The 144,179-nt window shown below is 38.2% G+C and overlaps 6 protein-coding genes and 2 long non-coding RNA genes across 12 annotated transcripts; 3 read left to right on the top strand and 5 right to left on the bottom strand.

Annotated features, from left to right (window-relative positions):
- Positions 1–3,568: 3,568 nt before the first annotated feature.
- Positions 3,569–7,122, bottom strand: LOC149822050 (NADH-ubiquinone oxidoreductase-like protein). The gene is made up of 3 exons (XM_089981237.1): positions 6,968–7,122; positions 4,497–4,581; positions 3,569–3,840 (listed from the first exon to the last, which is right to left on the bottom strand). Exons 1-3 carry the CDS (start codon positions 7,094–7,096, stop codon positions 3,731–3,733), a joined length of 324 nt encoding a protein of 107 aa, XP_089837363.1. The 5' UTR covers positions 7,097–7,122; the 3' UTR covers positions 3,569–3,730.
- Positions 7,123–26,923: 19,801 nt separating this feature from the next.
- On the top strand, positions 26,924–42,084 carry LOC149822049 (uncharacterized). The gene is made up of 3 exons (XM_089980892.1): positions 26,924–27,108; positions 31,768–31,938; positions 41,628–42,084. The coding sequence occupies exons 1-3, from the start codon at positions 27,043–27,045 to the stop codon at positions 41,838–41,840; spliced, it is 450 nt and encodes a 149-aa protein (XP_089837018.1). The 5' UTR covers positions 26,924–27,042; the 3' UTR covers positions 41,841–42,084.
- Positions 42,085–43,962: 1,878 nt separating this feature from the next.
- Positions 43,963–57,211, bottom strand: LOC149822048 (uncharacterized). Of its 2 annotated transcripts, none has more exons than XM_089980891.1 (8): positions 56,630–57,211; positions 56,265–56,360; positions 54,741–54,851; positions 54,347–54,656; positions 46,643–46,733; positions 45,379–45,706; positions 44,959–45,107; positions 43,963–44,685 (listed from the first exon to the last, which is right to left on the bottom strand). In XM_089980891.1, the coding sequence occupies exons 1-8, from the start codon at positions 56,909–56,911 to the stop codon at positions 44,175–44,177; spliced, it is 1,878 nt and encodes a 625-aa protein (XP_089837017.1). In that variant the 5' UTR covers positions 56,912–57,211; the 3' UTR covers positions 43,963–44,174. The 2 variants fall into 2 exon arrangements, with proteins under 2 accessions (XP_089837017.1, XP_089837016.1); XM_089980890.1 differs by having other exon boundaries at positions 54,347–54,851; positions 56,630–56,918; positions 57,070–57,119.
- Positions 57,212–61,760: 4,549 nt separating this feature from the next.
- Positions 61,761–81,885, top strand: LOC149822047 (26S proteasome non-ATPase regulatory subunit 13 homolog B-like). Its single transcript, XM_089980993.1, has 6 exons — positions 61,761–62,202; positions 69,761–70,207; positions 72,097–72,177; positions 79,516–79,712; positions 79,877–79,976; positions 81,401–81,885. The coding sequence occupies exons 1-6, from the start codon at positions 62,053–62,055 to the stop codon at positions 81,584–81,586; spliced, it is 1,161 nt and encodes a 386-aa protein (XP_089837119.1). The 5' UTR covers positions 61,761–62,052; the 3' UTR covers positions 81,587–81,885.
- Positions 81,886–87,477: 5,592 nt separating this feature from the next.
- LOC149822046 (uncharacterized) lies at positions 87,478–95,640 on the top strand. 2 transcript variants are annotated; one of them, XR_016425910.1, is made up of 4 exons: positions 87,478–87,690; positions 94,524–94,684; positions 94,787–95,020; positions 95,225–95,640. It is a non-coding gene; the product is annotated as an uncharacterized LOC149822046 (long non-coding RNA). The 2 variants fall into 2 exon arrangements; XR_016425909.1 differs by lacking the exon at positions 87,478–87,690 and having other exon boundaries at positions 94,505–94,684.
- Positions 95,641–96,493: 853 nt separating this feature from the next.
- On the bottom strand, positions 96,494–99,517 carry LOC149822045 (uncharacterized). Its single transcript, XR_016426070.1, has 3 exons — positions 98,569–99,517; positions 98,378–98,475; positions 96,494–96,840 (listed from the first exon to the last, which is right to left on the bottom strand). It is a non-coding gene; the product is annotated as an uncharacterized LOC149822045 (long non-coding RNA).
- A 213-nt stretch (positions 99,518–99,730) lies between these two features.
- LOC149822044 (extra-large guanine nucleotide-binding protein 3-like) lies at positions 99,731–113,953 on the bottom strand. 3 transcript variants are annotated; one of them, XM_089980683.1, is made up of 9 exons: positions 113,831–113,953; positions 111,422–112,612; positions 111,091–111,228; positions 110,333–110,437; positions 110,035–110,220; positions 103,037–103,214; positions 101,981–102,225; positions 100,640–100,812; positions 99,731–100,427 (listed from the first exon to the last, which is right to left on the bottom strand). In XM_089980683.1, exons 2-9 carry the CDS (start codon positions 112,508–112,510, stop codon positions 99,845–99,847), a joined length of 2,697 nt encoding a protein of 898 aa, XP_089836809.1. In that variant the 5' UTR covers positions 112,511–112,612; positions 113,831–113,953; the 3' UTR covers positions 99,731–99,844. The 3 variants fall into 3 exon arrangements, with proteins under 3 accessions (XP_089836809.1, XP_089836811.1, XP_089836810.1); XM_089980685.1 differs by having other exon boundaries at positions 113,850–113,886; XM_089980684.1 differs by lacking the exon at positions 113,831–113,953 and having other exon boundaries at positions 111,422–113,499.
- Positions 113,954–128,341: 14,388 nt separating this feature from the next.
- On the bottom strand, positions 128,342–134,948 carry LOC149822043 (choline-phosphate cytidylyltransferase 2-like). The gene is made up of 8 exons (XM_089980535.1): positions 134,558–134,948; positions 131,279–131,392; positions 130,307–130,402; positions 130,123–130,165; positions 129,869–130,024; positions 129,592–129,672; positions 128,805–128,915; positions 128,342–128,720 (listed from the first exon to the last, which is right to left on the bottom strand). Exons 1-8 carry the CDS (start codon positions 134,776–134,778, stop codon positions 128,643–128,645), a joined length of 900 nt encoding a protein of 299 aa, XP_089836661.1. The 5' UTR covers positions 134,779–134,948; the 3' UTR covers positions 128,342–128,642.
- Positions 134,949–144,179: the final 9,231 nt, after the last annotated feature.

Here is a 144,179-nt window from a genome sequence, read left to right as displayed (position 1 = left end):
GATCGCATGGCCTCCATCCTTGGTTGCATGGTCTCAGTATCACTGCATTCTTCCTACATTGCATTGGCTTGCCTGTCATCATTCACGAGGTGCTTGAGGCACTGCCTGACGATATGTCTATCATCATAGAACCAACATATGACAATCTTACCCTTGTTGATGTTATTATGCTTTGTGTAGTTTTGTTTCTTGTCGGATTGATGACGTGCATACGCTTCACCTCTATTGTTGTGTCGTTCATCCATCTTTCCTCTGTGGTCAGGCTTCTTCTCGACTTTGGTTGATGAGGTGAAAGGCTTACACTGAGTATCAACTAAGCACTCGGTCATCACATATGCATCTTCTAAAATACGGAGGTTGCTCATTTTCACTTCAGACTGTGCCCATGACTGAAGTCCCACAATGAACAAGTTGAGTTTATCCTCTTCTGGCATGTTAGGCAGCTCCAACATAAGCTTTTGGAATGTTCTGACATAGTATTGTAACAAACCAGTATTTTAAGCTCGCCAACCATCCGGTATGCCTGCATCTGTGCATTCCTCGACATGAAGTAGTTGTGTTGCTCCATTTTGAAGTCGTCAAAGGTGTCTATCACGCATTGACCTCTCTTCATGTCACTGCACTTCCGCCTCCACCAAGTGATAACATCTCCATCGAGTGGAGTTGTTGCAGTCTTAATCCTAAGATCTTCAACGATCACATTCTGAATATCCAAGTAGTCTTTTACTTGGAAAAAAAATTCTCAATGGCCTTGTTGTCGCGAGAACCGTTGAACTTTGTTGGTCTTGGCATATCAATCTTTGATGACCTCTCACCATTTTCACCATTTAAGGTCACTGACCGCTGTAATGTGTGGTTCTTCAATTGAAGCTCACCTACTTCAGTCTGCAAGTCAGCTACTATAGTCGTCAACGAAGTGACCTACCCCATTAGTAAGTTCATCTACTCTTGCAGGCTCACTACCACATTATTCAGTCCATCGAATGATTCTACTACATGTGAAATTGCTTTCTCATGTGAAGTCACATCTTCCACCAACATATTGACAGTTGCAGCCATCTCCTCTTGGCTCTGAGGTGAACCCACAAATTTTAGTGTTGTGCAAGTTTTGATAAGACGCCATGATGTCTTGCTCACAAATCGCAGCATGTCAGTGTATTTGTTGACACAGACTCCAGAGTCCCTTACCTAGCACGAGAACGGGCTCTGGTACCACTTGTCACGGGCTCAATTCCTTCAATAGCCCAGCGCGACGCGACAATCCTTTCTCACCGCTGCAAAACTACTTGTCAGCTTGCTTGTCAGTCGCGGAAGCTAGTAATCAGAGTGAAAAATAGCAAGAGAGAATAGAGGGAGAACAATTGCAATCACAATAAGCAATCACAACGAGGGTGAACAAAAGAAAGGTCAACGCATTTAATTCATTCACAATTTTGTCCGCAGGCTATTACAATTCAAGTATACAGGCTGCCCCTTCGGGGTATTGATTCACCTGAACCGGACAGCTTACATCAGACTCAACAAAAGCAAAATAGACTCTAAGCGCAACTTTACAATGTAAGTCGCAAGGGAACAACCACGATGCTAACTCATATAAACATGACTCATCTATATCAAGTATTCAATTGTCTTTCCTATTACTCTTGTATGCAACACTGCATCAAAGATTGTTTTAAGTGCCTGATTTTGCTTACATTGAGTTTCCAACCAGGGAGTCAATTCCCATAACATAAACTCTTAACATTGCATGAACAAAGAGACCAAGGTTGTTTTACAACATAGTGACAAATCTTATGAAAATATCACGAGAAATTACCCCAAAATAAAAAACATTAATTTTTCACGAGTCTTTTCGCCAAATACAAAAATAAAAAAGCATTATTCTCAAATATATATGGCTTTAAAAAAGCAACCAACCATTGGTCATTGTGTGCCTACACCGTTGCAAATTGCATTGCCACCGTCATGAACACCTTTTCCTTTTTCTCTTCATTTTTCTTGTTTTCTTTCTTTTTTCTCCAGGTTGTGTTGTACCCACCTTGACCCCAAAATCCCCGAGTTAGGTCAGGTGCACAAGTTCCCACCCTATTCAGGGTGTTGTGTCTCCCCAAAACTCCCTCCCTATATATATATATATATATATATAAAAGAGACAATTACTAGAATATGAGAACTATAATATGAGAACTAGAAATATAGGTATTTCTTTGTAAATTCAACCAAGTAGATGTAATTGGCATGGTGAATTTGCTATGAATCAACCATTGGATTGTGTATTTTAGATGAAAAAATGTGATTTTTGAATGCTTGAATATTTATGCAGATTATGAGCCATTGATTTTAAAGTCTTAAAAAAATTATTGTTTATGCATCAAAATAGAATGATTCAAGAGCGGGTTCTTATAAAACCAAGCAGGTAGATCACATCCGCACAGTTAGATTTAAGAGAAAAGAACAAAAAAAAATCATAAAAATCACAGTTCACACATTATTTCTCATATTTTCAGTTCTCATATTCAAGCGTCTCTCTCTCTCTCTCTATATATATATATATAAATGAAAACCTATCTAATAAAAAACCTCTTAAACCTACCCAATAAAAAACATATATAGAATTTTCAGTGTTTTTTAGAAATTCTGACCTTACAGATGTATGAACCATAATTGATTTACTAGAAATAAACACTTGAATCATGTATTTTAGATAAAAATTTGGTATTTGAAGCCTTAAATTTTTTATGAAAGTGTAGGCTGTTGATTTTTGAAACCTTATAAAAACATATTCATGCATGAATCAAATGCTCTAAGAGCTGATTCCTATACAAACAAGGGCATATATCACATCTATAAGGTCAAAATTTTGAAGAAAGCACTAAAAATCCGATAAATGTTTCTTATTGGATAGGTTTTCAGTCTCTTATATATATATAGTGTGTGTGTGTGAGAGAGAGAGAGAGAGAGAGGGAGAGAGAGACCCTAATTTGATTTTTTGGCTCTGCCTCTGGTGTGAACCCATCATCAAGAAAAAAGCTCTGAAAAGCTGGATTCAGCATGACAGGATAATTTTTGATAGAATCGACAAGATTATCTTGCAAGGTCACCTGAGTTCTGGAGATAACATTCAGCCTGGATGATTCAAGAATTACTTGTGAAGTTGGCAAAAAAACCAATAACAAGTCAGCAAAACTTCATTTAAAACATGTTTTTTATAATAAATCTTTGAATATCAAGAAACAAAGGAAAATCCGTCTTCTTCAAGAAATTGGCTGAAAAACTTAGTTTTGAGAGAGATTTTTTACAAAAGAAAAAAATATGGATCCCTTTTATTGGAACAATGCGCTCATGGGGCAAGGGCACAAGACTCGCCTAAAAAATTGGTTACTCTTGTTGGGGTGTTGCAATTTGTAACTTGCTGCATTGCTTCCCATTCAACTGGGATCATTATTTCTTGGCCAATGGTTCCTTCATTATAGCCACCATTTACCAGCAAAGTTGGCAACACATCCATAAATTGCATGAACCAAATTGAAAAGGAATTTGTTAAGAAAACAATCCCCAAAAAGAATAATTTCAGATCCAAAAGTCATCTTTTGGTTTTCATTCAGTGCAGAACAACAAGCTGATCATGATCAGTGACATTCTTATTAGGGACAAACAAGTACATGTCACATATATCCCAGAGTTCTCGATTCATCAGTAGCAGGAACCCAATGAAGGGCACCATCAATTTCTAGTGATGATCATGTTGAACATAGCGCAGGCCGCAATATTTACATACAGCTGGCTCTTTCAGGTCGAGGCATATGAACTCAATAGGATGCCCAAGAGCTGGATTATTATCTGCCAACAAAGATCAAAACACAAAAGACCATTAGAAATGAGCATCAATTGTGAGTGCTACCAATGTCTTGCATCATAATGCAAAGGTGAGACGGGATGGTCCCAAGCAAGCCACACTTAGAGAAGTCCTTGAATGCAGTGGCTTGTCTTCCAGGACCCACATAATCAAAACCAACCTTTTGTCATCAAAGAAAAAAGTTTTCATGAGAACAAGACCTGTTGTTACCTAAAAATGGCGACGGAAGGCGGCCCAGGCTTCTCCCTAATAACAGACGACAGAGGATGATGCAGGACTATAGGCAGAAACAAGTAGGAGAGGAGTCGTGTCCTGACGAGGATAAGAGACACGATGCAGGACACAGTGGTATCCCAAGAGGAGGTCCTCCCCTTGATGTCTGACAAGTGGCACCTTGAAGGGCTACGGATGGCCAGCCTTGGGCAGGAGAAAGGCAATGGAAAAGCTTATGAGGACAAATGTCCTGGACTCCTGGAGCAGTCATGTCATGAGATGGTAAAAAGCAGAAAAGGAAAATGTATGATGGCCATCTTAACAAGGAGTTGGATTCTGACCAGTCGGACCCCCAAAGTAACCAGCCCGCCCGTTCAGTCTAACTAACCCCAGCTTGCCTATCAAAAAAAAAAAAATTTGTTGTTACCTCCTTCACAAGCAACAATCCGACCATTGATTTTGATAGGTGGAACTTCATTAATGAGCTCCATGGGAGATTTCCTACCGGCGTCCTGCATGTATCAAGATTCACAAATCATCTCAGAAAGTGTTCAAAGTAGCAAGAAAAGACAGCTGCCAATCACAGGAAACAGATGAATCACACATGCATCAACTCGTGATTATTTACATGATGTTGCCATTAGGATGGATGATAAATTTTTTGAACGAAACAAAAATTTATTAGAGAAATAAAAATCTTAATGAACATCGACTAGGAAGCAAGCGATGACCCCAAAATGTTGGAAGCAAACTGCAATTTGAGTTGGGGCACAAAATAAGCAGCTCAGCGGTACTACTTCTTGTTTAACATCTCCATTTCAGTCTTCCTATGTTGGCTGAGCTTCTTGGAGGACTTCTCCCCAGATAAAAAACCCCAAATCTTTTCTATTGAGGTGCTTAAGCTAACCATCCAAGTTCCTTTCATATCTATCTCAAGATGGTGTTCATGAGTTCATCAGGGATCCTTAAAGAGCTGATCTCAGCTGTGGGTGGTATTGAATTTGAAATTACTTCAGTTACATGGTAAAGAAAGGAGGCAATAAATGTCCTTGCTAAGAAAACCATTTATGAGGTTCTAAGAAATCTTATGGATTTTCTTTTTTTCACCAATCACGGTTGTGCTTTGGGGTTTGTTCATCTTGCACCATGCATCATGACAGGTGCAATGACTTATTTTCACGGCATGCCACATAGCCACATAGCCCCATAGCTTATGGTCCAAAAGACCAGTAAGCATGACCAAAATAAGAGAATCGAGAATATGGAGCAATTGGGAACCTGTTTCTCATGCAGATGCAGCTATTGGCAGCAACAATATTTGGAATAGTGAGTTTATGAGGTTGCTCCTGCTAACAATCACTGAAAGTTTGGATTGACTTTGAGAGAGTCCCAGTTCAAAGAAAAGTTCAAACTCATTATCAAGATAATCATCCATCTCTATGCTCATACTGCATTAAAGGGGAAAAAGAAACCACACATGCCATAATGTTTTATTATAGTGATGGTCAAAGGATAGCCAATGTTTGGATAGAAAATAAAATCCTACTAATTCCCACGTTCATTAGATAGCGTTGTTGGATTGTTTCATTCACCCTCTCTGCCAGGTAGTTTAGCTGGATATAGCATCCAAGGCATCATCCCAGATCCTTAAATTCATAAGCAACTTGGGAATTCAGATATGCCCAAAGACCAAGTCAATTAGAGGTCCAAATCGGCAGCACCAGTGAACATGACAAGACTTATGGGTCGGATATTCAATTGCCACTTCAAAGTGCTTTTCTTAATAATTAGCATCATGATTCATTGATCATGTATCTTTCTGGAATATTAAGTTGTTATGAGAGCTTCAATTCCAGTTTGCCTTTTCATAAATTTCCGCTTTGCCAGGCATCCTTTTCATTTTCTGGATATATTCAGAATTTCACATTAATAGCTTGGAAATATGGCAACTAACAATGTTCACAAGCAATCAGATGCTTACTTGAAAACCTCATTTTCACCATGCAGAATCTCCTGTCAACTAACAGCTATCATTGATATCATACCCGAAAAATCTATATGTCGTTTCACTCATTGTAACAACAGGTTCCTGACACTATTTTTGGCATCTCCAATACCACATTTCACGAATTTAAACCGAAAACAAGATGAAACAAAGCCATCTCATGCTACCCATGTTACAATACCCTAAAAAAAGTTTGTTTAAATGGCAATTTCATATCACACAGAGAAAGAGTATAACCATTAATTAATGCCAAAATACACAAACATTCATTCCCATATCTGTACACATAATCCAGACAATTGAACTATAATTTTTAAGGCCAAGTCCCTCACAAGTAAGCAAATCGAACGCAGCCTATCACACCTTATCACATTAACAAATACCCAATTCATAATATTCATTGTCAACTGCAATAGAATTCTCTGGCAACTCCACAATACCGGATCGAATCGACCTTAGCCGTTCATCCCTCATCACATTAACCAAAACCCATTCTAGAATGAACGATCAGCTGTTTGCCAAAAAAACAAATCTTTGCAGGCTCCTCCTCACTCCAAGAGCTACCATCTACCAATTAACCACCAATAAAAACTTCAAATTGCAAAAACTTTACCCTAAATCGCCAAACCCAGAGCATCTATCACCCAACCCTCAATTATCTATCATAGAAAGGAAGACAACAATTCCTAATCATCAATATTCGGCAAATCTCATGTTGTTACTACGGAAAAAAAGAGAGAGGGACAGTTATGCAATCGTCGCAGATGCATAAAGAAACGGAACTTCGCCAAAAACCCAACATTGATCTAAATGGGTACTAAAAAAGCTCCAAAATCACGCGAGAATACAAGAAAAAAACTGTGTATTGGAGAATCGAAGAAGAAAGGAGAAACCTGCATCCATTTGGCCGTGTGAGCACTAACGAGGGAGAGATTCCGAGAGGAGTTTCGAGCGTGTGATGGATCGGTCTTCCTAAGATACGAAGAGAGAAGGAGAAACCCCAGTTTCCTTCCGGCAGCCATCGCTCAGAGGAAGGGAACAAGTTTTCTTCCCGTTTTCAGGTGAAGATAGGGTTTTTATGACAGCGAGAGGGTTATTTTGAACGTTCGTAGGGGCCTTACGGAAATTATTTAGTCAGGATAGGGGGCAGAGGATATTATCGAAGATTCTGGTTCTCATTGTCACAAGGGCAACCAAACGGGTCGGATGAGAGTCGATTTTGGATCAGTCCACACCATCTATCTCACATGGGTCAATGGATCGGATTTTATTCAATATCTAACCAAATTTGATTCCATTTAGTCGGATTTAGTAATCCAAAATGATATCTGATTATAATAGGATAAGACATGGTTTTGATTTTTTGCTACCGAATCTGACAAATATCCATTAGCAAATATGCGATCAGTTGAAATCCAACCCGAAACTGAACCATTTACACCCTACACGCTGTCAAATCACGATTTGATATCTTAATTTTACCGTAAAGGGTATTATTAAAGCATGGGGGATTTGGGGATTAATTAGGGCTTCTAAACAAGCTTAACAAACTGAACCGAGGGGGTTGAAGCTGGGCTTGTTCTGGTAGCAAGTCGAGCCAAGCTTGAGCTCATGGCAAGCCCGAGTTAAATGAGCTGAACTCTCAGTTAACTTTGTTACCAAAAACTTGTACTTTAAATTAGAAAACAATTGGGATTGGGCTCTAAACCTAGAGACCCAAGTTCAAACGGGTTCATTTATAAAAAAACAAGTACATTGTTTGGTACATGTGAGCAATAGGATTTGAACTTTAAATTTATTGCTTATAAGCCAATCACTTTAATCATAGAGTTTATCCCCTTAGAATGAAGTATGCTGAACACATTTGTCTGGTCAGATTTAAGATTTAAGAAAAATATAAAAGAAAACCTTCAAAAGCTCAATATGTTGGCTGTAGAAAGATCATAATATACACAGCTACTCTCTCTCTCTCTCTCTCTATATATATATATATATATATATATATATATATATATAAAAGTGTGTGGTAGCTACCTACCACGAACCGAACCATCACGAGTGCGTCAAAGGGTCAAAAAAACCCTTTAACGGCACATACACGAACTAAGGGTATGTTTGATGGTTTGTCCAAGGTTGGACAAATGAACAAAAAGAAAAGAATAGAACATTGGTTATGTTCATTCGGTAACAACTATTCCAAGTTCAACGTTTGTTTGGACCGTACTCAAATGCTATGTCCCAAATGTCTATTGTTTGATGATAACATGCAGATAACTTGAACAATCAAGGATAATGGATCGGATTACTTTGTTTTGGATCGTATAACCAGGTCTGTCCAACATTTTACATGTTTTAACAAATTTATTATGGTTTTTTGCCCGGATATGGATCCAATTAGGGAATTATATCTAAAAATCTTAAATTTTTGCTCAAAATATGAATTTAGAATTAGATTTTTGCCCCAAATATGAATTTCGAATAAGATTTTTGCCCCGAATATGGTTTTTTGCTTTGAATATGGATCTCAAATTGGATTTTTGCCTCGAATATGGATCTCAAATTAGATTTTTGCCCAAAATATGGATCTTGAATTTGACATTTGCCTCGAATATAGATCTCTAATTGGATTCACTGCTTTTAAAAGTATGAAGGCCTACTTCCTTAACATTTGATGATGAATACATAAGGTTTGAAAAAGTAGACAACATGCTTGCTTCATTTTTTTCGATATCACGGCTATGGGAAGTCAATAACATTGTGCCATGCAATGGGCTCATGGCACCATTTAACATAATTGGATGAGCGACTATCCTGCAAGTACCTCCACCTGCCTGATCAATTATTCTCCAAACACTAAGTTTATAATGTAGATTTATGAAAATGATCCATGGTATGATTTCCACTTAAGTTGGTTTATCCTCGACAAGTTTAATAATAGAGCAGTTGATTTGCAAGTGGATGACAACCATGACTAAAATCTAATAAACCTCAACCATCAACTAACTGCAAATATGAATCAGAATCTTAGAAGAATTATTGAAAAAGGAAAAAAAAAGATTGAGAGCTCTACCAATCCACCATACTTAAAAATGCTTACGATCAACAAAGAAGACTTTACAAAAAGAAACTTTGTCTTCAGTCATATTTGTGCTTTCATGGTTTTTATCCTGGTTTCATAATCAACACAAAAAAATGGATACTATATATATTGAATTAACCATACAACATTAACATGTGCCACACAGATACTCTTTTTATTCATATAATGAATCCTTTAATATACTAGTTGCATTGAGAACTTAAAAAATAACAGAAAACAGATCATGAATTGGTTGCCAACTAAGCAAAGCATGGTTAATCACCATATTAGATAAGTACATCTAGAAACATTATATCATACAATGGGTGTTTACAAAAGCCAATAATCAATTGTATTACCAAAGGTATACATCAAATGATAAGTTACAGTGGAAGAAGATTAAACTTTCTTTCCGTGTTGTAAACTGAACGTTAGAGGGATCATTTTACCAACAAACTGATGAATTTATGTTTGTATTAGACAATTGTTTTGCTTAAGGAGAGATGGAAAGATTATTTTGATAAGCTATTTAATGAAAGTCATGCTCAGGATCTTGGAGACTTTTTAATTCTTTTTCATGAGATGAATCATGACTTCATGCACAAGATTCAAAAGAAAGAAATTACATAGGCTTTAAAGAAAATGAAATCAAGAAGAGCAGTTGGCCCAGATGATATACCTATCGAGGCTTGAAAATGCTTAAGAGAGAAAAGTTTAGAATGGTTGACAAATCTTTTTAACAAGATTTGGCGGACAAATAAGATGCCCAATGAGTGGAAGAAGAGTACTTTGGTGCCTCTATATAAAAATAAGGGTGATATACAAGATTGCACAAACTATCGTGGTATAAAACTCATGAGTCATACTATGAAACTTTGGGAGAGGGTGATTGAGTCTAAGTTGAGAAAGATTGTCATGATATCGGAGAATCAATTTGGTTTTATGCCTGGAAGATCAACTATGGAAGCTATACATCTTCTTAGACAACTTATTGAGAGAAATAGAGAGATGAACAAAGATTTGCATATGTTTTTTATTGATTTGGAGAAGGCTTACGATAGAGTACCTAAGGACGTTCTCTGGTGGACAATGATGAAGAAAAGTGTTTCTCTTAAGTACATTAGTATAATTAAAGATATGTATGAAGGAGTAGTAACCAATGTCCGCACTTGTGGAGGGGTGACAACCAATTTTCCTATAACGGTTGGGTTACATCAAGGATCTGCTTTAAGCCCTTTCCTATTTGCTATAGTAATGGATGAGCTTACGAGATCAATTCAAGAAAATGTGCCGTGGTTGTTGAGAAACTATGTTTTGATGATACATGATAAATATGATATGCTTTCATGATGCATATATATGATACATGATAAATACATGATATGCTTTCATGAGATATAATAAATATGATATGCTTTCATATGTGAAACTGAATATGTTATATTATGACTGGATATGATGTGCTATGTATTTAACGAGTATTTGATGCAAGGTTATTTCACTTAAGAACAGTGAAGACAACTTGATCAAGTGCAACTATTTGATGCAATCATACTACTTTGAAGAAAAAGCTTGATGGGCCATACATTCATAAAGATTATCCAAGAAGATCGGCTTCCTCAAGATGAAGATTTTTTTCTTCTTTAGAGTCATATGTAACAGAACCTTCAGAAGCATGCATATTTCATATTAGACTATATGCTTTGAAATCATACAAGCCATTTATTTACAAAAAGTTAAGCTTTCATAAAAGGATACGTTATATATATTGTAGCATTTCAAAAACACCTTTTTGAAACAAATCATTGTACTTCCTACAAACATTTATAAAAAAGTCATTTTGATAAGATATAATAGCTCATGATTTCAAAAGCATTAATTGTACCTTCTTACAAGCATTTATGAAAAAGTCATTTTGACAAGATATAATAACTCATGATTTCAAAAGCATTAATTGTACTTTCTTACAAGCATTTATGAAAAAGTCATTTTGACAAGATATAATAGCTCATGATTTCAAAAGCATTAATTGTACCTTCTAACATGCATTTATGAAAAAGACAACTTGAAAAGATATAAAAGCAAATGATTTCAAATATGAAAGAAAAAAACAAAATGAATTAATTCATAATACACAAACATTTACGTAAGAAATTTTGGTTCATAATACATAAACATTTATGTAAGAAAAGATAAATTGTGAAAAGATGTATTGGTTCATAATACATAAGCATTTATGAAGAAAAGACAAAATGTGAAAAGATGTATTGGTTCATAATACATAAGCATTTATGTAAGAAAAGACAAAATATGAAAAGATGTACTGGTTCATAATACATAAGCATTTATGTAAGAAAAGACAAAATGCATTAGTTCATAATACACAAATTTTTACGTAAGAAATTTTGGTTCATAATACATAAACATTTATATAAGAAAAGACAAATTATGAAAAGATAATACACAAGCATTTATTTGAGAAATAATTATTTGTAATATAAGTATTACTCAAGCATTTAGTGTACTTCACAACCATTCATTTTAGAATTGACGATTTGAGAAAATAAATATTATTTTATTAAAATAAGAAATAACCATTTCTTTCTGTAAGCATTAAATGCCACCTCAAAAAGCATTTGAGAATTGACTATTTATTTATAAATAAAACTCATACTCAAGAATGTCAACTTACTTAAAGTCATCATTCCTTCTGTAAACATTAAATACTATTCCAAAAAGCTTTTAAGAAATGACCATTTATAAATAAAGTACTCAACAAACATTTATCACACTTACATACATCTATTATAAGTGACGACTTGTAAGAAAAATATTAATATACTAATATTCATTAAATTGAGTAAAGACAAAATTACATGATAGAATATATTCCAACGTTCAATGTACTACAAACCATTAAATTGAGTAAAGACAAAACTGCATGATAAACTACACTTCAACGTTCAAAAATACTACAGAACATTTATTATGAGAAAAGACCTAATACAAAGAATAACTCATTTAAAATACACCAACGAATAGTGTACTCCAAAAATGCTTCGTATGGAAAGAAGACTTTTTGAAAAAGCAATATAGTACACTTATCTTTTTCACACTAAGTTGTTTTTGAAATGACCTGACTTCTCATATCCCAAAAGGACAATCATTTCAAAAAGACAACGACTAGTTTTCTAAAGACTATATATATACAAACACAACAGTGTGAAAAGACAAGCAAGCATTCAACGAGAAAATTTCCTGCTCGACACTCTGAGAAAAGAGCTTAGAAAAAGAAAGAAAAAAAGAAAGAAAAAAAAGTCAACAAAAGCTCTTAGAAAAATACAAGAGTGTGTAAGAAAAGAAAAAGATCATTCTGAGAATCTTCATACGTGCATTCATACTCTGCATATCATTCTGAAGGTTCTATAGGAAAGTATTGTAACTTTCTGATCTCTGCTGTATCCCTTCTCTGTTGAGAGAAGTAGACCTCTGTGGAAGAGGGTGTTTCCCTTCTCTGTTGAGAGAAGTAGACCTCTGAGGAAGATGGTTTTGTACTATTTATCCGGTGACTCAGATGTTATAGTGGAAGGCTCAAGTGTTTTACTTGGGGACTGGATGTAGGTCAGTAACTCGGCCGAACCAGTATAAATCCTGTGTTTATTGTGTTGTGCCTTATTGCCTTATTTTTTATTTTATTGATCTGCATCGTATTTCACTATTCACCCCCCCTCTAGTGGAATTTCATTTGGTATCAGAGCAGGTTTTGCTGGTTTCGACATAACAAGTCTTCCGGCACAAAAATGACATCAACTTCTTATGCTCGTGATATTGAAGGTCAACACTCATCTCGCCCTCCTTTTTTTAATGGCACTAACTATGGCTATTGGAAATGTAGAATGATCATATTTCTCAAGTCTGTTGATTTTGCTGTATGGAATATCGTAGAATGTCCATATTCTTCTCCTACATCAGACTACTCTTCATGGACTGATGAAGAAAGAAAAATGGCAAACTTAAATGCAAAAGCCATGAATGCTCTATACTGTGCCATAGACCAAAATGAGTTTAACAGAATATCCATTTGTGATTCTGCTCATGATATTTGGCATTCTCTGGAAGTTATTCATGAGGGAACAAACAGAGTAAAAGAAGCTAAGATCTCATCTTTGGTTCGTAAATATGAACTATTCAGAATGATCAAAGATGAAACCATTACTGAAATGTTCACAAGATTCACCAACATCACAAATGATCTTAAATCACTGGGAGAAATTTATTCCCAAACTGACAAGGTAAAAAAGGTGTTGAGATCTCTTACTTCAGATTGGGAGAAAAAGACTACGGCCATTGAAGAAGCCCAAGACCTATCCAAACTCACCTTGGATGACTTAATAGGAAATCTTATGGCCTATGAAGTCTATATGAAAGAAAGAAGGGAAGAAGAACAACCTACACAGAAAAATTTTGCCTTCCCAACTCTCTCAGAGGATGATGATTTAGAAAAAGATTATGAAAATGCTCTTCTTACCCGAAGATTCCAACGCTTCATGAGAAAAGACAGGTTTTCCAAAAAGCTCAAAGAAAAGCAAGATAAAAAAGGAGAGACTATGTGCTATCAATGCAACAAGCTAGCTCACGTAAGACGTGACTGTCCTCTCCTAAAAAGAAAGTCCAAAATCGAGGAACCAAATAAGAGGTTCTTCAAGAAAAAGGCTCTACATGCTCAATGGGATGATTCAGAACCATCCACCAGTGAAGAGTCAAGTGATGATGAAGCTGAAACTGCAAACATGTGCTTCATGGTAGAAGAAAGCTCTGTAAGTGAAACTTCTGACTTTTCTTTTGAAGAACTTAAAAATGCTTTTCAAGAACTTTTTGAAGAATCCAGAAAAATAATTCTCAAAAACAAAGTTTTAAAATCTGAGAATTTAGAGCTTTTCCAGAAAAATGAAAAACTCAATATTGAAAATTCTGAGTTGAAAAAGAAAAATTTTATGCTCACTTCTGAAATCACTTCTACTAGCTTCAAGACTAAAAATCTTCAAGTAGAAATTTCAGAATTAAAAAGTAAAACTGAAAACCTTATGAAAACGGTTTTCAAGTTTACCAAAGGAAAATAGAACCTGGACAAACTTCTTTCCTCTAAAAAATTCTCTTTTTACAAGAATGGTATTAGTTACTCTCATTATAGTAAACCTTCTTGTACGAATCAAAATACCACTTTTGTCAAAGGTTCTATTGAACCTAAGCAGGAGTATTATAATTTCAATTCCATGCACTCCTCTAAGATTATAGATAAACCCAAATCAAAGTGGATATGGGTTCCAAAATCTAACAAAAAAGGACCTGATCGGGTACCAAAAAGAGTTTCTACTTGATCTATTGCAGGCAGTGAAAAAGAAGAACAAATGGATATCAGACGGTGGATGTTCAAAACATATGACAGGACATCCAGATCTTTTTGCTGTTCTTCATCATAAAGAAGGAGGAACCGTCACCTTTGGAGATAACAACAAAGGTTTGATAATTGGTATTGGCAATATTGGTAATATCAATAAACCTCTTATCAAAGACGTTCTCCTTGTTAAAGGTTTAAAACACAATCTCTTAAGCATCAGTCAAATGTGTGACATAGGATATAAATGTCAGTTTTAAACATGATGCATGCCTCATAGTGGACACAAACGAAAATATTGTTTTAAAAGGTATAAAGAAAAATAATGTATATGAATTATACTTAGATAATATGACTGAACATTGTCTCATAAGCAAATAATGGCTCTCAAAATTTATGGCATATGAGAATGGGACATGTTAACTTTAAATATATTTCTAAAATGGCTAAAAATAACTTGGTTCGTGGGTTACCTAAAATACCATTTAAAAGAGACTATTTTTTATGATGCTTGTCAATTAGGAAAATTGTCAAAATCATCCTTCAAATCAAAGAATGTTGTGTCAAGTAAAAGACCTTTAGAGCTTTTCCACCTGGATCCTTTTTTTCCTTCTAAGGTAGCTCGTCTTAATCATAATAAATATGCTTTTGTCATTATTGATGATTACTCAAGATTCACTTGGGTAATATTTTTGAAAAACAAAAGTAATACGTTTTGTGAAATTGAAATTTTATGAAAAAATTACAATATGAAAAATCCTCTTCAATTGTTAAAATTTGTAGTGACCATGGAGGAGAATTTGATAATGATTTTTTTGTAACTTGCATGGTATTTCACATAACTTTGCCTTTCCTAGAGCTGCACCTCAAAATGGTGTAGTAGAAAGAAAGAATAGAACCCTTCAAGAATCTGCTAGAACTATATTTCAACATAACAATCTTGCTAAATATTTTTGGATGAAGTTGTTAATACTGCATGCTATATTTCAAATAGAGTACTTATTAGACCTTTGTTGAATAAAGCTCCCTATGAATTATTCTATGACAGAACTCCAAGAATAGACTACTTTAAAGTCTTTGGGTGCAAATGCTTTATCCTGAACACAAAAAATAGCCTTGATAAATTTGATGATAAATCTGTTGAAGGCATATTTCTAGGATATTCAAGTCATAGTAAAACATACAGAGTTTTCAATAAGAGTACTAATACTATTGAAGAATCTATGCATGTCAGTTTTAATGAATCTATTGGTCAATCTGTTCATAATAAGACTAATGATGATGATCTTGAAAGTACAAATTTTCTTTTAGATAACACAGTTGAATCTAATGAAGATGATCATCAAAGAACTTTTGCTGAAATCAGAGATCATCCTCAAAAGCAGATTTTGGGAGACCTGACCAAGGGGGTTCAAACAAGAGTTCAGTTGGAACATATTGCAAATATGGCATTCATTTCTCAACTTGAACCTAAAAAGATTGATGAAGCCATCATAGACGAGTTATGGATGCTAGCAATGACTGAAGAACTTAACCAGTTCCAAAGAAATGATGTGTGGGATCTTGTACCAAAACCAAAAGATCATCAAATCATTGGGACAAGATGGATCTTCAGAAATAAGCTGGATGAATCAGGTAATGTTGTAAGAAACAAGGCAAGGCTAGTGGCTCAAGGATACAATCAGGAGGAAGGTATTGACTTTGATAAAACATTTGCTCCTGTTGCTAGACTTGAATCTATAAGAATGTTTTTAGCATATGCAAGCTATATGGATTTTAAACTATATCAAATGAATGTTAAAAGTGTTTTTCTAAATGGTTTTATAAATGAACAAGTTTATGTAAAACAACCTCCAGGTTTTGAAAATGAACAATTTCCTGATCATGTTTTTAAACTAAAACGTGCTTTATATGGATTAAAACAATCACCTTGTGCGTGGTACGAGACTTAAAACTTTTCTATTTTACACTCTCAAACTAAACACATTCAAATTAGACACCACTTTTTAAGAGAACAAGTCTTAAACAACATAATTAAACTCGAATTCATACCCACTAATCAACAATTAGCAGACATCTTCACTAAACCTTTGAAACATGAAGACTTTACACGAATTAGAAGAGAATTAGGAATATGCAAACTAAGTGACTTATAATTAATCACATTTATTAAGACTAAAACTTCTTATGAGTTCTATTAAAATCTTATTTTTTTTCTTATCGATGTTTTTTTTATATATGTATTTTTTTTAACTATTCAAAGTCAAACTATATTCATGTATACTCTAAACACTCATAAAAACACATTCATCATGACACATTCTTTATGTCTTTCAACTTGTCATCTTTCAAGTACACATCAATAATAACTTTTTGTCCTATTTTCTTTTCACTCATATCCATAAGAAAAATTAATATTAAGTAAAGCTATCATGACTCTGTTCACATCACTCATCTCATAACACCTTTTATCACTTTTGTCTTCTTGTGAAAACCTTTCTTACGATAAGCTATCTGAGATTCAACATGATATTGTGTTTCTCACTTATGTTATTTTTTCAAGTGATATATCCCTTTTCATGACTTCCTTTCCTCCTATTAAGACACTTCACTAAACTTTATGTTAAATAAATCGAGTGTTTATCCGTCTTATTTTCTTCACCACCTTTTTCAAAATCAAGCTGTCATATTTCACGTAAAATCTTACTACATCATCTGTTATATCATACCCTAAGTACAATCTATTATCATCCTTTCATCCTTCACACCTTTTATTAAAAATTATTTGAAAAACTTGTCCTTCAGTTTTTTATTCTCATAAGTACTATTAGTACCATTTTTTTTTCTCTCTCTATCTCATACGAAGTGAGACTCTATCCGTGATCTTTGACCTCTTATAATTTATCTTTTTCAAAAACTATGTTCTTCAAGCAAAACATCAATTCCTATCAATCATAATTTTACTTTATATCATACATCAAGTGTTTGTTGTCCTTTATGACCACTCTTATCTCTCTACAAATTCGTATCACCCTTCTTTATGTCTACTTTTACTCCTTCCACGCATATCCATAAAAATACTTCTTATATAAGCAATTATTACTCTTCACTCATAAATATTTTTTGTCTCCTCATTTCATCTCTCGAATACATTTTTTTATTATATATTTTAGATTTTTGAATCCGACTCCTCCATGTCTATTCTTATTTTTTAATCTATCATTTATCAATTCTTATTTTTTTTCAAATATACTTTTGACTCTTTCTCTTTTTGTCTCATCATCTCTCTTACCACTAGTCAAAGTCAGAGTGTGTCCTTCTCATATTTACGTATACTCATAAAAATTACAAATATGAAAACACATTAATCATGAAACATTTTTTAAGTCATTCTTTTCTTTCAAAAATGTCATATCTTTCAAAGAACACATCACATGATCACCCTATGACCTATTTCCTTTCATGTATATCCATAAAAACTATTTATATATTAAATAAGCAATCATGACATTTCTTTATCTCTTTCATCTCATATCACTCATTAATTATTTTTGTCCTCTTCTCTATCCATGTCTTATTTGAAAATCCATGTATGTCATCACTCTCTTCATACGCCCAACTTAAAATTTCTCATTATGTCTTTTCAGCCTGACTTTATCTCTATTCATCTCTCTCACATGAATTGAGCTCACTTCCTTCTTTACTCTGTCTCAAAACAATGGATCGCCCCATGTATTATTTGAAATCCATTTCTTGACTTGTTGTCTTCAACTTGCTTCAACCTGGTCTATAATATTAACTCTTCGACTCTGATCCCTCCTTTTTGTCAATGACAAAAGGGGAGAGAAAACCTACCTCTCCTATGTAGGAGAAAAACGTTAATCTCATACACATGAAGTATACACAAACTTTTTTATGTTAATTCTGGTGTTTTTTATGATTACTATTTCTATGCATTTTTTATTTATGATATCATATTTAAATCATCATAATATATATGGCTTAGTGACAGGGGGAGCATATATTGTCATCATCAAAAAGGGGGAGAATGTTGAGAAACTATGTTTTGATGATACATGATAAATATGATATGCTTTCATGATGCATATATATGATACATGATAAATACATGATATGCTTTCATGAGATATGATAAATATGATATGCTTTCATATGTGAAACTGAATATGTTATATTATGACTGGATATGATGTGCTATGTATTTAACGAGTATTTGATGCAAGGTTATTTCACTTAAGAAGAGTGAAGACAACTTGATCAAGTGCAACTATTTGATGCAATCATACTACTTTGAAGAAAAAGCTTGATGGGCCATACATTCATAAAGATTATCCTAGAAGATCGGCTTCCTCAAGATGAAGATTTTTTTCTTCTTTAGAGTCATATGTAACAGAACCTTCAGATGCATGCATATTTCATATTAGACTATATGCTTTGAAATCATACAAGCCATTTATTTACAAAAAGTTAAGCTTTCATAAAAGGATACGTTATGTATATTGTAGCATTTCAAAAACACCTTTTTGAAACAAATCATTGTACTTCTAACAAGCATTTATGAAAAAGACATTTTGATAAGATATAATAGCTCATGATTTCAAAAGCATTAATTGTACCTTCTTACAAGCATTTATGAAAAAGTCATTTTGACAAGATATAATAGCTCATGATTTCAAAAGCATTAATTGTACTTTCTTACAAGCATTTATGAAAAAGTCATTTTGATAAGATATAATAGCTCATGATTTCAAAAGCATTAATTGTACCTTCTAACATGCATTTATGAAAAAGACAACTTGAAAAGATATAAAAGCTAATGATTTCAAATATGAAAGAAAAAGACAAAATGAATTAATTCATAATACACAAACATTTACGTAAGAAATTTTGGTTCATAATACATAAACATTTATGTAAGAAAAGATAAATTGTGAAAAGATGTATTGGTTCATAATACATAAGCATTTATGAAGAAAAGACAAAATGTGAAAAGATGTATTGGTTCATAATACATAAGCATTTATGTAAGAAAAGACAAAATGTGAAAAGATGTATTGGTTCATAATACATAAGCATTTATGTAAGAAAAGACAAAATGCATTAGTTCATAATACACAAATTTTTACGTAAGAAATTTTGGTTCATAATACATAAACATTTATATAAGAAAAGACAAATTATGAAAAGATAATACACAAGCATTTATTTGAGAAATGACTATTTGTAATATAAGTATTACTCAAGCATTTAGTGTACTTCACAACCATTCATTTTAGAATTAACGATTTGAGAAAATAAATATTATTTTATTAAAATAAGAAATAACCATTTCTTTCTGTAAGCATTAAATGTCACCTCAAAAAGCATTTGAGAATTGACTATTTATTTATAAATAAAACTCATACTCAAGAATGTCAACTTACTTAAAGTCATCATTCCTTCTGTAAACATTAAATACTATTCCAAAAAGCTTTTAAGAAATGACCATTTATAAATAAAGTACTCAACAAACATTTATCACACTTACATACATTTATTATAAGTGACAACTTGTAAGAAAAATATTAATATACTAATATTCATTAAATTGAGTAAAGACAAAATTACATGATAAAATATATTCCAACGTTCAATGTACTACAAACCATTAAATTGAGTAAAGACAAAACTGCATGATAAACTACACTTCAACGTTCAAAAATACTACAGAACATTTATTATGAGAAAAGACCTAATACAAAGAATAACTCATTTAAAATACACCAACGAATAGTGTACTCCAAAAATGCTTCGTATGGAAAGAAGACTTTTTGAAAAAGCAATATAGTACACTTATCTTTTTCACACTAAGTTGTTTTTTAAATGACCTGACTTCACATATCTCAAAAGGACAATCATTTCAAAAAGACAACGACTAGTTTTCTAAAGACTATATATATACAAACACAACAGTGTGAAAAGACAAGCAAGCATTCAACGAGAAAATTTCCTGCTCGACACTCTGAGAAAAGAGCTTAGAAAAAGAAAGAAAAAAAGAAAGAAAAAAAAGTCAACAAAAGCCCTTAGAAAAATACAAGAGTGTGTAAGAAAAAAAAAAGATCATTCTGAGAATCTTCATACGTGGATTCATACTCTGCATATCATTCTGAAGGTTCTATAGGAAAGTATTGTAACTTTCTGATCTCTGCTGTATCCTTTCTCTGTTGAGAGAAGTAGACCTCTGTGGAAGAGGGTGTTTCCCTTCTCTGTTGAGAGAAGTAGACCTCTGAGGAAGATGGTTTTGTACTATTTATCCGGTGACTCGGATGTTATAGTGGAAGGCTCAAGTGTTTTACTTGGGGACTGGATGTAGGTCAGTAACTCGGCCGAACCAGTATAAATCCTGTGTTTATTGTGTTGTGCCTTATTGCCTTATTTTTTATTTTATCGATCTGCATCGTATTTCACTATTCACCCCCCCTCTAGTGGAATTTCAGTGGTGTATGTTGTTTGTTGATGATATTGTTTTGATTGATGAGTCTAGAACTGAGGTTAATGCTAAGTTAAAATTATGGAGACAGACATTGGAAGCAAGAGGTTTTAAGTTGAGTAAGAGTAAGACATAATACATGGAATGTCGATTTAGTAAGCAACGAAGTAGTGATGGGAGTGTAGTGAAGCTTGGTGAGCAAGAAATATCGATGGATGATTCTTTCAAATATTTGGGATCTATCATTCAAAAGTATGGAGAAATTGATGGAGATGTAAATCATAGGATAAAGGTTGGGTGGATGAAATGGAAGAGTGCAACTAGAGTGTTGTGCGATCGTAGAATGCCATTGCGGTTGAAGGGAAAGTTTTATAGGACGACTATTAGGCCCGCTTTACTATATAGTACAGAATGTTGGGCTGCCAAGAGACATCATATTCAAAAAATGAGTGTAGCTGAGATGCGTATGCTGAGATGGATGTGTGAAAATACAATAAAAGATAAGATTCCGAACGAGGAAATACGTAAGAAGGTAGGCGTTGCACCCATTGAAAATAAGATGAGAGAGAATCATTTACGGTGATTTGGACATATTCGACGAAGGCCTAATGATGCTCCAGCTAGAATGATGGAGAAATGGGAAAATATATTAGTTCAAAGAGGTCGGGGTAGGCCTAGAAAGACATGGATGGAGGCGATAAGAAAGGATATGAATGCTTTGAACCTCACCGAGGACATGGCTTTGGATAGAAATGAATGGAGAAGGATTCATGTGGAAAACCCATAATGATTTTCTTTGTTGGTTCATATCGCCGACCCCAATTGTTTTGGGATGAAGGCGTAGTTGTTGTTGTTGTTGTTGTATTAAACAACTGCAAATCATGAAGAAGTCCACTCACAGAATATATAGGCTATGTTAACTCAAAATCCTGGAGCAAACTCACTCAATTTTCTAAAGATCTATTTTGTAATATTTGACACGCTTGTTCTATAGAAATATAATCACACCACAACTTTGTTTCTCATAATGTGAGCCAGAACTTTTATGTGTTGTGCTTCTTCCAGGGTCATAGATAGCAGTTTTGCATAAGCTGACATCTTTTGTGTTTCTGTAATTTACATGCCAACAACATAAAAAATGAAGAACCCCCAAAAAGAAAAGAGAAAGAAAAAAGAAATCACAATTCCTAACTACACACATACATCCAACCACCAAGCTTTTACACTGTTACACACATTCATCCAACCACCAAAACGCATAAAATTCAACAACCAAAATCCATGATCAAAACCAACATCAGACACCCCACAAATTCTCAACCAAAACATCACATGATGAAACAAACTTCAAAGAAAACACAAAAACAAAGAGGGAAAAAAAATGAAAGGAGAGGAAAATTTTTAACATAATTTCTCAATCCAGATAATGATCGCGAGTTTGACATTAAAGAGAGAAGGAATAGGAAAAAAATGGAAAAACATAAATGGGGTCTTTGGCAGGGTGGGTCAGGCAACTTTGGGAGAGTGGCGGACTCTGGCGAGCGAGAAAGAGACTCCAGCGAATGGGGTCTCTGGAGGGCTAGGTCAGATGAGTTTGGGATCTCTGGCGAGCAGTAGACTCTAGCGAATGGGGACCAATGATTAGGGTCCAACGACTCACAGTGAGCCTGAGGCAGTAGCAGCAATGATGGCGACTGGCAAAGGAGACGTGAGGGTTCTTCGACGAGGCACCGTGAGGGTTCAACGTCAGGCAACCAATATACTAGTATGGAGGAATTGATTCCCTCTCGATGAGAGAGACGAGAGGAACCCTTCTCGACGAGAGAGAGAGAGAGAGAGAGAGAGAGAGAGAGAGAGAGAGAGAGAGAGAGAGAGAGAGAAGGTGGGCAACTGCAAGCTTTTTAGGGCATCGATGGGTTGAACGGAAACCCGATCGACGGGTTGGACCGCTACAGCAGCGCGAGGAGGTGGGTATCAACGTCAGATTTCGACGAAATATCAGAGGGAAGGATCAAAATTAGGGAAATGAAGAAGAGGATGATGATGGGCTGAGCTATTTTTCACAGAGATAGACGCATCGACGGGCGTGGCACGCTCGTCGATACATTTTTTTTCATTCCCTCCGTTCCTGTTCATTTTGTAACAGGGGGAGGTGGATCAAAAATTACGTACTAATATGGATGCGGTGGACGCACGGAACGCCGTCCGCCGCGTCCAATGTTTGTCGAAAATCATCGTTCTCAGCGTGATTTTCGTCTGAATCACGCTGAGAACGGTGCATCAAACATACCCTGATAAAGCCTTTTTTAATAGGGGCAGGCACACTGCACACAAGTGTCCGGTGGTGGTTGGCAGCTACCTATATACTCACAATATTTTGGCTCTTGAGAACTTGATCCTATGAACCACTAACTAAGAAAAGGAGTATAAAACGTCATCTGGACCCACTCAGGTTTGGTTGGACCACCAACTCTGCGTGAAATGAGGATCTTGTCGATCCAACTGTGTCCTATAACATCATATTTGAAGTTTGAAGTAGGAAGATGATTGTCAAACGGGTCAGAACCGTTGGAAACGATGGGCTAAATGGATATGGATCTGGACCCATATCCATATATGGCTGAACATAACCATCATCTCAGTAAAATAAGGGTGGATCCAATAATATGGTCTGGACTGGTGCAGATGTGTGCTCTTCCAGCTCCAATTGTCTAATTCTCCTGTACATGCCCTAGGTTCAACCGCCATACTTGACTCGGACCCGTTCTCTCAACCATGATATTCTCTTCAGATGTGGGGCCAAGTTGATTTTCTTGCACCACACATTCACGCTTGACTGATACACCAAGGAAGCTTCTGGTGAAGATTGGTCTAGAGTAGTGATTACACGTGCCTGATGCACGTGTGCCTTTGGTGAGCTAGGGTAAAATGGATCGGGTTTGATCGGACAATGGGCTCTTTATGGGTCATAAAAGAAGATTTGAATGATAAACTGCACCAGATTGGACTATTGGAGTTCACAAGTCGTACTTGTTCGGATCCAGATCCAGATCCTGGTCATAAATTTTCATCGGATCTATGTTTGGATCTGGACTGAAAACCAGTGTCCTTTTGCACACCTTAAAAAAGCTTGTTACCAGCCTGTTTTAGGATTCAGGATCACCACCTTGAATTTGAAATCCGGAATCAACCCCACCTCATCATATATTTTCTTGGATCCATATCTGAGTCTGGATCTATTGCTTAGATTTTGGATTGGAATTGAAATTGCCGGTTCATCATATGCACTATCAACCAAGAAGGCCCTAAAGGTCACCCAAGGGGTTTGGCCTAGTGGGACGGGGCCTAGACCGTTTGACAGGGAGTCTAGGTTCAAATCCATTGGGCATCACCCCCGAGTAAGCCGAAGCTTGGCGACTCCTTTGGGTCGAGGGGTAAGCACTCGGAGTTTTACGCAGGCTAAGCCAGCGCGGCTAGGTGTGTGTGGGCTTGGGGCGGTTTGACTGAGTAAAAAAAAAAAAAGAAGGCCCTAGAGGGCTAAACCATGCATGTGGCAATACGACCCTAGTAACTGGACCAATGTTCAAGCTAGACGGTCCGAACCATGCATCTTCCAGTATAAGCACGCATAAATGCTAGCTAAGACTAAAATTGAGTGGATTTGGGTTAGGTTCCACATTCATCTTGATTTGGTTATGTAAATACGGATCAGATCAACAGAGATTTGGTTGGAAAACATGTGGACCTAAATATGAATGGAACTAGCCATTTGCAAATTGGATCTGGATTTAAATACCAGATCACACGAACCCCATGACATTTGCGGCTGATAAAGCACACGCATTTGGCATTTCTATTGGACCCGAACTTGGAGCATATGAAACTCAAGGCCTTCTTACATTGGATATTGGGCCATTATCTTGGATCCAAATCCAACCTGTTTTCACATGGGCCTATCTTTCTAGTATGAATACGTTTGCGAAAACCAAAAACAAATGCATCGATTGGTGGGCATTTGAAAACTTGAACTACTTATATTCCAAAAAAAAAAATGAACTACTTACTATAAATTTATTAGGAGCTTCTTATAGCATAATATAGTGGGTCCCATCAAATATCATAAATAACAGAAAGTGTCATTATTCTTATAATAAGTATACTAGACATAATCATGAGCAATTATGTCTTTTATTCAACTGTTAAATGTTATTAACCCTTCTAGTGATTGCTTTAAAGATTTTCTTTTTTTAGAGAGAGAGAATTGCTTTTAAGTCTTCTTTTTCTTCTTCCTCTCAACAAAAAAAAAAAGATTGTCAAGGAATACCATGAAAGCATTAGGGGAAATGAGCAAACATATTCGTGAGTAAAAAAAAAAGATTGAAAGCAAGGTAGAAAATAACATAAAATTCAGATAAATATCTTGCTTTTATTCAAAAGCATTTTTTTATTTTTTCACTTACCACATATGTGTAAATATACCTCCGGATAAGTCCTTAGCACAGATGTGCATTAGGTATCAATGAGTCAAAACTCATAGCTGAATATTGTTTTGACTCAATTTAACCCTGCAAATATGCTCAACATAGTCAATTTGTTAGAAATTGACCTTTAGATCATTTGTCTCTTAAAAAAAATTAAGTCGTGAAAATTTCATACATTTACCACCATTGTTTTTTGAATCACTAAAAAAACTGTAATCAACATATTCTAATGATTTATAAGTTGATCCCCACCAAACAAACATGTAAATCATATTTATATATATTTATATGGTTAGATTCACTTGAAAATTTCAACCAGCAAATAAAATATTGCTCGTTTCAACTCATTGATACTGTATGCCCATACACACCACAGACTTACACTATATATTCACTTCAAACTCAAATTCATATAAAAAAAAAAGCTCTTTATCATTTATGATTGAGCTTCTCATACAATTTGAAGAAACATGGAAGAAGGTCATGATATTACTTACATGAATGAACTTTACAAAGAAGTTCTTCTTTTGGATGAAAAACCATTGCCAAAACTGGGTCACTTGGCACGTTTGGAAGAGAGAAACTCTGTTAGCAAAATAACGTTTTGTCTATGAGAGTTTTTGATCTGAGAAGTTCTAAAAAAAAAAAAGTTTTTCCGCTTGTTTGTGTAACATGAGAAAAACATAATGAAAAATGTAAAAAAAAATGAGAGAGAAGAGGAGGGTGGTGGTGGTGAGATGAATGGTGGTGATGATGGTGAGATGGGTGGTGGGGAGTATAAAAATAAATTTTTTCTTAGTAGGAAACATTCTTTCGTCACCCCTTATGGATGAATGTTTTGGATCAAAAAATGTATTTTTTTTAAAAAACTCTCTTAACGGTTAGAAGGGTTGAAAAATCTTTATGATTTTTTCATTTTGCATCACTTTTTTTACATCTTTCTCTCTTCCAAACGTGCCCTTAATGACCTCGCTTCCTGCAAGGTAAACCTGAGACGAAAACCACGACCACCCGTGGCCCAACTGCCCTAAAGCTTCTCCAAATTCACGTTAACCATAATTTCACTTAACCGTTAAAATGCCGTTAAGATTTAGCTCCTTATTTCACTGTGGGCCCCCACAAGCCAACTTGCAGAACCATGTGGGTACCACCATCCGCTACACTCACACATAATGCTGTAGGAAAGTCTTGCAGAAGAACCTTCCCCATCAATGTGGAAACCAGAAGGAACTCTGTATTTACAATCTTGCCCCAACCAATGGGAGCATGACTCCTCACAGTTTTTACCTTGTTGTTCCACCACATGCACACCATGGAATGGGATGCCACCTCTGTCTCTTTTGGGCCTCCCACACATCCTTTCCTATAAATGCAAGAATGGGGACATCCCCTCCTTCACAATCGACCTCTCCTCACTCAAGAATCCACCAGGGAAGAGTTTGGATACTGTGTTTCCATTAGCCTTCACCACCTTTTGAATTTGAAGATAAATAAGGGAAGCCCATCTTGGAATTGAGAGGGAGATGGTGGGTATCTTCTCCAGGCTCTCAGGAGGAAGAGGGAGCCACAGACGGTCTAGATCTTGTTTGGTAAGTTTCATTTTTTTTCATGGTTGTTCCTGTGTTGTTTTGACCAATCTTTTTGTTTTTTTTTTTGGGGGGGGGGGGGGGGGGCGCGGGGGTGGAGTTTTTGTCTTTGATGTTTTTTGTGCATGTTGATGCCTTAAATCATGGCATTTGAAATCCTTTTTCTTGTGCTCTATTAGGAAATGTTTGATGTTGTTGGATGTTGTTATGTTATCCTGGAATCTTGGGCGGTGGTGAGTTTCTTGATTCTGGGGTGTGATTTGTAGTGGAGAGATCGGAATCTTGTTGGCTGGTTTAGTTGGAATTTGGGTGGACTTTGTTTTCCTAGATACTGGAGTTCTAAACTCCTAATGTTTTTCCCTGAAGTTTATTGGGTTCATCTCCCTGTGTTTTAAATTGACCCAAGGATGAGTAGTTAAGTTGTGAAGGTGCAACGGGAATTACCTTGGACATAGTTTACCTTACCATGTAATCTGTTGGTGTTGTTGGGGAGGGAGAAATCATCAAAAACCATTGTTAAAGTGAATCTATTGCCTATAACCATTGTAGCATTTTTTGGAAGTTGAATTTGAACCTTTGTGTATTAAAAAGATAAAAATTAAGGCTGCACATGGCATGCCAAGGTATTTGAATAATTAAGGTTCTTGGATATTGAAGCATCCTCTTATAAACAACTTCCAGTGCTCACTATAGGAATCGGTTCCTACATGTACGTGTTGCATGAATTGGAAAACATTAATTTAAATGAAGATCTAAGTTGCCGGAAACTATTTAATGTGGCCTCCCTATCATCTTAGTTGGTTCCAGTTGAGCGGAATGTTGATGGTAAGACTTCATTTCCTATTAGTATTGAACGTCCTCTCTCTCTCTCTCTCTCTCTCTCTCTCTCTCTCTCTCCGGAAACTATTTAATGTGGCCTCCCTATCATCTTAGTTGGTTCCAGTTGAGCGGAATGTTGATGGTAAGACTTCATTTCCTATTAGTATTGAACGTCCTCTCTCTCTCTCTCTCTCTCTCTCTCTCTCTCTCTCTCTCTCTCTCTCTCTCTCTCTCTCTCTCTCTCTCTCTCGTGTGCGTGTGCGTGTGCGTGCGTGGACAGATAAAACAGCTCAAGAAGGAGATCCAAGTTAGAGGTTGATTGGCAAAAATAGGTTTAGAGGAAGTTGAATTAGCTATGGAAATGATGATGCAGAAAATCTTTGGATCTATATAGTATACGCATATGAGCCTCATCTTTGATGGGCAAACAAGGTTCATTTCAGTGTTATCAAAAACGTGCCTTGAGACACAAAAGGCGCGCCTCCCCTTGAGGCGCGGCCCTCTGTGCCTCAAGATGCAAGCTTGAAGCACAATTTTTTTTTCTGAGACATAATCAACAAAGTTTTTGTAGGTTAATCTCATATATTTTCCAGTTATTTCAGTTATATAATAAGTTTATTAGTATATTACTATATTTTAACTTTTGTTGGTTAATCTCGTATATTTTTCAGTTATTTCAGTCATGTAATTAGTTTCTTAATATATTTTAACTTTTGTTGGTTAATCTCATATATTTTTCAGTTATGTAATCAGTTTTTTAGTTAATTTTATATGTTAATCTCATATTTTTTAGAATAATCTCATATATTTTAACTTTTGTAGGTTAATCTCATATATTTTCCAGTTAATTCAGTTATGTAATCAGTTTCTTAGTATATTTTAACTTTTTTTGGTTAATCTCATATATTTTCCAGTTATGTAATCAGTTTTTAGTTACTTTTATATGTTAATCTCATATTTTTTAGAATGATCTCATATATTTTAACTTTTGTTGGTTAATCTCATATATTTTCCAGTTATGTAATCGGTTTCTTAGTATATTTTATCTTTTGTTGGTTAATCTCATATATTTTCCAGTTATGTAATCAGTTTTTAGTTACTTTTATATGTTAATCTCATATTTTTTAGAATGATCTCATATATTTTAACTTTTGTTGGTTAATCTCATATATTTTCCAGTTATGTAATCGGTTTCTTAGTATATTTTATCTTTTGTTGGTTAATCTCATATATTTTCCAGTTCTGTAATCATTTTTTTAGTTACTTTTATATGTTAATCTCATATTTTTTAGAATAATCTCATATATTTTAACTTTTGTAGGTTAATCTCATATATTTTCCAGTTATTTCAGTTATGTAATCAGTTTCTTAGTAAATTTTAACGTTTTTTGGTTAATCTCATATATTTTCCAGTTATATAATCAGTTTTTAGTTACTTTTATATGTTAATCTCATATTTTTTAGTACTTATTTGAGATTTTCTATTTCTTATTGGTTGTTATTTCATCAATAAAGCATTTATTTATTTATTTGTATTTTTAGATATTTTTTTAATAAGTTTTTTAAAGTTTTCAGTTTTTTTTTGAGGCTTACGCTTTACGTCTCGAGGCTTACGCCTCGCCTCGGTTTTTGGTGGAGCGCCTCGCTACGCCTCAACGCTTTTCACAACACTCGTTCATTTAGTGGTCTTTCAGGAAAATGGCACCTGAGGAAGGAAGATATCTTGATTCTATCTATATCAAAATAAAGAGGATATCTATAATAGTGTAACACATAAAGGTAATAAACTTATGCAGTTACACTAAAAGTGCTATATAAGTGTCCCTGGTATTTTTGAAATATTTTCATGTTCTTATTTGGATTTTCTTAAAAAAAATAAATCGCAAAAAAAGATATTAGGAAATCCACAAAATTCTATTTTTTTAGTCACCAAATTCATTTCTCATGGTATTGTCATCAGAACATTATTCCAAAAAGTTGCACTTTTTTACTTTTTCTGAAGTTTGCTGCTATTTTCTCAAGTCTTTCTTATAGGAAAAGAGAAATTTTATTTCTCATCTCCCAATATATATTGTCAAGAATCGCAAGATTGATATCTTCAGACTAGAAGAGAATAGTGTATCAACTATCAGATACCTTTTAGAACTGATCCATTGTGTCATAAGTGTTTGTAGAACCATGGTTATGACACCATTTGAAAATGAGAATATGAGTTGTCCTTGACATCTGACCAGTGTTGTGAAAAGCGTTGAGGCGTAGCGAGGCGCTCTGCCAAAAACCGAGGAGAGGCATAAGCCTCGAGACGTAAAGCGTAAGCCTCAATTTTTTTTTTTAAAACTTTAAAAAATTTATAAAAAAATATCTAAAAATACAAAATAAAGAAATGCTTTATTGATGAAATAACAACCAATAAGAAATAGAAAATCTCAAATAAGTACAAAAAAATATGAGATTAACATATAAAAGTAACTAAAAACTGATTATATAACTGGAAAATATATGAGATTAACCAAAAAAAGTTAAAATTTACTAAGAAACTGATTACATAACTGAAATAACTGGAAAATATATGAGATTAACCTACAAAAGTTAAAATATATGAGATTATTCTAAAAATATGAGATTAACATATAAAAGTAACTAAAAAAATGATTACGTAACTGGAAAATATATGAGATTAACCAACAAAAGATAAAATATACTAAGAAATCGATTATATAACTGGAAAATATATGAGATTAACCAACAAAAGTTAAAATATATGAGATCATTCTAAAAAATATGAGATTAACATATAAAAGTAACTAAAAACTGATTACATAACTGGAAAATATATGAGATTAACCAAAAAAAGTTAAAATATACTAAGAAACTGATTACATAACTGAATTAACTGGTGGAAAATATATAAGATTAACCTACAAAAGTTAAAATATATGAGATTATTCTAAAAAATGTGAGATTAACATATAAAATTAACTAAAAACTGATTACATAACTGGAAAATATATGAGATTAACCAACAAAAGTTAAAATATACTAAGAAACTGATTACATAACTGAAATAACTGAAAAATATATGAGATTAACCTACAAAAGTTAAAATATATGAGATTATTCTAAAAAATATGAGATTAACATATAAAATTAACTAAAAAACTGATTACATAACTGAAAAATATATGAGATTAACCAACAAAAGTTAAAATATATTAAGAAACTAATTACATGACTGAAATAACTGAAAAATATACAAGATTAACCAACAAAAGTTAAAATATAGTAATATACTAATAAACTTATTATATAACTGAAATAACTGGAAAATATATGAGATTAACCTACAAAAACTTTGTTGATTATGTCTCAGAACAAAAAAAAATTAAAAAAATTGTGCCTCAGGCTTGCGCCTTGAAGCACAGAGGGCCGCGTTTTTTATAACACTGCATCTGACCTTTAAGCTAGCATTTGTTCTTATTATATATGATGCTTGCATATTGTCATAAGGGCTAAAAAACTTGTCAAAGCCTTTATCTTGGTTCATCTGATTGTTGTTTTGACAAATATAACAATTAACAGTAACAACAATTCTAGAAATAGAAGTAGTTTGTTAGGTTCATCATGCTTTCTGTTCTTAGATTGTTGGTAGAGGTTGCTGTGCAGAACTAGTATTGTTGACGTATGTGGTTAATGTTAAGTATTTCGTCTGATATATGTTACTGCAACTGCTATCTTGGTATTTCTTATTATGGTTCCTGGTTTTGAGATCCCAATTTTTTGTTGCTTTGTTTTCATGGGCTATAGGAGTTGATGCCTTAAATTTGTCTGGGTTTTGGGGGTTAGAATGACAGGGAGGCAGTGCTTCCGAACTCAGAGATGACAACTACTGTTGCTGTTGTTATGCCCCGTGGATTTGAAGCAGTGGTCGACTTTAAGCCAGTAGAACATCCAAGTGAACCACCCGACAATAATCATCCGGTTAAATGTCCAGCACCAGAACCTTCAATATTAAATGTAAGTAGTGTACATCATACTTGTTTTCTCTGATAATTCCATGACTTTTCTCTTGCCAACAATTCTTTTTTTCTTTGTGAGTTAGTTCAGTGGTCTTCTGCTATTTTATGCTGTTGTTGAAGTGCTCCATTTTATATGGTTAAATACAGCTAAAAGTGAGGTCACACAACTGCTTTTCTTGGAACTTGTTGATGGAATCCTTTATTAGACTTTTGTCCAGATTTGTATTCCGTACTTGGCTAGCAATTCATACTTGAGCTTTTACATGTCCAAGCTTTCTTAGCTTTTTCTTTTTTCTATTTTTTCCCTTTTTGTTTTTCGCTTAGCTTTTTCTTTGTCAGTTTTCCATAATTTTCTCTTCCAGCTGTATGAAATGTATTGATTTATGCTTTCTTCTTTTGGTTTTTCTGTTTTTACTTTTTCCTGGTAGTCAAACCAAAAGTGGAAACTGTCTTGTCGAGAGAAGAGCAAAGCACAACTTCTTGGAGATAGAGACAGTGGAATCCTCAACTTGAATAAGATACATGCTTGAAAATATATTTGCTGAAAGCAAAAGAATGCCCACTTGTATACCACAAGCAATACATTACATAAAAAAAACAACAAAATTGCCTTCAATGTTGTACATATGCTAAGAATTCATTACATTAACAGTGAATAAGCATAAACAACGGAAGATTCAATGAGACCACATGGGACTATGCAACTTGTTTCCCCAATTTTCAATTCACAACCTTATGATTGTGGTTCCATTACCATTAAAAGATTTAAAGTGGTAATTCCTTCTCCTAGTTGCGACCTTTGTTCCAATTCTCTTTAGGTGAATCTTTTCACCCTGGGTAGTTAGTAGTTTTTTCATTGTAAAACAAAAAAAGAAAAAGGTAAATGCATAGGGTTTTGCAGTTGTTTTAGTTTTAAACTAGAGTTTCTGATATGATGATATTAGAAAAAATAACTTTATGCTTTATATTGGAATCAAACTTGTAGGTTTCACTGACATCAACTCCTCTTAGTCATTGTAAGATTTTCTTTACAACCTCTGTGAATATATTGCGTTATTCTCAGCTTTTTTTTTTTGATAGGCAAGCTAGGGAATAATCTCCATGGGATTCAGACCTGAAAACCCTCGGTTATGATAGTGTGACCTAACCATCCAGCTATCTCATTTGACCCCACATTCTTCCCAAGTTAGTGAGTTAATTGCCATGTTTTAAGTTTTTAATTAATCCACATGGGATCATTTGTAAAATGCTCTTAGGCAAACATATCCAAACATTTATGAGGGGCAACAAGAGATTGACATGCCCCAAAGATTAAAATCTAATCAGCACTATCTCTGACAAATCCATCTGAAGGTCCAAGGTAAGTTAGCATTAAGTTGTTCTTCATGAACTTGTGAAGAAGCGTTGAGGAAGATGACACTTATTGCCATGAATTGGCATAGAAGTGAGGAACCTTTAAATAATTCAAGCCCCGTGGTGTGGTAGTTTGCCTTGACGGTAGGAGCAGCCTTACCTAAAGAGAACATAGAAGCGATAAATTGGCATAAAATTCCATGCCTTTGCATCTTAGCAAGCCATCAAACCAGCACGAGAGGAATGTGCCAAAACCGCGGCACAGGGGTTGTTTGAAGCATGTATTGAATGCTTTCATAGGCTATGGAAGGGTGAATTAGCTAAGATGCTGACGGGAGCTAGCTTACAACTTGAGCATGTGTACTCTTATGATTTCAAGATGATCAAGATAAAAGATCTATTACTCTATTTGTATTCAGTTAAACTCAACCAGAATGTCTATTGTTTTATGGTCAGCATCACAGCATGCCTCCTGCTTTTATTGAGATGCTTAAGTTAAATATTGTCATGCTCAACTATAAGTGCTTCAAAAGTGTTATGCTTTTAGAGTGAGTCTTTGCAGTAATGATTTTTTCTGAGAAGGAATAGTGATTTGATATAATAAGTACTAATATGTGAGGATTGTTTGGTTATACTCATTGGAAGCAATAAAAAACTCTTTTAAAAGGTGTAAATCTAGTATGCTGTGATGTAGTAGGTCCTTGGGAATTGCAGTGAACCAGATTAAACAAACTCTCTTTTTTAGAAACCAAGATTGCAGTGGTATATGATATGCTTTTCCTTTTCTATATTCTTCCCCAAGTGTCTTCCCACAAGATGTGGAAATTTCTCTTCCAAATTCCAATATTCAATTTTTGCAGCTGTACTCTTCACTCATTTACTTGTGCATTATTTCAAGTATGTATTTTGTAGATTGGCCTAAATGCTCTGGTGTGGTGACTCTTCAATGTGCTTGTAGTCTTCAATGCTCAATTTTTAACTTTCTTGACTGGCTGTGATTTTGAGTTTGTTGCCCTTTTACTCTCCAAAATAGAGATATTTTATGAAGCTTTTGTTGGGATAAACCACCATGAGTGGTGGTGGTTACCCACGTTGTGGATAGCATCCCACCTGAAGTTGTTCTTTCCGATAAACTTGCACAGAATCAGGGGGAACGGTTACGCAAACCGTTCCCACTCTGTGCCTATAAAAGGGGTATCATGAGCGACCCCCAACTACTGCATATACAGAAAAATACAGTAAAAATACAGAGGAAAAACAGAAAGGGAAAAGTGGTTGAGAGCCTTACCGTTCATCTGGTGTTTTTTCATCCGGTGAGGGAACAGATCCTTCTCACCGACTGCATCCAGCAGCCTGCACTCGTGAAGGGCAGCAATCCAGCTGAGAAGCTTTCCCCTGTTCAGCCACCAGCAGCAGCTTCCCTTGCTCCAGCCACCGGATCCGGTTCACCGATGGCAGCATCAGGTACGCCTTCCTTCTCTATTTTTGTTTATGTGTAGGCTGAACCCAATAATGGGTTATGGGCCCACACCACGCCTCTGCTACGAGAGTTCGTTGGTGTTTTTTCGGTGACTGTCGCCATGGGGTGACAGTGTTTTTTCGGCAGAGCGGAGTCGTTGTGGGGCGACATAGTGTCACTGGTAGACGACGACTGTCGCCTTGGGGCGACAGAGGAAAAAAAAAAGAAACTAGATCGAGTTTTTACCTATGGCCGTCGGGCTGCAAGAGCTTCAACCGTCACCAGGGGCAGCTGCGATTAGTCACCGAAAAAGGGGGGGGGGGGGGTTGCCTTCGCTGGATCGCCGACATTCATCCGGCGATGAGCAACATAAGGGTTTTAAAACCCCTTTTGATTCTTTCCCCCTCTACCGTCGGGCGAGGTGGGAGGAGTTGTCACCGGAGGCTGTCAGGGGCCGATGTCGTTTCCACCATGAGCAGGCCAGCGATGTGCATCGCCGGCAGGCGACGTGGGTCGCTGCCATCTTCGTCAGGGTCTGCGTGAGTTTTGCCGGAGTCGGGATCATTACCGGTGGAGCATCGTCGGCTGGGCTCCGTGAGGGTCGCTGGCAGATGAGGCGGGTCACCGGTAGGCAACATCGGTCGTCGACAGACCGAATGGGTAAACCCCTTTCCTGTTTTCACTATTTTTTTTGTAAACAGAAACCCTCGGGTTTGTGTTTTTTATTTTAATCAATGAAACCAAATCGAGTTTTCGGGTATGGGTCTGTTCTGGTTTATACCAGGTCGGACCCGGATAAGGTTCATATTGGGTCGGACCCGGATTCGGTCGGTAACCAGGTCTGACCCGGATCCGGTCGGTAACCGGGTTTGACCTGGATCCGGTCGGTAACCGGGTTTGACCTGGATCCGGTCGGTAACCGGGTCAGACCCGGATCCAGTGCATACTGGGTCAGACCTAGATCCAGTTCATATCGGGTCAGACCCGGATCAAGTTATAACTGGATCAGACTCGGATCCGGTAAGCGTCTAGGCACTATTTGGCCTAAACCGGATCAGTGACTGATTCAGCTCTTTTTCAAGACCGGTTCAGAGCCATTTTTGACCGGTTCTTTTCAGTTTCTCATCGGTTTTGAGATGCTAAGATCCTATTTTCATAAATACGAGAAGATACAAGGTTTTCGGCAAACAGATATAGGGTTTTTATGAACTTTTGTTCATACTTTATACCGATTCATAAGGTTTAAAACTGGTTCGAATCCTTGGATGACCGGTTCGGGGCTGTTTCAGACCGGTTCAGAATGCTTTCAGACTGGTTCCTGCTTGTGAGCCCAGGGTTTTACCCATTTAAGATTGGTTTTTGTTATTATTCATGCATTTTATTTGTAATTATGCATGCATAAATGAATGTATAACATTGGCATCAAGGATAGCTAGATGACTTAGTGAATTCATGTCACCAAAGTGACTGAATATACGTATGTTGTCAATTTTTTGTACTATCATATGGATTTAGCCAATATTACTCTTGTACTTAGATTCATGAAACGATAAACAACCCAAAGAAAGTTTTATCGTGTTTGGAATTAAGTAGGGTAAAATAAGGTAAATGTGTTGAGATACATCGCACATGTGTATCCAAAGGTACCTTGTGTTGATGGTCTAACTTCACAAGAACCTTAGTTTTATTAAATATGGTCGGTAGGCGAAGTGGTTTCGCATGTTGGAGCTCTTAACAAAGTAAGGCTTCAATGACCCCCCTACACTCACCTGGAAATAAGCATATTAAGGGCCTTTATTCATTTGCTTTTTCCATTAAGTTTTGTCTCATACGAATGCCTTTTGATACATGTCTTTTTTCGTGTAGTTTCTAGTCCTATGATTTTAGATGGCTCTAGCTATATTCTCTTTCTAGATGGATCGAACTTTAGTGATTGAAAAACGACTGTTCTCTTTACATTAGGGTATATAGATTTAAATCTAGCCCTAAGGATAGATGAGCCCGCTGCCCTGACTGATCAAAGCACTGCTGATCAAAAGAGTGCTTTTGAGAAGTGAGAGCGCTCGAATAGACTTAGTATGTTGCTTTTGCAATATAAGGTGGTTAAGAATATTCGCAGTGCTATCCCACAATGCAGGACACTGAGAGAATTCCTGAGTGCTATTAAAGCATAATTCATGAGTTCAAATAAGGCCAGAGCCAGTACCTTGATGTCAAAGCTCATATCTATGAAATATACTAGAGAGGAAAACATTCGTGAGCACATTTTGGAGATGAGAAACATAGTGTCTCAGCTGAATAACATGAAACTGACATTTTTTTATTATTTCCTAGTGCATTTAGTTCTAGCGTCCTTACCCTTAGAGTGCAAACTTTTCAAAATCTCTTACAACACGCATAATGATGAATGAACATTCAATGAACTTATGTCCAACTGTATTGAAGAAGAAGAGAGATTGAAATGAGAGAAGGTGCAGAGTGCACATATGGTTTCTCATGCACCCAAGATAGGACTGAAGAAGAATGCATTCAAGAGAAATGCTAGGAAGAAGCCAATAGGAGATAAGACATCCCAAGGCAAGCAATCCGACTCTGCTCCCATAAAGTGTTTCTTTTGCAAGAAGAAGGGATACAGGAAGGCAAATTGCATAAAGTACAAGAAGTGGTTGGAAAAGAAAGGTAATTTATCATTTGTTTTTCATGAATGTAATTTATTATAAATTTCTGAAAATAGCTGGTGGATTGATTCTGGTGCTACTGTTCATATTTTCAACTGTCTACAGTTGTTTCTGAACAGAAAGGAACCAACAATGCATGAGAAAAGCATCTATTTGGAGAACAAGATGCGTTCGCATGTGAAGGGTGTTGGGATCTGCATGATCACTTTAGATACAGGCGTAGTTTTGGATCTTCATGATGTCTTTTATGTTCCATCATATAGTAGAAACTTAATTTCAATTTCAAAATTGGATAAATTTGAATATTGTTTTTAAATTTGAAAACTCCAAGTTATTTATATACAGAAATTCAATTGAAATTGGTTCTGCATCAGTTTATGATGGTTTGCACAAATTAAACGTGAAGATCAAAACTCAGGAGTCTTTGACTTCTGAATACGCATTGGTTGAGAATAAACGTAGCATGATTAATGATAAATCAAACATGCTTTGACATCAAAGGTTGGGTCATATCTCTGAAAAGAGAATAAAAAGACTCGTAAATGAAAGGATCTTGAAATCTCTAGATTTTACTGACAATGACCCGTGTGTTGATTGCATAAAGGCTAAGCATACAAACACATATAAAGAGAGTGTCAAATGTAGTAGTGAGATATTAGAGATAATCTGCACAGATGTATGTGGACCGTTTACCCCCTGTTACACAAACAAGAAATATTTTGTCACCTTTATTGATAACCATTCACGGTATATGTATCTCTACCTGATCTTTGAAAAATCAGATGTTTTTCAGATGTTCAAGAAATTTAAGAAAGAAATAGAGAAACAAACTGATAAAGTTATTAAGATAGTCCGGTCTGATAGAGGTGACGAATATTATGGTAGGTTTACTGAGATGTAGCAAAGGGAAGGACCATTAGTGTAATTTCTCAAAGAGGAAGGCATTGTGCCTCAGTATACCATGCCTAGTAGTGTCTATCAGAATGGTGTAGCTGGAAGGAGAAATCGAACGCTTAAAGAAATAGTCAGAGCCATGTTGAATTATTCAACACTTCCCATAAAGTTGTGGGGTGAAGCTTTAAGGACTGTTGTGCATATTTTGAATAAGGTTCCTACGAAATTTGTGCCTAAAACTCCTTATGAGTTGTGGACAGGTAGAAAACCATCACTGTCTTATATGCACATATGAGAATGTCTTGCAGAGGCTAAGCTGTATAACCCCCACATTAAAGCTTTTGATTCAAGAACAACCAGTGGATATTTCATTGGTTATCCAGAGAGGTCAAAAGGATACAGGTTTTATTGCCCATCTCATTCACCACAGATTGTTGAAACAGATAAGGTTAAATTCCTTAAAGATGGTTCAGTAGGATTAAGTGCACTTTAAAACCTTTGTTTTAAGGAAATACAAAATTCAGTCTCACCGCTTGTTAAGGAAAACATTGATCGATACCATATTGTTATTCCTAATAATGATGTGGTTGATCACCCGGTTGTTGATGCACAAATCAAAAGTGAACCTATTGTGGACAATGCAGAAGAGCACGAACAAGATGATCAGGTTCAATCTGATCTTGAAGAACGGCCTGTTTGGAGATCCACAAGAATTAAGAAATCTGTCATACATCCTGATTATGTGGTGTTCCTTTAGGAGCCTGGCGATTTCATAGATATAGATGATGACCCGTTGACCTTTATGGAAGCTGTAGAAAGCAAATAATCTACACACTGGATAGAAGTCATGAAAAAAGAGTTAGACTCTATGACTAAGAATCAAGTGTGGGATCTTATCGAGTTACCTAAGGGAGTAAAACCCGTAGGGTGTAAATGGGTATTTAAGACAAAAAAGGACTTCAAAGGTAACATAGAGAGACATAAGGCAAGATTGATTGCTAAAGGATTCACCCAGCTGGAGGGCATTGACTATAATGAGACATTTTCTCTTGTGTCAACTAAAGAGTCAATGAGAATAATTTTGGCCCTTGTAGCTCATTATGACTTAGAGCTACATCAGATGGATGTGAAAACAACGTTCCTCAACGGGGATCTGAATGAAGAGGTATACATGGAACAACCTCTTGGTTTCTCTGAAGATGATCGTTTGGTTTGCAAGCTTAACAAATCAATATATGGACTCAACAGGCCTCCCGACAGTGGTATATTAAATTTTTCCAAGTCATTGTGACTTTTGGGTTTATAGAAAACATTATTGATCAATGTATATACCTTAAGAAAAGTGGGAGTAAGTTCATTATATTGATGTTGTATGTGGATGACATTTTGCTTGCAACTAACGATATAAAGTTGTTTTTAGAGACAAAACAATTTCTTGCATCACATTTTGATATAAAAGATATGGGTGAGATTGCTTATGTACTTGGCATTGAGATCCGTCGAGACAAAGCAAAAGGTTTTTTAAGCTTCTCCCAAAGATCCTACATAAATAAGGTGTTAAAGCGATATGGGATGGATAATTGTTCTCCTAGTTCAACACCCATATCAAAAGGTGACAAACTGAGCCTAAAGGATTGTCCATAGGACGATGTTGACAAAACACAGATGAGTGCTTATCCATATGCATCAGTTGTTGGCAACTTGCAATACGCGCAGACTTATTCTCGTCCAGATATCTCTTTCGCAGTAGGGGTGCTTGATAGATTTCAGTTTAACCCAGACATACCCCATTGGAAGGCTGACAAAAAAGTCTTACGGTATTTGCAAGGGACAAAAGACTATATGTTGACGTATCATAAAGATGATCACCTCGAGGTCATTGGCTACTCAGATGCGGACTTAGGAGAATGCCTTGATAGTAGAAAGTATACTACTGGGTATGTCTTCTTACTTGCTGGGGGCGCGATCTCTTGGAGGAGTGGGAAGCAGACGACCACTGCTACTCACACCATGGAGGCAGAATTCATAGCATTGTACGAGACTACCTCACAGGCTATATGATTGAAGAACTTTATATCACAGTTAAAGGTGATCGATTTCATTGAGAAGCCACTGAAGGTCTACTGTGATAATGAAATTGCGGTGTCTTTTTCGAACAAAAAAAGTACTACGTCATGCAAGCATACGAAATTAAAATACTTTGTTGTTAAAGAAATGATAGAGAATCATGTACTGCATATTGTCAATATTGGTACCAAAGAGATGATCGTTGATCCTCTTACTAAAAGGCTAGCACCGAGATTATATTTCGAACATGTATTGAGGATGGGCTTGTTAATCTCTTTTTGACATATGCATATGAATAAAGTGATCACATTCAGTTCATTGATTCTCGTTATTACTTTGTTGTTGATCTCATAAGGATTAAATATTCAACTAAGAATCTATAGAATAGATTATAAAAGTCAATCTATTCATCAAGTCATTCCCATAAAGTTTTCTGGTTAAGGGTTTATCGTCAGAACAAGTGGGAGAATATTGGGATAAACCACCGTGAGTGGTGGTGGTTACCCACGATGTGGATAGCATCCCACCTGAAGTTGTTCTTTCCGATAAACTCACACAGAATCAGGGGGAACGGTTACGCAAATCGTTCCCACTCTTTGCCTATAAAAGGGGTATCATGAGCAACCCCCAACTACTGCATATACAAAAAAATATAGTAAAAATCCAGCAGCCTGCCCTCGTGGAGGGCAGCAGTCCGACTGAGGAGAAGCTTTTCCCTGTTCAGCCACCACCAGCAGCTTCCCTTGCTCCAACCACCGCTAGCCACCGGATCTGGTTCACCGATGGCGGCATCAGGTACGCCTTACTTCTCTGTTTTTTTTTATGCTCAGGCTGAACCCAACAGCTTTATGTTGTTGATCATGGTTTAGGAGTCGGTTATCTGTCATTATTCAGTAAGTCATCAGCTATGGTTTCGTTGAGCAAGATTTCATGATTAATCCATGAGTGCTTTTCTTGATCATGACCATGCTTTGGAACCCAGAATTTACTAGGCATCCATTGTTGATATGAGAGCTGTGATAATCTGTGAGAGTTTCGTAGAATTAAGCGGTTACAGAAACAATGACCATATTTGGTGCATTTTTATTTGAAATTGAATATAAAGTAATCCCAGCCATACAAATGAACATAGTAATCATAATCTTCTTTTTAAGCTAACCAATCCAGTTTGCATGGAGTTCTTTTCCATGGAGACTTGTTATTACTTTTAAGATTCACTCAGTGTTGGTATCTTAGGATGCAAGAGTGTGGAAAGAAAGGCTGGCCGGAAATGCATGCAGGCGAGAGGAATTGCCCATATTGAAGGATGAAGAAACACAAGTCCAACCTGAGAAAGCTGTTGTCAGGCATCCATCTCCCCCAACTACGCCTGTGTTTCTGCCTACACTCAGTGCCCCTGAACACAGCATCACAAAACTGCTTGAGGAGTGTAATGCACCTAAAGATTAAGTGGAAATAATCATTCTGATTGTCAAAGAAAAAAATGGTGTTTTCTGTTTGTATGATATACATATGTACACATACTCTTTGTTGTGGTTTCTGTTATACACGTTTGGTGTCTCAATATGTGGCCGCACTGCGCACTCTGGTTATTGAACTCTTGACATTCTTCAACTTGGATGCTTAAGCTGGCTCACCCAGCCATGTCTCCAGAAGCTTTTTGGGTTGATGCAATAGACACGTCTATGTACAAGAATGAAGCACATCATGTGCTGCAATACCCATGATTTTTTTTTTTGAAAGAAGCAATACCCATGAAAATTGAGTGCCTTAAATGTGAGCAGATTTGGGTTCCAAATGAAGCGATCAAATTGATGTTTCACCTTTCATCAAAGCACAACGTGTCCATCATTCGTTCACCTCTCCCGTGATTTACACCAGCGAACAAATCCATGGTTTCAAGTATCTATATGGCATCTGGTGCGGCCTGGTGAGATGAGGAGGGAAGAAAGCCATTTATCATAATTTAGTTCGTAGAGGGCCTCTGGCGCACTGGGGAGAAGCACACTCGGGTTGGTCCTAAGTCCTAACCTCCTGCTTTTTACGCAAGTAGCCATCCTCAAGATTCGATTGGTCCTGACCTTCTGCTCTTTATGCAAGAACTAGCCATTCTCAGGACTCGAACTTGACCTTAAGATCGCACCAAACAGTGGCCCTCACCCTAATTGAGTTCATCATGAACCATTTGATCTACAGCATCAATCATCCATCTTCTTGTACCTCATTTTAGTGAGAATCTCTTTTTAGTTAGGTCACCGTTGGGATTGCTTTATTTTATGCTTGAACTGAACCATCTAATGTGTTATCAGTACTTATTTATTAACCAATAAGCTTTGTTTCAAATTGATTTGTTGTAAAAATATGAATACTTTGTCATCAATTTTTTTTTTAAAGGCAAGCTGGGGTTAGGCAGACCCCCCCAGTTATTATTCAACGTACCACTGAGGTTTTAACCTGCAACGTATCCCACCACAAGGAGAGGTACACTGACAGCTCCTACCAACCATGCAGAGGAGCCGACGTTGGTAATTTGTCATCAAATTTTTGTATAGTAAAAAATCAAACCAGTCACTAGGGGTATCAATGGGTCTGGTTTACCCAGATCCAACCCAAACCAAACCTTATAGGATCTGGGTATGGTGACAAATATGAAGACTCGATTAAGACCCAGGTCCAGATTTGAAGGTCAGATTAATACAGGGACCCAGGTATAGTTTGTAAAATTTTATACCAGAACCAGACTCGACCCAAGTTCCGATTAAGACCCACAATTTTTCAATGTAAAAATAAAAAATATTATTTTACCAAGTATGGTCTCGGTCTGGTTCATGTAGTTCTTATCGGATCTGGGTATGATTTATCTTATAGTAGACTCAATTAGACCCAGGTCCGAACCCGATACCATACCTGAAAAACTGGTACAAGTCTGGTTCCACCTGAGTCCAAACGAAACCTGACCCATTGACACCCCTACCCGTCACGAATCCTCCCCAAAGGGATACCAAGATGTACCAATCTTGGGCTGTCAAATACTGGGCAGAGCCGCAGAGGGGGCATCAATATAACCTATAAAAGGAGCAGCAGTTTAGTAACGTTCTTTAAGAATACGTTAAAAACACATGAAAAACATGCCACAGGAAATTTCAGAATTTATTTTCTTTCATTTTTCTTTTCTACTAACTGTTCCTTTTGCCATTAAATTAATACACGGACTCTGTTATTTTGCTAAATCTGTCGGATCACACACTGAACTAACAAAAATGTCCATCAATTACTTATTGGAAACGCCATAAGTCAAGGGGTTAATATTCTAATATCTCTGATTGGTTATCCACTTATCACTGTAGATACAGGCAGACTACTCATATTTTGTTTTGCCTCTTTTTTTTGCAATGAAGAATGGAAAAAACCACCCCTGAGATCAGAGACCAAATCGTGCTGGCTAAGCCTGCCATACTTGCTGTGGCTTTCCTGGCAGTGTAAACCAGTAAGCATATCAGCACTCTGCTCTGACCATCATCAGAAACCAAAGGGTACATATTTCTTACGAATTTGGAATTACAGTAACTTGTTTAACAAAAGAGAAGGGGATGATGATAAGTGAGATATAACAGAACTTTTTAACCAAAATCCAAAAAAAAAAATCCCACAAATGGGAAATAATGAAGAAAATAAGAAGCACAAGGAATACCAGTAAGCAGCTACTCACCTGCTTACCCATAAATATACCTGCCATTGTCAAGCTTGGAAAAGCTAAGGTGTACTACAATGTATAATTGTATGTTAAACTGAAGCAGACCCCTCTTCAGCAAGTTTTCTCCTTTGTTGATGCTCTGCAACCTTATAATCTACTACCTCTCTGAAGAGGGCAGCATCAAGTTCACACACAGAGCTTCCATAAACAGCAGCTTGAACACTAGCCATAAGTTTTGCGATCTCTCGGCCAGAAAAATCCTCTGTTTTAAGAGCGGCCTCACGAATCACTTCGTCGGATACACCCTTGATCTGTATTTTCTGTTGCTGTCTCTGAAGGAGAGATAATAAACCCATTTTCTTGTCACCAGCCTGAGCAATATACTTGTCTAAGTAGAGTTTGATTAATTTGAAGCGTTCTTCTTCTCCTGGCAGGGGAAATTCCAGGACCTCGTCAATGCGATCAGCAATGGCAGAATCAAGATCACCGGGACGATTTGTGGCTAGTGCCAGGACTATGTCTTTTGACTGATCGCCCGTCCGGAACAAGAGGGCATTGAGAGCACTGCGTTGGGCCTCACTCATATGAGTCTTGTTACGTCTGCAATGGTGAATGGCAGAAATTGGCTTTCTTCAGTGAATCCATGATCAGGTGAAAAAATAGTAACAGCAGAGACCTACCTTTTCTTCACCTTTCTAATTTGTTTAAAAAAAACAATCTATACAAAATTGTTAATTCAAGAAAATGGTGACTCTGAGAGTCGAATCATCACTAATGATAATTAATAACAAATACAAAGTAACTTTTTAGCAGGAAAAAAAATGTGCACCCATCATAAAATACACAACCAAGGGCATAAGATATCACACTTACTCGCACAAGAATGCATCAGCTTCATCAATGAAAAGCAACAACCCTTTACGTGATTTCTTGGCCCAATCAAACAACTGATGTATCTTGGTAACAGCCTGTGAACCTAAAGGTGCGACATCTCCACCAGTCATTAATGCATAATCCAACCCCTGAATATGCACATAGATGTTTCAGAAAGCTACAATAGTTGTCAACATTTCAACAGTTGAGGACATGAAAGCTACAATAGTTGCTAGTGTCACTTGCCCCTAAACTGTGCCGGTAGTTGCACAGACTTGAGGAAAACAAGTTGGTGTTTTGGTTGATCCAGCAGTACCAACTTGAACAAATCAATCAAAATCAGTTATTTAGACGTGAACCCAATCAAATACAACAGCAGATTGGTTCCTCAAAAAGTTCAAGGCACAAAGAAACTCATACCGACTTCTTGGCAAGCTCCCTAGCAGCCATAGTTTTTCCTGTTCCTGGAGGACCATAAAAGAGCATGTTACGAAATGGTGCTTGATGAGCTTTTGTGTTTGTGGTGGCGCCAGCAAGCTGTTCAATTCTTTTATGCAGAGAAGGGTTGAGGATAACGTCACCAAAACCATTTCCATTTTTCCCTGGGTTATTTCCTTTCTTGGTCAAGTAGCTCATCGCACGGGAAAACAACCCAGACCATGGGTATTTCCCTCTGGAGGACTCCCTAATCAAAGATGGCTGTCCTAATATTCGATCAACATAGCTCCAAACCACTCTTGCACCTTCTCTGCATTAAAAGAGTAAGCACTTCGAGTAGAATTCAATTGGAAAATTTCAGCACATTATTGCAAAAAGCAAAGCAAAAGAGAATTCTAGCACTGGGGCCTATCTATGCGACTATTACTGCAATTTACGCTTACAGAAGCCCAACAGCACTTTGCTAGTAACTGAGAGTTCCGAAACTCTGAGAAATCTTTTATTGGTGGCTAAAATTCATGCAGTTCGCCGGAACTACGACAAAGCATGCACCCTGCTGAAGATAGAGGCAGATACAAAATGTGATTATAACCCTAAAGCCCAGCAAGGGGCAAAAGCCTGCAGTAGTTATTCCTATAAGAAGCCCGGAAACAGCTAGAGACTGAATTCAAGCTTCAAGTTGGACAAAACTCTGCATATTAGACAAGTGCTGTTGAGCCTGGGGGCCATAAACTCTAACCCTTTTTATACCATGAAACCTATAGTACAGTGCAATGCTAGATGCCAATTATCTCAAATCAACAAGGAAATTCACAGCCCCAGAGCTTTGTCCCAAAGCATTCTATATTGCAACAGCAAGTGCGCCAGATTTCTGATGGACAGCATCTGGTCATTGAAATCAGACCAAAGAATGGCAAAACAGGATCTAGTTCCAAACCAACCTGACCTAAATGGCTAAACTGACTCATCTTGCATGTCCAGATAATGAGTAAAGGAAACCAAAGCAGGTCGGATCTGAATTAGAACTGACCCAATTGACAGCCCTATTTTACATGCAAATGTATATTTAATTCTTGACATGCAGTATTAGAGGATGAGAAAACACACATAGGTTAGTTAACAAATCAACACAGACAGCCTGTGACAACCAATTAACAAACAGCAACTCACAAATACCACAGATAAGTTGGAAAAACATGATTTGGCTTCCAACAATAAATAATGGAAAAAGAACTCGAGAGAAAACCTGGTAGTGTAAACTCCAGCTGCAAGTGCAGTTATTCCTCCAACAGCAACAATCAGTTTATTCTGGTCCGTCAATATAGCATGCAAACCACCTAAGAAAGAAAAAGGAGAACCCAAATGTAAAAGACAGATTATAGTTGGTACATGTTCTTGATTGGAAAAAATTTAACTGAAAAAAATCAAGAAAATACAAAATGAATTCAGGTACTACAAAACTAAATTTTCCCAGCTCCCAAGTTTACTCTGAAAGAATAAAAGAACACAATTTAAGTTTCTTTGATTTTAAGGTAGAGATGTGAAACCAATGCTCTGAAATTTTCAACATTCTTAGTTAAGAATTTACAAAAAAGACACTCATGAATAATGAATTTGCATTTGCCAATTACCAACTTCATGTCCACCCTGAAAAGGTGAATAGTGTTTCGGGTTTGGATCCTGTACCAGACCCGAATTCCATTCCTGTATAAGTCTGTTTTATTATATGTTTTTATTTGTATCTGGGTTCGGATAATACACCAGACCCGACCCGAACCACTGTGTACACTTAAGTGTATTTATATTAACATTAGGTCACGATTTCTATGATGAAGAAATCGTGAGCCGCAGCCCCCTTCTCGTAACCTTTTTTTTTCGTCTCTCTCTCTCTCTCTCGTTTTCTCAATGCAGGAAAGAAGGTGGAATTCTAAGATGGTATCAGAGCAGAGATCTGCCTAAGGGCCGGAAAGGGTTCTCGTGAGGTGCGACTCGGCTTCTTCTTCTTCTTTCAGCGAGCCACCTTCATCTCCTTCAGTCGAACCCATCAACAGCTCCTTCAGCGAGTCCTCTCCATCTTCAGCCGAGCCCATCAACAACCTCTTCAGCGAGTCCTCTCCATCTTCTTCAGCTGAACCCATCAACAGCCAATCTGAAGCCCTCATCTCTTCTAAACAAGTTCTGATATTCAATCGAATTTTTAATTTTTTTTACCCCTTATCTACTCTTCTTCTTTTCTCCTCTTCTTCCCTCATTCTTCTTCTCTTTTCTGAATTATACTGTGCACCCAAACCTCAAGTGGGTCTGTCTCTCTCTTGGATCTGAGCCTCACGTGAATTCTGTTCACGCTAATCCAAACCGTAACGTGAGTGGCTGTGTTTCACGTGAATCGCTGAAATCGACTCACGTGAAACACCAGACCAATCACGATTCCTGTTTCTTTCATTGATATTGCCTGTTCGATCTTATTGGGTCCACCCTTCTTCTCGTACTTGCACATTCAAATATATGTTTACTGTTCTGATTCTTATTTCTGCAAATATATTTAACGTGTGAAGGTGTTTTTCACACATCGTTGAATAGCAGTTCTCACAAGTTGAACCTGCGTTCCTGCATCCTCTGACTGATTTTGTCCATTTACGACCTTCTGTTTTCACCCCCCCCCCCCCAAAAAAAAAAAAAAAAGGTTAGAATTTTTGTAGATTTTTGTAGATACTTCAGTTGTTTCTAATTCTCAATGAATTCTTATCACTCTCAATCAAACATTTCTTCAAGTTTTCTCAACCAGCTTGTTTCTGAAAAGTTAAACACCTCAAATTTCTTGATTTGGAAGAGACAAATTATTCCTTTCATAAGGAGTCAAGGCCTCTTAGGTCACCTGGATGGAACCACTTCAGTCCCACCCGAATTTATCCCGAGAGAAGAAAAAAATGACCAAGGGGCGAGTTCAATCGTGTTTGTCAAAAATGTTGAATTTCTCAATTGGGAAAGGAAAGATCAATCAGTTGTTGCATACATCACATCAACTCTGTCTGAAAAGATTCTCGTTGCCATTCCTGACAACTGTACAGCGCTACAACTCTGGGAACGACTGGTTCAAACGTATTCGCAGGTTTCTCAAGCAAGAGTGTTTTTTCTAAAAAGGGAATTTCAATTGCTAAGAAAAGATTCTATGACCATCATGGAATATTTGAACAAGATAAAGATTATCACAGACCAACTTGCAGTTATAGGGTGTGCCGTTAGTGATAATGACATGGTGCAACAAACTCTGAGTGAATTGGGATCTGACTACAATATGATAGTTACATCACTATTGTGCCTTCTTGTTCTTCCCACCTTCGATGAGTTACAAGCCAAATTGATCCAGCATGAGATGACTCTGAAGGGATTCTCTGAAGAAACTCATAATCATCCAAATACTCAAGAAGTTTTGACTACAGGAGTGACTTATGGTAGAGGACGGGGACGAGGAGGACAAAGGCGAAGTGGACACGAAAGGCGTGGTTTGCTTCCCACTCCAAACATGTCAGCTCATGCGCAGGGACCAAGATTCATTCCTACTTGCTTCTTTTGTAACAAGAAGGGGCATATCAAGGCGAATTGTTGGCATAATCCAGATAATAAAGGAAAGGGTCCGCAGACAGAAACCAAAAGAAAGTTCACAAATACCAAAGACAGTGGAGAGATTAAAGATTTGTTGATATCGGCCTTGTCAGAGTTAAAATTGAAGCAGAGTGATGAAGGCACATGGTTTGTCGATTCAGGGGCAGCAACTCATATAACCGACGATGCAAGTAAAATTTCTAACCCCATTCCTTATTTCGGAAAAAATAAGATTGTCATTGGAGACGGATCCCACCATCCTGTTTCTCATGTTGGAAAGACTGTCATTCCCATGTCACATTCCACTCTTACCCTTTCTGATGTTCTTTATGCTCCTGACATTAAGAAAAATATTGTCTCCGTCTCTAAACTTATTGATGATAATAATGCTTCAGTTGAATTCACTCCCTTCTCTGTGCAGGTCAAGGACCTACGCACGAGGAAAACATTCGCTGAAGGAAAGAGACGAGGCAACATGTATGTCTTTGAAGAAGCTCCATGTCATGATGTTCGCCCTGCTCACCTGATTTCGAAGCCTTCATTAGAGTTGTGTTCATCCTCTTCTTCCAGTGTTTTTAGTATCTCTGAATGTAATAAGCCATTCTTATGGCATAGTCGGTTAGGACATTGTTGGAGTCATTTTATTGAGAAACTTGTTTTCAATAATCTCATTCCAAAAGAAAGACTTAATGGGGATGAGAGTAGTCATAAATGTTCTAGTTGTCTTTCATGTAAGACTAATGTATTGCCTTTTCATTCCATTAATAAGAGAGCTTCAAAACCTTTTGAGATTATTTGTTCTGATGTGTGGGGACCTGCCCCAATTGTCTCTGGGTCTGGAAGCAGATATTATCTAATCTTTGTTGATAGTTATTCTCGATACACTTGGATATATTTCATAAAAAATAAGTCAGAAGTCTTCTCTTTGTTTCAAAATTTCCTTTCCTTGGTCAAAAATCAATTTCTGAGTCTATTCAATTTTTCCAATGTGATGGAGGTGGGGAATTCTCATCCCGTGATTTTATTTCTTTTCTTCGAAATAACGGAATAGGAATGAGGGTGTCCTGTCCTCACACTCCTCAACAAAATGACATTGTTGAACGAAAACATAGACATATTGTTGAAAGTGCCATGAGTATGCTTCATGACAGCAATCTTCCCATCAACCTATGGACAGAAGCTTTTCATTCTGCCGTGCATGTGAGAAATAGACTGCCCATGGTTGTTCTGAAAAATAAGTCTCCTTATCACTGTCTCTTTGGAGCTCATCCTAGTTATCATGATCTGCGTGTTTTTGGATGTGTTTGCTATGTGCATATTGATCGGTCCCTGAGAAACAAGTTTCACGACAAGGCCCAGAAGTATAGGTTTGCAGGATACGCAGATGACTACAAAGGATATCGGTGTTATGATCCCACCAACAAACGTATCAGAATCTCAAGAAATGTTGTCTTTGATGAACAAAATTTTGATGACAGAGCTGATGCAACGAATATACCAACTGAAGTTTATTATCCTTGGTTGAGTTCAGAACTTTTTGCTGGCTCCAATGAAGCATGTTCATCAGATTGTGTGCAGCAAGAAGAAGAGATGTCTGAGAACACTGAGACGTCGGGGCCACAGAATTCAGAGAAAGTACCGGACAGATACAAAGGCATTGTCTATTCTAGACAGAGACCGACAACATCAAGCCATTCAGATCATGTCTCAGTCAGCAATTTGAATCCTTCTCACACTCTTGAGGTAAGAAAATCAAGCCGCGTACGACATCTCATTGACAGGTGGGTTAGCTATAACAACTTCTCCTTAGATCTTCAACTCTTTTTAACTGCTCTTAATAAGGAAGATGAGCCCACTATGTACTATCAGTCAGCCACTTCTACCAAGTGGGTAGAAGCCATGAATGAGGAACCTGGGAAGTTGTTCTCAGACCACCTGACAAAAATGTTGTCGGATGTAAATGGGTCTACAAGATAAAGTACAAGCCAGATGGAACCATCGAACGATACAAGGCAAGGCTCGTGGCAAAAGGATTCACTCAAGAAGCAGGGCAAGACTATGATGAGACCTTTAGTCCAGTTGTAAGAATGAGAACAATTCGAATTATTATTTCTCTGGCTGTTGAACATGGATGGAAGTTGAGTCAGCTTGATGTAAAAAATGCTTTCTTGCATGGGGACTTGAAGGAGGAAGTGTACATGGAGCAACCCCTTGGATATCAAGAACAAAATTGTAAAACTCATGTGTGCAGGTTAAAAAGAGCTATCTATGGTCTGAAGCAAGTATCTCGCTCTTGGTTTGACAGTTTCTCACTAGAGATTCAGAAACATGGATTTTCACGTTCCATGCTGGACCACACATTGTTTATTTTCAGAAGTCAGACTGTGACCACTCTGTTATTGATATATGTCGATGATATTGTTATCACAGGAAACTCTGCGGCCCACATTCAAGAAGTAAAAGACTTACTAGGTCAGAGGTTCAAAATGAAAGATCTTGGAGCTCTACGCTATTTTCTTGGTGTAGAAATTGATAATCAGGCTCATGGCTTGACACTCACTCAACACAAGTACACCGTAGATGTTCTCAGCAAGGCAGGCATGAAAGACTGCAAACCTCGGGGAACTTCGAGCGTGCTTCATCAAAAACTTAGCGCTCATGATGGAAATCTGTGTGATGACCCCACCAGGTATCGAAGCATAATACGAATGTTACAGTACCTCATATTCATTAGACCTGATATTGTTTATTCAGTCAATCAAGTGTCTCAATTTATGCATGCGCCACGTACTGGACATATGGAAGTCGTCAAGAGAATCCTTAGATATCTGAAAGGGACTATTGGGGATGGATTGACATACTCACCACAGCCATATGGCAAAGATGATCATAGACTCACTGTATATTGTGATGCAGACTGGGCAGGAGATCCTGATGAACGAAGATCTACATCAGGACATTGTATCTTCATTGGAAGAAATTTAGTCTTCTGGAGCAGTAGAAAGCAAAAGGCTATCGCTAGATCGAGTACAGAGGCTGAGTATAGATCTATGGCTACTGCTACTGCCGAAGTTACATGGATCAGACATTTATTGACTGAAGTAGGAGAAAAGATCTCTCACACTATCTTGCTATGTGACAACCAAAGTGCTATAAACATGTCATTCAATCCAGTACATCAGAGTCGTGCTAAGCACATTGAGATTGACCAACACTTTGTGAGACAGAAAGTTGAAGAAAAAAAGATTGAGCCCGAGTTCGTCAATACTGAAAGACAAGTTGCGGACCTATTTACGAAAAGGTTAACCAAGGATCGTTTTCGGTCGCTTAAAGGCAAGTTGTGCATGGTCCATAACCATGATCAACTTGAGGGGGGGTGAAAAAGGTGAATAGTGTTTCGGGTCTGGATCCTGTACCAGACCCGAATTCCATTCCTGTATAAGTTTGTTTTTATTGTATGTTTTTATTTGTATCCGGGTTCGGATAATACACCAGACCCGACCCGAACCACTGTGTACACTTAAGTGTATTTATATTAACATTAGGTCACGATTTCTATGATGAAGAAATCGTGAGCCGCAACCCCCTTCTCGTAACCTTTTTTTTTCGTCTCTCTCTCTTTCTCTCTCTCTCTCTCGTTTTCTCAATGAAGGAAATAAGGTGGAATTCTAAGACACCCTTCCCCCTTCCCAACCTCGTATTTTTCCAAATTTCCACAAAAAAATGATTGGCAAGTGTTCAGTAACATTTGTTAACATGGATCAGGCATCCCTCATGAGAAATAGTTGTGGATGCAATGATTCAACATCAAAATTTGCATAATCAATAATTCTCTTAAATACAGTCATTATTGATATTCAAACCCCTGCTCTACAGGCTTTGCACTGCCATAGGAACAACTAATTCAGTAATCACTAGTAAGTTAAGTAGTTACAGAAATCTTAACCAACTCCAAGTTTTAAATAAAACTAACTACTCTAGAATGAAACTTAAAAGACAGATTAGGAAGATCAGGGGAAAATGGAATATGTTTACCAGAAAAACATGTTTACTGGTATGAACTAGGCATTTCCGACGCTCTTTTTGCAAATCTAAACCTGCAGATGCATTCGGCGTGGCCCATTTGCTGGGAATCAATTGTTGGATCATCGTAATCTGATCAAGAAATGTGATTTTTATGCTTGATCATTTACGAAAATTCTGAGCCGTCGATTTTCAAGCCTTAAAGGATTCTTCTTATACATCTTAATCGGATGATCCAAGAGTCGGTTTCTATAAAACCAAGCATCTATCCGTACAGTGAAATTTTAGAAAAAAATAAATATAAAATAAAACTATGAAAATCTTGGTTCATACCAGCAAACATGTTTTGCTGGTAAACATATTCCAGTTACCCGGAAGATTAGTGCCAAAAATTAGTGACAACATCAATTAAATGTCTGCTTTTCCTGTATAAAAATGCCACAGCTAAAAGTTTATATATATATATATATATATTCCAGTTACCTGGAAGATTAGTGCTAAAAAATAGTGAGAACCTCAATTAACTGTCGGTTTTTCCTGTATAAAAAACCCACAGCTAAAAGTTTAATATATATATATATATATATACAGGTGAGCCAAGTAGGACATGTGTCTCCTACGAGATATATCATGCATATAATCCATGAAGAATTATTTTTTCCTCGAATGATGCTAAAGACAATAATATTTGCAGGCACATTCTATGACATAGATCTATAAAATAAAATAAAAAATCCAAGAAGAAACGCCTTGATTTTTGTCAAGATTAAACATTTGTCAGAGTGAGCCCAACCTAGCCACTATCATCTCCACTGATTCCCCTAATACCTGCTTCCAATCTTTCTATCAAATGTAATTTGAAAAAAACATTGTAGGGAAGCCTTCCATTCAATCATTTGGTCAACTCCAAGAAAGTGCAACACACAGTAGGGAACACGCTTCCCACAAATGGTTAACTGAAAAAAAGGGCGGTTAAATTAAAGCCAAGATGGTTTGCAACATCGTTTATTAGAAGTACGCATCACCACAAGTGACAGATGGTATGCATAACAATGCAAGAATGGGGACAAATGCAGAGCAACTAGGTTGGCCATATGAGGATCAACAAGACAATCTTAAGAACTCTTCCTTCAGAACAAAAAAAAATATGATATTAAGAACTCATACAGAACCCAAATCATATGCACACTAAAAGTTGAATTATTATGTGTCACATATGCTTCTATTCTTATTCTATTTCTTTTTTTCCTTGCTAAAGAAGACTAGCAACACATTAACCCCTCTATATGTGAACCAACTTTAAATAGATTTTAGCGCCTTGCACCTCCAATATGATCAAAAGTTGTGTTTATAGCTGCAACCCACTTCTCTCGTTCTGCACTGGCTCTTTCTACGAGCATCCGCCTATTTACCTCTTCAGATAATTTTGCTTCATGGGCTCTCCCTTCTGCTTCTGCCATAGCTCTCACTCGAATAGTTTCACGCTCTATCTCTGCTCGCTCTCTATCTGTTTGACGGCGTTGGGCATGAATCTGTTCTTCTGTAGCACGGCGAGCTTGCTCCAGCCTTATGGCTGATTCCTCTTGCATTTTCACAAGTTCTTGGTTCCTAGCTCTCTGACTTTCATTCTCTGCCTGCATGTGTAAAGTAAGCATCCAGATAAGGCAACCAAACGTACAAACAAGAGTACAAGGTGATAAAATCTCCTGAAGGCAAACCTGCATTCTTTTTCTTGCTAGCTCATCCTCATAGCGAGCCATTTGTGCTTTTGTTTGTGCCTGCTGTTGAACTAATTTTTTCTGCTCATCATATATTACACGTTGCCTCTCCTACAAGAACATGGAACACCAGTAACAAGATCAATTAAAAAAAAATAGTCCTGATTTTCAAACACATAATGAAAAGTATCGCTAAAGCAAGGAATTTCTGCAAAACTCAATATTCAAGTGTCATGCATGTTTTTTCATTAGCCTTCTCTATATTTCCCAAAATACTGGAATAAATAATATAACAATAAACAAATACATTGTGTTTGCCAACTTGAAAATAGTAAGATCTGGAGCCAAACAGTTCAGACAAATTTGATATCCACAGCCTTGTGCCTAGGTCAAATGGGTGTGATATGGGGCATGTCGCAGGCATGAAGGTCAAAACCAGAGTTACCAAAAACACCTAGGTAACCGGGGAAGCGCGTTTCGGAAGCGCAAAACATCACGCTTCCGAAATGCGCTGGGAAGCATGCTTTTTGGGGGGGAAGTGCGCTTCCCTTTTATGGGCTTCCCCCTTGCTTCCCCTTTTTTTTTGTATTTTTATTTTTGTTTTTTTTTTCTCTTTTTCGCTTCCCCCTCACTTCCTAGGTCGCTTCCGGTTCACTTCCTAGGTCGCTTACGAGATGCTTCCTGATTCGCTCCTAAGTCGTCCCACGCTTCCTGCTTCCTAAAATTTTGAAAGTGCCTCGATTCCCGCGTCGCTTCCAGCTCCCGCTCCCGCTCCCGCTCCCGCTTCCTCGACTGGCAACCATGGTCAAAACACATGGAAATGCACAAACATGTTGTTTTTATAAACTGCTCCAAATATAAAGGTATCAACTATCAATTGTGAACGAAAAGTCTAAAACGTGCCAAAGTTGACAAACAAATAATGAACAACAAATAGACACTTTTGACACTGAGTGTAGACTACACATTCGTTGGAACATAAGATAGATAAAATTGATCAAGTTAAGTTAGAAACCCAGTTGTCCCAACCTAGTACAGGTATGACATGAGTACAATACCGTTATGGGAAACTGTAAGAAGGAACTGCCCTTGCCATTTTTTCACATTGTCAAGCTACCAAGCAACACAAATGACAGAAAAACAAGAACTGGTACTAAGGATGTTCATAGAATACAGCAGTGACACTAATACGTGATAGTGTTGTATGATGTGCGTATGATATATGCCAAACGCAAACAGAACTTTAAGATTAAAAAGAATATAAGTACATGCAATTAAATAAATAAAGTAGCGAATGAGTGATTTTTCTGCTGCAAATTAGACAAAAATCACACAACCATCATGTGAGAAACATGGTTGTTAAGTAATCATTATCTCTTCGGATTATATAAAGATACGCATTCAAAGAAATAACCAAAAAAATAAGTCATGCCTCACTCCTACATGAACATAAAAATATAAACATGCGAGTACAGATGTCTTCTTTGTAAAAACAAAAAACTGTAAAGATTTCACTGAGCTTACAGTCTCATATTGAGCTTGCATTGCTTGAAACTCTGATTTCTTCACAGCCAATTCAGACTGCCTTGTTTCTTCTTGCTTCCTCATTAGCTCAAACACCTAAACATATATAAAAAGATCAAACCAACAAGCCAAAAAGAACACCATTTAGCATCGAAAAGTAAAACACCAAGATCAAAATTCAAACTTCCTGAGACTCTACCACCTGTACACAGGATAACACATAACAGGGAAAAAAACGCGGTGATTAATACAGTATTTCATGATTAAGACAACCGAAACAAAGATCAAACTTCCTTTGGTTTCAGTATAGCCATAAAAGGAAGTTAAAGTATGCGAAAATACAGAACTCCATGAAAAATACAGACCTTCTTGGCGTCGCGCGCAATGTTGATCTCTCTCAACGCTTTGGCTCCTCGCTCCAGCGCTTCCGGATCGAACCCCGCCGCGGTAGTCCTCGGGTTATCGTTCCGAACGCGTGTTTCTTCCTTCGGCGTCTCCGCCGGAGGCGGGTTGGGCGGTGCCTGAGGGGCGGAAGAGGCGGAAGAAAACGGAGGGAATTGGAAAGTGCTGTCTGCAAAGGCCGGTTCCATGACCAAAGAAGCCGACGCCAACGCAGAAACCAACCCTACGGCGCGCGCCTTAGCCATCTTTTCGCTATACCCACAAAGCAAAAAACCCTTAAACTTTCGATTTCTGAGGCACCACCTCGCCGAAACGGCGTGAACTAAATCGATTATTGAGCAACAAAGAACACCCAACTAATGGAACCCCCCCAAAACAATGAAAAAAATAATTGGATTTTCACCAAAATTACTGCATCAAAAAAGGTTCGGAGTCGAGGGTTTTGGTGTCGTGGGGATCTCGCGGAGGAGGGGAAACAACGGTTTTTCTCCCTTCGTGGGGGGAGGGAGATAGTTTAGGGCAAGTCACCGAAGCCCCTTGCCCAAGACCAGAGGGTTTAGGGTTTAAGCGAAGGGCTCTCTCTATTCAGTAGCAGGAAGAGACAAACGGAGATAGGATATTAGCCCACCTTGGCTAAGCAACTCAAGCTAGGCTCGAGCCAAGTCAAGGTGTTTGTCTCGGGACCCAACCCATGCATGGTGGTCTTTTGTGGGACCCACCGTGAAGAGCAGTCACAAATATTACCCCTACTTTGGACATATTACGGCCGAAATTATTTTGAAAATTAGACATAGTCGCCGACATTATTTTGAAAAAAATGTTATTTTTATAATATCACATATTTTGAAAATACTGCACCTTTATCGTGTTATTAACATGATAAAAACACTTTTGTTGTAGTGGGATAGTTTAGATAGTTGAAAGAATGCGACTAATTGATTTCCAAATGTGTATTCCCTTGTGGCTCTGTTTGGAAACTAGGAGTTGGTATATGAGTCAATTCCTTTGGTAAAAACTTGTCAAACTACCTTGGTGGTATTGGTGGTAGAGGTTTGGAAACTGGTAGCTGGGATGGGTGTTTATGGATTTGATATGGGAAGTGATGTGCAGATCCCCACCAGTTACACAACATACCACTGGGTTTTGAACTTGCAACGTCCCAACACATGGTGACATGCACTAACAGCTCCTACCAAACAAGCGGAAAAAAATTTAAAAAATAGTGTTAAATCTATTAAAATAATATTAAAGTAATATTAACAAATAAATTAAACTATTATTTACATTTATTAAAAAACAGCTGATTCATGTCAGTATCGTATCAATTTTCTGACGATACGATACTGACATGCTAAAAAATAAAATAAAGGAAAAATAAGTTGTATTCAAGTTGGTTGAAGTCTATAATGGCCTACTCATTTTATTGGCCTCCCTTGATTGATTAGAACTCCAAGTTTGATTAAACACCCCAATTCGAAACAATTTTGCACCCCTGACATAATGTATAGTGGCCAAAGCAACACCAAGGGTTTTGAATCAAATAATATAAAGGAGTTGTCAAATTCCTCAGCAAAATTTAAACATTACATATTTAGGTGATCCAAACTTGATATGGCAGTTAAAGAAAGATGATTGCTGCTTTGGTAGGTCCCCTCCAACTAGGGATGTCAATGAATCGGATTTTATCCAACATGTGCAGTTGCATTTGGTAAGCCAAATCCATATCCAAAATAATTGGATAAGGATATGGCTTTGATTTATTGCTACCCAATCTGACAAATATATGAAATGAACAGATTTGTTTGCATTAAAAGAAAGGATCTGATATGGACTTTTCACCGTCCAAATCCGAATCTGAATTTGAATTCGTTTAGCCAACATCCAATTAGTCGAATACAGTATTTGATCACATCGGATCTGAATCCAACAGTTTATGTTCCTACCTCAATCAACCCCTCTCTCTCCTTGTTTCTTTAGTTTGGATGTGTGTTTCTACAAAACCTATGGCAAAAACATTAGAATTATCTATTTAGAACTTTAATGGTGCGTTTGAATGCCTTGGGTCTTAGATCCGAGGATCTGATGTGGCACAAGCATAAAATCTTGAATTTTGCAAATGCTATATTTCAATTTAGAGGTTACCTAAGAATCATAGTGACAAACGTTTCTTTTCTTTTTCCGGCAAAATCTTGTTTTTGAAAGACTTGCAAGAAATTGAAATTTTTTCATAAATCTTGCATTTTTTTGGCAAAAACTTGGCAATAAAAAAATAAATTAAAAAATTTTAAATGTATTTATTTTATAAAAAATATTAATAAAAAATTACTTAAAATAAAATACATGAATTTTTATGATAAATAGATGTTTAAAACATAAATATCGCATTTAAATAACAGTATTTATGTTTTTTCATAAATCTCGCGATATTTTTAAAATCTCGCAAAAAATTGCTGTTTTAAACTTTCAGGCGATTTCTTGCGAGATTTTCATAAATCTTGTGATATTTGTCACTATGCCTCAGATATGAGATCCTCAGTTTTGAGAGATATAGAATGGAGTGCCATTGATTTGAATTCAGATGGGGAGGGGTTGGACTTCGAATTCTCGGCTTCCAGATCCTCGAATCGGGCACGCCCTAAGATAATATCTTTACATGTCAACGAGTCATAACTTGCCCCAACTTGTGTCATCCATGACACGCCCCCTAGATAGTCTATCATTGTGATGTAGGTTGGAAGTTAAGATTTTGGAATTTGATAGCATATACATAGCAGAATAAACACATGTTCATCACCATTTCAATGACAATGACTTAAAACACCTACTTGCAAACATATTCCACATTTAGGCAAGACAAATCAAGGGTTGGAAAGTTTTGTTTCATGTTTTTAAAAGTTGTAAGGTTGCAATTACAGTTGTTGAACTGAGACACACTTCCAGGATTCCATGTCCTAAGACAGGAAATCAAGAATTGGGAAAGCCAAACACATAATTTTCAATGCCAAAAATGCAAATTTCCTTTGTGATTTCCCCCCCTTGGCTGTACTAGCTGTAAATTATGTAAGGCATGTGAGACCACCAAGTATCAATTTACTGCTGCTGATGATTCATGAGAATAATTTTTTTTATGTGTTTGTTTTACCAAGGAAAAATCGCCTTTCTCACCAAGTTCATGGGCATAATGCTAATGAGATTTGAAAATTTGTTTTTGAAGAATTAGGATGCCAAAGAGAGGTAAGAAAAAATAACGTCAATGTTTTATGAGATTCCTACTCTTATGCACATGAGAGAATGGATCTCATTGGCACATCTAAGCATACATTAGGAAAGGAATGGTGAGAAACCGATTCTCATTTGCCATTTCTCATTTATCGGAGAATTAGCATCCCAATGTTCTTCTTGGGATTTTGATTTATATAAAGAGTCTTTCGTGGCCCAGAAAAGCAAACAGTATCATTGTCCTGGTTTGAAACAAGTAACAAACATCTTTCCATATTTTAATTGCAATTTTATATTATATTACTAATAACTATTTTCAAGTTATCTATTATCTGGTTGTTAACTGATAGGTCCAATTTATGATACAAGGACACTCCAATTCAGTGGTGCCCTCTAGGGATGGCAGTGGACCGGGGGACAACTGGGCTCTGCCCTACCTTGCCCCGTTTGGACCGGGGATGAAGGGCATGAAACGGGGATGAAGGTTAAAATCTATCTCCGTGTGGGGACGGAGGCGGGGATGGACTTACCCTTTTCATCATCTCGCCCTATCCCCGCCCCGCCCCGTCCCGTCCCCAATCCTTTAACGGATGACTATAGACTAACGGGAAATGGGGCCCCGCCCCTGTTTGGACTAGGGATGGAGGACATGAAACGGGGATGGAGGTTAAAATCCATCCCCGTGCGAGGATGGAGGCTGGGATGAAGGTTTGGATTTTGAAATGGGGCGGGGTGGAGACCTTGTCCCCCACCTCCGCCCCGGTCCACTGCCATCCCTAGTGCCCTCCCTTCCCGGACCCAACCCGAACCAAACCCTATAGGGTCCAGGTATGGTGATAAACAAGAAGACCCGATTAAGACCCAGGTTTGGACTCGAAAGTCTGATTAATACATGAACTCAAGTATAATTTGTGAAATTTTATACCAGACTCGTACTCGACCTGAGTTCGATTAAGACCCACAAATTTTCAATATAAAAATGATAAAAAATATGGTTTTACCCGGAATGGTTACCCAAAAACCAGGTATCAATCTGGTTTCTCTTGGGTCTGAACCAAACCCGACCGGTTGACACGGTAAACAATTCAGATTCTTGGATTCGAGTAAGACATAGGCATTACCAAGTCCGACTTAACCAGGTTTGGTCAATGAATTTTCGGGTGCTGCAGTTGATGGGTTCCTTTCCCCTTTACATCAATTGTCCTGCTTGATGGGTCACCCTAATCTAGAGAGGATCCTGTCAAACACGGGACGAGATTAACAATCTCATCCAGCCTTTACAACCACAAGCCCCACCCCTATGACAGGATCAACTCTCACCCTAGTCTACTAGATTTACCCCCTTGAGGTGCTTTCCTTCCCTATAGGGATGGCGGGGGACAAGGTCTCCACCCCCGCCCCGTTTTAAAATCTGAACCTTTATCCTCACCTCCATCCCTGCATGGGGATGGATTTTAACCTCCACCCCCGCCTCCATTCCCGCTTCATGTCCTTCATCCCTGATCCAAACGGGGGCGGGGAGAGGCGGGACGGGGCCCGTTTCCCCTTAATATATAGTCATCCCTTAAAGGATTGGGGATGGGGCGGGGCGGAGCCCGTTGTCCCCCGGTCCACTGCCATCCCTACTTCCCTAGCAGCATTAGCCACACCTGTTCGTTATTGGGCCGAAATTGTTTGAATGTTTTAAAAATGTTGTTTTAATAAAAAAATATATTTGTAACATTAAATATAAAGAAATTTATTAATTATAAATTTAATTTGTTCGTGTCTTCGTGTCATATTTTCTAAAAACATGAGACACAAACCTGTAGCGCGCGTCCTCGTGTCATTGTGGCAGATTACCCTATACATAAAGAACGAGGGCATCAAGGTCCATGAGCGGAACGAGAGGGATCTGAGAGGAATCGAGAAAGGGAAAATATCTTTCCCCCTTTCTTCTTCTTCTTTCTCTCTTTCGCTCTCTTCCTTTCCTTCGAGTGAAGCAACCGAAGACTTTCCCTTCTAACCCTAACCCTCCTACGAGAGAGAGAGAGAGAGAGAGAGAGAGAGAGAGAGAGAGAGAGAGAGGAAAAAATTTCTCTCTGCAAAACCCCTCTCTCCCAGAAAACCATAACGGGGGAAGGTAACCCTAGGGTCGGCGTCGTCGCCGTTTCCCGGCGGAAACCCCATGGCGGCACTGAAGTACCTCGAATCGCAGAGCTCCGCTCAGCCGGAGCTGGCGGAATGGTACAATTCCCTCGCCGATTTGTACCAGAGGAAGCTCTGGCACCAACTCACCCTCAAGCTCGAGCAATTCGTCGCTCTCGCCGTCTTCCAGGTCCAACTGATCCCCCATTTATTCTTCCCCTCTTGTCGCCTACTTCTTCTGATACTATTAGCTAGCTCTGTGATTGTCTATTGTGCTCTCTCTCTCTCTATTGTTGAATTGGTTTTTCCTTTTCATAGATGCATACCAAGCGTTGTTTCCTTAATATCGTGATTGGGTGCACGTACTTATCCAGAAAACTTGGATAAGCTAGGATTTTCCGTCATGGATCATGACGCAATGCCCCAACTTCTCCAAGACTTTCGGATAAGTGGTGACATCCAAACAACCTCCTAATTGTTTAGGTTGAAGTATATGAACGGGTATATGATTGAGAAAAGAGGGAGTTATTGAGAAATTTCGTCATGCTGTGGGGGGACCAAGGAGATAACATGATCTGGTGCGGTGATCAGGGTGATTTCGTGCGTATTCTTATAACGGGGTCGTGATAACTAAATTTGAAAATGAAAACAGATAATTAGGATTTAGTTACAAACAGTGAGAATGCGATCCTTATAATTGACGGGGAAGCAAGGTCATTGAATTGGCTAATGCAATGTGGCTTGATGTGTTGGTGGTTGAAGCAGGTGCTGATTTAGATTATGATGTGGACAATGTTATGGCACAATAGGCTTGTCCTCCAATTTGCGTTGCTACTTCCCTTCCAAGATGATAGTTGGGTGATGGTGTATGATCTTGTTGCATTGTCGAGCAATCCCTCGAGCACAAAACCTTGGTGAATATATGTCAGCTCGCATAGTTGTTGATGTTGGCTGATGCATGAGATATTGGAGGTGTTACAAGGGACATGGCACCATAAACAGTGGCATTTTCTTAGATCTTTTAGGGACTGCACACGTGTGAGCTGTTTTCTGCTACACGAACGAGTCTATGATACTGTTGCAGTGGATGTCACGGGAGTGGTGGATTGCTTCTTCCTGCTTTAGCAGCCCATTCAACATAACTGTATGGGTCATTCACTGTGAATTGAAGTTGCAAGTCTAGGATTGTGTACTCTAGGTTATTTAGAGTGTGCCTGGCTATTATATATTCTATTGTGGAAGTTTCCACACAAACTGTCACAATCTATGCCGAAGAATTGTTGAATTTTGCAAGGATGAATTATCTGAGTTCTGAGAGCATCTGTGTGCAAAACTAGATCTTATTTGGTTGCAGATCTCCATAATTCTAATTGTAGTCCGGACCAAGTGTTCACCATTGCACTTGTTTGTCTTCTTGAATACATCCATTTTTTACTAAGATGCTGATACTGAGAGATCTAATTGGTGATCCATTCTATGGTGAGAGAGTTGTTGGGTCTTATTGGTGGTTTCGTATCAGCACATCCGGGTGGTTGGCCCTAGTAATATCCTGAGCACGTTGGTTGTTATCAGTTGCTGATGCTGCTAACATACATGGCAGTAGTCTTGTTATGATGTTAGATCTATAGTGACATGTTGGAGTCTGATTGGCCCAAATCGAGGTGCTAACTGAAAAATCTCATGTATAAGGCCCAGGCTCAGGCTCAGGCTTCTTGTTCCAAGAGATATAGGGTGATGTGCGGTTGAAACTTGATATTAGATGTTATTTATGTTAGAAGGCAGGTCCACAGTGGGGGAAGAAAATGAAGTGAGTGTGAAAATATCTCAAAAAGAGATAAAGTGTGCGATAAGCACAACACCACCAATGTGCACAAATGCACAAGAACACTTAGAACAAATGTACACAAAGGTACAATAAAGAAACTCAAATGCACAAAGGCATACAAAATATAAAGAATTTTATTGAGAAGCTTGGAGAACAAAAGCTCCAAGAAGTGAGTATTACAAAGGGGGAACTCCCCTATTTATAATGAGAAAGGAAGCCTTGGAGGGGATCCACTAGCTGTTGGAGCCCCTCCAACGGTTAGAATTCTAACCGTTGGAGAGGCTCAACAGCTAGTGTTGAGCCCTCCAAGTTGACTTTGAGTCAACACAAAAAAAGACAAAAAATGAAAAAGAAAAAAGAAAAAGAATAAAAGTGAAAAAGCAAAAAGAATTACAGCATATTCATAATTATGAATATGCGCAAAAGGTGAATGACTAAAATACCCTTCCGGGTTTTACAAGAAAAGAAAAGAAACAAAAAGAAACATACATATTTACATATATATATAAAGATAGATACATATACATATATACGTGATATATATATGTATATGTATCTCTCTTTATATATATATGTAAATATTTACATAAAGAGAGATACATTTTAACACCCTCCCTCAAACTTAGGGCACAATGACCGAAAGTTTGCTAAGGAGAAAGTTGAATCTTGGAGAGCAAAGCGCCTTGGTGAAGAAATCTGCCAACTGATATTCTGACGTTACATAAGGAAGGTCGATGACTTTTTGTAGATATGCCTCTCGGACATAATGACAGTCCATCTCAATATGCTTTGTCCGCTCATGAAACGTGTGATTCTTAGCAATATAGATTGCACTCTTATTATCACAACACAACTTTGTGGGTTCTTGAATTGGAATCCCCATGTCTTGCAACAACTGATGAATCCAGACAATCTCCATAGTTGTAGACGCCATGGCTCGATATTCTGCTTCGGTGGATGATAGAGACACCTTCTGTTGTTTCTTACATCTCCATGAGATCAGGGATTCACCTAAGAAAATGCAAAAGCCTGTAGTGGAGTGACGGTTATTTGGGTCACCTCCCCAATCAGAGTCAGTATATGCAATTAAATTCAACTCAGAAGAAGAGGAAAGGAAAACTCCCTTGTTTAAAGTTCCCTTTAAGTATCTGACAACTCGGAGAACGACACTCATATGAACGGATGTAGGAGCATGCTGAAATTGGCTTGCAGTATGCACGGCATGAGAGATGTCCGGCCTTGTGATGCTAAGATACATTAGAGATCCCACAAGTTGCCGGTAGGGGGTAGGATCCTCCAAAGGTTTCCCATCATCGATCTTCATTTTTGATCCCACAACTTCAGGGGTCTCACAGATTTTATCATCAGTAATACCTGATCTGTCAAGAATCTCACAGGCAAGTTTAGTTTGAGACAAAAAATAGCCTCTATGAGAGTAGGCTACCTCGATACCAAGAAAGTAAGTCAGATACCCCAGGTCTGACATTTCAAACCTTTCTTTTAAAGTGGTTTTAATGTTTCTGATGCCCTTTATGTCACTACCTGTTATCAACATATCATCAACATACAACAATAAAATTACAATTCCTGCATCAGACTTTTTGACAAACAGAGCAGTGTCAGTGTAGCATGAGGAAAAACCATTTTGAACCATTACATCATTAAATCTATCATACCAAGCCTTAGGGGCTTGTTTTAAACCATAAAGCGCTTTTTGCAAACGAAGGACTTTCCCCTTTGGTACGTTCATACCAGGAGGAGCATCCATGTAGACTTCTTCATTAAGATCCCCATTTAGAAATGCATTTTTAACATCCATTTGGTAAATATTCTATTTTTTAATAGATGCAATGGTGATCAAACACCTTACAGTAACCATTCGTGCAACAGGAGCAAAGGTTTCTTCGTAATCGATGCCGTATTCTTGACTATATCCTTTTGCGACAAGACGAGCTTTATATCTTTCGAGAGTGCCATCACTCTTGGTTTTGACTTTAAAAACCCATCTACATCCTATTGTTTTCTTTCCTTCTGGAAGACATTGAAAAACCCACGTTTTGGCTTTGTTGAGGGCTCTAAGTTCGTTGTCCATGGCATCCCTCCATTCAATAATTTCCTTAGCTTCTTTAAAATTTCTAGGTTCTTGATATGAGTGAATGGCACTAAGGCATGCCCTATGTTTTGGAGAAAAAGACTCATAGGATATAAATCTAGAAGGATTTTTCCTAGATCTTTCAGTTCTTCGAGAATTGTTGGAAGATTCACTAAGATCACTATATTTCTCTATTGCACTTCTAAAAGTGCCTTTATCTCTATGAGTATAGGTAATGGGTTCATTTATCATTTCTTCTTCATCATGAATGGTTTGAGGAATGCTTTCACTTATATCCTCATTCTCTTTTAATTCATCATCGCTAAAAAAATCTTCATTTCTAGATAATAGTTCAAACAAAAAAGAATAATCGGCATTATCTTCATGATTTTTGTGTTCTTCAAAACCACTTATGTTTTCTAAAAAGGTTACATTTCTTGAAACATATAGTTTATCATTTTTAATATCATAACATCTAAACCCTTTTTGAGTTTCCGAATATCCCAAAAAAGCACAAGGAATAGCTTTGGGAGATAATTTATCATTCTTATCGGTGAGAACAAAACATTTACAACCAAAAATTCTTAACCTATTGTAGTCGGTTCTTTTTTATACAAGATTTCATATGGAGATATTTGATTCAAGTTTTTGGATGGAAGTCGGTTGATGAGATAAACCGATGCAAGAGCCGCTTCGGCCCAAAATCTTTTTGGAATTTTTTGAGAAATTAGTAAAGTTCTTGTAGTTTCAATTATGTGTCTATGTTTACGTTCGGCCAACCCATTTTGTTGGGGAGTCTTGGGACAAGACCTTTGATGAACAATCCCATTATTTTCAATATAACTTTTGAAATCATTTGAGAGATATTCTCCCCCGGAATCGGTTCTAAAAATTCGTAACTTACTATTGAATTGATTTTGTATTAACATGTGAAAGATCTTGAAAGTAGAAAAAACCTCATGTTTATGTTTGAGGAAGTATATCCAACTATACCTTGAAAAATCATCCACATAAATAACATAATATGAAAAACCTCCCTTAGACACAACGGGTGCCGGTCCCCATACATCCGAATGCACAATTTCGAAAGGTTTGGTTGAAAACATAGTTCTTTGTCCAAAAGGTAAGCTTCTCATTTTACCAAGAATGCAATCATTACAATTGAAATTGTCTTTACATAAGGTTTTAGCAAAATGTAAATACGAAAGCTTGACAATATTTGGATGCCCAAAGCGTTTATGCCAAACATTTATATCCTTATGTTGGGCAACATTACAAAAAGAGGTTTTTGGAATTTGAAGAAACTCCATGAGATAAAGATCTCCCTTCCTAGAGCCTTCCCCAATCAACTTCCCGGACCGGCGATCCTGTATCCAACATTTATTTGATGAGAATTTGATATCACACCCATGATCCGATAGTTGAGAGACGGAAAGCAAATTTAAATTTAGTTTTGGTATAAATCTAACTTTTGGAATAAAAAAACCTTGTCTTTCAAAATCACCAATTCCTTTTATTTCAAGAGAAGCCCCATCCGCGGTGGAGACAAAAGAGGGTGACAAATTTTTTGAGTATTTAGAAAGTGAAAAAACATTTGGAGTCATATGAAAGGATGCACCCGAGTCTAAGAGCCAAAGAGTCTTACCGGGAGGAGAGAAGGTGGTCATGGCGGCTCCGGAAACGGATCCCTTGAGGAGTGGTTGAAGAGCTTCCATGATTTGATTGAGAGCCAAAGTAGCATGATTGGAAGTAGAAGGACCTTCCTCCTTGGTTGATTGGAAAGTAGTAGACATAGCCACCATCTTCTTCCATTTAGTGGATGTACGCAAGCTCAGGGACATTGACAGTTAAATCTCCTATTATTCTACTTTGGAACCAAGAATCCACCCTTCTCCCAAGAAGACTATTTCAGGTAGGGAGCGGTGTATGAGGTCATTTGTTTTTCCCTTGCTGCTGTGCCTTAATAGAGAATCCTGAGGGGAGAGGCTTTTAGATGGCTAGTGGATGTCCCCTATGCTTCTCCAAGGGGGAATCTTCTTTCCACCTTTTTAGCGAATGTATTTTTTTTCAGGAATCTCTAAGTTTGCATGATCAGATTGGGAAATTAATATTTTTGGGTTCGTGTCTCTATGTCAGGTTTTTATGGCCATTTGGTCTAGGCAAAAAGTGGTAAAGTGTTTCTAGTTTAGAAATGGTGAATGCTGGTCGGGTGGTTTACGTGGTTGGAAGTTAGAACCAAGGTTGTAAGTATCGTATAATTACCCGTATAGGTCATGCCCAAATTAAGATACTTATCGTAGCGTAAAAACTTGTAATTTTTTAATAAAAATAAAATAAAAATCCAAAAAACTATGCAAAATCAGAAACAACTAGCGAAAATTCTAAAAAAAATCATAACACATGAAACAATGATGAATTGCACCAAACACAACCATAAAATTACATATGAAACATTTATGTCTCTATGAGCTGCATAAGACATCATCAAACCATAGTGACAAATATCGTGAGATTTATGAAAATCTCGCGATAATCTTGTGAGATTTATGAAAATCTCGCGAGAAATTGCTTGAAAGTTTAAAACGGCAATTTCTCACGAGATTTTCAAAATATCGCGAGATTTATGAAAAAAACATAAATACCGCGATTTAAACGCGATATTTACATTTTAAATGGATATTTATCCCAAAAAAATCATGTATTTTTATTTTTAAATAATTTTTATTAATATTTTCTTATAAAAAATAAATTTTATAATTTATAATTTATTTTTTTATTGCAGAGATTTTGCTGAAAAAAACACGAGATTTATGAAAATTTTTCAATTTCCCCCGAGTTTTTGAAAAATGAGAAATTGCCGATAAAAATGTTTGTCACTATGCATCAAACATCAACTATCTCACAAGAACAATACAAAATATAAAATATCTTGCAATTAAGAACATGCCACAAGACAAGACTCATACTTTCATATTACATAAACAAAAATATTATGGCAATAGTTGCACTCGATTGGAGTGATTTATGCTTAGGTAAACTTTGTGTAAGATTCAATAAACAATTTTATTTCGCTATATTATTCTTTGAGTATTGGGAAATTGCAGAGAACAAAAGCAATAAGTACATTTCAGATGTAGCCTCTTGTTTTTACATGAAATTATTGATGATATGTGCTATGCATGTACAATTATATTGAAAACATGATACACTCACACACACACACATATATCATAGTAACCGATATCGCCAATATTTTGACAATATGCTGATATTATGGGTATTTCAAGGTCAGCTGTTATTTTCCCGAGATTTTCAAAATATCCCCAGAACCTAAAATACCACAATATTTTCTTGAGATTTTCAAAAAACAATTTTTAATATTTTAAGTATCTTTTTTTTTCATTCATATTTTACAGAAAAATACTATAAACCTATTATTTTGTTATCTTTTTTATTATTCATTATAGTTTTCCAAATTTTAAAACTTCTGATATTTTCCCAAGTTTTTTCCAAGAAAAAACTTGATGGGAATGATGTTGGTGACTATAATATCTATATATGTATATATATATATATATATATATGTATATGTATATATATATTCTGATGTTTTTATGTAAAACTAGAGATGGTATTGGATATTTTTATGTGATATTAGAGGTAGTATTGAATTTCTATAAGTAATTTGATTGTCTTCCCAATTTCTATGTGCAGTTTATTTTTTTGGTTCTTTTCTTGGTGCTTTTATTATGCTAAATAACTTTAAATATTATGGTGTCATGAGCTTTCTTTGAACTCATATTTGGTGGACTTTGCTTTGTCATTCTTCAGGCTGGTGATCGACTCATTCAATTGTATCACAATTTCATCACCGACTTTGAGACAAAAATTAATCTGCTCAAACTTGCACACTTTGCTGTAATAGTTTCACGTCAGTATACGGAAAGAGAAGCTGCAATTAGCTATCTTGAAGGAGTAATTGAAAAGCTCCGTGACACCAGGGAAATGAGGATAAAGGAACCAATTCTATATGTAAGGATGCAGATAGCTGCATTCAAGTTTGAACAAGGGGATCAGAAAGAGTGCAAGAAGCTTCTTGATGAAGGAAAAAACGCTTTGGACAGCATGACTGATATTGATCCTTCAGTTTATGCTAGCTATCATTGGATTTCATCTCAATATCACAAATCTCGCCAGGAGTTTGCAGAGTTTTATAAAAGTGCCCTTCTTTATTTAGCATACACCACTGTAGAAACTCTGTCAAAACCATTCAAGCTGGTATTGCAATCTCTCTCTCTCTCTCACACACACACACACACATTGTGTGCATGCATGCATGTTCTTAAACAAGAGAGCTTGTAGATTACGCTGAGTGTGATACTGTTTGTGGATTAAAGTAGCCATACATGTATTATGTTGTGACGGATTTTTATTTATTTATTTATTTCTTGCAAATGGATTCTGTAGCACTGATAACTGTATTGTTATTGGTTAGTCTCACAAACAAAAAAAACAAGCATTTTCATTTAACAGTCAATTACATGTACATACACAGTCACATGCATATTTGAAAATAATTACACGAACTGAAAGTATTCACATGTACGATTTTTATATAAACAAACTAACAAAATTGACATATACAATTTTTATATACAGTCAATTAATTGCAAAAAAAGTCCAGTCATTAAGAATAAGAAGAAGAAGAAAGAGGGAAGAAAAAGAAGGATGGAATAAGAAGGAGAAGAAGAAGAAGGAGAAGGAGAAGAAGGAGAAAGAGAAGGAGAACGAAAGAAGAAGAAGAAAAGGAAGGAGGGAAGAAGAAGAAGGGAACAAGAAAAAAAAAGATAGGAAGAAGAAGCAAAAGAAGAAAAAAAAGAAGAAAGAAAAGGAGAGAGAGAGAGAGTTCCCTAACCCGTCGGGCGTCCCCCCTTTTCTTGTTTATACTTACTCAATTTGGGTCAAACGGGGGCTTTGACCCTCATTTGATCCATCAATTTGAGGTGTGCGCCTCAGCCTGAGGTGCACGCCTCGGGCCTTTTGCGCTATACACGCGTGCCTCAAGGCACAAAGGGCCTCGCCTTGAGGTGAGGCACGCTTTTTTGTGCCTTGAGGCGCGTTTTTAATAACACTGCTAGATTCACATGATTAGCAGGAAAGAAAGTTTCTTATCACTATTCTTACAGTGTGAATTCTATGAGTTTATACTTTATATAAGTATAGTTTGTTTTTGTGCATGGTGTCAGTCAAGATTTTAGAGGTGTCTTTCTCAAGGCATGAGGTGTATTCCTTGAGCCTTCAGGCAAAGATGGAGCTAACGTTCCTTGAGTCACTTATTGAGGCTTATATATGAACAGGCATATCATCACCTGGGGCAGATGCCTCCCCAATTTCCGTTAAAGCCTAGGTTTCTACCTGAATGAGGTCCATGTGTCAGTTGAGGACCACAACTTGGCACTACGTCTCATCAAGAAGCTGGTAGTTATTGCAATGAATAGGTCACTCCAGTGAATTTTCTTTTTAGACCTATTGTTTTTTTTGTTCACTGCCTCATTTTGGTATAGATTACCAGTGGGTAAAACCATTTTACAGTTAGGAGTTTGAGGTCTCACCATTGTCTTCTTTGATGCCTTTGATTTGTTGCTGACTACTTGTGTGATTAGAAAGTTTTAATTACTATCTGCTGGATGGCTATGTTGACAAATGCACATCCACATACAAACAATGGTTTAGTGGTGCCGCATTGACAAGGCTGCCCTCGATTCCTGGAACATATGGTTGTTTTGAATTCCCTAAGGTCCTCTATGTCTGTCTAGATGTGGGCCGTTGGATTTCTTCCATTCTTTCCTACTGAGAACTAGTTGCTTATTACATGATCTGTTTGTTCACTTTGTCATTCTTTATGCATCTTTCCGAGTTTTATTGCTGTTTTGCGGGGAAAAGTGAGCTTCTGTTTGCCAGCATGTATGTGTTCTTTGAGTGCTTTTCTCTCGGTCACGAAGGTGTCTTTTGCTTCATGTATGATTTATATCTCGTCTAGTGGATAATATTTCTGATTCTTTTATCACTAAAATTTAAATTTTTTAATGTCTCAACGGGAACACTGCTTTGCTACTGATTCTCTTTTGAAATATGCTATGCCTTCAGTGATTTTTCGTATCTTGCAGGACTTGGCTTTTGATCTCTCCCTTGCTGCATTGTTGGGCGACAACATCTATAACTTCGGAGAGCTTCTTTCACATCCAATTGTAAGATAAATTGAATAATTGTTTTTAGTTCTTTTTATTTACCTATTAGTGGTCTTGCTTCAATGGTGGCTCATTTTCTGTCTTCTGTTTGGATCATTGAAACTCAGTTTGAACTCGTGTAAAATAATTGTCTGGATTAGGTATCATTAGATGATTGTGGCTATCCTATCTGGCTCATTGGATCCTGCAACCTGCTAATTGCATGTTTGTGATTAAATCATTTTGCACACAGTTGCTGTATGTATCTGCATGGTAATCCTTATGTTTCTATGTGCTGCGTCTTTTGATCACATCGAATGAGGCTTTTCCTTTTTAGTTATTTTTGTAAGCAATAAATAGTTTACTTTATAGCTAATTGTTTTGCTATTATTGTTGATAAGTGTTTCTTAACATTCCTTCATATTTATAAATGCCGTTCAATGAGAGCTGTTATGAAAGTTGAGTCTGTCTTTTTGTGGTCCTAGGGTTCATTTTCCAGTGGTCCAATACTTGTAGTATTGTTAGCTTTGATAGGTCTGGTGTTTTCCTGGCACATTTTGTTTTCTTCTAAAATACTACTGCAGATAACTCTCATTTGGTGAATAATTTTGGATGTTTTTTGAATTGCTGGAGATGCTGGATTAGTTACTGTATCAGTACCTGTAACTTTCATCATCACCGACATTGTTATATGGCTGATCACCACCATATTGAATATTTGAAGTTGCCAAGCGCTTAGTTTCAATGCCCTAGTTCCTAATCGAACAATTACTTGTATGTTAATCTGATTTGAGAGCAATGTGTACTTTGTAATTTTTTTTCCTACTGGAAACGACGACCATTTTCTAAACCTACTACTGCTAAATGTTTCTTTTTCTTTTTCTAGGTAGTGTTGCTTCTTAATGTCTCTAGTATCTTCATTTATATTTGATTTCCAATTATTGTAAATGTTGATAACAAGATGAGCATCTTATCAGAAACCTTTGGCCTGTGTACAACTGGATTTGTTTGCTTCTGAAATCTGCATGCACTTTTTAAAATTGTTTGTTATAACAAATACATGTTATTGTTGAATTCTGATTGTGTTATCAGAACTCATGGAATTCGCCACTGAATTAGTGGGAAAAACTAACCTTCCAATTTCTATTTGAGGGTAAGCCTGTGAAAACATGACACATTTTGCTGATATATTGTCAGACTGAGTAGCTTTGCATCTTCCAATTCACCCTGCATGTAAGATACCTGATCATCTCGGCCACCAATTTGTTGAAGCGATGCAAATAATGTTCATAAAAAGGTTTTTGTTTCTTTTGTTTAAGGGTCTGTCTAGTCATTTAGTTACTCTAGTAGTCATGTTTGCTTACTCTGCAATTGTGCAAATTTCTCCTGAAATTTTATCTTCAGTTGTATCTGTTGATGGAACAAATCTCAGCCTTGCAAAGCACGTTCTTAGACTGTTTAATAAAGAGTTTTTGTAAAGCCCGTGAAAAAAAAAAAATCGCGTCCGACTCGTGTCAGACACGTGCCCGGCACGTGTCGGACACGAGTCAGGGTCTGACCCCTGTGTCGGGCCCGGATCCGGGCCGGACCCGAGCTCAACCCGGACCCGGGTTCTCGAACTCTCGAGAACCTGCGTCTTTTAAAAAGACGCAGGTGTCTCGGGCGAGGGGTAAAACCCTCACCCCTTCTCTCTCTCCTCTGCTCCGATCTCCCGCCCCTCACGCTGCCGCCGGCGATCAGAGACGCCGGCGAGTGATTCCGTCCGGCAGCCTCCCTGACGATCGACGATCCTCCCTGCGGCCTCCCGACGGTGCGAGCACTCCCCTCTTCGCCTCCCCTTTGAGTTCCGGCGACCCAGTGGCCTTCGAGCGCCGGCGACCTTCGACAGTCGGCAGCCTCAACATCCCCCTTGTTCTGCTCCCTGTGCCGGCCACCGACGGCCTTTTAGCTCTGGCAGAACCCCCCCTTTTCGTTCCCTGTGTCGTGGGAGCCGCCGATGACCCCCCTAGCGCCGGTATCCTGTAAGCACGACCACCACCTCTTCGCCTCTCACCCTTCGAGCGAGGGTTCGTCGCCATCGGTCACCCCTCTGCTTTTCCTCCCTGCAGTCGCCGAGTGCCGGCGACTCGCCGCCGGTCGCCGCTCGTCCCCTCCTTGTCTGGCCATCGGTGGTGCCAGGGACCCCGTGTGCCGGTGACAACCTTCCGACTTCGGCAACACCACCCTCCGTTCGGTGACCTCAGTCGACGCCAGCCTCCGACGGCCCCGTTTGCTGCGATTTTTCGGAGGTATAACCCTCACCTTTGTTCTCCTTTGTGCAGGGTGGATCGACAGGGGGGCTGAGCCCCCTGTCGTCACCACTTGTTGGCAGGGGGTTAAAACCCCCCTGCCTCCCTATTTGCTGATGGTCGACAGGGGGTTGAGTCCCCTGTCGTTGACCCTTCTTGGCAGGGGGTTCCGCCCCCTGTCACTCTTTCTTTGTTCTCGGTAGGGGGCGCCCCCCCCTACCTTTGTGATTGTTTCCCGGTAGGGGGCGAGTCCCCCTGCCCTCCGTTGCTTCTCGGTGGGGGGATCGGTCCCCTGCCTCTTTTGCTTTGTCGGCAGGGGGCTCGGCTTCCCCCTGCCATCCTTGTTGTGCTGGTAGGGGGTTCCGTCCCCCTGCCATTTGTTTTGTTGATAGGGGGTCCCTCCCCCCTGTTCCTTTTTGTGTTTGCTTGCAGGGGGCGAGCCCCCCTCATTTGTTTTCTGGCAGGGGGCGAGCCCCCCTGCTCCCTTGTTGTTTCTGGTAGGGGGAGAGGCTCCTCCCCTGCCTTCTGTTTTTTCCTCAGCAGGAGTTGAAGCCCCCTGCTCTCCTGTTGTTTCCCCTGCAGGGGGCGGAGTCCCCCTGCACCCTCTGTTGCTCTTCGGCAGGGGGTTCTGTCCCCCTGCCTCCTGCATCATGCCAGCAGGGGGCGAAGCCCCCCCTGCTTCCCTGTGTGCATCTTTGTTCTCTGGCAAGGGGCTTTGCCCCCTTGCCTTGTTCTTGCTGCCGGCAGGGGGGCTGCGCCCCTGTCTCGTGTTCTGACAGGGGGTGTCCCCCCCCCCCCCCTGCCTTGTTGTGGCAGGGAGCTTCTGCTCCCTCCCCTGCCTTTCTTTGTGCTGGCAGACAGGGAGCTCCTGCTCCCTGCCTCTACAGGTTTTGCCAAGCAGGGCTGAGGCCCCTGCCTCTGGCACCCTTGTCTGCAGGATGCAGAGTTTATGCATCTGCCTCCTTCCGGCAAGGAGGCCTTGCTGCCTTGTGTTGCTTGTTTATTTCGGCATATGCTAACTATCTAAGCTCTCCAGGTTGAACGGAGGATCTAGCTCGCCCTCTGTGGCTCGAGCTCTTGTTTGCCTACGCTGCATGCGTACGAGGAACCGCAACCCCTTAAGGTAGGGGATTCTTGCGTGAAAGGACAATGAACTGATAAATGCTAAAATAAGAAAGATAATTAAAAGAGGATGATATATGTATACGTATAATATATATACGTATGTCTTTACCTTCAAGGACGCGGTTTCGCGATCCTTGTCCTCTTTACTTTCTTGCACTTTCCTTTCTGTCGCCGCCGCGCTATATGTGCCTAGGCTTTTCATTCCTGTCTTTACATTCCATGTCTTTTAACTCAAGGGCGCGGTTTCGCGATCCTTGTCCTCTCTACTTTCTCGCACTTTACTTTCTTGCTGCCCCGCGCTTTGCGCCTTGGCATTTACTTGCTTATGCTTGCCTTGTTCTCCAGGATGCCTGGTCCTTCTTTACGTTCTTGCACTTTACTTCTTGTTTTTACTTGTTGCCCTGCGCTTTATGCGCCATGGCTTTGCTTCTGCTTTACTCTTCGTATTTTACTTTCCTGTGCTATCGTGCTTGCTCTTGCACTTACCTTTTGTATGTATTCGTCTTTACCTTGATGCTGCGCTTCGTGCATATGCCTTGTTCGTGCATGTATCCTATCTTTGTCGCATGCTCCTTTTCTTACTTGCGCTTATTGATCTATCGAGGTGTAACCCCATGCCTCGTGAGTCGTCCTTTACACTCGCGTGGTCAATATAGGATCTCTTACCTCACGAGTTGCTTACGTGTTTGTCTGCTTGTGCGTTACGATGATCGAGGTATGATCTCATACCTCGTGTGGAGCTTTAGCGTTCTACCCTCGCGGTACGGTTTCGCCCATTGAGTCTTGTCCCTCGTTTTGCCTTTGTATTAGTATGTGCATGCGTTTGCCTCTTGTCAGCTTGCACTCCCTGCGTGCAACTTCGAATGCATAGTGTATATCGTTTCACTTGGCTTACAAGCCACGGCACGCACTTATGCACTTCAGTTCTCAAAAGACATCGTCTTAGGTGCGATCCTATTTTCAGGAATGTATAGCTTGTAAAGTGATAGCGGCCAGATCTCCCAAATCGGTGCATTCGGGATAGGTGTGTTACAACCTTAGTTCACCTATTCGATTTGACTCAGATAGCCTGGTTTAGAAGCCTATGCACGAGTAGGGGCGGGAATCCTGGCGAGGTACTTGCGCCATCGCTAGATCGACGCTACCTCACCTTTGATGCGAGACCTAGTTTCTAGGCTTTCTGGTTCAACCATGATTGTGGTGCCTTCCTTCGTGAAGGAATTGTTGGATCTTTTACGAAGGATCCATGTCCCTCCTCTTGTAGTTGTACCCTTAGTCACATACGATATGTTTGGGCTACGAGAGCAGAACGAGTAAGCGTGTATTGACACATTAAGCTAACCCTGTTATGTTGCTTTCGCCTAATAGGCGGGTTGCTCGCAATTGTCTAAAGGACCCGAGCACGATCAGTTGGAACTGGAATGAGTTCACTGCGGGTTTCTATAAAGTAGAAGCTTTGGGATTTCCTGCGAGAGATCCATACCCCTTTTATCGTGGTTGTACTTTTGAACAGGTACGTTGCGTACTACGATGAGTAGGATGAGAGGCCTATGTCTGCCTCGAACATGCAATGACATGTGTTTGAGATCACAAGGGTGATGTTTCTACCCTCACTGAGGATTGACCCCCTTTTCATTGTGATTGTATATGTGAATAGTTACGATGCGTACTGCTGTGAGTAAGATGTGAATTGTGTGCTTGTCTCGAACGCGCAATGACGCGTATAACTCACCTAAATAATAATCATGCGCCTTCACAGGCAAGATGCTCGATTGGGTTGAAAGACCAGAGCATGAGAATGGGACGGCGGTTAAGAAACCCTCCGTCGCGCTCATTCGGAACGGTTCATCAAGAGAGAGGATGGATGATACAAAACTCCGATGGACAGTCATATATGGCAATCTCGGGCAAAGATCCGACCTTCCCCAGTCATCGGAGGTTAGGGGAAATCCTTCGGGCTACTTCTGCAGAAGTACGGATGCGCATCCATTGGGCCTTTGTTTGCCTTTGGGGATTTACTCTCTTGGTCACAGACCGTCCCCTTAGGAAGCGGACTCAGTCAGTCATTCGGGGTATAATAAAATACATAGCATAATGGACCCCCGAATCGATCTCGGTTGTTTCTACGTTTTGCCTTGTGCATACCCACAATGGCCTGCTCAGTAATGAGACAAGATATAACTTATACACATGATCTTGAGATATGCATATTGTGACGTGCATTGCTTGCTTGCTTGTTAGCTCGGTAGTTAGGTACGCTACTCGTTGAGCTAGGTACGCCTGTTGAGGCGTTACCCTTGTTGGTTAAACTGCTTACGCAGTTCTGTGCTTGGTGATAACTAGCTTCTCGTACTAGTTGATTGCTTATCCTGTGTAGCTTACAAATTGCTTGTGATGCAATAGCTTGTGCCTCACGATCAATGTAGCTGCTGGCCGATAGGCTGAACCATATAATGGTACTTGTATTTATTTCGAATGTTGTTATGAATACCTGTCTTTTGCATTTTCTTTTGCTTGGCTGGTGGATAGAGTTAGTTACTCTTCACCCATTATATTTGTGAGATTGCTATAGTGGTCTGTTCAAGCACTCTGATCCTTCCTACTCTTTTACGTAGCTGTCTGCTTTGCTAGAGCTTTGCTTACTCCACAACACATTTGGTTAGATCTGCTAGTCTTGCTTGTTTCTGTTTGAGCTAGCGTTTATCTTACTTATTGCAGCTTCTGCTCTTTCTTGTCCTTTGCACCCCTACTAGTCTGTTGTGTGACTGATCCATTTCCATGGGCAGGTGGTGAACAGGTTGAGACAGCTTGCGATGGCATGATGACGCGATGCACTCAAGGCAATGCCCTCTCCTGACGTTGCGCTCCTGGGGACTCTTTTGATAGACCTGGTACAAGGTTTCTTAGAAAACATCTCTTTTGATTAGAACTCTGGATTTCTAAAACTGTATTACCAAAATGTGGTTCTTCTTTTCATTTCAATAAAATATATATTTGAATTGTAAGTCGGTTTGTAAAAAGGGAAATCTGCTTTTTGGTTGTAATGTGCCCAAGGTCTAGGGACTTGTTGTTTTGAACCTGATCTTCCGCTGAACTTCTGTTTTAAACTCTGATAAATAATTGATTTCAAAGCCTTCAACCTTTTTCATAAAAAGGTTTCAATTCCCCGATTTTGGGGCGTTATAGTTTTTGTTTCAAGTTTCTTTCCTGTTAACAAGACTGTTGAAGTTGTTTGTTGTTGATGGAACAAATCTCAGCCTTGGAAAGCACATTCTTAGACTGTTTGATAAGGAGTTATTGTTTCAAGTTTCTTTCCTGTTAACAAGATTGTCATGGTTGTTTGTTTGGTCCACAAAAGTTGTCGCTGGCTTGCTCCCTGACGCTGTTTGTGCTTGAGTGGATCCTTGGTGACATTCTAGAGTACTTGGCTGTAACATCTTTTCTAGTAGATGATGTTTCCTTGGCTGTGCATTGAATGTGATAGTTGGAGTGGTAGAGTTGCACTATCTTTAAACAAGGGATCTTGGGGTCATATCCAACTGGTGCCCATCCCCCATATTGGCTAAAATTAAGAAAAGTGTTTTTTTTACTGGAGTGGAGGTGGGGTATTTTGTGGCGTTTCCTTGGTTTCCTTACTTTCAAATGCCTAATGATGAAATACTTGGCTTGAGTTTTTTTTTTGCTCCATCTGTTACTGGTATCGAAATATCTTATACTAAATGTTATTCCATTGATTCCTGTTGGATTGGTTGATAATGTTACATGCACGGCCAACAAAGTGTCTGCTAACATGCTGCATGCATATTATGCTGATTAGTTATCTTATGATGTGTTTCCTAAATCTGTGACCGTTCAAGGTTGCAATGTTTCTCATAAGTTCATCTCCGTTTTATTTTCTTGTCAAAAGAATTTGATGCATTTTCCGAGCTTCTGTTGTTTTCTGCAGATAAAAAGTCTTCTTGGGACAAATGTGGAGTGGCTTTACTACATCTTACAGGCATTCAACACTGGTGATTTGGTTCGTTACCAAGAACTTTGTCGTGTCCATGCAGCTGCTCTTAATGCACAGCCTGCACTGGTAGCAAATGAAAAAAAGTTGCTTGAGAAAATTAACATTCTTTGCCTAATGGAGATCATCTTCAGGTTAATATCTGCTTTGCCACTTGTTCTTTTAGAGAAATCATTTTTCTTTAGTTATTGTTTGGATGTCCTTTTTTGGTGAAGCTCAATGTAACCCCTCTGTTTATAGAATTCAATTGTTTCATCTATTGATCAATTATGTTCATATTTGTCATTGTGCTTGACAGTCGTCCTTCAGATGATAGAACCATCCCCTTAAGTGTTATAGCTCAGCGAACTAGGCTTTCCATAGAAGACGTGGAGTACCTACTTATGAAGAGTCTATCTGTAAGTTATTAAACTTATCTTGATCATGACTATCTTGATCAAGACTCTTCATTATTCGGTTATGCCTCTTATCTTTATCAAAAGCAGCCACAATTTGCTTATATATTAATAAGTTTTTATTTTTATTTTTTTTCATTTTGAAGCTTAAAATCGCAACAGCATTGTGCATTATTTTTCACTCTTGGTCTTGATCATGGTCTCGGTCTCTTTATTTAGGTTGTTTGGATTCAAGGAATTTAGTAGAGTTGGAATCTAATTTCACTGAATTATGTAAAAAAGAGGAATTTTGTGGTATTGGATTTCAATTTTACCTCCCTAATACAAGCATAATTTTAAGATGCATTTGCATGTTTCTTTATGCTTGTGTTTTGTTTAATCCTTAGTTCCTTTTTGACATTCAGAATACGAAACTCCTAGATTATGTCACTTGGCTAAGTGTTGAAAGTGCATGGTGGATCATAGTATAACCCTTTTGTTTTTGGCTTGTAGTATGTTAATATTGTGGATGGTTATGTTTTTTCTCTTATTATTAAGTTGTTTAACTTCCATATGATTGAGCTGATTCGTGCATGTGTGTGCATACACATTCTTGTTGGGAGAACTTTTTTGACTTTCATTGATATATTGTTGGTTTTAGTGGAACAATCGGTAGAGTAACTGCGAGAACATTCTTAATGTCATTCCCCAGAATCTTGTCATGATAATTTGGTCAAAAGGATGCCGTTTGAGCTAAATGGGGTGACAAGGTGTTTCATGGATGAGCAGAAATGTTGCAAACAGGCACCATCATTGTTGTGTTATTGTAGCGGTAGTATTAGTAGCGGTTATTATTGGGAAATGTATTGTGTTAAAGTGCCAAACTCCAAATTCCAGGCTTCTTGGCCCATATCCTCTCAAAAATTGGAAACTGGAGGAGCAGATTCGGTTTTAGCTTTTCTCTCCCTTTGGGGGAGAGGCGATGTCTTGTTTTTTATAGCAAATTTCTTTCATTTCTCCAAAAAAAAAACAGGGGGGGTTGTCTTGTGCAGGATCTTATAAATCATTGTTTTCCACCTGGCCAACCTATGCTATAATTTTGATGCAACACACACACACACACACACACACACACACACGCATGGGCAGAAGGCAAAAGCTAGTGGATTGATGGTTGGATATTTTTGTCCATACTATTGGTGGTTGTCATCTTTTTATTTATAAAGGTCATATTTTATGCAGTACGCATCATGCTCAGCGTGCAGCTCCACTACTGCTGACCATCCATATTGGCATTTCTTGAGATGGACATTGCATCCGTCTGGAGAAATGCCAAGATCGATGGCTGTCTTGTAGGTCGTTGCATATAATGTTTGGTTGCTTACTGGTAATTATACTGCTCTTGATTTGTGTGGATCTTTTGACATTGAGGGAAAAAATTGCTACAGGTTCATCTAATTGAAGGCATCATAGACCAAGTTGAAGGGACTGCTCACGTTTCTTGGGTGCAACCACGAGTTCTAGGTATACCTCAGATCAAAGCACTTCGGGATCGACTGGGTGGTTGGTTGGACAAGGTCCACACTGCTTTGTTATCTGTAGAAGCCGAAACCTCTGATCTAGCGGCATCATGAACCTAAGCATCTGCCTTTTTTTCTTTTTTCTCCTTTGTAACTATCTAGGTCTTTGGATCTAAAAGTTAGGGAAGGAACTTGGTTCAGATCCAGAGCTTTCTTTGTTTCGTTTTTGTTTTGTTTCCAGTCTTGCTTAAATTTTTGTGGGGTGGGAGTGGGAGGTGCACCTTTCCTACTTGCTGCTACTTGACAGGTCTGTATTTTTTAATTCTTATGAATGTTTTATGTGTTTCCATGGATAGAAATCATCAGAGACCATGTGAGAAATTGACACTAAACGACTGGTTGAATTCTGAAAAGCGCTCTCAAATTTTTTTTTTTAAAATTTAATGAAAAATTTCACAATAATAATGAGTCACAAGTGCATTAGGATAGTGACAATAATATTAGTATATTAGATGGCATAAGACTAATACCACACCAACATGAGATGAAAAGTAATGAAGCACTACCATATTGAAATTTCAATATAGACAAGGTGCCTCTGAAATCAGAGGCAGTTGCTCCAATCCCACTGGTGTAGTGCTGCAGTCATCTGTCCTCACTAGTACGCTTGTGTGGCAGAGAGTGTGTCTGAGCCTCATGAGAGAGAGAGAGAGAGAGAGAGAGAGAGAGGTTGTCTTATTGTAAGCTGAAATAAAATGATGGCATCTTCTGCTACGCTTGCTTTTAGGGATGACAGTGGACGGGGGAAATGGGGCTTCGCCTGCCCCGTTTGGACTGGAGAGGCTAAAATCAAAACCCGTGCCGGGATGGGCTTACCCTTTCTCTTGGCCCGCCTTATTATCAATTCTTGTTTTGCCCTATCTCACCTCATCCCCGATTTTTCTTTAGAGATGGCAGTGGACTGAGGGAAAGTAGGACTCTGTCCTGTCTCGTCTGGTTTGGACCGGGGATTGAGGACATAAAATGAAGGATGGAGGCTAAAATTAAAACCCGTGCAGGAATGAAGGGTATGATTTTAAGGAGTGGGGATGGAGACCTTGTCCTCCGCCCCGACCCACTGTCATCTTGTTTTTTTCTTCACGTGCATCTGAGCGACGCACCATACTAGGTGGTGGTAGAGTTGGATGAGACGAGCAGTTACCTATTTCAAACTCAGTAATGCCAAATCTCTCTGTTTTGCAGTGAGGTTCCGCTCATCCCTATGTCATCCCCCTGACTTGGTACTCTTGTGATGCAAGTTGTTTAGATCAAATCTAACCTTATGGATGGATTCATTTTGATGAAAAATATGCGTTTTTAGATCACAAATTTTTGTGTTTTTGTTAACCAAAATTTTGAATTCACCAAAAAAATCTTGCATACAAGTGCGATTTGGGTGATTTAAATGTCCAATCTTAAATAACTGAATGATGTAGATGACATCTATTCAGTCCGATTTGATAGGGACAACTTTGGGGATGAGTGGAACGGCGGGATGCTTGCGGAGAGAACAGTGTTGCCGTACTGCAACTTGTTTTGCATATTGGATTCTATCATTTCTAGGCAAACTTGTCTTTCTAGCAAAATTCACCAAGTTTTACCTGATACCAAGTTACCATGAAGCACGGAGAGAGAGAGAGAGAGAGAGTTTCCTTAAACCCCAAATATCTTTGGGGTTCCCTCTCTCTCTCTTCGTCTTTCCTTCGCCATTAGGGTTTCAAAGAAAGAAAAATACCACAACTGATCGTCGTCATTGCTGCAAATCTGAAGTACCTCTCTCTCTCTCTCTCCCTCCGAGGAGGAGGAGAAGAGATGTTTGAGTTTTTTTTTGGTTGGACAAGAAAAAAGGGGTTGGTGGACAATGGCAGAAGCCATCAGAAGGGGTTAATTTCTTTATGCATCCTCCACTCTCGAGGGATCTTTATCATCGAAGAAAACTCCTGCTGCCAAAAGAACTTTTTCGGACGGCTACTTTCTTACACCGTCATTGTTGAAGTCTTCGAACTTCCCACTGTTGAGGGTTGAAGCGAAGGTCTCCCAACACCCTCATAGTGTTTTCCTTTGATGGATTTTGGATCGGGGTGTGCACGGGAAGACTCGAAGAGAAGATGATTGATGTTTAATTAACAACCTACATCAGAGGGAATCCTTGAACCTCTTCAGTTGTTCTCTGCAGAGGAAGGGGCTAAAGAATTTAACCTTTCCTGGGTAGCCGTTATTCAACCTAACTATCTCATTGGATTTTCAAAGAATCCAATGAGTAATGAACCCCACCATTATTCTGATGGTGCATATCTCAATGACCCACTAAATGGGTCATTGGATTTCATGTGAGACCTATTTCACCATACTGGATCCATACCAAGATCCAACATATCCCACTTGGCCATATAAGGCGAATACTCATATTTTATCATAACCTATGCATTATGTATTGCAGTCATGACATTATGAGGTTTACATAAGCTAGCTGAATTTTTCTTTCATGATATATCCTTATAATGAGGTTATTCATAAACTAAGTTATTTTTTTATCATGTTATAAATTTCAAGTATTCATCATTCAATGTATATTAAGTCATGCAGTCCATGAATACATCATAATTTGGGTTTTACATAGTCATGAGTTTCTTTAGCTCTTCCATGACTATTCCACATGCATGCACACTAGTAGAGTAATATAAAATTTATTAATTCATAAATCTGTGATTTGCCAAACATAGCAAATACTTTCACTTTCCATGTGTATTATCACATATTGCTTATCATTTCAGATCGGTATATCCGGATCCAAATAGCCACTAATGTGACTGACAAACACCATTTAACATTTCACGCAGAGACTTTAAAACATGAAAAATATCCTTTCATGTATTTATACAAGCATACCATAGGAAGCATTGTTATTTAGCATTATATACAAATAAATATCTTAACATGCATGTGTAAAATTATAATTTCGCTCTCACTTTTTCAATGCATTGCATTTAAGCAATATTTGCATTAAGCCATGACATCATATGATTTTAAATACACTAGTTGATTTTTTCCTTCATGATATATCTCTATCATGAGGTTATTCGCAAACTAGGTTGTTTTTCCATCATGAATTAAGTTATAAATCCCATACCCAAATCCAATTTGGACATGCACCAGATTCGTTATTCAATGAAAGTTATCTCATTATCATTTGGATATGCCAAAAAATATGATAAGCCAATTACCAGGCTTTAATCAAACCATAAGTTTGAACATTTAAGTTCAAATCCATTACCGGATCCATATATATATCCAATTTTATTGCATTTGAAAATTTTCATATCCAAATCCAACTTGAGATGTTATCTATCAAGTCCAACATGATTCATATTAAAATGGATCTTCATACAAGCATAAATAAAACCATGGACCTTACAGGATTTGACCATAATCGAAATCCATATATGAAACCATATATTTCAAATGCCAATGGATCCATATTACACATCCAGTATTCCACTTATCTAGATCTAACTGTGTAAATTTATGATCCATACAAAATATATCATTATTAGATCCAAATAACTGGCCTAATATTATCTAGATTCAACATAAAACTTGGATCAAATCTAGATCCATATAGTATATGTATAACTATTTAGATTTGTCTCTGGATCAATTCTAGATCCATATCCCATATATACTTATTCAGATCCATCACCAAACTGGATCAAACTAGATCCACATCCCTTATTCGGGTATCCGAACCCAACACTAAATTCGTTTAAGTTCAACAAGATCAAAAAATAATGTCTGGATCTAAAACTAATTCAATTGAATCTAAACCCAATAAATTTAAACTATCTAGATCCATTCAATATTGCTTTATTGGATCAAACTAGGTCTATGTTGACTTACTAGATCCAAACATCTGATCTAATATCGATCATATCCAATTTTGAACTAAGCATAAGATTAAATGGATTAGAGTCTAATATTGACCCAAACAACAGATCTTACAATTAAACTTGATCTATATAAAAGAAAATTGAATTAAACCACACTGAATCCATACAAATTAGGACCCAATAAATTGAATCAATGCTAAATCCAAAACATGAATCATAATATTAAGCATGAGAACAATGCAATAACTTAAAGAACTTCTGTATCCAAAAGTTTTATCAGATCCAACCACTTTTCTGCAAAATCAGAAAAGTTAAAAATAAGTGAGTAAAAAATAAAACATTAAAAATATAATATCTCCGAGTTAAACAAAAAACTTCAAGCGGTCTTCTATAATTTCAAAAAAAAAAACATGCTTATTTTTTAAATTTAAAAAAAATGAAAGCCTCTATTCTAAAAATAATATAGGTACCAAAGTGTAATATCACATAAAAATATGAACTGAATGTAAAAACAAAACAAAAGAAAGAGACAAAAGGTTCTCGAGTTTTCGAGAAACCCTAACCCTTGTTTTCATTTTTTTTTCTTGCAAGTTACTTTGCGGTCGACGCCGCGATCGAGATTTTCGATGAGAGTCCGGTGGAGATAAAGCCTCGTCGGGAGATGCGGCAACTTCGTCGCCTCCTTGGCTGAATATCTGACAACCGCTCGACCTGTGCAACCACCCCACAAAAATGGGGGTTCTCCACCATCTTTCGGCCAGAGGTTTCCAACGAGCATCAGGTAGGGATCTCCGAGGCCACCACCGTCCATTCAGCCGACAACAATGCTTCCTTCCTCCTCTTCGACGGTCGCCCTGTGCTGCGGTTCCTGGCACCCACCCATCCGACAGGGCAGGGATGCCCTTCCAGTGGAGCCTGCTCCACCGCCTTACCTGAAGAAAAAACAAAAAGAAACACCGATGGCGTCTCCACCACTACCATATGAGACAGGGAGTCTTCACCACCTCTGCCTACTCAGAGGAGGGACAACGCCTCCGCCATGGCCTCTGCATCCACAATTTAAGGGCAACCACAACGTTGTGCTTCGGGTGCACCGGGCCCAGCAACTTCCTTCTGTCAATGATGGTATCCCAATGACTGCCTCTCAGCAGCAGCACTGGCTGCTCCGCCGACCACTTCCTGCGACGAGCTCATCTTTGTAGAGATCCTCCGCCTCATCGGAAAGGGTGACGGCTCCATCGAGGTGCGCGGCTCGCACCACCGTCCCTCCACCATATGTGCCACCGATGAGCTGCAACGCCGCTGCTCGAGATTCTCCCCTTTTTTATTGGGTTACCCTTTTCGTAAAAGGGAAAACTCTTAGGGTTTCCCCCTTTTATGAAAGGGGGAAAACAAAGTGGATTGAAAAAAAAGATGTGGGCGATGGCCATCGCCCTCGCCGCTGCCTCCGTCGGGAGATTTGGCAACCACCCGACGGGTTTTAGTGCAATTGTCGGCGTCTTCACTCTACCTTGTTAGTGTAGAGCCCCAGTCCCTCAATCCAGCCGGAAAATCAGGATGCTCTCTGTCTGCTGCATTCTGCTGATCCTCGGAGCCATAGAGTTTGCGGTGGCGGAGCCCATGGTGATGAAGACGCCCACGCCCACCATTCCACCCAGGCCCAGCCCCAGCCCCACGAGGTCGTGCCACCGGAGCTTCCTCTACTTGTCGAAATCTGACCGGACCCGAATGCTGCTTATTTCCTCCAGTGTCGTTGACTCTACCGAGGCCCACCGGAAAAAAAACTTGGTGGTGTCTCCAGCAGGATTTTTGGTCGAATCCGCTGGGCAGGAACTGCTTTAGCGACCTTGGAGCCCTTGTCGTCGATGTCGCCATCGTCGAAATCTTTGACGCGGATGCTGTCTCCAGTGGCTTTGGGCTCTGCTTCCACTTCAGGCTGAGAAGCTCCCGCCACCGGCTAGAGCACCTTGGTGCCTTCGGCGAAAGCGCACAGAACTCTAACTTGCTGATCTCTGATCCGCAGTGAGGCTTTTTCGGCTTGGTAGACTCGCGGATCAGCCCTGCCAATGTCAGGGAGGATGCCGACAAGGACAATGCCGGAAGGGGTGTCCGCAACAACCAGAGATTTGGTAGGGCAACTGGAGGGAGGTACTACAACGCCGTTAGTCATCAATTCGCTCGGTGCCTTCAAGCCTTTGTCATCTCGATGAACTATCGCCTCGTGCCAGAGCACCGTTTCCCGACGACCTACGATGATGCTGAAGTGGCGCTCAGATGGATCTCGAACCCCAGGTGGTTGCCACAATCTGCCGATCTTCGGCGATGCTTTTCGTTAGACAGCAAAATCGGGCCCGTCGATGGCATTTTTTTTTTTGCTTAGTCGTCCCCACATACCGACACTGCCCCCATCTTCGATCGCATCTTGTTGCAGCAGAAGTGCCTTTTGGAAGCTGAGAACTACGTCGCCTCGGTGGAGGACGTTGTCCTCTCCCATTTGAGTGTCTCGGATGAGAGAGGTCACCGGCGTCTGTATGGTTCGGCCACCGGAGGAATGTGAAGGCAACATGACGAAGACGGACACCAAGATACATGCTCGCTCGAGCTCCCAGACATGGGCAGGAGTTCCAGAGTCTTTAAGAGGCAAAACCCAAACTGGTTTCTCAAATGCTGACTGTGAGAAATCAGATGTGGGAGTCACCTTACTATCGTAGCAAGAGATAGAGAGAGAGGTAAGAGGGAAGAGAGAAAAAAATGTTGGGCGGCAATAATGTCTTCTCCCCTTTCCATTGATATTTATATGTTGTACGAGTGGTACAATACAGTACAATAGTGCAATACAGTACAGTATGTTGTACAGTACAGTACAATACAGTACAATAGTACAATACAGTACAGTATGCTGTACAATACAGTACAATACAGTACAGTAGTACAATACAGTACAGTATGCTGTACAAGTGGTACAATACAGTACAGAAATATATTCATTTACATATACATATTTAACAGCCTCCCTCAAGTTGAGGATGATCTTCAGTCATGCTCAACTTGCCCTTAAGTAACCAAAATTGATGACTAACCAATCCTTTGGTGAAGATGTCTGCTACTTGGTCTTCTGATCTGACATACGAAGCCTCAATTTCTTCTGTTTCAATCTTTTGTCTAACAAAATGCTGATCAATCTCAATGTGCTTCGTGCGACAATGATGAATAGGGTTAAAAGAAATATTAATGGCACTTTGATTATCACATAAAAGCAGAGAGGAAGAGATAGGTTCATTCAACTCTTGAAGAAGATGCCGTACCCAAGTGACATCAGCTGTCCCTGCTGCCATTGCCTTGTACTCTGCCTCAGTGCTGGATTTAGCAATGGCCTTTTGTTTCTTACTACTCCAAGTGACAATATTTGGGCCAATAAAAACACAATATCCTGAAACCGACCAACGCTCATCAGGGTCCCCACCCCAATCTGCATCACAATATGTAAGTAAACGGTGTCTTGTAGTGAAGCTTTCATCTTTGTGATAGAGCAATCCATCTCCAATAGTCCCTTTCAAATATCTGAGAATATGCTTAATACATTCCATATGACAATCAGTGGGAGCATGCATAAACTGAGATGCTTGATTTACAGCATAAGCAATGTCAGGTCTTGTAAATGTAAGATATTGCAACATACCAACAATGCGGCGATATAAAGTGGAATCATGATATAATTGTCCTTCTTTTGCACTAAACTTATGATTTAAGACAGATGGGGTGCTGAGAGGTTTACAATTAATCATACCAGTGGTGTGAAGAATGTCAAGAGTATACTTGTGTTGACTTAGAGTGAGTCGATCATCTTGTCTATCGACTTCAACTCCCAAGAAGTATCGCAATGGGCCTAAGTCCTTCATCTTGAATTTGGCCATGAGTAAAGACTTGACCAAGGCAATATGTGCATCATCACTCCCAGTGATAATGATGTCATCAACATATATAAGAACCCAAGTAGTAACATGATCATTCTTATACATAAATAAAGAATGATCAAGTATACTCTTAGAAAAGCCATGCTGCTGAATTTCCATGGAGAAACTCTCAAACCAAGACCGAGATGCCTGTTTTAAACCATAAAGAGACCTTCTCAATTTACAAACCCATGTAGCCGCATCATGTTCACTATATCCAGGAGGTTGCTCCATATACACCTCTTCCTTCAAGTCCCCATGTAGGAACGCATTCTTGACATCCAACTGGCTAAGAGACCAACCATGCTGAAGTGCCAAAGTGAGGATCACACGAATGGTGCCAATTTTGACAACAGGGCTAAAAGTTTCCTCATAATCTTGCCCATATTGTTGTGTGAATCCGCGTGCAACAAGGCGAGCTTTATATCTTTCAATGCTACCATCTGGTTTACGCCTGATCTTGTAAACCCATTTGGAACCAACAACATTTCTATCAACAGGTCGAGGAACAATATCTCATGTATGACATTCATGAAGTGCTGCCATTTCTTCGTTCATAGCTTCAACCCAAGCTCGAGAATGGGCTGCCTGATGGAAAGTAGACGGCTCTTTCTCTTTGGCCACATTGGTTAGAAACAACTGAAAGTCAAGAGAAAAATTGTTGTAACTAACCCAACGATGGATAGGATGCCTTTCACGTGTGGATCGTCGAAGAGGGGGAGCCTCGTGAGATGGAGTTGAAGGGGCTCCTCGACGGGCATAAACCAAACCTGAAAACCGTGAAGGTGCATCCTGGATGATGGAGTTGTCTGCTTCAAACTGAATTGGTTCATCAACAACAGGATCTCTGATAGAGTCATATAGCAAAGTATCACAAAGCCATGGATCATAAGTAGTTTGCTCATATACCTGAGAAGTATCACAAGTGCTGAAATGGTCATCATCAAAAACAACATTTCTAGACACCTTAATCTTACCCAAAATAGGATCATAACATCTATATCCTTTATACCCATCGGCATATCCCAGAAATCTGCACTGAACTGCTCTGTCCTGAAACTTGTTACGTAAAGAATGATCCACATGGACATAACAAATGCATCCGAAAGCATGCAAATCATCATAAGAAGGGTGAGAACCGTGAAGCAAATAATAAGGAGACTGATCTCCTAATAATTCCATAGGCAACCTGTTAATGATATGCACTGCAGTGTGAAAGGCCTCAGTCCAAAGAGAGAAAGAAATATCAATATTGTGCATCATACTTAACGCAGTTTCAACAATATGCCGATGCTTACGTTCTGCTACTCCATTCTGTTGTGGAGTGTAAGGACAAGAGGAGTTACGTGTGATGCCATGGTCCTTTAAATATTCACTAAAATCATGAGATATGTATTCTCCACCACCATCACACTGGAAATAAGTGATATTTGAATTGAAAAGGTTCTGAACAAGAGCATGGAATTGTTTGAAAAGTTTGAACACTTCAGATTTAGATTTCATAAAGTAAATCCAAGTGTAACGAGTGAAAGAGTCAAGAAATAACACATAATAACGAGAGTCAGATAGAGATGAAACAGGAGCTGGGCCCCAAACATCAGAGTGAATAATTTCAAATGGCTTGGAAGCTCTTTTATTGATACTTTGAAAGGGAAGTACATGACTCTTGCAGACATTACAACTAGGACACTTATGATCTAATTTGACTTTGGGAATAAAACCCTGAGAAGACAATTTGTCAAGGAACCCTTGACTACAATGACCTAACCGACGATGCCAAGAAACTGGCTTATTACATTGCATAACAGAAGAAGACTGACTCAAATAAGCAGGAAAAGATGGAGACACGGTAGATGACGTCTTCAAAGTCCCGGGGGCTGCTTCGAAGACGTACATGTTTCCGCGTCGTTCACCCTTAGCGAGCATCTTCTTGGTTCGAAGGTCCTTAAGACAAACAGAAGACGGAGTAAATTTCATGGACGAATTTGTTTCATCAACCAATTTAGAAACAGATAAAATGTTTTTCTCAATGGCAGGAGTGAGTAAGACATTTTTCAATGGTAGTGTAGATTGTGACAAAGAGAGAGATGCATTTCCAGTATGAGAAATAGGGTGGTGGGAACCATCTCCCGTGACAATAGTGCCAGTGCCAATATAAGGAACCATGTTGGAAAGTTTACCTGCATCAGAAGTAACATGTGCGGCTGCTCCAGAATCAATATACCAAACTCCATCATCATTCTGACGAAAATTCATGTTGTTAAATGCAGTCATCAGAATTTGTTGCACATCATGTGGCAACCCTGCACTCTGTCCCTGATCAGTACCCTGATGTGCTCGAAAATTTCCCTGCGGCTGCCCCTGAAACTGTCTAACATTCATCTGTCCAGCTCTTGGTCCTGGCCTCCCTGCCTTGTTGCGATTCTGTGGGTTGTGCCAACAATCTGCTTTCACATGGCCACGCTTGTTGCAATGGAAGCAAGTAGGGACACGGGTACCTCTAGTGGCAGGTGGAGCAGTAGGAGTAGGAAGGAGTCCTCCACGGCCCATATGAGCAGCAGGTGGACGAAATGAGGTAGACCCAGATGTAAACATGACAGGATGAGGATCATCAATAAGATGATCTTGAGTCAAACTAACTTCATACTGTAGGAGTTTGGCCTGTAAATCCTCAAAGCATGGAAGTGTAGAGGCAACCTGTAATGCAGTGCAAAACATACGATATTGGGGCCCAAGGCTTCCCAATACCTGCTGAACAACATCTCTGTCAGAAACAGGATATCCAATAGCGGCCAACTGATCAATAATAATTTTGATACCCCCTAGAAATTCAGTAATGGTCTTAGTTCCCTTTTGCATAGATTGGAACTGCCATTTCAGTTGAAGTGCACGTGATTCAGAAACCTGTGAATAAGAGTGAGCAAGATGTCTCCATAGTTCTGCAGCAGTAAAATGGTCAGAGATAGTTTGTAATATACGATCAGATAACGTGGCGGTCAAATAGGCAACCACAGATTGGTCCTTCTGAAACCAAACATCATACGCAGGATTTGGAATAGCAATGCAACTCACCTTCCCATCATTACCAGTTACCTCTTGCGTAATAGTCATAGGTGGGGCGGGTGATCCCCCATCCAGATGCCCGGAAAGACCATAACTTCGGATAAACGGCAGAATTTGGCGTTTCCAAAGTAAGTAGTTATCATGAGTTAATTTGTGAGAAACAAGTTGAGAAAGAAATCCGGGGCTGATTTTAGAATCCATAAGGAAGAAGATCAAAGATGAATCAAACAGCACGACAGAAATTCGTAGGTTGTACGGACAGAACCGTACGGACAGAAATTTTTGAGTTTTGGAAATCACGATTTTTTAGTTAATCGTGCAGAATGTACGATTTATCAACTATATTGCAAGAAATAGATAAGAAATCACAAGAAGTTTGAGAAAAGAGGCACTTTTGAGAAATGAGGGTTCCCAAATTTGGGGAAAACAGAAATTAGGGTTGATAAAATTGGGGATAACAGAATATGTAAGAAGGAAAAGATGCACGATATAAGGAAATGAAGAAACGATGTCGAAATATAGTGATTCAACGGAGAAACAACAGAGAAAAGATGAAAAAAAAAACACTTTCCTTGAGAACGCCCAAAAACGCACGTCAAGGTCCTTAGGGGCCTTCCAGATGATCGTGATTACCACGCCCTTGGCTCTGATACCATGTGAGAAATCAGATGTGGGAGTTACCTTACTATCGTAGCAAGAGATAGAGAGAGAGGTAAGAGGGAAGAGAGAAAAAAATGTTGGGCGGCAATAATGTCTTCTCCCCTTTCCATTGATATTTATATGTTGTACGAGTGGTACAATACAGTACAATAGTACAATACAGTATGCTGTACAATACAGTACAATACAGTACAATAGTACAATACAGTACAGTATGCTGTACAATACAGTACAATACAGTACAGTAGTACAATACAGTACAATATGCTGTACAAGTGGTACAATACAGTACAGAAATATATTCATTTACATATACATATTTAACACTGACAACTGGCAACACGACAGTCGTCGCATCATGCATTTTTATGTACCCTCTGTTTTACGAAACTGGAGAGAGACAGGGGTTGAATCCCAACTGAGTCTTCCTCTAATTTTGTTGAGTAGTGCCTCTCTGCTTTTCTCTTCACCACCATCGTCCCTTGGTTCATCTGCCTTATTCCAAGAGCGAGAGTAGCGAGGTGGTTACAGATTGCCAGAATCCGTCCCGGTGAGGGGTGTCTCGGGGCAGCCCAACGTGGCGGTTACAGAAGTCTTCTTCTTTCTGTCACTGACTTTTTTTTTCTCTGACATGCTCTCATGGATCGATCATCGATGGGGGTCTGACAAGAGAGTCAATCCTTTGCCTCTCTCCTTTCTGAGAAGCGGCCTCACATCAGAGGCTTCGATCGCATGGTCGCGCTCTTAGGGTTCTGCCCAAATTGCATGACTTAGGGGCTTCAACTCGAAGGAGGCCTCGAAGGAGTGTACCTAGTCATGTCTTCTTTCGACAAAACTGAACCCTCAGAAAGAACAGAGGGTCATCGTGCCCTCTGCTGTAGCCCCTCGTCGTGCCCTCAATGATCTCTCCGCCCGAGGTTCTGTCGAAATCAATCAGTGCACCTGTGACTCATGTGAGCACCACCATAGATGTCAGGGTAGGGGCAATTACTCTTCAAGTGCACACCGGTAACTTAACTTTGATACCACTGATGAATTTTGGATCGGAGTGCACATGGGAAGACTCGAGGAGAAGATGATTGAGGATTGATTAACGACCTGCATCAGAGAGGATCCTTGAACCTCTTCGGTTGTTCTCTGTAAAGGCAGGAGCTGAAGAATTTAACCTTTCTTGAGTAGCCATTATCCAACCTAACTGTCTTGTTGGATTCTCAAATATACTGAGAATCCAATGTGTAATAAGCCTCATTATTATCCTGGTGGTGCATATCTCAATAGCCCATTAAATGGGTCATTGGATTCGATGTGAGACATATTTGGCCACACTTAATCCATACCAAGATCCAACACCCTTGTGGTTCATTTCCTCTTTTCCTTTGTTTCTTCGTCAAGTGAAGAGATGATTTGGATCTCTCCCTATTCGATTTTTTTTGTTTTGGTCTTTTGCAGGAAACCGAAGCACCGGTAAGGGCGGGGAGGATGTTGAGGTGGTGGGAGAAGACCCTTCAGCCCAACATGGAACATATAACATCTGCTAAACACCTCGTTGATTCACTCTTGAGTGCCGAAGATAAGCTTGTTGCGGTGGATGCAGGGCTCTACATCCTAAGGTCTCTCTCTCACTCTGAGTTTTGTGTATTTTTATGAACAGTTCAGGAAAGGGTGAGATGAGGATCTGAATTTTTTTTTGGCTTTTGTTTTGTGGGGTTTAGATTTGTCAGTTCTTAGGGATGCACCCGGATGTAATCATCCTTCAAGTGAACTTTGAAGAGCACAAGGGCGTGTGTTATGGCTTGAACGTGCGTGTCCTTCCATTCTTTAGCTTCTACAGGGGAGCACAAGGCAAATCGCAGTACACAAGTAACATGAAGTTTGCTTTCATGAGCAAGGACAGTTGAATTCAGAAAATTTCTTGTGCTTCGATTCTTTGTAGGCTAGTAAAACACGTAAGCCTTCAACCTTGGTAGACTGTTTATGAACTTCCAGCATTGTTGATACCATTAATTTTTCTAGTGTGTTTTAGTTTTGATTCTCTGTTATTTTTCTCTTGCTATGGAACAAATCAGTTAACTGCAAGACTGATATATAGTTGTGAAAACTCAAGACATTAGACAAGGAGTTTTGAGTATGATCTCTTCACTTATTGTCAGGTGTTTCACTCTTCTTGCATAATCCTCAATTATCTGCAAGGACTCATTCTAGGAGTTTCACATCCTTCCCCAATGTGTCAAACATCTTCTGCAAGGACTCATGCAACTGGGCAGCTCAATTCCTTGAGCTCTTCTTCAGTCTATCCAATGCAAAACTCTTAAGAACTACATGGTTTTGCTCGGAGGTATCCAAATAACCAAGTACACGAGTTCCTCCATAGTTAACACTAGACATGTAGTTGCCAACAAGAATGTCCTCGAGGAGCGACATGTCAAAGAGGGCCTCAAAGGATTTACAGTCAGTAATGGCGTTGATGTAGATAAATGGGTAGGAGGGAGGGATGTTGGTTCTGAAGATAGTGCTCTGGCACTTGGCCACTCTACTTCTGAAGGTGTCTTGGCCTTGAAACTGAAAATAATCAAGCCTATCAAACAGTCGGGAGCCTATCGAAGCTGATTGCTGTCATTTTTTTGATGAGCTCTAGCAAGGTCAGAAAGTGGAGCTGATTTCTAATTCTTCAAAGTCGTGTCGACTAATTGCATCTGCAAAAGATGGTGACCGATCTATTGCTTCAGCCTCATTTGTCTTCTGTTTGCACATTGAGCATGTGATCCATATAGATCCCTTGCTGGCCGTGGGGCGCATACTTTTTATGTTTCGATCATGTAATCATTTGTTTTGAAAGGATAAGCCATCGGATTGGCTACCCTTAATGGGTGATAGGATGTAACTGATTTTATTTAATAGAATTTGGGGGTAAAACCCCAGCGTCTTCCCTTAAAAAAATAAATCAAGCCTATCCTTTAACGAACCAAAAAGTGGCAACCCGTAGGTGGTGCCTGGGATGCTTTTCATTGGTAATGAACTGTTCATCGTCATCTTTTTTGTTCATTCTCTTCCTTTCTCTTGGTGCTGCAAGAACTGTCCAAAGTATGGAAAGGATGGATGATAGTGTAAAGATATCTTGTCCCTAAAATTCTGCTGGATCCCAATTTTAAACATTTGTAGGTGTATGAGAAAAGCTAAACGAAGCCTACCACTGTTAAACTATAGTATCATTGTACTTAGAACATTGGAAGATGCATTTGCTTGAATAGTACCAAATCTACATAATCAGATTTTTTGCCATGTTAAATTAGAGTCCTCCCTGCTTGCCCATTCAAGAGGATGGGCTCTTAACTATTTTCAAGTGACAGATTACTTCTTGATAGCGTATATAGCAACAGAGCCAACAAATCCACAAGACATTTAACTGGTGGCAGTGGAAAGACTATAAAAACATGAAATTTTGATTTCAAATATAGCAACAGAGCCATCATTTTATCATGCCTTCTGTTGACATATAAATAGTTCTAAAGCTCAAGATATACATTTTAATTTTAAATATAGCAAATGAAGAAAAAAATGGACAAAAGATCAAATGAAGGTGTCAACATTTAAATCGCTTTTCCCCATCTCTTTAAATCATTTTTCTGCAACCACCACTAATGGTTTTGATCAAGAATGTAATTTCTAGGAGTCTTGGAAGCTCTTGCTAACAGTGTATTAAATATTCCAGTTGCATGATCCATTAAACAATCAAATCGCTCTCCATAATTCTGTTTACGAAATAATCCTGGTATTTGCAAGAAAGCAACTCAGTTTCAACTGACGTCTATATCTCATCTTCAACAGCAAACCAAAGGGAACATAATAAACAAAAAATGTAAATGAATTGCTGGCAGAACTAAAGAATTGAAAAACAATAACAGCATAAATGGACACATCTTCATCTGATCAAGCGCTAGATTTGTGCCAAGAAGCACATAACGTTTCTCTGGGTGATCTTTTGTCCATTTTTCAGCCCAGCCAAGATATACAATCCAAGCTTCTTTTTGCTAGGAGTTTCAGAAACTGATAGAAGAGATAAATCATGCATGCCTAACTTGTTCAACGTAAGTGCTATAATGGAGCTTCATAAGATTGCAGAGGTGTTATAACACTAGGTAACTAAAAGGTTAGAGGTGAAAGCAAAACAATTAGTGATATTCAACGGTCTTCCAAGACTATAAGGTCAAACATGATGTCTATGACATCCATCAAAATGTCAAAGAAAGCTAGCACTTCCTGGTGCCATTACCAGGCTTCTTTCACTCACAGGCACACATATACACACCAGCTGCTCATGCATATATATGCATATACATGTAACTTCAATATCTTGACAATATTAAGCAATTACTTTTGAGGTCTAAAAATGATATATTCCATCAGTAGGAAAAAAAATGTCGAATCCAGATTATGAAACAGTAAAAGCACATAAAGTCCAAAATTAATGAAACAATTTGAAGGAGCAAGGACTAGAATAACATTCCAAGAGAAAAGGCAAACCAGATGACAGTACAATGGTTCACACAATACTGCTGGTGGCTTGAGAAAATCAAACAGTAAAAGCAGCGTTAACAGCACATTTACATCAAGAACAAATAAACATCCACCTTTCACTCTTAATATGTAGAAAATATGTAAACTTGTCCATAATACTGCTCTGGGAGTAAAGAAAGCTCTAGAAGGGAATAAGAAAATTAAAAGAAATTGCGTGACAAGGTACTGGAAAGTCGAAACTTGCAAAATTCAAGAAAAAACATCTTAAGCAAGATACCCCTAATTTTCACCACATTGGACTTTACAACACATTGTGATTGGTTTCTGAGGGACTCCTATCAGAACCATTGAGAGTGGCCATTTCTCCCCAGACCTAGATTAGTTCTTTCTCTTATTTTAGGGCAGTAGCAGGAAGCAATCAAGTACCAGCAAAACTCAACCTTTCGGGAGTCTGAAGCTGGTTGGAGAAGGAGAAGGGAAGATGGGAAGAAGAAGATGAAGTGGGTGAAAGAAAAAGAGACCCTATTCGAGGTAGGGCGTCTCTATGATTTCATTCATACGAAGACTCGTTGACAAAAAGAAACAGGGCTATCACAGCGCATTCTTCAATACCCTAATTGCATTTCCCAAATAGAAGCAATTACAATAGTATTCTCATTGTATGGAGGAAGATTTCAACAACCATTTATATCTATGTGAATCACAAAATCCCTCTGAAACATAATGTGAAAAAACAAACCTTATTTTCTGGTATCTGCTATCTGAGAGAGAGAAGGATGAATCCATACCTGCGAGCCCTCCAAATCTGCTAGACATCAATGACGATGATCCCCGAAAATGGGTCTGGATTGTTGCTTGTGTGTCACGACCCAGGGAGAGTTGCATGCTGTGAGCGAGAGGAGAAACGATTTAGAACTTCACAACAATAGGAAAAATCCGGCAGGGAAGGTGGCCAACAGAGAGAGAGAGAGAGAGATACTTCAATTCTGCAGCAATGGCGACGATCGGCTGCGGTAGTTTTCTCTCTTCGAAACCCTAATAGCGAAGGGGAAGACGAAGAGAGAGAGAAAGGGAGGGAGGGAACCCCAAAAGACGACGCCTCTTTTGGGGGTTCGTGAATTTTTTTCTTCTTCTTTTTTTTTTAACTTTTGAAAATTGTTAAACGGAGTTACGCCGTTAACAGCAAAAATCGTAAAAGACGTGGCAGCCATCGTAATGGCGTAACTCAACGGTCAGATCGTCAAATGACCCTAAGGTCATTCGACGAATGACCTGATCTGAGTCCCCTTTGGGTGGGAGTGTAACAATCGCCTCCTAAGGCTTCTTATTGCACGTGGGACTCCCTGTGGACATTTTTCTAGTCACCTTAAATGATAACAATATTATATGATTTTAATTTGCTCAACTCTTCCCCAAGATCAGGTATTTGCTATTGCAAGAATTGGGGCTTAAATAGTTATATATGGGCTACCAATTCACAAGTCTGCAATCTCTTGCGACCATCCAAATATCATAAGCCTTGCCTGTTCGTAGCCATTAAATAGCAGCAAACCCTAGGATGCCTTCAAATGAACCATCCATTTAAAAATACTCAAGGCTTGGAAACTTGTAATTACTTGGCAACCCAATCTCGATGAACACTTTAAAAAAATGTCACCCGCCCTAAGCCACGTTGGAAAAACTTGACTAGTGTACCATGTTATAATATTAAAACCAGGTTGGTCAAGCAGAAAGCATACTGTCATATTCTGTTTACAATTTTTAGTAATAGAACGAATCAGGAAGTTCAATTTTAGAACCTATCCCCATGACTTCACAGTTCACATAAATTGATTGCCAAATTTCAGAAGTCATATGGATTTCATCAACCTATTTTTTCGCATTTTCATCCCTTGCTGGCAGGGTTTTGACATGCACAATGTACTGTTTATTTTTCAAGGTTTAAAAGTAAAACTGGAGACAGTTTCTCACTGACAAACATTCCAGGCAGACCAGTTGGTATAATTATTTTCACATGCTAAAATCAAGCATAGAACTGAACGGAATCTGGCGCAGGCAATGGCTATCCACAGCAAAAAAAAGAAGAAGAATGGCCTGGACAGGACACCATAATCACACACACATGAGAGAGAGAGAGATGTAACAAATAAAGGCGCATTTTATTACTAGGAAACAGACAACTCACCCACACGTTTCAGATACAATCAACATCCATCCATCTTCCATGAACAAATTGCATGACAAATCACGTGATCTCACTCCTGCCTGATGAAAGGTGAAGAGCTGAAATCAGTACTGTAAAATGACTCGTCCCCAGCAACAAAATAATTATCATCCTTCTCCTCATCCCACTTCACCACCTCCCTTATATACTTGAATGCCTCATCAACAGTCACTCTTTCTCGAGCCTTTGCTTGCCAAACAAACAGTTTCCTATTGCTTAGCGACGCATACAAGTCCTTGAACTTCATTGCCACGTAGTAGTAAGCCTGGTGTGCTAAAGACTGATTGTTGTGGTGAAGCCTCACAGGGCTGAAATCCTGGAACCACTCGCACGCACTAAGCGGGACTCTGTTTATTTTCTCTTGAAAGAGATCATACTTATTCAGAATCAGAAGGAACGGAGTGTCTCGGAAACACGGATGCTTGACCACTGTCTCAAACAGTTCCTTGCTCTGCATCATCTTGTTCCGAAGGGTGTTGGTACTTGCATCTGCCCATAACTGGTCGTAGTCACTCAGAGCAACACAGAAGATTATGATGCGGACGTCCTCAAACATTTCCACCCACTTGCAACCTTCATTTATCCCTCTTGTGCTTACTCTGATGAGTTGGTATCTGAAAAGATTGAACAAAATATGCAAGGATTTATACTGAATCCTAGGAAATGCTTGAAGATGACAATTATATTTTTCAAGATAAACTTCTCTCTCTCTCTCTCTCTCTCTATATATATATATATATATATATATATATATATATATGAGAGAGAGTGAGAGCCAAAATGCTACAACCAAGATAAAAAATGTAGAGGACAATGGTGAAGTCACCTTATAGAGGGCTGCGACGGGCACTCAGAGTTTTCGTTGTAAGGTTCAGACATGGGACTTCGGTCATCTAAAGAGAATTCAATGAAGGCCAAGCCGTTTCCTTGAGTAACTCCTTCAGCATACAAGATGTCCCTCTCAGAAGGTTCATACTCATTGCTTGACACCTCAATAGCCTGCAAAATGTTAATAGCACAGTGAATACAACAAAATTCAACTAAAATAACAACTTATGAAATCCTCCATTCAACAAAAGAGAAACACCTAAGAAAAGATGCAAGTTTTCAATGTATAGGACCGTGGTTCCTCAGCCTAAAAGTTGGTAGGTTAATTTTATCTGTGAATATATTGGAGTTGAAGCTCCCAACTTGACTTGAAATTAGGGGTGAGCAACCGGCTGGTCCAGCCCGCTAATGGACCGGGCTGACTGGGCCAGGCCCAGTCAAGCCCAGACTGTCAATTGATGGTCTGGTCGTAGGCCTGGTTCAAGCTGGTCAGTTGGAAAATGCTCGGCCCACGGGCCCGCCCAAAATATATATAATTTGGGCTGGCCCAAGGCCCAGCCTGCTTCGGGTCGGGCCGTGGGCCTATCGGGCTGTTGCCCATTCCTACTTGAAACGGTTTGATTTTTTGAAGAACATAATGAGCTAAAAAACACAAAAATTATGCATATTACATAATCTGTTTGGAGAAGAACAAAACCTTAGGATATTAAAAAGCATGCAACTTGGAAGAAGAATAAATTTTCTTGGAAATAGGTGCTAATGAAGCTTCTGATGAAGTTCACAAAGGATTTATCGTTCATATGCACATAAGAATCCAAGAAAGGCCAGATTAGCGAGAAGATGCACCACCACAGTCTAAACAAGAGAGCTGCGTGGATGGGCTGCACCTCATCATCAAAATAAAACCATCATGCAAGTTATAAAGGATAGCACCCAAAAAGGGAGGCGGATAGAACAAAATCTCCACATTCCCACAAAACGACAAAAAGCCGTCTCTGCCTCCATCGCTGAGCAACAATAATCCAAGACTAACATAGTGAGCCACAAAGTTCCCTAAACATGGTGACAAATTTGATAATACTCTCTTATCAGGTCAGCTCCATTAACTTTAAGATGAACCTATTTGGCCCAATCTCTGTGACTGAGCATAGTCGACAACTTTCAGTCTCTGAGTTCAGCCAAGGCAACTGCAGGACCGACAGGATTGATTGTTGGCAAGCATAATATACATTGAGAATGAACAAGGTTTGGGGCTTGAATACAGTGTACACAGGTATACCCAAAAGAAAATGAATGAAAAACAAAGTACCACAAGTTGAATAAGGTGTTGAAAGGATACCCGGTCCAAGAAATAGTCAGCAACATATGGAAGGAAATGAAGCTCATTTCTTCTCTTGTATGTTGCCTGGATAGCTGGGTCTTTCCATACCTCATCCACTAGCGGAGCATATTCACGTGTTGCAGCTGGGAAAAATGCATCCAAATCTCCCATGGCAATTATCTCCAAGAGCCAGTCAGAAAAATGCTTCAACCTTGGACTGATGGAATAGATGCATTCACGCGGGCCTTCATTATTGCTCTCTCCTGGTATGATGTCAATTTAAACTGAGCCAGTTGCCTACTATTGACATAATAAGGGAAAAAAGTATAATATTATATAGTCATGATCATGCATCCACAACAAATGAAACAGATACAAAAGTATAATATTATACAATCATGATGATGCATCCATGACAAATACATACACACACTACATTTACATATTTACATGAAATCAATGATTTCTGATGGACAGAAAAAAGGTGTCCAGAAGTCACTGGAAACTTCTAATTATAAACCTCCTTACCTATATTAGCAAATAAGATTTTTTTCCAGTACAACACTTGCACCATAAGGGTACTAGTCTAGAAAGGAAACGGCTGCAGATGCATAAGGACATTGAGAAGAACCAAAAGGCCAGAAAGTGATACCCATCCTTCAAAGACAGATGGGATAGATTTTTCACGTTCCATTAGCTTATTAACATGCAGATTCATACATCATAACACAAACCAAATACTTTTGTGACTGCTAGTTTCACGAAAGTGCATAACTGAAACTGGGCATGTAAGATGATAACACTTGGAGTTTTGGACCACAGAGAATTTCCATAAGAGTTCACACAATCTTTAATTTCACTACAGGCTAAAGTTAAATTATTAGTTACCATTTAGTAGGTCCACATTTCACAAAGGCAACACCAAAAAGGCATGGAAAACCATGCGAGGGTACTTCCAGAAGCAGCTTAGCTATGTATTGCATAGAAGTTTTAAAGCTGAAAAAGGCAATGAACATTACAGAACTGATTAACTTAGACAAAAATATAACTAACTAGATCGTTGCAGACAATTACCTTGTGCATTGTTTTGCTCATGAGGATCAAGAGATTTCAACTCGAGTAAGGCCGCTTCCTCAAAGCGTTCTCGCCCTTCAAGCAAAAAGCTCAGATATCTGTACAAGTTGCTTTGAATCATAAACTTAATGTTTTGCAGCTCCTCCACGGTGAACTTATTCCCATACAAAAATTTGGCCTATTCAATGGTACCAAAAGTACACAGAAAAAAAGCTATGAATATTAAGAAACTACCAATATAATCAGAGGAAAGTATGACACACAAAACAAAATAGAATAATAAATGAACATAAAGAAAAAATACAAAACAAACAAGAACATATATACAAAATGTATTTTATGGGAAAAAGATAACACTATATTGACCAACATAGAATAAACACGACAGAGTTTTTAACCAAATACTACAAACGACCTACAATTGTCTCCCAAAAAAAAATCATAAAATTATAACACAAAAAAATTAACAGGAAGACTAACTTTCCTGTGGCCAACGAAGCATATAACAATGAAAAGATGAAAGAGAGAAGATACTGCTAAATTATGTAATCTAATCATGCAATGTAATATATATATTTTATATATATAAGGTAATACATATACATATATTAATATATATGTATATGTATCTACTTATTATATATATATAAAATATATATTTCTAACTGTTTAGCCATAGGGGTAGTTTAGTCTTTTTACAACATATTCTTTTTAGAATATGTTTTTGTAATTTCTCCTCTTATTCTTTTTCTTTTTTCTTTTTGTTATTTTTTGTAAAAGGTGGAAAGCACCTTGGAGGGGCCCACCATCTAGTCGTTGGGCCCCTTCCAACGGTCACATTTGTGACTGTTGGAAGGGGCTCCAACGGCTAGAGGTGGAGCCTCTCCAAGGACTCCACTTCCTCTATTTAAAGGGGCTCTCCCCTTGTGTATTTTTCATGCTTTTGGGATTATAGCCCAAGCACCTTTTCAATCTTATGACTCTTGGGTATGCTTTTGCGTATTTGTGAGTTTGTGTTGTGCTTTTTGTGCACAAGTGTTTCAAGTGTTCTTGTTTTGCGTATGTGTACGCATTTGTTTCCAAGAATATTGTAATATTGTTATTAGTATCTTGTTGAAGATACTTTTACATGGTATCAAAGCTTGGTTGAAGAAGGAGGTTTGTGCTTTTATTTATTTTTCGAGTGCCTCAAAAAACATGCCTTCAAACTATTGGCATTTGAAGTGGATAACCTTCTTCGGGCAATATTTTGAGTCTCTTTTGTTAAGGAAGGCGTGAAAGTTTCTTGAGGTACGTATTATTTTTCAACTTCTATCCTCTCTAATAGGCGAAAAAGACTCCCATTTCTCTCTTGGCTTCAAATTGAATGGCTCAAACTATCATGTTTGGGCCGGGAACATGGAAGCTCAAATAAAAGGAAAGGGTCTTTGGGGATACGTTCTTGGTTCTATACAGGAACCCGAACCAAGGATTACTTTGGTAGACAAAGGCAAAATCAAAATTCTCGAAGGAGAAGAGAGGAACAAAGCTCTTGAGGAATACTCCAAGAAACATGAAGAATGGAAAATGAAAAATTTCAAGATTCTTTCTTGGATGTTTTCATCAGTTGAAACCAAGATAAATGCCAACATTATTAAATTCAAGAAAGCATCGGAAGCTTGGCATTATCTAGAAAAAATGTACACATCAAGAGACTTGTCACACAAGTATTATCTCCAAAAAGGGCTTTGACCCTTCAACAAAATGAGATGTCCATAAGGGAATACTTTGCGGAATTGTCGTCCATATGGGAGGAACTCGCAATGCTTGAGCCTAAGTGGAGTGGAGAAGCTATTGAGCTTAGATACAAACAATTGGAAGATGACTATTTTTTAAAAAAAATTGAATGGCCTTAGACCCGAGTTCGAGCAAATTCGGTCCTCTCTCCTTTCCTCCTTCGTTTCCCCCTCTCTTGAAGATGTCATTACAAAGTTAAGTGGGGAGGAAACTCGTATGAACTTTAGCAAAAACAATTCAAGTGTTCTTGCTACTTCAAGTAATGAAGAAAATGAAGGCGCTAATGTCGTATAAAGACCGGGGAGCAAATTGAAAACTTATAAGCCTCCTCATTTCAAGAATCAAAATTCAATTAGTCAAGGTGTAAAGAAGGACTATAGCAAGCTTACATGTTATTTTTATAAAGAACCGGGGCACATTAAACCTATATGCCCCAAAATGGAAGAAAATACTTGCTATGGCCATGACATCTCAACAAGAGGAACGACCATCATCGTCAAATGGGTCTCTTTCTCTTTATCAAATTGTAGAAGCTTTGCAACCTCTTCTCAAGGGAGGAACTTCCGGAGCTACTATGTCTACCTCTTCACCCTCCGGTAAGATATCTTGGCTTTTAGATTTCGGCGCATCTTTTCATATGACTCCAAGTGTTTGCTCCATTTCCGAATTTTCTAAAAATCCTCTTCCATCTTTTGTCTCAACGACGGATGGAACACCTCTTGAAATTAAATGAATAAGAAATTTTGAAAAACAAACATTTTTTATCCCTAAAATTCGTCTTATACCAAAATTAAATTTAAATTTACTTTCGGTCGCTCAACTCTCGGATCATGGTTGGTAAAATTCACTTCTAATAAATGTTGGATTCAGGATCGCCAGTCTGGGAGATTGACTGGGGAAGGCTCTAGGAGAGGCGAACTCTACTACGTTGACTTGCTTAAAGTTCCCAAGAATCAATTTTGTAATGTTGTTTAAAACAAAGATATTCATGTATGGCATAAAAGACTGGGACATCGCAACATTGTTAAAATCTCTTATTTTCCTTTTATTAAACATCTTTGTAATGGAGCTTTTGTTTGTAATGATTGTATTCTTGGGAAAATGAAAAGTCTACCTTTTTCTCAAAGATCCATGTTTTCAACAAAGCCCTTTGAAATTGTTCATTCCGATGTATGGGGACCCGCTCCTGTGATATCTAAAGGAGGATTCTCATATTATGTTATTTCCGTGGATGATTACACTAGGTTTTGTTGGATATACTTTCTTAAACATAAACATGAAGTTTTTTCAATGTTTAAAACGTTTTATATGATGATTTTAAATCAATTTAATATAAGTTTAAAAATTCTTAGGTATGACTCTGGTGGTAAATACCTTTTAAATGAATTCAAGAGTTACCTTGAAAGTTATGGTATTATCCATCAGAAATCTTGCCCGAAAACCCCATAACAAAATGGGTTAGTCGAACGAAAGCATAAGCATGTTATTGAAACAACTAGGACATTGCTCATTTCGCAAAACATTCCAAAGAAACTATGGGTTGAAGCCGCCCTTACCTCGGTATATCTCATAAACAGACTTCCATCGAAAAATTTCTCCTTTTGAAAAGTTGTATGAAAAAGAACCTGATTACAACAAGTTAAGAGTGTTTGGATGTAAGTGCTTTGTCCTTACAGATAAAAATGATAAGCTTTCCCCAAAGGCCATTCCGTGTGCCTTTTCTTGGTTATTCTGAAACCCATAAGGGTTTTCGATGTTATGACATTAAAAATAACAAACTTTATGTTTCCAGAAATGTGAGTTTTTTGGAAAATCTTAGTGGTTTTGAAAGTCCAGAATTATATAATGAAAATGTTGATTATTCCTTTTTGTTTGAACTATTATCCAAAGATGATGATTCTAGTGATGATGAGTCAAATCAGAAAGACTCAAGTGATATTGATATTGAGGAAATCATTTCTCCGCTTTACTCCTCTCACCAATCTATTGATGAAGGGCCATCTAGAGATCCCATCATCTATACTCATAGAGATAGGAGCACTTTTAGAAGTGCTCTTGAAAGATATGATGATAGTCAGACTATTCCTCAAGGTGAAGAAAATCTTCGTAGAACCGAAAGACACAGAAAAGCTCCATCTAGGGTTCATATCATATGATTCTTTTTCACCTAGATACAGAGCATGTCTTAGTGCCATTCACTCCTACGTAGAACCTAAAAACTTTGCGGAAGCTAGTAAAAGTCCTGAATGGATAGTTGTGATGGAAAGTGAACTCGGAGCTCTAAAAAAAGCTAAGACATGGGAATTTCAAGTTCTACCTAAGGGTAAGAAAACAATAGGGTGTATATGAGTTTTTAAAGTTAAAACTAAGAGCGATGGATCTCTTGAGAGATATAAGGCTCGATTGGTTGCCAAGGGTTATAGTCAAGAGTATGGGATTGACTATGAAGAAACTTTTGCGCCTGTGGCCCGAATGGCCACTGTTCGATGTCTCATCATTGTTGCATCAATTAACAACTGAAACATCTATCAAATGGATGTTAAAAATGTCTTCCTGAATGGTGATTTGAATGAAGAAGTTTATATGGATGCTCCACCTGAAATGGAGACCCCCAAAAGAAAAGTGTTTCGTCTTAGGAAAGCGCTCTATGGCCTAAAACAAGCCCCTAAGGCTTGGTATGATAGGTTTAACTCATTAATGTTGAAAAATAGTTTTTCTTCTTTCTTTATTGACACTGCTTTGTTTGTTAGAAAATCCAATGCAGGGATTGTGGTTTTGTTGTTGTATGTGGATGATATGCTCATCACCGGAAGTGATTCTAATGGGGTTAAGGGTATAAAATCAATTTTAAAAGATAATTTTGAAATGTTTGACTTGGGTTTTCTAACTTATTTTTTGGGAATTGAAATAGCATACTCTCATAGAAGGTATTTTTTATCTCAAACTAAGCTTGCTTCTGGGATCATTGACAGGTCAGGTATTACAGACGAAAAGGTTTGTGAAACTCCTGCCATAATGAGAACTAAAATGAAGATTGATGATGGTGTTCCTCTTTCGGATCCTACTCCTTACAGACAACTTGTAGGATCATTGATGTATATGAGTATTACCAGACCAGATATCTCTCATGTAGTGCATACTGCAAGTCAGTTTCAGCATGCACCAACATCCGTCCATATGAGTGCTATCTTATAAGTCGTAAGATACATTAAGGGTACTCTAAACAAGGGAGTTTCTATCCTCTTCGTCTGATTTAAAGTTAATTGTTTATACTGACTCTGATTAGGGAGGTGACCCAAATAACCGTCACTCCATCACTGGTTTTTGTGTTTTCTTAGGAGATTCGCTAATTTCATGGAGATGCAAGAAACAACAAAAAGTGTCCCTATCATCAACTGAAGTCGAATATTGTGTCATGACAACTACTACCATGAAAATTGTATGGATTCATCAGTTGCTGGAAGATATGGGGATCACAATAGAAGGACCTACCAAGCTATGTTGTGACAACAAAAGTGCAATTTATATTGTTAAGAATCACACTTTTCATGAGCGGACCAAACACATAGAGATGGATTGTCACTATGTTCATGAGGCGTACCTCAAAGGAGTCATTGACCTTCCATATGTCACGTCAGAATATCAGTTGGCGGATTTCTTCACCAAAGCTTTGTGTGCTCCGCGCTTCAACTTCTTTCTTAGCAAACTCTCAGTCATACTGCCCTAAGTTTGAGGGGGAGAGTGTTAAATTATGTAATCTAATCATGCAATGTAATATATATATTATATATATAAGGTAATACATACACATATATTAATATATATGTATATGTATCTACTTATTATATATATAAAATATATATTTCTAACTGTTTAGCCGTAAGGGTAGTTTAGTCTTTTTACAACATATTCTTTTTAGAATATGTTTTTGTAATTTCTCCTCTTATTTTTTTTCTTTTTTCTTTTTGTTATTTTTTGTAAAAGGTGGAAAGCACCTTGGAGGGGCCACCATCTAGTCGTTGGGCCCCTTCCAACGGTCACATCTGTCATCCTATAAAACTTTTCCTTCAACCACAATGGCATTCTACGATCGCACAACACTTCAGTTGCACTTTTCCATTTCATCCACCCAACCTTTATCCTATGATTTACATATGATTTTAAAGATTCAAATAAATGTCCAAATAACAAAAATGGATCCGAGACAAATACCCTTACCCAATTAGGCGCGCTCCTCACAGATGCCACTGAACTTGGGCTGCCTAGGACACTTGCTTTAAGAAAACTGAGAAACATGCTGTCAAGATCAAAGGGCGAGAACGGACTATCACCTGGAAGAGTCACCCTCATCAACATAGAGGCCTCTTCAGCCTCCCAATTCACTACTTATAATTGGATATTTCTCATTGACTTGAGAAGTTCATTATCGCTAATAGATCATCTGCAAATGCTGGATGGGGAATGCCCACAAGGCTATCTAGCATTATTAGCAGATGTCGATCACCTATTGATGATTGTCACTTATTTCTGTTTCAAATTTTCTCTTTATTGGCTAAAAAAACCCTTAATTAACAGTCTTTACTGGAGTTTTCAGGAAAAAGGTACTGACGTAAGAAAAGAGTTCAAAACATATGAAATGTTACCCATTATAGCCTTTACCATGACTGATACTTTCAACAGCTAGCACATTGGCAGAATCTACACTATCATGATCCAAAAGGGTCACCACTATCCAGTTACTCCATCCTGTTCTATTAAATAGATAGGTGCACAAAGTTTAACAGAGTATGGGTTCTTTAACTAGAAAATATTGGACCAGACTGAAGTATGCATTTTTACCAATTATCCTTTGAATCCATGATTTTTACTCATAAAAGAACATGCTCGTCAAGTGTAAGCACATTGAGTAGCCATCTAAGGTTTGCACTGTTGATGAAAGAATGCTTATATGGACGACGCAAAAAATAAAGAAAGTGGTTAACAAACAGAACCTAAATTTCAGCAAGCCCATAAATCATACATATGCACATGTGCAAGCGCACCAAAAGATGTGAATATGCATGCATGAATATGCACACGTGCTTGTATGGATAACTGTACACCAAAAATATACGCTCAGTGCTTAAGCCCAAAGGAAAACCAGTGGAAGAAATTTCCTGTTCGAATTAGTCAAAACTACAAGGAATGAAAAAGTCCAAAATATCAAAAGACAGATATCATACCTGCTTGAAAATGGTACTGGTTCCTGAGCCAGGAAGTCCAAGGAGTAGAAGCTTGTGAATCCTTTTATGTTCTAGATACTCTGGCACAGATCTGATGGAGTAATTGGTAGCATCACTATGTGGTCCATGAGAATTCCCATGAAGTACGGGCAGAGAGAACAGAGAACATATCAACCGTGTGAACGCCTGCCTAGCAAAGATCAGAAGGAAAATTGTTCACAAGTATATTTCCTGTGTTCTACTACAGTAAGAGAAGTTTAGAACATTGATTTAATGTACTTCCATCATCAAGTGATACCTTCTCCCATATTTTCCCTTTAATGTTATTCTGACCTTCTTCCTCATAGCTCCCATCAGAATAGACCCAGAAATGAGTTTCAGGAGGGCATTGTACCTTTGCCAACTGCAACATCACATAAGCCAGTCAAGAAAGCTAGCCAAAGAATGAAAAGTGATCGTTTAACATGTTAAACTACCACAAGATCGACCTAGCCATCTCACAAGACTATGTCAATTGAGTTAAACTGTACAGAATCAACACCAAATTGACCAAATTATCTCACACATTGAATAAAATCATGGTTTCATGGAAAAGTTCCAATGAATACATCCATATGAGCATGAGACAATGTTTCCTTCAAACAGTACCCCGGTAACCATCATTACTGGACTAAAACTATCCAGTCTCCGAGTTACAAGTAGACATAATTCTCAATATCAAAAGGTCATGAATAATTTTTTCAGAGTAAAAATTAAATCGATCACCAAGGAAAACCTCAAGAACAGTCACATGTATTACAAAATAAAAAAAAATCTTATATAACCTACAGTAAGAAATCTGGCCAAGGGAAAGAATTGATCAGATATTGCCTGTATTTTCAGGAATTCGGAATTTATTACAAGTGATGGGGATTAAAGACACGTACTCCCATGCCAAATGCTTCAAAACTAGAAAGGGGCAACGGGAGCATCAATGAGGCTTTTAAGTTAATGCCACTGTGAAAACCATCAAACTCCTACAGTTGTATCATAAGCATTTGGATAGATGCAGATTACCTTTAGCACCCGTAATTCAATCTTTGTTATTTCCCGACCATTGATGAAAACCTTTGTGTTGCCATTGCTTGCATCGGGACTTAGCTTCCCTCCTAAATTCAAGTTTGAACTAATAACCCTGTCTGGTTTCTCTCTTTCCTTTCATAAAAAAGAAGGTAACAGAAATGAGTTTTTATAATAATTCGCTTCCAATCCAACACCCATCTCAGTCCCTATGGCATGAATATTTGCAATACAAAATCATCACATATGCACACACACACACACACACACACACACACACACACACACACACACACACACACACACGGTTGGAATGTGGAGACCGCACCTTTCCCCATAGTCCTGATTCCTTGTCATACCAGTATCGTCCAGGCTTCAACTTCTGTGGAGGACATGGACATCCTAGCAATTCAGCCATTTCTTCTTGTCTCAGTGACCGTCCGTTCACAATTAGTTGCTCTGGCCGAAGCTGATTTGCAGAGCATTCCCTCTCTGCCTTCATAATTTGCCTCACTTCCAATGGACTAAGCAGACGAGATAGCATTCTTGAGCATTTTCCTAGAGTCAATCGCTTGGACTCATTGATGGATTCACTTATGCACGTAACACACTTGCGGCCTTCGGGCATTGAACCCATTGCCCTAAGCACACAGTTACTGCAGTATCTAGCATCACAAACAAGGCAAGACTCCCTATCCGATAGCCTGCTACCTCTACCACACCTACTACAGATCCCCCGTTTCCTTTCCTTCTCTGAAGATATTCCTCTACGTGCATTTGGAAATTGCAGTTTCTCAGCTGATCGGGCAGAACCTGCTTCTTTCCTTCCAGACCCATCAACAGTATTGAAAGTTACAACAGCAGTCCTCTTCCCTTCATTCATAGTTGGCCTGTGCGGACTTCTGGGAGGGCTATGAACCGAACGTGGAGAAGCTGAAAGTGAACATGCTGAAGACTCGGGTCTATGCAAAGCTGATGCAGCTGATTCCGAGCTATGTGACAGCCTAGGGCTTGAATATGCAGCTGAGTGGGGCAAAACCAACTGATTGGTGCCAGAGGAATCTCTTGACTTATCAGGATCATCCTCATCGAGGTCAGGATCATGGCTTCTAGCTGGTTCTGGAGTATTAAGTCGAGAGTTTGCAAGAACTGTTTTCCGTAAGGAGATGGGTTCTACCACAGGAGGACTGGAATAGGTCACTGAACTCCCTGCAATGGGTAAAGAATTGGCTATGACCGCTGTCGGTATGGCAGAATCTACAGGTTCAACTCTAGGAACTTCATAAGGTATGGGTGGTCCACTGTACTCAACGGCAATTGAGTAATCAAGATTGCCCGACTCTGGGAGAGAAGCCCCTGGAGGAAGCATTCTTCTCAGTAAGTCCTGCCAACCCTTTTCGTCGACTGCTTCTGCCATTTTTTGCCAGCAAACACTCACTTCAATCTTACAATCAAATCCGGCTTTCCAAATCCAACTCAGTGGGGAGCTGATCCTTCACAACATGATGCTTTAGGTGACCTGAAAAACCAACCAACCAACCAAAAGGTACCCAAATTCTTCAAACCTCCATAGGCTATAACAGAAAATCACCGACGAAAAAGCCACATGAGCTTAATCCTCAATTCCAAAAGCATAATGAAAATCAAGAAACAAGTGACAAACTGACTTATCTCAATCATTTTGAGAGTAGAACCTAAATAAAATCCACACAACCTAAAAACCTCACAAGAAACTCGTTACATAACAACCAACGGCTTTCTATTTTACAAAATCAACAGGATAACCTAATGAAAATACACATTAGTGTCTCGCCACTAAGCACCAGCCAAGTTCAACATCACTCAGTTAAGATTTGGAAAGGATTCATCCCACAAACTTTGACCAGCAAACAATCCAAAACGTGCCCCTTTTTTCACTTTTCCTTTTAGTGGGCACACATACAACTGAACCCAAGATCCTTGGCTAAGAAGAAGAAGAATTCCTCCATACCAAGTATTCTATGAAGTCCATATTCAGGTGAAGAAGGTCAATAGTCTCAACCAGCAAAAAACTGGCCACTGACCAAAAATTCTCTAGATTTACAAAACAGATTTAGTAAAAGGAAGAACTTCATCATTGAAAGGTAGGACCGAAGGAGCGTGAAATGGAGATTACAACAATCCCTCAAACCCGTATTTAGCTATTCAAAATGACATCTTCCCAAATATGGAACTACCGTTACAATAAAGAAAAAAAGAGAAACCCAACTTTTCTAAGACCATTTCGGGCTAAAACCACATCCAATTTCAAAGGAACCGAGTGAAAACGGTCGCCAAAATCCGATAATCTAGAAAATCGCATCACACCACGCTATAACAGATGGAAGAACTCCACGAATCTCACAACTTACACTAAAGAAGAGCCAAAAAATCACAACAAAAAAATATGAGCTCGAAATTCAGCAATTTCCAGAAAATTTGGCAGCCATTCACAAAAAAAAAACACTTAAAAAAAATGGCAGAAACACAACGAAAAGAAAGAGAAAACGCAACAAATCTGTAATCAATAGAAGAGATGAGCGGAGCTCAAGACTTGATCCACAAAGACCACCTTTAACGCCGCTTTTAGTGTTGAGAAGATTAAGAAAAATGCAGATTTGGGTGACAGAAAAGCAAGGTATCATTCATTCATTTCCTCTGAGAGCAGAAGAAGAGAGTGTTTAGGGAGGGAACGAGGGGGAGAGGTGAAAGTAAACACCTGAGGAGAGCGAGCAAACCTTGTTTGAATTTGCTTCTCCTCATTTTTTAAAACGTGCCCTGAGAGAGAGAGAGAGAGAGAGCAATTTTCTCAGCAACAACCCCCAAGAGACGGAGGAAAGGTGGGCTGTGAAAAAAGTCGAGTGGTTTTAAAAAGGAGAAAAGTAAACAACTTACAACTTATGACCCAGAGAGTGAGAGAAGTGATATTTCAACTGTGTCAGGAGAGAGAGAGAGAGAGAGAGAGAGAGAGAGAGGGGGTTTGAGTGCCAACTCTAACAGAGAGAGAAGAGATTCTTTCAACTATTTGTCAGAAGAGAGAGAGTTTTTATTGGTATGGTTAGACTAATCCAGAGGGAGGAACCCCTCCCTATGAATCAGTTACCATCACATTGTTCAATCTTCACAGTGAGAGAGAGACCGTTTTCACATTAACAAATAGCAAGGGCTCTAGTGATACGAGGTTGAAGAGAGAGATTGAGGGTTTTTCACATTAACAAGACCGTTGATGCTGAGAAAGAGAGGGGGCGAAAAAGTAAACTTACTCGTCAACTGTAGAGAGATACGCACGAGTAACGCCATCCACGTTCGGACACGCACGGCCTCTTCCCTTATTCCAAAAAAAACCCGCACCTTCTTTAAAATCACATGACACCCCAACTCCACGACGACACCATCGTTTCCTTTCCCCCACTTTCTCTATCTCGACTCAGTGTGGGCTCACCTCCACTTGACCCCCACCTAGTACCTTCCCTACTTCCCTCGTAGGATGGCCGGTGCACACACAAAAAAAAAATGGAGCCCTGCCCTGCCTCGCCTCGCTAGGTTTGGACAGGGGATGAAGGACATGAAATGAGAATGGAGGCGGGGATAAAGATTAAAATTAAAACTCGTGTGGATAGACTTACGCTTTTTCCCACCCCGTCTCGTCCTTGATTTTTGTTAGTAAAATAACTAAAATACCTTTAAGGATGTGATCGAAGAAAAAAAAGCCCGGCTCTACCTTACACGGTTTGAACCGAAGATGGAAGACATGGAACTAAAATGAAGGTTAAAATCAAAACTCGTGCGAGGATGAAGGCAAAGATGGTGTGCAAAATTTTGATAAGGTGCAAGAGTGGAGACCTTGTCCTCCGCATCTGCCCCCGTCTACTCTCATCCTTATTTCCTCACCACCACCACCACCACCACCACCCTCTCTCTCTCTCTCTCTTTGACGAAAATGCTCCTATCAATCTCAATACTCTCTCTCTCTCTCTCATTTTGCCTCCCTCAATTCAAGACCTCGTGTCTGGTTGGCAAAACATCGGCAGTAAAAAACTCACGATAATTTTGATTTTTTTGAGCAAAATCTCAACAATAAAAAATAAATTAACAATATAAAAAGTAATTTTTATAAGAAAATATAAATAAAAATATTTAAAAATAAAAACCACACAATTTTTTCATGATAAATAACCGATGAAAACATAAATATCACAGTTAAATCATGATGTTTTTATGTTTTTTAAGGAAAAACTTTTCATAAATCTCCCGTGATTTGTCACTATGGCCTAGCCATCGAGAGTTTGATAATACTCAGGTGCATGTCCCTTGCTATAAGGTGAAAGTTATTGAAAAACTCTCGCTGGTGGGCATAAAATGATTTCAAGTAGAGTTTGAGAATTTTTTTTTGTGTGTGATGACCAGAAACCCTCACCGGTCCCTTACTCTCAACCCGTAACAAGATGTCCAAATCAAAGGGTCATTTTTTACTTGTTGTCTAAAAAAAAATTAATTGATTTGCTTGAAAAGTCAATGCTATTGTGACTTTTCACAAGACCCATTTCCAAGTGTATGGTTGGGGAGTTTGGCTCTTCAATGAAAAGGTGACCAAGACATTGGGGAAGCTTTTACCATGTTCAAAACTTTAAAACCGGTGGGGCCCCATTTGAAACAAAAGGGTCCTGATTGCAGTAAATGTACTTATTCCTCTTAGTAGGTCAATTCAATATATATAACATACTAGGTCCCATTTTTCTTTTTCTCCATAGTTTTGGAGTGTTTTATGATAGATCTAAACCGTTAGATGTGTTTAGCATGCTCGATTTAGTGGGAATAGTCTCTTGGATCATAATTTTTGACGAAAAAAACATGTTTTTATGAGTCATACCTTCGTAGCCATTGATTTTGAATCACCAAAAAAAAAATGTATACATATCAGATTCTAGTGATCCAAAAGCCATTTCCCACTAAACAAAACCTATAGATTACATGTATGGTGTTAGATGTGAGAGAAAATACCAAAACAAAAAAAAATTGAGGGAGCAAAACCAGAAGGTGGGCAAGAGTACATTCTCTCTCTCTCTCTCTCTCTCTCTATATATATATATATATATATATATATATATATATATATATTTATTTCCAAATCCAACCATGTGGATGTGCTTAGCATAATGAATTTGCTAGGAATCAACCATTGGATATGTATTTTTGATAAAAAAAATGTGATTTTTAAATGTTTGAATATTTATGAAGATTACGAGCCATTGATTTTAAAACCTTTAAAAAATCTTGTTTATGCATCAAAAAACAGATGATTCAAGAGCAGGTTCTTATAAAACCAAGCTTGTAGATCACATTAGTATGGTTAGATTCATGAGAAAAGAACAAAAAAAAACTATAAAAATCGTGGTTCACACATTAGTTATCATATTTTTCACTTTTCATATATTAGTGAGTAATGTACTCCTGCCCAAGGGTACTACCCAAGGGTAACCAACATCCAATTATGATATGTTCTCTTATAGGTTTTGGTACCACCAAAAAATTTTGAGAACTTGATGGCTTTTTTGAAGTTGGCCCTAGTAGGCACATTATTAATTGTACCATTGTCCATGAACCCTTTGTGTTTGTGTTGTATTTTGCCAAAATTTTGGGAATTTGTTGGCTTTTCAAGGTTGGTACTATCAAGACAAGTCATCAATGGTGCCCTTCTGTGTTTGTATGGGCCAGTTTGGGCACTCACAATTATTAAGACCGTACAAAAATTTTCATGGCTTTATGCTTACCTCCAAACGCACTTTGGGATCAATTCAGTGCTCCGGATGCGTGGGCCAAATTGGTTTTTGCACGGGATCTGGGCCCCATTGTACATGGAGGTCCATTGGTTCCCACTTCCCAATGATGACAAATTCAAATACCAGTTTCTCATGAACAAAGTATTGTTTTGTGCCATATTGTTGCAAAACCTATGGGTTTATGGTCATAGTCCAGCCCTTTCTTCCGTCATTAATTATGCATGCAGTTATGATTACATGAGCATGTATCGGGTAGGTCACTAATATAAGGACCATAGACCCTAAGGTTAGGGATGGCAGTGGACCGGGGGAAAGCGGGGGCCCGCCCTGCCTCACCCCGTTTGGACTGGGGATGGAGGCGGGGATGAAGGTTAAAATCCATCCCCGTCCGGGGGTGGAGGCGGGGATGGACATGCACTTTTCCCTGCCCCGCCCCATCCCCGCCACGATCCCCGCCTCATCCCCACCCCAACCCCACCCCGACCACTTTTCCCCGCAATATCCCCACCCCGCCTCATCCCCGTTTGAACCGGGGATGGAGGACATGAAACCGGGATGAAGGCGGGGGTGGAGGATAAAATCCATCCCCGCCGGGGAGGCGGGGCGAGGGTGGAGGATAAAATCTTGAGGCGGGGCAGGGGTGGAGACCTTGTCCCCCGCCCTGCCCCACTGCCATCCCTACCTAAGGTTCTTGATTACCCCCACAGGTTTTGTGGGTGAATGGGAGTATGGGAACATTCGGCATTTCCACATTCTGGACAATATCCATCAACATTGAGGTGGGCACCTTTTGTGTTTGTTGGGTCAACTTTCACAATCACCATCATCCTGTGTGAGTCAACCTAATGCACAGGCTCACATGGCACAAAATTTGTGCATTAGACCACCCTCCATCAGGCCTTGGGCCGGCCCCACAGCTGATAGGCCTGTCCCCAAGATTGAGTGCTCAATGTACAAATATTTGTGCAATCATATTGCACCTAATCTTTTCTTCTTTGCCCTTGAAAAAGGGCTGCACATAAACGTTGAATACCAAAACCACCCCCACCACGTAAGCACCAACTTAACAATAATATATATATATATAGAGAGAGAGAGAGAGAGATTTCTTTGGTTTGAGAATGTGTTTAAATGATCTGTTCTTTCAAGTTAGGCAGAACCTTACTATTTCTTTAAATTAATCCAAAAAAATATACTAAAACAACTGCAGGTTACCATAAATGGGCATCATAACTTAGGGGCATTATATATAGAGACGCCATGTTTTTATTTTTTTTCTTACATCTAACACCATAGATGTGATCTACATATTTTGTTTAGTGGAAACGGGTTTTTGATTCATAGGAATCCTTTTTCTGGTGATCCAAAAATCAATGGCCATGAAAGCATCAATTTTTTCTTACTCATGAAAACTTGTTTTTAAATTGAAAAATCATGATCCAAGAGTTGATTCTTATTAAACTGAGCATTCTGAACACATCCATAAGGTTACATTGTGTCAAAACAACTGGCATCATGAAATTCAAATTAGATTGTAATTACATTCAATTGTACCAAATATAAACCCTATATATATATATATATATATATATATATAGAGAGAGAGAGAGAGAGAGAGAGACCTGCGCCATGGAAAAAAGTGTGGATGCAACCAGTGTGATTGGATTGGCAGATATCCAACAAAGCTAAAAAAAATTGCCAAAAGAGCTTTTACCAGCAGTCAAGACCATTTTAGATCATCACATCGGTGGGATAAGTTCTATAAAAAAAACAAAAATATTTGCCAAGTTGTTTGTACATACAAACCATTGTAGCAAACTTTAAAAACACACACAAATTCATGGTGTCAAATTTTCTACAAGGCCTTTAGCTGCGGTCGCGACTGATTTGGCAAAAACAGTGCGCCCTGTTGATGGTGATTAGCGGATTTAGTAGAGGCATTTGAGAAACCGCCTCAATAGCATAGCATTTTCACTATGGAAATCGGTTCTTGGAACTTATCCCAGACACACTCTGAAGTCTCAGTACCTGATTCAACTAGTGATCACTAGTCACTACATCCTTGCAGTGTTGATCAGGTACTAGGATCTGATGACCGGTATATAGTGTTGGACTACTAAACAGTAGAAGGCAAAAAACGCGGCAAATTAGGTCCAGATAATCATGATAATCTGCATGAATTAATCTGGGTAATTGGATCAGGACATGTCAGCATCGATCCAAGTTCAAATCCAGATCCAAACTAGATTCAAAGAAGTAGAGTTAGATCTAGATCCAAAACTTGTGTTATGCTGATTGCAAACAAACTGTATGTGTTCCAAAACTGATCCAGATCCACAAATATTTGACCTGAACTGACCCGAATTTATTGTGATATTTTTGGGATTTAATGTTTTTGAGTATTTAACGTGCTAAAATCGAAAATACAGCGATATGTGTGTGTGGTCCAATTATGGGAGGACTGAGTCCATAAAAGCAAGCCCAGATAGTTGATCAACAACTAATTTAAATAGCAGCCTGGTGGGTGATTACTTTCACTATTTTAAAGCAAGGGCTTGGTACTTCCTCAATTTTAAAATTCAAGGTATTTAATGGCGCTGAATGCAAGTTTCAGTGCAAATCAATGCTTTGTTTCAATGGTACATCAGAGTATGGTGTTGGACCTTTTATTTTGATTAATGAAGAAATGGGCCATATGGGTGAGACAGACCTGGTACTGCATTTCTGAAAATGATTTTTAGAAAAAAATACATCATGATAAAATTTATATTTTCTTTCCAAACAGTACATCATGTTCAAAAAATGTTGGGCGGCCAAGAGAAATCATATTCAAAAAATGAGTGTAGCTGAGATGCGTATGGTATGCTTAGATGGATGTGTGGAAATACAATAAAAGATAAGATTCGGAACGAGGAGATACGTAAGAAGGTAGGCGTTGCACCCATTGAAAATAAGATAAGAGAGAATCGTTTACGGTGGTTTGGACATATTCGGCGAAGGCCTAATGATGCACCAATTAGAAGGATGGAGAAATGGGAAAAATATATTAGTTAAAAATGATCGGGGTAGGCCTAGGAAGACTTGGATGGAGATGATAGGAAAAGATATGAATGCTTTGAACCTCACCATGAACATGGCATTGGATAGAAATGATTGGAGGAGAAGAATTCATGTGGAAGACCCAGAAGAATGATTTTCTTTTTGGTTCATATCGCGACCCCAATTGTTTTGGGACGAAGGCGTAGTTGTTGTAGTAGTTGTTGTTGTTGTTGTTGTTGTTCCAAAGAATACATCATGCTACAACTTCTATTTAGCTTTACTGCAAATGCCGTAGATGACACTAATTTTTAGTAGTGCTAATTAAAAATATATATTTTGCTCTTTTGTTTGGTTGAAATCGTGGTGGCTGATTTTTTCAGGTGACAACTTACATAGCACCTCATTTTTTCAGGTGACAACTTAGACTAGTGGTTTGACCAAGGTTCTTAATTTTTTTTTTTCAGGTGACAAAAGATTAAACAGTCAAGAAAAAAATCAATTGGCCAAATTTGTCAAATGGGATATGTTTATCATATTTTTTGAGTCTCTGCCAAAACATGAAATGGCGTCAAAAGTGAGTACCATATACGTCTTTATCAATTAGCTTTCTTGTTCTTTTTCTTTTTTAAGAAAAAGTTGATACTTTTGTTGCAGTTTTTGAAATTTATGATGTTAATCAATAAATCTTGGTTGGTTCACTGTGGTAAAATTGAGTGTGAAAATGTTGAAATTGTAGAGATTCAATTCTCAATGGTGAAACTGACACGATACGCCACTTTCTTTTAAGGTAATTTTCATTCTCCACAATGGTGCAAGAAGTTCTATGTCAAAGAAATACTAGATGAACCATGAATTGGACAGAAAATTAGGATGCACAAATACTATCTCTGTATTGCATTGCATTTCATTGCAGATAAGTAAGAGATAATGTTTTCAGCAACCCAATGCAAAAAATAAAATTGAAAATTATTAACAAATCAAAGAATTAGGGAGAAAACAAGTAACAAAATTCTCATGATTTGTTTATTCAGGTGACTTTTCACAATATAATAGGGGCAAAACCTGTCAACAATCATCACCATTCAAAGCACACTCCTTGAGAGCAACGGGATGTGAATGGCATCAATGGTGAACCCATTTGTTAAAAAGGATAATTGGACCAACCCAACCCAACCCAATCTAAAGCCAAAGGCTTAGGCATAGGTAAAGGCAAATGCAATTGACAAGCCCAAAGAGAGCCTAGACTAAGTCAAACCCAACTTAAATATAAACCCACTGGAATTCCCTGACTCCTAGATATGGGACTCAACTTTTAGCTTGCCAAATAATTTGATATAAGTCCCCAAAACTAATTTAACAATATTTTGAAAGCATATTTGTGAAATAAGGCTTACATAGGACAAAAAAGTCAACATATAGAAACATGCAAAAGTCAAAGCAAAAGATGGAGCTACAATAACTTTTAGATATTTACAAACAACCTCAAATCAAATTTCAAAACAACCAACAAAATTTTAAATATTATTTTGAAACTAATTTTTATAATATTTTTTCCTAGCTTCAAAATAATTGAAATATAAAATTTAAAGTTCATCCAAAGATAATATGAATAATTGAAAATACCTTACAGGTTTAAACATTCATTTAGTGTAAATACATCAAAGTTCATCAAGATGATAGAGTGAATTTAAATTATGAGCTCAAGACTTTTAATTTCAAATCGTGTATGTTTGTTAAACTCAGATTATACCGTTGTACTTATCCCCATGTAGTAGATGCTCTAGGAATTGTCTAAGTCATATAGGAAGGGATCCACTTTTACATTCAAAAGAACCTTATAATTAAAGTTCTTTAATCTTATAGGCCTGTAAACTTATTAAGAGATCAAATTTTATCCTGCTAATACTAATCATTACAGTCATATAACAATTCTCCATAAAATTCTCTTTAATTTTTCATATATTAAGTGTAGTTAATTTTTTAACACCCAATAACTTTTTGGTCTATTGAAACCTATGCTTTTGGATCTCCAAAAACTTAAGATAGGTTTTTTTCATTATTGATGATTTACGGCATTATAGACTTTAGTCCTATCTATGCAAAAGTTTATCCATATGGATTTCACCAAATTTTTTATTTGACTTTCTTTTTTATTTGATACATCATATCATCCAAATCTAAATTGCTCATTTGGATAATATACGTCATAATTTTATGCTAGTATGATATCTCAACTAAGTCATGTCTTCTACACGACTTCATTCATGATTTTGATCTTATCTCAATAAGATCCAGAACACCTATCTGAATTTTGATATTAAATTCAATATCATGTCTTCAAAACCCATCATAAAGTTTTAGATCATTTAAATCTAATTTTTACAACTGGATCCTTCTCTTGTAAGATCCTTACATTAACTTGATCCAATCCCGCTCAAAAGATCTAGTTTGGACCACTTAAGATCCAATCCAACTTTGGCTCAATGGCAAGGAGAGATCCATTTAAATGCAAGAACAAAGTTCTATAAATTGGCTAATCCATAGAGCAGACAAATAGTTAACATTATCTCAAGTAATTAAATTTATGAAAATGTTCATAAACAATGATAAATAAATTCTCAAGCTAGACTAATATCCAATTTAAATGCACTTTGCGATTTTGACAACCAATAATATTTTTATTTATTTATTTATTCCATGCTATTATTTCAAATATATATTTTAATTAGCCATCCTTATGTATGTCTCTCCACTCCTTCTATCCATAAGTGGTTAAACCACATAGATGGACTTAATATTAATTCATCTTAATATGCCATTAAAACTATAAAAATAGTGTTCTTGTCTTTAGAGAGGAAACATGCTGAACAAGACCCTTAGTATTTTGCTTCCCGCATATTCATGGCATTGACAAAGTCCTAATATAGCTCATTCACAAAAAATTCAACAAGTTATTTTTTTTATTTTTACTCGGATAAACCATCCCGGGCGCAGAGACCTAGCCGTGTTAGCTCAGCCTGCTGTACTTACGGTCTCTGTCCATGTCGGCATAAAACTCTGAGGGCTTAACCTGACCTCAACCTTAGGGAGTCGCCAAGCTTCGGCTTACGCACAGGGTGGTGCCCATAGGATTTGAACCTAGACTGCTCGTCAAACGGTCTAGACCCCAAATTCAATAAGATATTTAGTATCAAGAAAATATGTTTTCATAATAATACTGTGGATACAATATTAATCAGAAAATAATCTTCTATCAGCTCTCACCAACATTTACTAGAAATTAGGCCTGCCAATAAAACGTATAATAAAAATTAGAGTTTTTGTAAGCAGTTCCACTTAACTATTTGGATCCTAGTAGCGTAAAACTCAGTGGGCTTACCCTTGCCCCAGGTTGGTTCTTTTTTTTTTTTTGAATTTATAACCCAAAGAAACCGCACCCGGCATGAAGACCTGGTCGCGCTGGCGACGCATGCCATACCTACGGTCTCGTCATGCCAGTAGCATAAAACTGCGGCTAGAACTTCTGCCCCCAGGGCCTATGCTACGCATTGGCTTGCGCAGAGGGGCGACGCCCATGAGAATCGAACCTTGACTGCTCGTCTAGCTGCCAAAGCTCCACCCCACTATGCCAACCCCCTTGAGGCACCCAGGTTGGTTCTTGCTAATATAAATCATAGATATCGCTCCAAGTTATCGACCTTCTTACAAATCAAAACTAGCCTCATAAGTTGCTGCTCATGAAATGGATCAAACTGCATCTCATTTTTTTACTGGATTAATTTAGTGGTGCATTCGGATGATGGCTCCATCTAAATCTGAACCTGAAGTCATGCAAAATAAATTATCATACACAAAAATTAGATGGATCAATAAATCTCTATCCAGTTATGGAACCAAAAACAATCAAGTAATGAACCGACTCATGATCAAGAGACTCAAGACTAACTCAACGCCACATTATCAGATCATATCTGGATCCAGACTCCACTATCCAACCAAACAAATCCAAACTCATCATAGACAACTAGACAATCACCACCATTCAAGACATATACAAATGTCTCTTGAGGTCCTCAAACCTAACCTACCTACATATAAACCAACTTGAATTCCTCTCACTCTACTTTATGAGACTAAACTTTTTATCTTATTAAACAATTTGATATAAGTCTCAGAAAAAAATTTAACTATGTTTTTGAAATCATAAGTACCAAAGAGAGCTTACAACAAAGTCAACACATAGTACCATACAAAAGACAAAAACAGAAGATGCTACAAATACTTTTGGATATTTACAAACAAACTCAAATTAAATTTCAAAACAACCAACAAAATATTTTAAATATTATTTTAAAACTAAATTTTACAGCATTCATAAATGTGTGGTTAGAAAAACTGAAAAAACAAAAGATGGCATCAAATGTAATTTACAGCAATTTTGGAATGTTTTTTTTTTTGTTTAAGGCAAGCTTGGGTTAGTCATATCCCTACCAGTTACACAACATACCATTGTATTTTGAACTTGCAACGTTCCAACACATGGTGACCTACCAAACATGGGGAGCCCAGTTGGTAGCAATTTTGGAATGTTGATACAAAAAATTGTTTTTAGGATATGGCATGTCTTACACCAAGGTGGTATCCCATGTGGTAAGCTGGGTCCTGTGCCAAGCTGAAGACCCAGGTTCGAATCCCTCTGCCGCATGAGGCTTAAGAGATATCTGGTAGGGGTCAGCCTAACCCCAGCTTCCCTATCAAAAAATGAATGGTAATAGCTAAAATTTTGATCATTTTTTTGTAAATAGGTGATAAGTTGCACAACTTTTGTAGTTTATAGCGTTTTATTTATTTACAATGGAAACTTTTTAGATCCCCATTTTAATTCCTTGGATTTGGATTTCAAATCCTTCGTGATTTTAGATACCAGGATTTCATATTCTTGATGGGTCAGGTGAAACATATGTTCTGTCACAAAGACACGTTAGCTCCAGACTCGAGTCGGAATATGTGGAACTAAGCTGGGTTGTGGACCAGGTCCAATCTGACTCGGCTTAAGCAGAAACAGGCCTGACTCTAGGACTAAGTGGTCGAAACCAGAACCAAATTAACGGGGTCAATTTCCCCTTCTTTTTAAGGGGCTGTTTGAATTACTTATTGAAAAACCTGGTTTTCTGAAAACATTTTTTTATAAGGAAAATTTTCATTTAGTAGCCAACCTTTTACCCATAATTCTAAATACTGACCTTTTGCCCATAATTCTAAATATGGGCCACACGTTTCTAAAATTTTAAATATGTGCCAAAATTTTGCTCAAAACGGCTGCATTTAGTGTTGTCCTTTTAAGTCAAGCTAAAATCATAGGTAAAAGTACAACTGTAACCTTGATTATTAAGACTTCAAACTGTGTACTTTTAAATTTTCAAGAGAATACAATAAACCAAAAAGGACTCACGTTTTCTAATATGATGGATGTTGACCTGACATCCCAACTTGACTGTTTTCAGGAAAAGTTTGGCTTATATTTAGAACTTTAAAAACCTGAGGCTTATATTTGAAATTAAAGGCAAAATGTTGGCCCCTAAATGAAAATTTCTCTTTTAAAAAAATGTGGATTTCTAACTAGACTTTGCAAAACCAGGGGATTGACTATGAAGAAACCTTTGCCCTGTGGCAAAGATGAACATTGTCCGTGTGATTATGTCCATTGCATGTAATTTCAATTGGGGCATGTATCGGCTCGATGTCAAAAATGCATTCCTTCAAGAAAAATTAAAAAAAGAAGCCTATATGAAACTCCCCTCTGAGCATCCGGAGGATGAAAACTCAAAATGTGCTTGTTATCTTCATAGGGCTATCTATGGATTAAAACAATCTCCAAGGGCATGGCACCATCAGTTAAGTAGTGTTCTTCTGCAACATGGTTTTGCTAGAAGCAATGCTGACAATTCTCTTTTCATTCAAAAAAAAAGGCCATAATATTATTCTTGCTCTTGTATACGTTGATGACATCATTATAACAAGTTTCAACGAGGAGCTTATCAGAGAAGCAAGAACTTTCCTTCAGAGATCGTTCGACATCAAAGATCTAGGGAGACTAAGATACTTTTTGGGAATTGAACTCGCTCACTCAAAAAAGGGAATCATTCTATGTCAGCAAAAATACACTCTAGACCTTCTTCAAGAAACTGAAAAACTTGGAAGGAAGCCTGCTAACACTCCTGTTGAAGTTGATCTCAAGTTTGATGAAGCCTTAGAAGAAGAAATTGTTGATAAAGAAGGATACCAGAGGCTTGTAGGAAGGCTCATTTACTTGACCATCACAAGACTTGACATCACTTACGTTGTTAGTTTGGCAAGTCAATATATGCATGCGCCAAAGAAAACTCATTGGCAACTCACTGATCCAATTTTAAGATACCTAAAAAAGGCTCCAGGTATGTGTTTATTGTATAAAAGAAACAATCACACTGACATTGAAGGATTTACTGATGCACATTGGGCAGGAAGCTATGACAGAAGATCTACTTCAGGCTATTGCATATTTATTGGAGGAAATCTTGTATCTTGGAAAAGCAAAAAACAAGGAGTTGTAGCCCGCTCTAGTGCCGAATCCGAATATTGAGCTATGGCTACGACAACCAGTGAGCTTACGTGGATGAAGATATTATTAACTGAAATAGGAGTTACCTTCAAAACTTTTATTCCCTTACATTGTGACAATCAAGCAGCCATTCACATAGCTGCGAATCTTGTATTCCATGAAAGAACTAAGCATATTGAGATTGACTGTCACTATGTAAGAGAAAAAGTTCAAAAAGGTGAAATATCTACTTCGTATACAAAAAGTTGTGATCAGGTGGCAGATGGTCTTACCAAAGCATTAACTCAAAATCAACATGAGAGTCTTCTTGACAAGTGGAGCTGCATCAATATCTACACACAGGGGCGTAGCTAGGATTCATGTGAGGGGGGGGGCAAACAGGGTGCAGCAAAAAAAAAATTATTTGTGTGATAGTCGGGGGTTCGGGGGCAGCGCCCCCGAAAAAAAAAATTTGAGATAAAATAAAAATGGCTACAATTATTAATAAAAATCTATTTCATATGGACAAATCAAAGTATTTGCTGCAGTCAGGGCTGGGCTAAAAAATGGATAAAAATCTATTTCATATGGAATCAGGGCAGGGCTAGGACTGGGCTTTAAAAAAAAATAATTTAACTGTTTGGGGAGGCAGGACTGGGCCAGCCCAGTCCTGCCCCCCCCTAGCTACGCCCCTGTCTACACACCACTTGAGTGTAAAGATATCCGGAACGTGATATCTGGAGTATCCTTCCTTTCCTCCGTCTGTTACGAGATAGGCAATTTCTATCTCTATCTCTTCGTTTTTTCCTCTGGTTTCCAGGCTATGTTGCCCTCTTTTTGTTGTGGCCTCATCCCTATAAAACAAGGGTGCTGGCTCTGTGTAAATATATTGAAAAGAAGAATGAGAGCTTTGTTTCTTCTGTGGACGTAGGTCTGAATGACCGAACCACGTTACTTTGTCTCTTCCTGTTTCTGCTTGTTTTATTTTTACAACATAGATTTAGGAATTTGCAATGCTTGTGAAGTGTGGACCTTAACTTGAGAGCTGGTGGAGTAATTGTAGAAACATATTCCTATGTGGCGTTTGTTAAGTTCCCACCCAAGGGTAGCCATTTTTCCTTGCAAGGATGCCCAGGAGGGAAAGTGCTTTCCTGTGGAGGCAAAAATGCATATGGAAATCCATTCATTGGGTGGTGTGTGTGTGTGTGTGTGTGTGTGGTGGTGGTGTGTGTGTGTGTGGGTGTGGTGGGGGGGGGGGGGGGGGGGAGGGGGGGATTTACATAGTAATGGATTGATGCATCTCAAACCAAACCCATTTTCTAAACCTGATTAATTTTGAACTTACCCCAATTATTATCGGGTTAACCTTAATCACATCCAAACCAGACCAAAAAACTGGACCCAATCATAGACCTAGAACCCACTTGACCAACGGTGCAACCAAGTCTCGAAGTCAGATGACAAGCTGATCCCCGAAAAGGGCCAACCTGGGTGTCTAACTCAAAAAGGGAAGTTCTCAACGAAGAACATCAAACATGCAGGAGACGTGGTCATATATCCAGTCCTCGGCATAGTTAGAGATGCTTCACATCATCAGCATTTTTTAAATTTAAAAATTAAAATATATATAAAAGTATAGAACAATTATGGCAGGATACTTTGAAATTTATTGTGGCGTTATTTTTTAATTTATCTGTAACAAATCACAAATTTTAAAAATATCACTTATATTTGTAAATTGGTTAGAGACACTTGGGTCAACAGGTTCTTCGTGTTTAGCACAAAATAGATCATATATCCAAATAGCATTTGGGAAATGGAGAAAATTCTGTTTGTAGCAACTAAATTCCCACTAACTAAAATTATCTGTTTTCACATTACAACCTATCTTCTCCATTTAGACAAAAAGTTGAAAAAAAAGAGAGATAAAAAAGGAAAGATCCAGAGTCTCCACAGGAAAGGGGACGGAGAGTGGTACTGGTAAAAGGACTAGTAACAGCAGCAGTACAAAGAGAAGAGAAACTAACGATGGTATCACTAGCAGCAGCACAGATCTTACAAAATTAGAGAACAGAGTAGAAGAATGTAGAGTGGTCAACAACCAAACACACCAAGCTGTTCTAATAGGGGTCCTATTCCGCCAGGCTTGCCATACTCCGTGCCTGCTGCCTCTTCAGGCCTTCTTGGATGCGGCCCTTAATGGCCGTCTCCTGTAAGACAACATGCCATAACCTTTAAAGATGAAATGAAATAGGAAAAGGATCAAAACAGTAATTGATCTTCTTTTTCCGTACCATCATATGACACCTTTCCTCAAACTTCTCAAGAAAATCAGCAACCCAGCGATCAGCATTTTCTACCCATTCACTGTGGTGCATCCCAGCAGTCTTTGCAACAATGTGCAACTGCAGATTAAAGAAAAAGAAAATATTTTATTATAAAAAAAAATGATTTCCATAGGTTGCTCAAGATCATCCTCCGCACAAATCTAGAAGCTTTACAAGATATGATAGATCGAAACCAAACATCAGAATGTAACAATAATAAAGTTGCTCTATGGAAACCAAAGTGCAGACAGAGAGAGAAAGAGAGGGTTGTACAATTTAAAACAACAAACTAGATGGTACCCCCTAAATCTCAAAGAAAATTATATTAAAAAGCTCTCAATACTGAAAGGCAACCAACAATCTATTATTATATAGAAAGCACCATAGCTAACTGTCTCGGACAAGGCCTTACAAACCAGCAATCAATGAAATGAGGACCGTACTGCCAACCTGACACTGCCTCTCTCTCTCTCTCTCTCTCTCTCTCTCTCTCTCTCTCTTGTTTGGTGCAGAGCACCAGCACATTACTAGTTAGAATCAAAAGAAGGCAAACCATCAAAGGCCAGCTTCCCAATTCTAGTTCCAATAGGTACAGAGAAAACGAATATAACTTTTAAATAGTTTCAAAGCCAACAGCTTATACCTCATCAAAACATCCACATGTCAATAGATGAATAAGTAAACGAGTGTCATGCAGGACAGGTTCTTCAATTAAAAAGAGTAAAAAAAAAGTAATAAGTTGGGGGATGCATACCTTTTTCCCTACTTTTTCTTGCTGCTCTTTCACTTTTTGTCGCAGCATGGTTATTCCCATGTTCACTCTCAACTGTTTCTCCTGATGCACACAATATAAGCAGTGAACTGGCGTCAGGGTTATGACAAAATAGAGCAGGCAAGAGTTTTGAATAGGAAGGGATCACCCATATACAGTTAACAGAGTCAACAACAAAGTCTACGTCTGCCTCTCTGTAAACAAAGGCAGCCTCTTATATCGTTAGAAACTATGTAAATATGAAATTCACTTAGCATGCCTTCACGTAGCTGACACCAAGATCCTTTCTTGAATATCCACGTGCTAGATTACGCATTACATACTGATTGTAATCTTTTAGAATCCTCATTATGACATCTGATGTAGAGATTCCTTCTGTTCTTTTGGTTTCCTTGAATTTCCCAATAGCCTTAACCTACACCAAGGTGGAACTCACGTCACACGCTTTGAAAGAAGACATAAACAAAATAAACAAATAACTGGATTTATATAAACGCGTGTGGGGCAACTCACAAATTCATAGACATCCTTCCCAGCTCCACTTGCATCTGCATATCTGAATGTCAAGACAGAGAACAAAAATAAGGCCTTCTTTCCAATTAAAGAAAAAATGTATATATAAACAGACCTCTTTTCATAACAACCAATACTGTAGCATCTAAATGCCAAAAGAATGGCCAAGTATGATCATTCTTACGGGAGGGAGTCATGTGCCACATAATCTATCTTGTGCTTGTCAAGGAACTCCCGAGTAATAACCCAGGGAGCATCAGGAATAACTTCATCAACCCACCTAACAAAGCATCAAGCACATTAACAATTAAACAACTTGATAAAAGAAAGCTAGGAGAAAACCAAAAACGTGATCAAATGCCATTCCTACTAACTGCTACAACCAATGAAACCGGTGTTTAACTATCAGTAACCAACTCATCATCAATCTTGTCAATCTTCTTGAAGGAAAAGTTGAGCCTTGAAGTGTTTATCTAAGCATGAAGATGAAGCATCGCAAGACAACTGACAGAGTATGCCAAGAGGACCAAGACAATTCAGACAAGTAACCAACACTATAATGGTGATAGCACAAATTCTTATACATTATGACTCCATGAATGCAGAAACAAAAAAGCTGAGTGGTTGAAATGTAATTAATTTATAAGATAATTTGAATTTCTTAACATTCTTTCAAGTTACAAAATAACCATTTTGAAAGGCGCCACTGGTTACTGATAGACTTGAACGCACTTTCAACACTTCTCCAGACTCTACCAAATCTATTCATATTTCCAGTTCCAGAAAATAGAAAGTGTAATTCAGTCCCTAGTGAAAACTATTTATATAGTTTTAGAAACTTTCTTAGCCGGCTTTCATTTTGCTAAATACCTAGTTTAATGAAAGAAGTCCAGCCTGACTGGCAAATCAAAACCAAAAATACACTCCAACATATCTTTATTAGCATTTTTCCTTACCACAACAGTTAAGAGCACAAAGTCAGTCGTATCTCCAATGTCAATGGAGACTTGTTAATGAAGATAAAGATCTGACACAACCATTCTACATCATCATAAGCAAATTTCTAACATAATCATCTTTTGAAATAAGGGAAAAAAAGAATGGTGCCACAGTAACCTCTACTTTTGTAAATTTCAGCAGAGTTGAAGAATAAGACCTGCAGTGACGAAGTGATTCATAGCGCTCAGATTCTGTCATTACAGTTTTCCCCTTATACCTGTGTGTCACTTCATCATTACAACAACCAACAAGCAGGTATGTGTTTGGGAACCTAAAAAATATAAAATGTAAGTTAAATTACTTCACCACAGGTAAGAAACATAAGGAAGATGCTGAAAAAATGCAAACAGATACACAAGTAAAGAAGTAAAGAAAAAACCACATAAAGTGGAGAAAAAGATTGTTAACTGCCAGTATCATTACACCTAAAGTAGTGTAGACAAGCACCTATACACTGGTAGTTTCATTCCATTTAAAGTGAATTTGGCAGTTTTATTCCATTGTAAATCTTAAGAGTGTTAAATCTGAAAAAAAAGACATAACTACACCATACCTACTGGGCTGCAGGTTTCCCTGCATCTCGAAAAAAAATCAACTCATTGAGTTGATAATTAACAAGGCTACAAAGACCTCAACAACGACCAAAAAAAAGCAAAAACAAGATCAAAATGTGCATCACATAGACGAAGACAATTGGAAACAACAGTCCCATAGCCAGTGTTGTGAAAAACGTTGAGGAGTAGCGAGGCACTCCACCAAAAACTGAGGCGAGGCGTAAAGCGTAAGCCTCAAAAAAATTTTTTTTGAAAACTTTAAAAAAATAATAAAAAATATTTAAAAATACAAATAAATAAAGAAATTCTTTATTGATGAAGTAACAACCAATAAGAAATAGAAAATCTCAAATAAGTACTAAAAAATATGAGATTAACATATAAAAGTAACTAAAAAACTGATTACATAACTGAAAAACTAATTATATAATTGAAAAATATAATGTCTTATAAAGCAACAACCAATAAGTAATAGAAAATCTCAAATAAGTACTAAAAAATATGAGATTAACCTATAAAAGTTAAAATATATGAGATTAACATACAAAAAGTAAAGAAACTAATTAAAAACTAATTAAATATAACAGAATCTTCTTCTTCTTCCTAAAAAACATGAGATTAACATATAAAAGTAACTAAGAAACTGGTTACATAACTGGAAAACTAATTATATAATTGAAAAATATAATGTCCTATAAAGCAACAACCAATAAGCAATAGAAAATCTCAAATAAGTACTAAAAAATATGAGATTAACCTATAAAAGTTAAAAAATATGAGATTAACCTATAAAAGTTAAAAAATATGAGATTAACCTATAAAAGTTAAAATATATGAAATTAACATATAAAAAGTAAAGAAACTAATTAAAAACTAATTAAATATAACGGAATCTTCTTCTTCCTCTTTTTTTTCACGCCTCAAGGCGCGTTTTTAATAACACTGCCCATAGCATTAAGGTAGAAATATCTTTTATCTAGGTCAATCTCTAACAAAGCCATATAAGGCTACAGTTATAGCCAATTACGTATAACCAATTGTACTTAAAAAAAGGGTTCCAAACTAGTGTTCCTAGATTTTTTTACTTGGGCATCGTCCATAAGTTTGAGTATAACCATCTCCTTTAATTTTATCATCTCTATAATGTAGATCCAGTTTAGTAATACTCTTGACTCAAATGATCACAAAAATATACAGTTCGACTCATAGTCCCTGGGTTCATTAGTTGAGGTCACAGTTCGCCAAGACTCAAATACACTGATACATTCAGTTAGAATCATTTGAAGTAAAAAGCAATCACGTGTGTTCTGAATGCCATGTCATAGCCTGTAGTTTGCTGTCCAACAGCCAACATGCACTGTTACACTTCTCTACTACAATGGGTCATTTTCACATCAAGTTTAACAAAAATGGTGTAGATAAAAACATTAATCAATAGATATTAGAGGGTTTGGCCAGCAGACATGTGGCAGCTATGAAAGACACAAAAAGATAATATAATCAGAGATTCTAGATACATATATGATACAGCATATGCCCCTTAGCAGGAGAATCATGAGTAAAGTGTTTGGCATTAGCTCACACTTCTCAAAAAGCAGATGCACAGGTTAAAACATTCCTAATTTTCCAATACAGTTCTTTATAGAACTCAGAAAAAGAGTACTTCTAGTTAGCAACACTCAGATTATCTCCGGCATAAAATGTTGGTCAATGACATTGCCAACTTAGGGGAAAATTTTCCCAACACCATAAAATTTTATGAAGATAACCCATCATCAAGAGAAGAAAAAGAAAAAGAAATGTCACAATAATGGCCCCTATGATCTATCAAATACCAAAACATCAACACACTCAAACATAATGGAATACATATCAATTGATTAGGTTTCAAGAAATGCTAAAAGTTAAACATGGGATTTCATGCAAGAACTGGACCAGTAGAGTCACACTATCTTAGCCAAGGGGCATGAGGTTCAAATACCGGCAGAGACATCCCCAGCTTGCTGGCAAACAAGAAAAAAAAAACAAAAGAAGGAAATAAACTTGGCATAGATGCATATTTACATGTAAAAAGTAGCATATCCAAATGCCAACAATGTTCAATGATGAAAGACTATAAGTGATGGAATACTAAGAAAAAAAACTCAATTAATCAGGCCAGTCATCTCACACAAAGAGTAAAAAAAGTCAAACTTTCATCCTCTGGAGATCCATGACTTGATCTCGCACTTAAAAAGAGGGAAAAAATCACATCGGTGCTACTAAACACATAGTTCACCGGGCTTCCCTTGAAGATCTAACACTTCACACGATAAGCTAGACACCGAGACATAAAGGTTACCGGAAATTGTACACAGATGCAAAAATATTACTTTACAGAACAACTTTGTACGCCAACAATGAATCACAATTCATAATTTAGTTCTATTTTCCTTGTAAAACTTTGCAATAGATCGGATCAACCACGTTATCTCAATCACAAACGAGTTATGAACTACGGAAGAGGTGGTCATCTCACAAAAGGTAAATAACTTAAAAAAAAACTAAATTATGGATTTGATCAACAATAAACAATAATTTTAAATCATAAATTATTCGAGCAGTGATAAAACTCAATAAACAATCCAGCACACAATATACTTCCTGTGCAACAAATCAGCAATCCGAACTCTAATTCTAGAGGCCTCACACAAAGAACCCGTCCAAAATTCTTGTTCCAAACTTCCTCGAGTCACAATGAATCGACTATTCGAGGTCTCGATCTCATAGAATCCTGGACGAATTCACCAATTTCCTCCAGCTCGGACCACAAAAATCCGAATGCCGACACGAAAACAAGAAAACTATCTGATGCAGAATCAAGAAAGGACGGGATTGCTCACGATTTCTTTGCCTGCTCGAGCGATCGAGCGTGGCCGAAGTGGAAGAGATCATAAATTCCATCGGCATACACGCGGACGGGCCTTTCGGCCGATTCCGGGCATGAATTCTCCGTCGACGGGTGCGGTTTGAACCTCGCCGACGGCGTCACTGGCTCCTCGCCGGATTCCGGCGTCTGCAACTCCCTGCCGTTGGGTTGCCGCTTCTTCGGCAACCGAGTCATCTCCAGGACGGAAATTCTCCCCTTGATCCTCCTTCCCGATCGGATCCGGATCTGGGGTTTAGGGAAGGGAGACAGGAGAGGCTCTAGGTGGAAAAGCGGTTTTCCGGGAAGGAAGGCGGTTTTTGGAGGACAAGAAAACCGCTCCTACTCGGGAGAGAGGAGAAAAGAGTACGGGAAGGAAAACCACTCGCACGGAATTTAAAGCGTGGAGAGAGAGAGAGAGAGATTTTAATTAAATAATAAGCAAGAAATAAGAAGAAAGAATTTAGTTTTTGTATTTTTAATTGCTTAGAATTTTTTAATTAAATAATAAGCAAGAAATAAGAAGAAAGAATTTAGTTTTTGTATTTTTAATTGCTTAGAATTTTTTAATTAAATAATAAGCAAGAAATAAGAAGAAAGAATTTAGTTTTTGTATTTTTAATTGCTTCTTTTTTTCTGAAAATCGTCACCGTTCATCTTGTTAAGGACTTGTTACTAATGAGTTCAATCTATTGGTTTTCTTTTCAAATAAATTGTTTTCTTTGATTTTCTCTTTTTCTTTTGGGAAGAAAACACACATTGTGTTGATTTTTCATGTTGCTAATAACGACAAATGCATGAAGACTCCAGTCCTGAAAATTTTCCTTTACCAGTCGTTTGTCTCACCCCTCTCTTTCCATGTAAAAAACATCTTTCACATGAAAGTGGCACTTTTTCCCCTGAGTGAAAACAAACACCAAGTGGGAAAGAGCAAGTGGGCTCACCCATTTTTCCATCAAAATAAAAAGTTTATGTGAAAACCCGTGTCACGCCTCACTTCTTTGGAAAGCATTTTCCACCCAAGAGAGGACTTTAAGGGGATTTGGATTTTTGCTGATTTTCTTTTGTTGAGGGGGAAACAAATTCTCAAATGACCCCCTACTATCTTCCATAGGATTTTGTGACGTGTCTCAATCTTAGTGTGGCTGATCATCCCTTTGGAGATGACAGATCAGGGGCAATCACATTGCACACTTTAGCGTGCCACTACACCTGATCTGCCCTTCATTTTTGTTGGACCCTACAGCTGACAGATTGTATCCCAAAAATAGAGGGCAGTCAAGTAAAGGCACACTCAAAAGTGTGCAATGTGATTGCACATAATCGGCTCGTGCATTTAAGAGTGGTGTACCTCATACATGAAGCTCATAATTTTCTAGGGATCTAAGATTCAAGGATCTCATATTCATAGATCTCTGATTTGAAAACCCTTCAATCAGACAAGAAATTCATGGATTTTCATGAATCTCAAATCTATGGGATTGAGGCCGTTGATGGGGGTTTGCATGTCTTAATGAAATAAGGATCCAACATTTATAAATGAGTTTAATGAGTTAATTAGTGAGTTAGTAATGCATGGCTTAATGAAATAAGAGTTTTAACGTGCTTTATAATGGCTATACTAATTAAGGGCATAAGTAAAGGTACTCCGAAGCATGTCACTTCATTTTCAAAATACAAAAGTACATTTTTTCATCACTTAATCACGACTACGGCCGCAAATGAAATGGATCCTCTTATATATGAGTCCAAATTCAAAATGTACATTATAGATCCAAATCCAGATCTAAATCCAAATTCAAATTCAAATTTAATCAGATCCGATATGGTAGGATTGATTCCATATACAAAACAAGTGATGATACTAGATCAAGTAAGAAACAATGAAACAATTGAAGACAAGTTCTTTACAAATGGAATTGGATCGAATTTTGATCCGGATTCGCATTAAATTTGACCTACAATACTGATCCTGAATCCAATCCAAATCTGCAAAAAAAAAAATCTAATTAAGGAATTCTGAATCTAATCTGAATTCAAATTCAAATTCAAATTCAAATTCAAATCCAAATCTTATTGTAAGAATCCAAGTCTAAAACTATTGTATCAGACTTGGACCAGAGATATATATCTGACTGTATCCGATCTGTTGGCAGCCCTAATGAACTGAGCTTAGTAACTTGGTGAACAAATGATTTACACTAGCATAATAATCATGTGATCTTATATTTTTAACATAGCCCATGGTGTAAGGGGGTAGGCCCATGGAGTTTTACGCTGTCAGGACAATGACCGTGAGTATGACAAGCAGAGTCATAGGTGTTAGATTGTGAGGTGATTTCTCCATATAAATATAAAAAAAGTTGCATTCTGCCTCATTTCTATTAATGGCAAGCCATGAGTCACATGAATGTGACTTCCAATTTGCTTCATAAATACAGTAATAGTGATTATGCCTTGCATGATTGCCAAAATAATACTAAAAATATTGTGAGAATGAATATGATTAGCATGATTCATCTTGGGTGAGAGAATAATCTTGGGTTTTTTTTACCATAATTAATACAAATTTTAATTTAAAAAACAAAGAACGTTCTTGCATTCAAATGACTTGGTGGGGATTGGATCTGGATCAATATCACATTTGATAATGACAACCTATGAAAGTAAACTCATGTTTGGAGGTTAGATCCACCAAGCACACCAAATCAATGATGCAGTTCCACCAACTAGGGCATATGCTCATTTGGAGACTTTCAAAATAATATAAAATATGCAATTTAGCTTTCTTTTTCAGCCACTTGGTATTCATGATTTGGTGTTTTGTTGTGATTCATGCTAGGTACTTGACATGTGTGGCATAAAACAAGTTAGAATTCAAAGAGCATAGTTATTTGGCATGACTTTAAGTATGATACAAGGCCATGTGTATGGCCAAGAGTTTGAATTTCACCACCTAGCACCTGGGATTAATCAACCATACTCCACGTAGCATCAATTCAGTCCATCGCATGTGCAATCTTTGATTTTTTTTTATTAAAAAACAAATTTTTTATTTCTTGCTTTTTTTTGTTTTTTAGTAAAGCAAACCATATGTAGATGGCTTAATTTGTGAGGATCGACAAATTTTTTTATATTCACACTGAGAAACCACCTCCAAGATCAAAGACCTAGTCGACCTTAATTTGTGAGGATCAACAAATTTTTTTATATTTACATAAAGAAACCGCCTCCAAGATCAAAGACCTAGTCGAGCTTAATTTGTGAGGATCAACAAATTTTTTTATATTTACATAAAGAAACCGCCTCCAAGATCAAAGACCTAGTCGAGCTTAATTTGTGAGGATCAACAAATTTTTTTATATTTACATAAAGAAACCGCCTCCAAAATCAAAGACTTAGTCGCATTGGCTCTGCCTATCGTACTTATAATTATTGTCTTGGCAGTATAAAACTTTGTGGGCTTACCCCTTACCCACAAGGAGTCACCACACTTCGGCTTGCGCGCGAAGTGACACCTATAGGATTTGAACCTAGACCACCTATCCCTTCTGCGACAGACTATCTACATTTGAATCCCAGAATTCCAATGCATGAGTAATTCTTTTAGGTGATCTAAAAATCGACATACATAAATGTTTTAAAAAATTACTCATAAAAACACACTTTTTTTTGTCGCAGAAAATGTGATGTAAGGTTCAAATCCAAATGATGCCAGATTGAACATACAAATTATTGTAGTTACTAATTAATTAAAAAGTTGTTTTAGAAAAAACTTCATTTAGGGTCCAATCTTTTGCTCTTAATTTCAATTATGAACCACACTTTTCTGAAATTTCAAATATAAGCAAACTTTTCCTATAAACTATCAAGTAGTAATATGAACATCGAAAAAATAGCGGGAACCATCCAAGGCATCCCATTCGTACAGGTTTAAGATGTTGTTCATCTTGAGATCAAGGGCATCCAAAGGTGCTACGACGGAAAACCGTCAGATCACACTCTGACCTGGATCTCATCTCTATTAAAATGTCCTATATGTGGATAAGATCGGATATATATATATATATATATATATATATATATATATATATATACACACGAAAAAATCCCTCTCATCAGCTTACCGTTGACTGTCCTGGTAGGGTAAAACTCTGTGAGCTTACCGTTGTTCTAGGGAGTTGCTACGCTTCAGCTTGTGCAAGGGGTGACTCCCATTGCTATCATTGGAGGATTTATCACTTATTTTAGATTTAATACCTTAAAAACTAGTTTAAGAGATCCCTAGGCATTCTGGCTTTTTAGCTTGCAAGCAAATCATCCTTAAATATTACCCTTTAATTTGGCATTATATGTTGATCAACCATGTATATATTTTCCCAAAACAACGTGCATAACCATTTATTTCTCATCTATGCCCATGGGGTCCTCTAATAGTGAACAATAATTAAGGGCTGCCTTAAAGCTATGGTCCTACTTCAACACATTTCATTTTAAAATTTGATTATATAAGGTGGGAAAATTTTGCAATGTCATTTTCAATGAAAAGAGACTCATGTGGCCACTTTTTTAACACAAATATCTTATTCAATGGCTGTTTGACCTTTTTTTTATATTTACATGAAGAAACCGCCCCCAGGATCAGAGACCTAGCCACGCTGTTTGTCTTTTTCCATCTTTAAACAGGGAAAATTTGATCCTGGAAAAGCTATTGTTCTGCATCATGATTCCTGGAAAACTGTATAAAACAGGTAAATTCTCATTTTTCCATATATTTCTAGTGTAAGAGCCTATGTCACAGGGACACTTCAATTCATGCGTCTCCTTTTATGTGTTATGCCTGATGGAAACCTGCGGAAAAATAACGTGTCCCGTGTTTTTTTTGGACACGCGACATAATTTGAGATAAACAGGGTTATAAAATATATAATATGATTAAATGCCATTTCGTTTGTTGCACCACTATGAAACTCACACAATAATCGATTTGCACTGGTTTTCAAGCAGCCTATAAACAAGGATTAAATTTTTCTAGACTCAAAAAAAAAAAAACTTGTATTAAATTTTTCTAGATCCTAGAAAAATGAATGCGGGCGGTATAACTTCTTTAATTCGACAGCGAAAGATGGGGTTGGGGTTGGGGTTAGGGTTAGGGTTAGGGTTAGGCAGACCTCTACTAGTTATACAATCATATACCTAGGGGTGTCAACCGGCCTTGTTTACTTGGACCCGACCCAAACCAAACTCTATAGTAGGGGTGGCGAAATCTGACACGACCCGTCAACCCGCTTCTTAGCCGGGTTCGGGTTTGGCTTAAACGGGTTCGTGTCGTAAACGGGTCAACCCACCTAACCCGTTTATTAAACGGGTCGGGTTCATGTTAGGGGTATGCCAACCCGCCAACCCGGCTGACCCATTTAATAAACGGGTTAGGCAGGCGGGTCAACCCGTTTACCCGAACCTGACCCGTCAACCCGCCCACCAACCCGTTTACCCGACCGGCCCGTTTACTCGAACCTTACCCGCCAACTCGCCCACCAACCCATTTACCTTACCCGAGCTGTTTATTAAACGGGTTAACCGTGTCGGGTCGGGTTACCCGTTTAATAAATGGGTCGGGTTCATGTTTGCCACAGTTGACCCGTTTAATAAACGGGTCGGGTTCGTGTTGAAGTATGCTGACCCGCCAACCCGACCCAATTGCCACCCCTACTCTATAGTAGTGGATTCTATTAGACCTGACTCTGAACCCATTACTATACCCAAAAATTTGATCCAAGTCTGATTTCGCCTGAATCTGAATCAAACCCGACCCGTTGACACCCCTGCATGTATTGGGATTCGAACTTGCAACGTCAGGTGACGTGTACTAACCCCTCTTAGGGGTGAGGGTACTCAGCCTTGGCGTTTTATGTTGCCCGGATGGCAACTAAGTCTCCAATCCTGGCCGAAGTTTCCTCAAGGTAGATAAAAAAAAAAACGAAAGTTTATTTTGGAGTCATATACCTATTAATAATTTTAATATACAGAAAGTACAGCTGATAATAATAAAATTAAGAGCTATAAAAAATAAAAGTATAGATGATCTCAGGTAGATTGACACAACAATGTCACATGGTGTGCCATTTCCCTAGAACACAAACGTGTCCGTGTGACACAAGGCAGAATCTGCTCCAGGTCCAACTTGACCAGAAGACTTTTGGTGAAATGTGCCATGATGACTGGAAACCATTTACGACATCTTTTTTTCAAATATTTTGTAGAATTTTGTTGTATTTGCCCCAGCGGTTGAATCTGTCTTGAACCAAGATAATGGATTTTGAAATCTTGGGCACAATTATCCCAATGGCAAGTGTCTTGTAAAAGGTGCACTCTTGGATGCTGTCACTAGGGAGGGCAGTGGACCATGGGGAAGCGGGGGCCCACCCCACCTCACCTCACCCCGTTTGGACCGATGTTGGAGGCGGGGATGAAGGTTAAAATTCATCCTCGTGCAGGGATGAAGGCGAGGATGGACTGACACTTGCCCCCGCCCCACCCCACCCCACCCCACCCCACCCAACTCCACCTTGCCCGACCCCGGCTCTGTTAATAATATTATTAAAATACCTTAAATAAAAAATAAAATTACAAAATAACCACATTCACAAATACTCCTCTTACTAACCCTAACCCTATATTTTATAGGGTCAGAGTCATCCTGGTTCAGAGGAGAGAGAAGGTAAATGTTTTTTTTCCTTCTCTCATACCATCTCTGAGAAGTTGCAGCCAAAAGCCCCATCGACCACCCAGTTACACGGAATGTTGCCGGTGAATCTGTGACCCCCTGCAAAAGACAAACCTTTGTCCCGACGACAACCCAACTGCAAAAACCCTAGCGAGAAAACCTAGCCGACAAATGGTTTTGGGGTTTCGGCTAGCACAACGGTTCGGTGATGACGAAAATCTGGTGACCCTTCTCTGCAGCCAACAGTGCTGGTGAGATCGCCAGTGATCCACGGCGGAAACCCCCTTCTAACGAAGGGGTTCCATCATCGACCACCCGATTCCAAGGCTGGCTGAAAACACCATCGGCGAACGACGATGCTCCTACTCTGCTAGCAGCGTTGGCGAGGTCGCTGGCGATTGTCGGCCGCCTCACCTCCCCGACGTTGGCGAGGACGGGGATGGGGATTAATATTTTGAGACGGGACGGGGGTGCGGACGGGGATTAATATTTTGAGACGGGGCGGGGGTGGAGACCTTGTCCCCTGCCCCGATCCACTACCATCCCTAGTTGTCACCCCAGAACTAAGTGGGCTCGAACCAGGTGTGTTCGGGCTCACCGAGCAAGCAACAGGGGGTTGTGGGCCAGTCGTGGACTGCGGTGCACATCTCACCCGTTGTGCGGGATGCACAGCGCAATGAGCTCATGTCTCACCCTTTGCATGTGTATCGCGTGTCCACATGACTGTGTGTTGCGGCCATTGCACATGCATGGCACGCCACAAGCAGGCGCACATTCTGTGGGCCTCATGTGAGCTCATGGCACGATTTTGAGGAAATTGCAGGGGCAATTCAGTGGGCCAGGGGAGGGCAGGTCTTGCGGCTATTTTTCAGAAAGGTATCATGATAAACCCGCGTACGCTGTGAAGACAGTGACCATAAGCACGGGCAACAAACATAGGTCTGTGTTATGGGAAGTTGTTCTCCACTCTTCCTTTCTTTCAGTCATTTTCCTACTTTGACCTTTTTTTATGTTCGGCAGACACCTCCGACGACCCTTGATTGAGTCGTTCCTCGCCATTGGCATCCCTGGGCTTTCTCTCCAAAGCATCAGTTTAAAAGTATGAGTTCTTTCTTTTGAATCATGTGAGAAATTGAATACCGATTCGATTTTCATGCAATGTCTAGTGCAAATCCATGGTTAAAGAGTGATTTTATGTGTTCACTCTAGATTGCATGGATAATGATCCATAGGTCCTCTTTTATATGAGTGTTTTCGGTTTTTTACACAAAAATTCTGTGTATGGAGTTTTTATACAAAAATAAACTCATGATGGGTTATGATTGAGATTTATTTCTGTTTGTTATGATCAAAATTTATGCTTGTATATATATACCTTAATCTGTGTTTTTTGTTATTGAATTAGGTTCATGCTAGATATAGTTTGAATGACTTGATCGATGCTTATAAAATTGATTTTTTTTTTTGCACAATTAAGGTCAATGCTTAGGTGGTGATTAGGTTTACAAAGTTGTTTTCTAAGTTCATTGTCTCAGCAAATTGCATATGGCTATATACAGATTCTCATATGAAAAGTGTTTATGTTATCCCTTGGTTTACATGTGTTAAAGATTTATTTTTTCTTTCTACGCATGAGAATGTATGAACATGTGCAAGTATTGAAAACATGGATCATGAAAGTTTATTGTTATTGCACTCACATGATTACATACTTGTATGTATGTTTTGCTAGATGTGAATCAAGGAAATAATGATATTTCTCTTGTGCTTAGAATCAACATGTTATGCTTGATTAAGACATTAGTGCAAGGTTGCTTGCATATGCATGTACATACATGGAATTGATGTATGCATTTGACTTGAGTATGCATACGAATTGAACAAGACATGCTTATGAATATTTTTGTAGCATATACTTGATACATGTTTGCATTTCTGAATGTGCATATAAATTTTCAGAATGTGTGGTGTGCATGTATTTTGGTTCTCGAGACATGTCAAGATTTATAATTATTTATATGCTTTGACTTGATGTGACATGCTTAAGCATCATACTATATAAAGTTTGTTTCAAATGCATGTGCATACATGAATTGATATGTGTTTTGTATGTACATAAATGCATGAGTTGTTCACTTGTCCCAATTGAGATGATTCGTGAGTGAATGCATACGTGTGAAATGATTTCGTAAAGGCACATGTACATGAATGGTGAACACATGCATATGAATATGACATATCATGCACATGGTTAAATTGACATATATAAATATGTATTTGAAAGCATGATTGTAAGTTGTTATGGTTTTTGCGTATGATGCATCGATGGTTTAAATGAATCATCACAGGCCTGGAGAGCCTTGAGCTTTGGTTACTCTTTCTTTAATTGTTTCAATGCATCGCAAAAATCATATTTATATTATGGTTTTAATTGTGTTGTCATGGGTGGTAGACCGTGAAGAGTTGCGCATGCTGATTCACGAGCTTATGGTTGCATGTTGATTTACAAACTTATGTTATTAATTTTGCATGTTTATTTGTAAATGTAAAAGAGATGAATTAATAACAAGATAAAAAGAAAGTAAAGAACAGTGTAATTTATGTTTCATTGATGTTCCTTTAATGTGAGAATCTTGGATATTGCGGTTCTGGAGAAACCGTGAGGATACAAAAACTCTATGTGCGTTGTTGTTGCCCCTAAACTCGATATTGAGGTTATTCTTCTGGCCACGGTTTTAGGGAGAATCTGTCACTTTGGCTGGGGGTGGTGTGTTTGATACAACTGTTATTGTTTTGGTATATCAAGAAAAGTGACACATATAGATGCTGATGTCCCTGGTGTCTCCGACATTAGATATTGTTTTCTAATGTT

Source organism: Nuphar pumila, chromosome 11 (genome assembly GCF_984573655.1).
Source record: "Nuphar pumila chromosome 11, dmNupPumi1.hap1.1, whole genome shotgun sequence".
In the NCBI taxonomy this organism is placed as follows: Eukaryota; Viridiplantae; Streptophyta; class Magnoliopsida; order Nymphaeales; family Nymphaeaceae; genus Nuphar; species Nuphar pumila.
Note: the sequence above shows the minus strand (reverse complement) of the source record. Positions and strands in the feature narration are given on the sequence as shown.

Coding starts and splice junctions, on each gene's coding strand:
- LOC149822050 (XM_089981237.1), bottom strand. CDS start 7,096: ATGGCTGCCGGAAGGAAACTGGGGTTTCTCCTTCTCTCTTCGTATCTT. Junction 4,582..6,967: donor ACACGGCCAAATGGATGCAG/GTTTCTCCTTTC, acceptor TGATACATGCAG/GACGCCGGTAGGAAATCTCC. Junction 3,841..4,496: donor GATTGTTGCTTGTGAAGGAG/GTAACAACAAAT, acceptor CTTTGTTGGCAG/ATAATAATCCAGCTCTTGGG.
- LOC149822049 (XM_089980892.1), top strand. CDS start 27,043: ATGGTGGGTATCTTCTCCAGGCTCTCAGGAGGAAGAGGGAGCCACAGA. Junction 27,109..31,767: donor GACGGTCTAGATCTTGTTTG/GTAAGTTTCATT, acceptor TTTGGGGGTTAG/AATGACAGGGAGGCAGTGCT. Junction 31,939..41,627: donor CAGAACCTTCAATATTAAAT/GTAAGTAGTGTA, acceptor TTGGTATCTTAG/GATGCAAGAGTGTGGAAAGA.
- LOC149822044 (XM_089980683.1), bottom strand. CDS start 112,510: ATGGCAGAAGCAGTCGACGAAAAGGGTTGGCAGGACTTACTGAGAAGA. Junction 110,438..111,090: donor TTGAATTACGGGTGCTAAAG/GTAATCTGCATC, acceptor GTGATGTTGCAG/TTGGCAAAGGTACAATGCCC. Junction 103,215..110,034: donor CCAGTACCATTTTCAAGCAG/GTATGATATCTG, acceptor ACCATTGAATAG/GCCAAATTTTTGTATGGGAA.
- LOC149822047 (XM_089980993.1), top strand. CDS start 62,053: ATGGCGGCACTGAAGTACCTCGAATCGCAGAGCTCCGCTCAGCCGGAG. Junction 62,203..69,760: donor TCGCTCTCGCCGTCTTCCAG/GTCCAACTGATC, acceptor GTCATTCTTCAG/GCTGGTGATCGACTCATTCA. Junction 72,178..79,515: donor AGCTTCTTTCACATCCAATT/GTAAGATAAATT, acceptor TGTTTTCTGCAG/ATAAAAAGTCTTCTTGGGAC.
- LOC149822048 (XM_089980890.1), bottom strand. CDS start 56,911: ATGGCTAAGGCGCGCGCCGTAGGGTTGGTTTCTGCGTTGGCGTCGGCT. Junction 56,361..56,629: donor TTGCGCGCGACGCCAAGAAG/GTCTGTATTTTT, acceptor ATATATGTTTAG/GTGTTTGAGCTAATGAGGAA. Junction 44,686..44,958: donor GCTGATGCATTCTTGTGCGA/GTAAGTGTGATA, acceptor TCACCATTGCAG/ACGTAACAAGACTCATATGA.
- LOC149822043 (XM_089980535.1), bottom strand. CDS start 134,778: ATGACTCGGTTGCCGAAGAAGCGGCAACCCAACGGCAGGGAGTTGCAG. Junction 130,166..130,306: donor GTGGCACATGACTCCCTCCC/GTAAGAATGATC, acceptor CTTGACATTCAG/ATATGCAGATGCAAGTGGAG. Junction 128,721..128,804: donor AGGAAAGGTGTCATATGATG/GTACGGAAAAAG, acceptor GTTGTCTTACAG/GAGACGGCCATTAAGGGCCG.